We start from the raw sequence: 144,179 nt of genomic DNA, 5'->3' as shown, positions 1-144,179 counted from the left end.
TCTTCTGGTACAACAGCAATTTCACATTTAAAGGGGTCTACAATCCAACTGACAGCATGTGAATCGGCAGCATTACCCCCAGGAATTTCATTTTTACCCCATTTGGGGTAATTTACCCCTGTTCCCTGACCACTGTTGTAACATATCGATGGCAATGTATTGTATATCCCACTGAGATACAGAATGGAGCCGACCAAGATTTCTCCAGATAAATATTGCTCATATCTCATTTAGATCATTTCCACACAAAACATGTCCCACGTTGTTAGAGAATCATATGCTCACACGCCGGCGCTGTACATCATCACTAAGACTGACGCTGGATGGTTTTAATTGGCTCCCAGAAGTAATGAAAGAGAGAGTGTAAAATATGCAATAAATACCTGGTTACCTCTCATGACAGGGAAATAGTGTCATCCTGCAGAACCTTTTACCTACATGTTTAATTGCCATTAGCCGGGCTCTTGTGCGGTCAAAGATCATCGCTGTATTTAATTCTTCATCTGCACAGAAAGAGCTTTTATGGCTCATAGCAGTCCTGTGTAGCAGAAAGCGTTATTTATGGTGTCACAGACAATTAATTGAGGTCTATTACATGGAATGAAGGTCACACGTGGGACACAACAGACACATCATAACCTGATGACTTATAGCAGAAATACAAAGGACTAATTTCTAACGTGTTCTTGGAACCATCCTGTAACCCTCATGGACGAGTGTTTGCCAGAGTTCTTGTGACTTTTTTCTGTCATTAATATGAACTGTCTGCGCAAGTGACCTGTTATGTGGGACTTTAAATGAATGTTTAGAAATTATGAGATTTTTACTATGTGTATATATACGGTATATGTAAAGGGTGTTGTACCTTCATGTGAAGTAGGGTTTCCGTGTTTTTAAAATAAAACCTCTTTCACATAAGTTTAATATGTAATTAGGTCATAATGCAACAATTACAGGCCCCCAATGGGCAAACTGTTTCCTATTGATTTCTATGACACCAGTCAGAGGGGGTGGGAGTGGTATCTGCCCCCCGGGACCGGTCCCACAGTGGGCTACCTTGGGCAAATGTACCTAATAGACTGCTGAGCCGAATCTCACCACCCCCCAGGGCCATCTTAACAACACTATTGGCCCCCGGGCAAAGCAGTGTATATATATAAATATATGTAAAAAAGTGATTTTATATATATAGGATTTTTTCATTTAATTGAGAGTCGTGCCTTGGGCCCCCTTGCCCGCTGGGCCCCTGGGCACCTGCTCATCATGCCCAGTTGGAAAGTTCTATGTTGCTGACTTCAAACCATCGGACACAAACTACAATACAATGTGTCGTTACTGTACGAAATAGCAACTTTGTTATTTTCTTTTTTTGATCCACAAGTTACCATGTGACGTGATAGGACAATTAAATGGATTCTACACAACCCTACTCAACATTTTGTTTGACTCTGATAATTCAGAGGTTGGCACCGTCCATCAGCTCTGCCAAATTCTAGGTTTTGTTTTATGTGTTTGGACAGGACTCGGAGGGAAGCCGACCACGGTACATACAAAACTTTTATTTGAAGAAGGTGCATTTATCAGAATCCAAAATTGTTGGGGTTTTTTCTTGCAATTCGATGAGTGTGTTCCCTATCACTACCTCGTGTCCTAACCTCTGTACTCTTTCCCTCCACCTTTATTGGCTGCCATATATACCATCATTATCTTATAGTTTGCAATCAGTGTCTGTACCCAAAATAAAGCCCAATAAGAGAGGGGTAAATACAGCTGCCTCTTTGGTTGTATAGATGCTGATTCGGAAAGATTGTCAAAACGAAATTCGACCTTTTCTCCCCAGGTTATACATAGATTTCTCGTCTAACCTGTATTTTAACACAAGTATTTTTTAATTTTATTTTCTATTGCATTATTTGCTGTTATTGAAAGCTGTGAAATTATTTAGGAAGGGTGAAAATGAAAAATATTTCAAATTTGCAACACTAATATTGAGCATCTTTCATTAGGCGAGAGCATTGGTGTGACAAACACATCAGCCAGACTCTCGGGATGTGTTATCGTCATCTTCTCTGAAGTATAATTTACTAATAACTCTCCCCCCCACCATTTTTATGCTCATTTACATGCAGTTCTTGACCTTGTGCCGGAGGCTACAAACTGCTAATTAAGTAAAGTAGTCATAATTAATGTTAATATTGGAATTCACACTTCACGTTGAGACTTCATTAAAACCGGTATATTGAATAATTCCATAACGAGTTTGTGATAAATTGATGAAATTAGTTTTTATCATTACATTTTCTACCAGCAATTCCCTTCAACTTAATGGGTATGAACATGGTTCACTGTTTGCCAATCAATAAAATGTTTTGTAAATTTAGAGTTTTTAGTTATAAAATATCAAGAGTTGGGTGGAATAGTGAGATTGTTTTATACACCATTCACTCTTAAAAGAATTATTTTTACATACATCACAGTGAGGATAGAAGCACACTAGACATAGGAGACTGGGATGTTAGAGGTGGTTACATTTTTGAGCAGATGATCCAAAGAGGAAGTCCATGTTCCAACTCCTTTGTGGTTATGAATCCCAATGTGCTTCCTCAAATGTCATCCTTTATGATCTAGTCTTTCCATAGCTACAGCCAGACCACCTAGAGAGGATCCAGCTACGGGGGCAGAGAATTTTGGCCACAAGATCACCTGGTTCGACTGGCTGTCTGATTTTGCAGTTTGCTTAACCCAAGATGTTCATTTTTCCACACCCAACCTGTACACCAAGCTATGGCGATGTGATGTCCTATCACATTAAATGACTGTAGAGCAACTACCAACCAACGATGGGGAGGCTATGGACAACCTGCATATGGATAGCCACCAATGTGTGGCCAACATTCACCAGTGACTCCCAACTTACAACCCTTGAATTTTGGTTGTGCCGAGAAGCCTTTGACAGCACAGATGATAAATTAGTGGGGGGAGGGTACGAAATAATGATGCTGATTATTCCGACAAGACTTACCCCGACATCTTCACACCGAAGGGCTCCTTCCCAACGAGGCTCCAGGATGTGGCAACCGACTGGAAGCAATCGCGATGAATGAAGAAGACCGTGAGACTTGATGGCGACGCTTCACTGGCAACCGCGATGCTGTTCTCAGTGCTGTTAAGGGGGTAATGTAAGTATGCGGGCATGGACAATGTACTTTACAAAGCGTTGTACAGGAAGGAGCCCTTCGGTGTGCAGACGTTGAGGTAAGTCTTATCGGGGTAGTCAGCATCGATATGCTGACTACCACCGAAATTAGTCAGTAGTAGTCAGGCTGTAGAATTCTGTAACAAGGTGGACAGGGATTTAAAAATATATTGAATGCCTTCCCGACAAGAAATGGTGTCAGTGGGGTGATTGATCCAGGGACTGAATCTGTTGCCGTGTACAGTGTCAGGAAGTCATTTTCCCTACTATGAGGTTAAATGTATCAATACTCAAACAAGCTATGAAAATCTGAAGTGGACAGGCTTGTCTTTTTTTCATACTGATAGAATTATAATACACTGTATATGTGTCTTGAAATACAGAATACAACCCTTAGGGGCAGATTCAATTGACTCTCGAGAGTAACGTGGCCTGCACACTATGGCAGTGAATACGGCAATTTTAACCTGGGCTTTTACTAGGGAAAAAATAAATTAGCGTTGAAATTACCGTACTAACGGTAATAATGTGCATTATTACTTTAGTAATGGTAATAGTGCGCGGCCACATTACTCAGTCAATGAATCTGCTCCTTAGAGTAACATCTTCATCATCATCATTTATTTATATAGCGCCACTGATTCCGCAGCGCTGTACAGAGAACTCATTCACATCAGTCCCTGCCCCATTGGAGCTTACAGTCTAAAATCCCCTAACACACACACACACACACACACACACAGACATACAAAGTTAATCATTTTGCTTGAAATATGTACAGTATATAGTATAGACAACAAGATATGGGTTCTCTTACATTCTAGGCTTTTACATTTTAGTCTAGTGTAATGTGTGTGTATGTGTGTGTGTTTGTGTCTGTGTTTGTGTGTGTGTGTATGTGTGTGTATGTGTGTGTATGTGTGTGTGTTTGTTCATATTGACTGTCCATAATTGAAAATTGTATTTCTTAACATAATTCAGTCAAACTTATAAAGCATGAAATTAGCCCTGTGTTCCAGGGAAGTTTGCTCTAAAATACAATTAATTTTGCAAACCTTTTTTATTTTGCTTCATTAGAGGCATCATCACCACTCCCCATAATCTCTGTGAAAAGTGAGTAGGAGGATCGCCCATGATAAATGTACAGCGTTATATAAAATAACAGCTTAATCTCTCCGCTGCTCACTCCACGCTGTGGCCGCTGTCAGATATTAGTGCGGTTTGATGCAATTAATGTCTGTAATTCAGTATACAGTGGAATATGGCCCCCGATTAACCACCTGACATTTAAAGGTACTTTGCAAATTAAGTTTTGCTTTGGTCTACCTAAATGAATGTTATATTGGTTATTTGGAGCCATTGGAATTACTTTAAATATCATATAATAATACTTTGCTTTATTTTGTCAACAATATGTAGTCAGAAACAGAAAAGTTAAATGTTTTATACTATTTAATTGGTTTTTACATGAATCTTCCCATTGCTCAGGTAGTGCAACATCAGACATATACCACACAATGTAACTGTATAATCTTCACAGGATCTAAGGGGATGATGGAGACATCTGATTGGACGCTGCCAAGTGTGTTGAATGAATAGTGTAGTGTCAGCAAAATAAAGGATCGGTCAGGAATAGTGATGTATAATCATGTCTATTTATACCAGATAATTGGCAAAACTGCCACCATTGCCAGAAGTGCAGTGATCTAGGCTTGAAGGTGACTGATGATGATGAGTGAGGCTCGTAGCACTACTATAATTTTGACATTGAAACAGGGTGTGACTGCCCATGGTCAGAACATGAGGCCACGTCAGGATGGACAGCATCAACGGCCCGCCCCGTACCCCTCTGGTCCTGGTGATGTAATGTTCCACCCCAGTACCAGATGCAGCTCTTCATCAGATTCGGTGCCAGAGCTACAAAGGAGATTAAATTGCAGGAAGCTAGATATTTGATTGACCAATCCATTCATGGGATATTAATTGTAGTTTGCGTCATTCCCACCATGCAACTCGCACCACTCAAACAAAATATTATCCAACCAGCAGCTGAACTATTCACAGCATTACCTGGACAGGTCCTTAAATTGTTTCCCATTAAATATTCACAAATGGGAGGCTGAAATGTCAGCTTTTCCTCCAGACATGACATACACACTATAATCTGCCCCTTGTCTAACCAACTGCCGTCATTGTCAAAAAATCTATATGTAGAAGTAAATAATAGCAGTGATTTTATTACAATTAAATGCCTAAAATGTAAACTTAATTGGAGCTTCCATTATTCTGAAATTGAAAATAGGGGATGACCCGTGCACAGAAGCTTAAAGCTTCTAAGATCTGTGTGACTGGCTTGCAGTCCCTTGACTAACCGGTAAAATCTGTAGAATGACCTCAAGCACAAGGCTATACCTGAGCGTGTTTCATGCTTCACTGAATTTAACGTTACATTTAAAGAGCCACAGTGGGTATAAAGGTAAGTATAACAAAAGCCACAAACTTCTCCAGGAACAGATGTGGAAAGAAGTTCAGTTAAGATAAATGGTGAAGGACAGTCAAGGTTGCCACCAGCTGACTCTCATGCGAGTTCTACAGTGAGCGGTTCACCTTTCACATCTCCATCTTCCACTGTGTCTCCTCGTTCCAGCCGTACCACACCATCGGTGAAACGCCAATCGCCAATGGCGGCTTTATTATTGGCGGCTGATAATGCTGCTGCGTTACAATCACCACACACACACACACACTCTCGCCATCAGCAACTACAATTGTTATTCTGCTACCTTATATATATCAAGTGTTCCCTAACCCTAGACTGTAAGCTCATTGGACAAGGTGATTTTTATCTTCTGTTGTATGTTATTTATTTAAATCATGATCCCCTCAAAGTGCAGCGCTGTGTGATATGTTGTCACTTTCTAAATAATAATAATAATATAACCAGGTGCAGAGGGTGACAGAATGCCCCGTTAAGCCATATTTACATATATGTTGTTCCTCTCCGTAGGTCAATCTCATCCACCCTCCCTAGAGCACAGACGGTAGTCCAAGGTAAGGTACAACACTAAGCAAGGAGGGGGTGCTGGGGTTTCAGTTCTTAAACTTGTAGTCAAAATTTACTTTCCTGCTTGAGGCATCCCTTAGCCAAATACGATATTAAATATACAGTTACTAATATCTAATCTGGCAGTGTACACAGTAACTTTTCTTGTAATTCAAGGGAACACAAGGGCCCATGAGCCATGTACTGATAAGATTGGCTAATAACCTTGCCACTCGATCCAACTGCTAAAAGGGATATGTACTTAAAATCCTATATATAGGGAAAACTAGTTTATAAAACTGTTTCCTGCTGCTGTATGTGAAACAAATTAGCTATAATTTCTCCCCGGGGTATTTTTGCAACATATGTATTTTTACAATTAATGTTTCCTCTCATTGGATCCTTTGTTTATATTACATTTTTTACTTTTATTTTGAATACAATTGTTCATATCATAATATACATTAAGTACTATTTTTTTTAATAGTCTCCCGCAGTTACAGTAATTGAGAAGTTATTATTATTTACATTACTGTATTATTTTGTGCATTTACAGTATATTGAGTTTACTTTTTAATTTCCATTTAATTTAAATAAAGTTGTAAGCAAAGTTAGTTTATAAATTAAGAGACATTATGTAGAGAATGTTGTGTTTTATATTTTTAATATAATAACACAGAACAATTCATATATTTTTTTAAACGAGAGACAATGTAAACGCACACGTTACAATAATTTTGGGAATTGCAATAAATCCATATTGACAGATGCATTGAGAATTGTATATAAATACCCATATACAGTGCATTCATATTATCGGCAGGCGTTCTAAAAGCACAATATTATTTATTAATTTAGCTCAAATGTGTATAATCCTATAGTTACAAATTTACCATTTGCTGTGATTGATATAGTACATGTTACACATTAATACAGTACAGTATATACACTGAGCAGCCTCAACATTATAACCACTGAGCAGTGAAGTGAATAACATTGATTATCTGGTTACAATGGCACCTGACAAGAGGTGGGATATATTAGGCAGCAAATAAACAGTCAGTTATTGAAGTTAATGTGTTGGAAGCAGGAAAAATGGGCAGGTGTAAGAATCTTTGAAACTTTGACAAGGGCCAAATTGTGATGTTTAGACGACTGGGTCAGAGCATGTCCAAAACGGCCGGTCTTGTGCAGTGTTCCCTTTATTCAGTGGTTAGTACCTACCAAGAGTGGTCCAAGGAAGGACAACCGGTGAACTGACAACAGGGTCATGGGCGCCCAAGGCTCATTGATGTGCATGGGGAGTGAAGGCGCCTGGCTGGGCCAATCCCACAGAAGAGCTACTGTAGCACAAATTTCTGAAAAAGTTAATGCTGGTTATGATAGAAAGATGTAAGAACACACAGAGCATCGCAGATTGCTGTGTATGATGCTGCGTAACCGCAGACCGGTCAGAGTGTCCATGCTGGTCACTGCCGAAAGCACCTACAATGGGCACGTCAACACCAGGAGCAAAGGAAGAAGGTGGCCTGGTCTGATGAATCACGTTTTCTTTTACATCTTATGGACGACCGGGTGTATGTGCGTCATTTACCTGGGGAAGAGATGGCACCAGCATGCACTATGGGAAGAAGGCAGCCGGCGGAGGCAGTGTGATGCTCTGGGCAATGTTCTGCTGGGAAACCTGGGGTCCTGGCATTCTTGTTGATGTATTTTGACATTTTTACAGACCAGGTACACCCCTTCATGGCAGCGGTATTCTCTGATGGCAGAGGCCTCTTTCAGCAGGATAATGCTCCCTGTCACACTGCAGGAATTGTTCAGGAATGGTTTGAGGAATATGACAAAGAGTTCAGGGTGTTGACTTGGCCTCCAAATTCCCCAGATCTCAATCTGACCAAACTCCCCCCTCCCCTCACCTCCACCTTTCACCACTATGTGCTGATCTGATATACCATGTGCTGTGCCATAACGTTCTGTATATTGATGTTATTATATACTGCTCCGTGGGACAGATGACATTTGCCTAGCCCTGCTGTTGCATCTCCCCCCCATAGCTGAGTGCAATGGGCTGTTCCAGTGAACTTTGACATCTCACTGATAACCTCCGGTTACCCATTCACTGCTGGCATAAGAGTTACCTTAGTGCAGTGATGATCTTCCACCAGGCGAGTGGTTCAGCTGGGGAGGGGTTAACCCGTGCATCACAGCTCAGGTATGTCCCAGCAGCCAATCAGAGATGCATTGCAGACAGGACACAGAGCAGTATGTGATGGGCACATTAGGAAGCAGCGATCGTGCAGCATGCCAGTGAAAGCATTACATTCCTGGGTCACAGAACTGTCCAGGAACAATATCTGCCGAGAGCGCGTTAAGGATAAATATTTTTCTCAGTTCAAGGCAGTAGGTCTTCCAGCGCTGCTGATGTGAATAGTAAATAAGTAAGGTAGCTCAGACACAGTGACAGGCTGCGCAGACAGTCATCGGTACATACACACTGCAGGATCGGAAGGTGATTGGAACGAGATTATTAAACAGAACAAGCAACCTAATGAAATGATCATCGATACTTTGGAAAGACTGTCGTTCATCGTGTAAGTATACACACTAACGCGATATCCTGCCGAACAGTCATTTATCGACTGATTGGCCCGATAATTGGCTGATAATCCTCCAGTGTGTATCCAGCCTAAGGGACAAACAATAGAATATGTTAAAATCAATACAAGAGACTGTACAGGAAACAACTGCAGAAGAATCACAAGTAGAACAAAGGAAACATTACAAGATGAGGAGATAGGAGATTATGAGGATTAGGGTAGTAAACGGAGATGATCGAGGTGATATGAAAGGGGCAGGTGGAGTGTGAGGAGGGAATTGTCTTAGGATGGGGCAGGGAAGGCAAGTGTGGAAAGGTGAGTCTTGAGGTAGAGTTTGAACGATTCGAGGTTGGGGACGAGTCTGGTTGGCCGGGGCAGAGAGCCCAAATAAGTGGAGCAGCGCAGGCCAAGCTCTGCAGGCGGTAGGGTGTGAGGTGTTCAACAGAACTCTGTGGGGGAGATTGAAAACGAGAAAGAAAATCCACATGAGGTGTCTCCGGAAAGGGCGCAGGACACTTTGGGGGGTATTCATTTGTCAGCAAGATTGTTTTGACCCTGCAACGTTAAAAAAAAAAGTCCCTGTGCGGGTTTTTACCTGGTAGCGTGACCGTTAGTACTTAACACAGCGTTAAAACTCATGCAATTCAATTCAAAATCTTTCAACCACGCCCTCGCGCGCTAACGATTGGTCTCAGCGAGTTTTTGTCATGGGAGCGGAGGAGGGTTTAACGCGGCCATCTTGAATATATAAAAATTAATGCAGCCATCAGCAAACTGTCATTTGATTATAGCTATTGGCTGGTTTGGTGACTGTTGTGGCTTTTGACTCTCTTCTGCATTGCTGCATTTGGCTTGTGAGTTTTTCTGAGAATTTGCATACAACTACACTACACTATACTATTTTAAAATCCCATTTTATTTTTTATTTTTCAATTTTTATTAATATAAAACACAAGACAACTATACATTATTATACATACAGAAATATACCACAGACATACCACACTACCACTTACATACCGACTGTCACCTGTTCAAGGAGAATGGCAGGCAGCTGACAGCAAATGTTATGCTGTTAGCTGCCTGCTGTCACTGTAGTACTTACGCGGTGCGCAGTAATCTCCTTACTGAGGAGATCTCGTTAGAGTGAGACTATGAGTCATAGTCTCACTCTCACGAGATCTACTCAGTAAGGAGATTACAGAACGCTGCGGAAGCACTACAGGGAGTGGAACAACGGTAGGAGGTAAACTCACGGGGGGGCCTCATGGGGGGAGGGCCCTCACAGTACCCTTAGCCCGGGGGCCTCCCTTCCCTTAATCCGGCCCTGCTTACACCACACACATATATACATACATCCATACACAGCACTGGTGTCATGGGTTTGATTCCAGACCATGGTCTTATCTGTGTGGAGTTTGTATGTTCTCCCTGTGTTTGCGTGTGTTTCCTCCGGGTGCTCTGGTTTCCTCCCACACTCCAAAAACATACTCATTGGTGAATTGGCTGTTATTAAATTGACCCTAGTCTGTGTGTGTGTGTGTGTGTGTGTGTGTGTGTGTGTGTGCGTGTGTCTGTCTGTGTGTGTGTGTGTGTGTGTGTGTCTGTCTGTCTGTGTGTGTGTGTGTGTGTGTGTGTGTGTGTGTGTGTGTGTCTGTGTGTGTGTGTGTGTTAGGGAATTTAGACTGTAAGCTCCTATGAGGCAGGGACTGATGTGAGTGAGTTCTCTGTACAGCGCTGCGGAATTAGTTGCACTATATAAATAAATAATGATGATGATAACTTGTCCTCTCAATCAGGAGTCAGAATTATGGGAAAGCAAGTTAAACATTTCGAGTGACATTCATGCCTATGGTTTACATGCTGATAAAATGGGCATGCAAAACTACCCAAAACGTGTATTAAATATGAAAATGTACTGTATGTGCTCTCATAATGTGAAGTAAAGTTATTATGCTGCCTTGAAATTAATTATGGCTTAAAACCAGAACTCAATCATTGAAAACACTTAGAGCCTGATTCATCGAGGAGCGTATCTTTCAATTTTGTGCATATCTTCTGCAAAATCTCTCTGCGCTTGCTCAGAACTGGCTCATATGCCACAGAAAGCAGCTACGTTCAAATCATCTTCGAGTGTAATGTACAGTAAGGGCGCACCAATAGTGGATGCACGCTGTAGCGTTGGGTCCAAGTTCTGGGCATCTCCAACGTACTTGTTTTTCAGCCGTATGTCTTCCGGTTATAGGGGTACTCTAAGTGCTGATTACTAGTGATGACGGCGGTGTATACAGCTATAACATGTGTTTGTAATCAGGAGCAACTGAAAAAATGCATTTTATGTACAGTAGATATTAATAATATCCTAATAAATGTATTTCATGGTAGAGATGTTCGCTGAACCCCGTGTTTTGGTTTTGGTTTTGGATCTGGATTAACTTCGTGTTTTGGTTTTTATTTTGTCAAAACCGCCCTCCAGTGTTTTGGTTTTAGATCCCTTTTTTTTCTAAAATTCCTATTTATTTTCTAAAACCACATAATTTGGCTCTTGTTTTGTTCCTACATTATTATTAACCACAATAACATTAATTTTCAGTCATTTCCAGTCAATTTTTGCCAAGTGACAGGAACACTGCTACCCCTCCTGTTTCTGTGTGAGCAATGGCACTGAGCAATGTCACTGGAGACTGGAGAGTGACAAGAACACTGCTACCCCTGTTTCTGTCTGAGCAATGGCACTGAGCAATGTCACTGGAGACTGGAGAGTGACAAGAACACCGCTACCCCTGTTTCTGTCTGAGCAATGGCACTGAGCAATGTCACTGGAGACTGGAGAGTGACAAGAACACCGCTACCCCTGTTTCTGTCGGAGCAATGGCACTGAGCAATGTCACTGGAGACAAGAACACTGCTACCCATTTCTGTCTGAGCAATGGCGCTGGTTCTACTGGGGAGGGAGGTTCTTATGGAATCCAAAACCTGTGAGATCCGACAACACAAGGAAGACGCTTTGCCTCAATTCAGATCCGAGGATGCGCAAAAGTACCGAGCCAGCTTGCAAGCCCACTTGGATCCCCTAAGTTCGGGTGGGCTCGGTTTTTAGAAAATTGAGCCCAAGCATCTCTATTTCATGGTGGAGGGGGAATGGGGGGGAGTTAAAAAGATGTATTTAAATTTGTTTATGTTTTCTCATTAATGCCTATATTATTGCCAGGTGATATTAATTCAATATTTATTTTTTCTTTTTAGCGTTTTTTGTGTGATTGTATAATCCACATAGTTATTGGACGTACCCTGCAGTGTCCTGTGTGGTAGAGCAGACCTACATCCATATTCATCAGCGCACGTATATTCACATCCAATCCATGTTGAATTTGGGCGCACGCAAACCGGAATTACATGCGTTCTGAAGCAAACGCACATTGCGCTCAGTATACCTTGATGAATGAGTCCCTTATAGTGGTTTAAAATGAATTAAAAGCTCCTGTTATACTCCTCTCATTACTCCTGGAACATCTCCTCTTTATCTTACAGCACTTTTAATGATACGCATTAAAGTTATCTAGGTGAAAAGAAAGCGCCACTCATATCTGCAGCCTTCTCCGCTATCCGCTTCGTCTTCCGTGGCGCAGTCGAGATTTTATCTTTTTTGTTTGTGAAACATTAAATGTAAACAACATGAGGGGGGTCTGATCATGTTCTTGCTCTTGCCTAAGGCACCTCTTTTTGGCTTTTACAATGATAATCAGCGCTGCCGTTGCCCAGCAACAAGATAAAAGCATTTTTCACAGCGTGACAAAACAATTTCTGTATTTTATTTCACGCCACTTGTGTCTCCCCGTGTTTCGCCTCCTTCCCGTAGACATGCGAGCGAGGGTTCAGCCATTTATCCGAGACATATTTCTTAGGCAGCGAAAGGCTAAAAGAAATAAAAGCATTCTCTACCCAACATATGACCTGCACTAAATGGAAACTTTTCAGCGGATTTACAATAGAACAACTTAAACGTCTCAATGGGAGTGGGAGAGACTCGCAGCGTCTTAAGTGTAAATCAATAAGAAAAACAAGGAAAATGAATAATTCAATGGCAAACGTTAAGTAAGGTCAGGAGTTAAATGCTTAAGAATATGAATAAATGATAGTTCTGAAAAATGCCGGAAAATAAGGCTCATGTTGTTTTAAATGAAAAACAGAGACAGTGAAATTTGCTGAGGTCATAAATCCACCCAAAACGTCCTTGTAGGTCTCAAGTAAAGAGAAAAAGTTATAGGAGCCTATTCTAACTTATCCTTCTAATTTTGGATCATCAAAAGTTTAAATTATGGGATTTAATCCTTGTAAATTAGATTATAGATGGAAAAAATGGACTATCATAGAAAAACTGGGACACAAAGGAGGACTATATAAATAAATGGTGATGATGATGACTACCCAAAATGTTTTATTTGTACTGTTCTGTAACAATTTAGCTTGATAACTTTCATTTCAGATATTCATCTCTCACTATAGTTCAATGGGCACCAACCCATTCTTATGGGATCTCATAACAAAAACATGACAATCATAACAAAAACAGAAATTTCAACATAAAAATAACAAAAAACATTGGACTATTTAGTCAATATTATTATATAAAGTGTCAATATATCCTGCAGAGGTTTTCACACTAAGCCATACATACTGGGCGTTATAACAATTACATAATTGCAACATTTACACAAACACGGAAACACAAGGATGGAGAACCCTTTTCAGACTAGAATATAAAGGAAAAGGAATTGTGAAATAAGTTTTTTTGAAGGTCATCATTTAGAAAATATTGTATTGTATATTAAAGTAACAGCAGAACTTTGAATGCAGCTGAACAAACCTTTCCTACTGTTTTCCTTAAATCAACTGGAGACGTTGAGGTATTCTCAGTAAATTAATAGCTCATATTTTTACAAAACAAATTCCATTTTTTTTACATCACTTCCATTTTCACACCAGTGACCAGGCCTTAAAAATAAAATTATCCCTATGTAAATTAAACAAAACACCTATGTACAGTACTATGAAAACATGTATAGAAATAAATTAGCAGTGCATCTTAATTATAATATAGCCACAGGTGTAGCACTATGATCCACATTGGAGAAGTTTCATGGACTCCCCAAATGCAAATTTACTGCAGAAACAGAGGGTGGAATTGTGCTATGTTTTAAGGCACTGTGTATGGTAAATGATTACTTACTCTACATGCAAAGTCGGGTGCAAGGCTCTATTTGGTATCCGACATGTCTAGTAAAAACTCTTCTTCTAACATCTAATCGCAGACTTTCTCCATAGTAATATATTTCTAGCTTTATAATCTGTCTCATTACTAAAAGCAGAATTCACTTTGTACTATAGATTTTAGTATAAGATTATTGAAGCCATTGTACAGTATACCAAGAGCAAATATATATTTGAGAAAATCCTGTGTAATTGTGGTATTGTGGAGGATTAGGCAACTGACTTTATATTATGTTCACTCCACCACATCACTTCCTGAGGTTTTGTATACATTTTTCCCCTTGACCTGTACAATCCTCAATTTACATGGACAGAGAATTCCCATGGACATAATTGTAATAAAAATTCCCCTTTTGAAATAAATCTGGATGTTGTCCCCACGTTCAGTCTGCACCTTATCATTATGAGTTTAGAAGAAATATAAGCAGTAAATGTTGGATGGATTATGTAATTAAACACAGTATATGCCAGAAAACTGTATTTTCTCTCAGCAGGTTGTTTTTGAAATGTTCTAGCACAACATATAAACCAATGTCACTGCTCTGACCTCAGTATATCCCTTGTATCTAGCTGTGCCGCGTTAAGATGCAGTTTTAAGAATCCATGCAGCGAGATGCTTCATTAGCTGATAAGCCCATATACAAAACAGGCACATGGAGAACGGTGCCCTCTAGTGGCTGATGACCTGTCACTGCAGTGTTGGTGTTGGTACCAACAGCCCGAGTCCTGGGATACTGGCAGCTGTTTGTGTTTTTACAATCGCACAACACACATGGAACGCTCAGGGACTTGTGAAATGTGGTGATGTTGGTTTGCTTTGCCATTATATCCCAGAATATTATGGAACTGCATGATAACATCAGCTCAGGGAAAAATAAACACACTTAATGAGTGACAGTATTTTAACTGCCCCCAAATGTTGGTGCTCCAGGGCACTGTATTAGGTCACCTGATGGTAGCGCCAGCCTTACAGAATAGCAATACCAGGACACAAATAAATATTGGGGTAATGTTATCTATATATATATGTGTGGTCCTTGGCTAACGTGGTCTGATTAAGAGCCACGTGATCAAGAAATTGTCCCAATTACTAACCAACCAGATTTGTTTCATCTGGCCATCAACATGTGTCGAAAAAATTGGAAACAAGTTGGGTTGTTCAATTATTAAAGTAATTCTATCGTTTTCAATGAAGCATTGCATAAACCATCGTATTGTGTTTCCAAAGCACAAAGTAATTTATTTTAGCAGATGCAATAATTTAACAATTCAATACATGGTTATAATACAGTACAACCAATACCAAAAGGTAAATACATACCGTGCTCACTGCGCTCCCACTGGCACCAGCGGACAGTATTTCATTCCAGAATACTGTGGTCAGAGTAGACTGAGGCCAGAGCCAGTGAGAGCTGCTATTATATACACTCAGTGTTACAGTGAGAACAATGCAGATGATCTGGCTTGCTTCTATTGGTCCAGGTATCAGGAAGGTCCAGAGTGCTGCAAGTCATAGGCCAGTTCAAACCAAAATATCCAAAGGTGGGGGTCATCTCTCCAGGGGTTGTGCTCTGACTTATCCCACCAAGTCTCCAGTTTCAACTAGTCTATTAGCATTTTAATGTTAGTATCACTTTAAGTATTTATTCCCTAACATCACTATCTAGAGTATGCAATGTGCGATCTTTTCGGCGAATGAACTGGGCGACTGCTGATGAACAGGGGATTAAAATGACACCAGGCATGACATATTTCCTATAATCTGAACCTTAAATAACACTAAAGTGTACATATAATCATAATATATAAACTAATAATAAACTAAATACTATCTGCTCATAAATCACTCTATAACGGAACCAATATGAATATGAAGTATATAAATAACTAAATGTTGTAGTGCGAGTGTGTGCGTGCGTATTTTACCGTGTGATCGCAGTATGCCACGTGTAGCGTGGCATACTGAGTGCAATCGCACGATAAAACAATATTAACCAATATACTTTTGTTCATCCAATTATACGACTTCGACACATTGGTCAGGCGAAAAGTCAGAGACCCTAATATGTTGGCAAATACTTGTTCCACGTTGAAAGCTAATTATATAGGGGAAAGAGGTTGGAAATAGCAGGTGGGGAAATTCCATACGTAATTCCTGAATCGCAGCTAAATCTCTGTTTTTATAATTCTACCAGCGGATCAGTGATTCGTGACTTGCAGTAATTTTCATTTCAGGACTTTCCTATCAGATATTGTGAGTAGTATCAGACAGGCACTTTACACATTTGCACTACTCAACTTTTTCTTTGCTTCCAGGAGGATGCAGCATTTTAAGAGCTTAATCCCACCCTTGTATGATGATGGCTTCCTCTTCACTTCAGTGTGTTAGTAATTGAGCGCTATTAGAGCTCTGTTACAAGTTCCTGTCTGACACTACTGTAACAGACAGTTGACACAAATAAACTGGATATTCTAAGAGAGAATGGAAACACCAACTAGTGATTAGTGCAGCAAATGTAGTGTTTTGTGGTTGATATCACAATCGGTTGTCGGTGTACAACTATATAGTTAATAGCAGATACAATACACAAAAATACACCTGTTGAGATTGCAAAATTTAACAATGTTTTGCCCGGGGTATTGATAAGAATGAGCAGGAACAATGGGAATAGCATTTATTACAGGGTAAGGGTGAGTGTACTGCTTCACAAGCGTTAAACATTCCCCCATTGTGACGTAGTAATGCCTCCTGTCCCGATTCAAGCTGTTCCGAGGTCAGGAGGTATGACATTGTGGGCTAGATTTACTAAGGGGCGGTTTGCTCAAACCACCGCTTTTCGGCTATTTTTCCAGCGGTTTTGAAACCGCCGCATTTACTAAAGCTCAAACCAACGTTAAAACAGCCAGAAATGTCATTTTTCAAAACCAACATCTTACAAACCACATCCCGATTTTAACAATGATGAACATACAAACAGCCGCAGTTACTAAGTTGGGGTTTGCAAAAGCGCCGCAAAACAGCCATCCAAATGACCAAAATAAAAGAGGTGGTTGTGAGTGGGGAGGCTGCTCAAACTGCTGCTGTTTGATCTATTTTGCAATTCAGAACATAAGATAAAGCACCATTGACATTTAAATTATTTGGGAAATCATTATTTTTTGATTAAGGGCCAAAATTAATTTAATATTAACTTATGGGGGATTTTTTATATATATATATAGATTTTTTTTAAGGGGACACTATTATAGCATTATATTATGGAGAAATGTGAATATATAAAACTATTAACTGATTATTAATGGTGGATATAATTATTTATGTTGCACAGTTTGGCATTACATAGTGACCGAATAATATGATAATGAAATAATTTTGTCTCTTAATATAATGAAACATTTCATTCCCCTCATAAGTTAATATTAAATTCATTTTGCCACTTAATCAATAAATAATGATTGCCAAAATAATTTAAATGTCAATGGTGCTTCCTCTTATGTTCTGAATGGCAAAATAGTTCAAAGAGCCTGTGTCAAGTCATTCAGAAGCAGGTATTAAACCTGTCCTGTCCTGTCTTTTGGATGGCGGTTTTGATGGCGGTTTCATCCAAACCGCTGGCGGTTTAGCTTTTTCAATCCGCCATACATCACCATTAATTTTAAATTGAAGCCTCAATCCGCCCTATAGTAAATGTGTCAGTTTGATGATGGGTGTCGGTTTCAAACCGCCACCAAACTCGATTCTTAGTAAATCTAGCCCTGTGTCTTTGATGCATTTTGATGTATGTGCAGCTTTTAGCTGCGTTGCTCAACATTCATCTAGGAATGCCCCTAAAATTATAGTACACAACCAAACTAGTGCAATATATAAGTCTTCAGTAAAAGGAAGAAATGCCACTGAAAGTGTCCCCCCCTCCCCCCCCCATCCACCCTTTTATCTCATTTCAAAAATCTCTAGAAATTGAAATGTGTTTTTGGCAACGCCCTAAAAAAAGTCTCATTAGTAGACCGCACTTTCTAAGAAACAACCTTACCCTGCCCAACTCCATCCCTTGTCCTATCCAAACTACTGTTCCTCCACAAGCTGCAATGTTCCGTTTCACAGGAAGTTACGGTGATGAGACCTTCGAGTTTCACCTCGACTTCGCCATTCCGCACTGTATTTGTAAATTCGCATTTTGTTGGATTTACAGTCAATATAAAGAGCTGAGACGACAACAGACAATTTATTCTGCTCCGAGGTGCTAGGGTAGGATTGGATGTAGGGATAGTAGTGGATTGTCACAAGAAAACATCATAATACATCTACAAGTGTCAGAATTTATATCACCCCTACTACTGGCTCTTAATTTGTTGTGCCCTGTGGCTATTTGTGGCTAACACACTATAGATCACTGTGAGAACTGCTCTGTCCTGTTGTGTTTATTAATTGTCTTTCACAAACTTATAAATTCAGTCCAGGGTCTGTGGCACTTGTAATTTGCTTGTGGTCAGACTCCTCATTCATCACCGTCTTATTCTCAGACTGTGGGTAGTGTGCAGAGGGTACTGCAGTACAATTCCAGGTCAGCACAGCATGCTAGACACAGCTGCCAATCATAGACTATACCTGGTATCGGTGTATGTACCACACTTAATATTACTACAACTGGTAATTAGTTATGTCAACCATTTGGCTAGTATTATTGCTAATAACACTTCTATTAGGATCTATGTGTGAGAATTCCTCTGTTCTGTTGTGTTTGTTAATTATCTTTCAGGAACTTATAAAGGGGGGTCTGAGGTACTCGCTCGTTGCTGGTGGTCCGGTTCATCATTCATCGCATCTGTGCAGAGCGCTCAGCGTACTGTAATTTAGTACTGCGCCAGTTCAGGACATCGTATTAGATACACCTGCACCAGCACTAAAGCAAATGAAGTTTTGTGAATTTATTATTAGGTCAATTGTGAACATGAAATACCTATTTATATAAGGGAATATATAAGTTTTACTCTGTTTTTTACTTAAAGTGAAGTAGATATAAAAAGTATTCACTGATTTGAATTTTCTTTTGTCCAGAAACACAGGTATCATCAACACCATTTATTTATATAGCGCCACTAATTCCGCAGCGCTGTAAAGAGAAGTCACTCATATCAGTCCCTGCCCCATTAGGGCTTACAGTCTAAATTTCCTAACGAAGACACACAGACTAGGGTCAATTTGTTAGTAGCCAATTAAGCTACCAGTATGTTTTTGGAGTGTGGGGAGGAAACCGGAGCACCCGGAGGAAACCCACGCAAACACGGGGAGAACATACAAAATCCACATATATATTTATATATTTAGGAAAAAGAGTGAAAAAACTGATAAGATACTAAAGTATATTAATCTATGAATTGAAACTTTACTTTACATACGTAAATTATTACATAACGCCACCTACAGAACAATGTAAGTTTTTCCTTATGGAAAAGACAACAGATCCAATATTGATTTTGTAATTGATGGCCATTACCCAATTAATGCACCACTTAACTTCCAGTTAACAGGTTTACTATGGTTCAACCCCACTTGTGGGTTGAACCCACAACTGTGGGTTTGAAAAAGTGGAGATGTTGCCTATAGCAACCAATCATATTCTAGCTGTCATTTATTTAGTACATTCTACAAAATGACAGCTAGAATCTGATTGGTTGCTATAGGCAACATCTCCACATTTTCAAACTCGCAGTTTAGTAAATATATCCCTTAGTCTTCACTTCAAATCCATTCCCCCATTACTTCTAAAGCAGCTGATCCCTTATTCTCCTTCAAGGTGGGCAGTGCCATATCCACGTATGTGTGTCCCACTGACATGTGTGTCGCACTAGTATAGCACAATGCACAATTTTTTCATATTACCAAGTGGTAAATGTGGATTTTGGCAAATCGTCATTTTTTTTGCAATATTGTTGGACAGATTTAAAATGGTCATTTAATGAAATTGCTGTTTTAAATCTGTCGGGCAATATAGCAAAATATCGTCAATTTGCCAGAATCGCACATTGACACATTTACCCCCAGAACTCGGCTTGTGATGAACTTGTGTGAGTAGACATAAGTCTAAGTCACAGAGGCACAAAGTTCCAGAGATACAATCTTTGAGTTCTGCTTTTGTTTCTGATTACTGATTTTTCTGTGGTGTATTTGTACATTTGCTTTCTGCGGAATTAATAGTCAATTATTGGGCTGAGATGACAACAGTCAATTTCTTCTGCTTTCAGTGCAGTTTGGGCAGAAGTGGAAACAGTTAAAGACAAATTCTTATGACAAATGTTGTTCAAAATTTGGCTCCTCACTAACAGTGGTACTGTCGGTTGTGTTGTGTGTCTGTGTGTTCAGGAGGTAGGTATTCACTGCACCATGTCATAATAATAAACTACTGTACACCCGTGATGGTAAAACACACCCAGGTAGGAAGCAGCATTGGTTTAGAAGAAAATGTAATTTGCTGGAAAGTACTCTACAATTCCTGACTTTCATCCATTAAGAGACTGCAAGAACAAAGTTCTGTTCCTCGCTGCTTTCCGGAAGAATATGTCCCACTTTCAGAGTTTATGTTTTAATGGATTCTGAAGCGAAAAAGTCAAACAGTGTCAAACACGATAATGGCGTTTTATTGCGCGTAAATGGCACAAAGAAAGCCAAACCTCAGGAAATAATTCTGTTCTTTCGTAGCCGATTCTCATCTACTTTCCTGGGAGATTTAATATATGTGATTGCTTAGGAAATGAATCCCCATTGTGTCCTTTTGTATGCTAATGCATTTCATATTTCATAACAAATGGCACTTTCACGTGGCTTGTGTTCTAATTTGCTTTAACCCTTCCCGGAAACAATGAGCAAACTGTTACCAGCGGGAAGGAAATTGCCAGAGTCCCCGGTAAAAGGGACTTGTTCTCCCCTTATGCAGCTCAACAAATAAAATGCTAATTATCAGGGCACTGAAATCGCCGCCGTCCTTGACACCAGCTACGGCCTGAGAGTGACGGATAACGTCTTGTGGTCCGGTACCTGGGGGATGATTGCTATTTTCAGACATGTAGTTATTTCTTTTAAAGTTCCTCTCTTTAAAATGCAGCGACATCTGGCCGCTTGGCAGGAATTCTGCGGACAGCTGTGAGTTGAGAACCGCAAAGGCTTAAAGGAAACACAGAATCTGACGGCAGAAAACAAATGAAAGGCTCATTGAGTCTGCGCTTTTCTGTGTTTTATTCTTACTTTGGGGGTGAGAGGGAGTGTTTTTTTAGGGGAGGACTAAAATGTTGCTGTTTGTTTTATTTTTTTTAGTTAACATTTTAAGCATTAATAATTGCAATATGTTAGTCCCATACATTCTTGTATTCTGCTACAGTATGATTCCCGAACACAACTGCTGGGCGACAATTCCACCGATGTATCTCTCTTTCTGTATAAAGGTTTTTCTTTACGTCACATTTCTCACTCTGCGTACTCAGCCGCGTCCGAACCCAGCTCTGGTCAGCTCAGTTACTTGTTGTTCTGCCGTATCTCTTGCACCAGCTACAGGTCTAGTCTAAGTTCTGATTACTAGTGATGTCTGCCTTGTATGCACGCTATAACATGTGTTTGCAATCAGGAATAACTGTAAAAATTTATTTTATTCTCTGTAGATATTTACAACATCCTAATAAATGTATTTCATGGAGGGGGGGGGGGGATAAAAAAATACTTTTTTTTTTAAACTGTTTTAACATAAATGTCTTTTTTTATTATCAGGTAACAATAATGCAAGATTTTCTTTTATTTTCCTGAGGGTTCTTTTTGCAAGTTTATAATCCACATATGTGTTGGATGCATCCTGCAATGTCCTGTGTAGTCTATAGAGCACAACAAACCTGCTCCCCGATTTCAAAAGCACACGTATGTTGAGCTCCGCGCCTTAGTGAAATTAGGCGGACAAAAAGCCTAAACATGTGCATATAATACTGAACACGGGGTGCGCTCAGAATACGCGCCTTGTTGAATAAGGCCTAAAGGGTTTATATTGTTCGAGTCACGTCTGAGGTCGGTTCACTGTCTGTATGAATCCTCTTAGTAAAATCATGAAGTACAAATGATAAAATTGACATTTTGCTATTATAACAGTTATCAACAAGCAGATAGCACCATCTGCTGACCAGAGACGGTACTACAGTTTGCTTTAAAATCTTGAAAGATTTTTTAAAAAAGGTATTTTCAACTGCAAATAAATATTACTTATTGTGGATCATATACAGAATGGAAAAAATTGGGAAGGCTCAGCGAATTTTCTTTTTGCGATTTATCTGCTATAGAAATGCACAGACGCACACTACCGTTATTTGAAGTGCTTCCGTGCAGGTGTTTTGCATTGAAGGATTACGGCGAATACACATGTCAGCAATCAGTTTAACATCACTCTTACACTATCCCCTTTACTTAATGACAGCTTTCCTTTTTCTCATAAAATCTGCTAGCTGAATCCTCAGTTATGTCCTAACATATAATATCATAGGATCTATGGGGCCTATGGAGGTGTCTTTATTTAATGTCTAACATTTGTAAAAAAAAATTGTAAATGTTTATTATTAATAACATCTTATATTGGAAAGGATTACAAAAATTCTTGAAAGGTACATCAGTTACATAGTATACATATATAAAGATACAGGATATGCAACACTCTCTCGCGGTGCTTTTACAATAGGACGTTACCTGTGCATCAATCTTGTACCATAAATGTTGTTTTTTTTTAAACATTTTCAAACAGTAGGGGAGGGGGGTATAGGACAGCGGAGAAGAAGAAAGGTTGTAATATAGGATTATAGGAGGGTGAAGAAGGCTGTAGGGGGATATGGAGAAGAGAGGGCAATTCACGCATTGATTAGGAAGGAATAATGATGATCCAATTCCAGGCCCGGTTCCTGTTAGAATTGGAGCAGAGGTTGGTTGTGGTGAGAAGCCCATGGGCACCAGACTTTATAGAAGGACACGGAGGAGCCCCTCAGGATGCTGGTGAGGTATGCCAAACCTGACCACAGATCATTGGGAGTGTTGGTGGTGAGGGATACTTTCAGGAGGCAGCTATTTGACAAGCGGCCGCGCTAATGATATTTCGGAGGAGTTTATGGGCACGAGTGGGGAGGTCTGCGAGAGGTAGGGGCAGTACTACATGCTTAGGATCGGAGAGCATAGGGGTATCAAGAATTCCTGAAACTAGCGGCAAGAATCTAAAAGAGAGTGTTCTTTGAGTAATAAAGTGAAACGTTTGGCCAGTCCGGTAGAATGTGTTTGAGGTTGTAGTCGTTGGAGATTTATCTAAGATGGGATCTTTAATCACATTAAAGTCGCCTCCCATCAGCAAGTGGCCTTCGGCATGTTTATTTACAAAATTAAATAGCCTCTGGAAAAGGGGAATCTGCTCATTGTTGGGAGAGTAGCAACAAACTAGAGTGACCAGGAGATGGCCCAGCATGCCTACCACATACTTGCCAACTCTCCCGGAATGTCCGGGAGACTCCTGAAATTCGGGTAGGTCTCCTGGACTCCCGAGAGTGAAGGCAAGTATCACGCATACTGGAACTTACTCCCAAAAATGACGCGATGCGTGGGGAATGACCTCATTATGGCGCCGCCCACCACGACAAAACCGCCATTTTGTCGCAGGGACGGGGCCAAAATGCCGCGATTCACAGCGCGCCGCCCCCTCCCGCCCTCAGCCACGCCCCCTGCCTGGCATATCCCGGAATTCACTTTTAAAGTTTGGCAGGTATGGCCTACCAAGATGAGAAATCGGATATCTGGGTCTGCAGTTGAGTGGCGCACTACCAGTTCTATAGATGGTCGTACAACAATAGCCACTCCCCAATGTTTAGATGCAGCTGAAGTATAAATTGTCTGAGAGAAAAGTTTTATTTGTAATTTCACATGCGGTTGGGTGAAGTAGGTTTCTTGTACATTTTAACGCTTTTGTAACACCTGCGACACTGGATGGTAAGATCGAGTGACATTAAAGCCAATTCTCTAAGTGAACTAAAAGACACTACATCTGGGTACACACCTCTGCAATCTTACTGCAGATGCGATTCCTGTAGCAATTTCACCAACAACTGAAAGTCCCAATGAGCAGCCGAGTCCTGTGTACACACCTACACAACTTACCTTCAGATCTGTGATCTCCATCTCTCATAACCAACTGCTGAAAAGATCTTAGACTAGATTTACTAAAGGGCAATTTGGTGAAACCGCTAGTTTTCTGTGATTTCCGCCGGATTTATTAAAGCCCAAACCGCCGTTAAAACAGCCAGAATTGACATATTACAAAACCACCACTTTGCAAACCCCCTTCCCGATTTTAACAATGATGAACATACAAATCGCTGGATTTACTAAACCGGTGTTTGCCAAACCGCCATCCAAACGGCCAGAATAAAAAAGGTGGTTGTGAGGGGCGAGATTGCTCCCACTGCTGCCATTCAGAATATAAGAGGAAGCACAATTGATATTAAATATTATTATTATTATTATTATTATTATTATTATTATTATTATTATGTGGACAATCACTATTTACTGATTACTGGGCAAAATTAATTTATAATTATCTTATAGGGCAATTTTTTTTTCTTTATTTTAAGAGGACACTATTATTGCATTGTATTATGGGAGAAATGTAAATCTAGAATAAGGTTAACTGATTGTTAATGGTGGATACAATTTTTTATGTTGCACAATTTGCATTACATAGTGCCCAAATAATATAATAATTCAATAATTTTGCCCTTAATATTATGAAAATTAAAATTCACCCCCATAAGTTAATTTTAAAATAGTTTTGCCCCTTAATCAATAAATATTGATTGCCCCAAAAAATTAAATGTCAATGGTGCTTCCTCTTATGTTCTGAATGGCAAAATAGCTCAAACAGCATGTATCACGCCATTCAGAATCAGGTATTAATACTGTCCAGTCCAGTCTTTTGGATGGCGGTTTTGAAGGTGGTTTTAACCAAACCAGCGGCGGTTTAGCTGTTTTCAATCCGCCATACATCACTATCCATTTAAAATCACAGCCTCAAACCGCCCTATATTAAACGTGCTGGTTTGGACCACTAAACCGCTAGCGATGTGTGTGCCACCAAACTCGAATCTTAGTAAATCTATCCGCTTGACTCTACAGATATCTTCTACGTTGGTACGTACACACTTCCATATGTGCCCAACATCGTTCCATCTTTGAACATGAATTTTAGGAAGTTTAGAAAACCAAATCAAGAGACGCGATGTGCTTTGGTACGATAAAACATGATTGTGGGGACCGTACACACTCTTGCAATATCTGACCACACGGTTGTGAATTGTGTGATCTGCACGATAATTGTATCAGTTTGGACCCAGCTTTAAAGTATACATATAGCAACAAGAATCTATTATTAGAAGCAGCAGGTACAATGTTAAAGATATACAAAAACTACATGACACTGTATGGAAATTAACTGATCAGACCAGGAAACAGATTTTCCATGCAAATAATAGAAATACAAGAATACCTGAAATCAGCAGCTAAAACTGCTGCAATAAACACAGTGCGCACGGTTCACAGACAAACCGTCAAAGTGATGTCACGAGCTGCAGCGGTACGCCACATCCTGGCCGGGCGTGTGCTTTAGTGTCTGTGCTCTGTTATTATCCTTGTGGCATAGATGTAGGAGGGTGTAGGGACATCCTCTAACACCAGGGGGAGCTCTCATATGATTTAAACTGGTTCACTTATATATTTATACATGCTTCCTGGTTATGTTATCACCTATGCTAGTTCTAGCTAGTAATTAATTAGCTGCCTCCTGAGGCTGATTGTCAGCCCTGTCCTCCTCTGTCCTGATTGGCTCTCAGTACTATTTAAGGCAGTGAGACCTGAGCCTCACTGCTGGTTATAGTGTCCTGTCTCAAGTACTGCTGCCTGCTATTTGTTCCTGTGTTTGGTGTTTAACCTGAGATTGATTACCCGTGTATGACCTTTGCCTGTTCCTGGACTCTGAACCTGTGCTTCTGACCCTGATCTATTGCCTGAACCCAGATTCTGAACCTCTGCTAGTGACCCTGATCTTACGCCTGTCCCTGGATCCTGTACCTGTGCCTGTGACCTTGACCTTTCTGCCTGTACCCAGGGCTATCTTAACAACATTATGGGCCCCCAGGCAAAGCAGTGCACTGGGGCCCCTGCAAAATATATATATATATATATATATATATATATATATATATATATATATATATATATATGTATAGACAAGAAAACAGGGATACTCTGCACTCTCCAAACACATAATTAATGCTATATCAAGTACTGTTCTACATTAAAAACAGGGAATGTTAGTTCCACATATTGCAATATATGTTAAGCTGACCAACTGACGCCAAAGTCTTCCCATTCTGGTCAGTCCTAACATGATCAAATGCTATGCTATTTTATCTGGTCTTAAGGCTTACCTGCACACAGCTTTTAAAGGCAAGTCTTTCCCAAGCACTAGCAGCCATGGGAGCCATCTTAACAACATTATGGGCCCCCGGGCAAAGCAGTGCACCGGGGCCCCTGCAATATATATATATATATATATATATATATATATATATATATATATATATATATGTATAGAGATATAGATGTATAGAGATACAGATACAGATATAGATATATTTTTTCTGGATTATTTATTCTAATTACGAGCCCTGCCTATGGGGCCCCCTTGTCCGTGGGGCCCCCGGGCACCTGCCCATCGTGCCCAATGGAAAAGATGGCCCTGCCTGTACCTGACATATCCTCTGGTGCCCTGCCCAGTCCGCTGACATCTGGCCTGTCGCTACTCCGTGTGCAACCTCCTATACCTGTGCGCTACCGTGTAAGCATAAACTCATACTACTCTGAGCATAAGACCTGGGGGCATCTGAGTACCTGTGAGCATAACCAGTCTCTATGGGAAAGGCGGCTGCTAAAGGTGAAGACCTCGTCTACCTGTTCTATGTGTTTATGCCGCACTGGTAGCAATAACAAGTGACAAGTAAATATACTAGAAAAACAGCGCTCATTTCAGAGAGTTCTTGTCCCTTTAAATCAACATAATCTATATATGTACAAATCAGAGAGCATTAAACTCTGTGTGTAAATAATAGTTTGGAATATATTAATATCTTTATTGCATAAAACTCACTTTGTTTGAATGCAAAAAGGATGTTTATTAACAGTGTGATATAGTGAGAGGTGGGTGTAGACCAATCTGGGTATATGTAACCCCATGTCACTGTGTAAAGGTTCTTGGGTTAGGTAGCCCTGGCTGGCTCGTGGGCATGGGTGTAACTGGCCACAGGGTCCCTGCACATGCAGGTTCTTTAGCAATATCTCTTTGGTGTTTGGACACAAGTGATGTAATTCGGTGGTGCACGGCAATAAAAGTCACCATAAGTTGGGCATCAGACCATCTCTATAAAAATAAACTCTTTTATTTACACAACTTCTTCACTCCAGCGCGTTATTAGGTTTTAAAACAATAAAGAAAATATGTGCAACTCTTTTGTCACTCCAGCACAGTTCTTAATCCATTAACAATATGATTGTGTTCCATATATCTCTCCATTATCTCCTCTTGCACAAACTCTGTCCCCAGGTGTTAGTAAGATTTGCTCTGCTAATTTACACACACATTAAGCAGATATCTAATCGGATAATATGTAACTACAGTTCCATTAGCGTCAAATTGTTTCTTTTATAATTGCCTTTTGCATGTCTGCATTTACTTTGCTATTTTATGGATAGATAAGAATATTATTATTATTATTTATTTATATATACAATGTCAATTACATTACACAACGCTGTACAGATAATATGGAATCCTTCACATCAGTCTTGTACTCTAGAACTGTTAAACTGTAAGTTGTCTGATAGCTTCGAGAACATCGGTTCTTAATGATTATGTGGTTAGTGTGACACGATCTCCCGCTCACAGAGCAGCTCCCATCAGGGCTGTCAAGAGGAATTTGGGGCCAGTACAGCAAATTTCTGGGCCCCTCCACACATAGCAGGAGAAGGCCTGTGTGCCGCCGTGCAGGGGCGGAGCTGTCAAAGGGGCGTGGCCACATAGTAATGGGTGGTGGCAGACATGGGCTGTGACTGCGCCTCTTTACACATGACCTTATGGGGGGAATTCAATTAGCAGCAAATTGTCTACAAAACGTCCGTGAAACACTTTGCAGCGAAGATTTTGTCCGAAATTTCTATTGAAATCACCAGCAATGTGTGCGGCACGATGTCCACTCGTCACATCGCCGACAATTGAATTCCCCCCATTATGTATTAAAATGGTGCTGCCCTCACCTACCTGTTATTGCAGCTTTCACATCCTGGTGCTGGATTCTTGTCTGGATCCTGGAATGTTGGGACCTTTTTAGAAAATGTATAGGTACAGGAAATATGGAAAATCATTCCATAAGTGAGCACAGATCACACAGTATATAATACATACAACCAACCTTCTAAAGGGTTAGCACATTACACTTAATGAAAACATCCCAAAAATGACCTAAGTACACCCACATCATTCATTCCAAATTACCCCAACATGCCCCTTATTTGCTCAAACATTAACCACATGCCACTCAGGCCCCTAAATGGTCCAAAATAGCCACTCATGACCTCAGGCCCACACTTGCCACAAAATGCACCCACATGTGCCCGGACTCCCACAAGCTCTCAGATCCCTTATGTACTCCAAAACACTCCCACATGCCACTCAGAACCCCTAACAAGCCTGTCGTGCCACTCAGACCTCTACATGCTCCCTAGACCTCCCCACATGCCCAGCAGATCTCCCCACATAACTCCTATCTGTTTCTAAGGCCTCTACATATGCCCTTTACATGCCCATTAGACCTACTCGCATGCCCCTTAGATCTTCCCATATACCCTTACAAGCCCATCAGACTTCCACCTATACCATCATGTCCCTTACATGCCAACAGATCACCCCGCATGCCCCACAGATCTATCCACATGACCCTTATATGCCCATCAGACGTCACATATCAGCCCATCAAACTTCTCCACGTGCTCCATTAATTATTTTTTCATCAAATATTATTCACACTATTGCAGACCTGCATAATTGTATTCTAGCAAATGCACATGGTACATAGAGAGATGGGAGAGATTGAGGTAGATTACCCATGATAACAACTCACATAACAGGACAGAACACTGGATAGAATGTGGGCTTGTTTATACTTTATGTTAAGAGAAGAGATTATTGGTAACTGCAATGCATCAATCAGCTGGCCGGACGAATTGGAAGTAGAGAATAGGAATAGCTGATTGGTGGAAAAAGATAGGAGATCCAATTGGCTTGTAGGTTTGGTGAGGTAACAGCGTTTTGATTGGATGAAGCTCAATCTGTGGGCGGAGTGACTTTCCCCAACTGGGTTTCCCATTCAGACTGAGTAGTTTTGTGTTGTCAGCACAGGCGTCGGTGGGCCCCTTACAGTAGTACCCACCTGATGGCAGAACTGCTGGGAGATGCTGACAGCTCTCAGCTTTCTCCCTCCCTCCCCTTTAACACCCCACCTCTAAATTGCAGGTGTGTGCGATGGTAACAAATATGAAAAAAAATAAAAAAGTTACCAGAAGGCGGGGCCCAGGCCCCCCAGCCAGACGAGGCCCCGATAATTTGCACCCCCCCTGCTTAGACCTGAGAGGACTGGTAGTGAGATAGAAGCTGAATCTGAAGGATTGTATAAGGCAGAATTCTGATGGACAAACCAAAAAGTCAAGAGATTGGAGGAGGCAGAATAGTGACGGATGAAGCCAAAGTCAATGTTTTGGAAAAGGATTAATAGTGGTGGGCAAAGCTGATGTTGAAGGTTTGGAGAAGGTAAAATTGATAGATGAAGCCAAAGTCAAGAGATTGGAGAAGGTAGAATAGTGGGAAAAGAGAGGAGAAGAGAATGTGTTTAAACGGGGCACTCCAGGGTGGTCATATGCTAAAATTTACATTTTATTGGATATGCTTTAAAAATATAGTAAAATTGGTTGGGTAAAGAGCGAAATATCTAAAATGACAAAAAAGGGAAAAGAGTTGAAGTGAATTAAAAAACACAAAATATAGTAAGAAACAATAACCAAACCCCAAGAAGCCTATTATTACAGATAGGCAACACATTCACTCGATTCAAAGAATGATCATGTCATTGTGTCATCATGTCATCATGTCATTGTGTCATCATGTCATTGTGTCATCATGTCATCATGTCATTGTGTCATTGTGTCATCATGTCTCTGTGTCATCATGTCATCATGTCATTGTGTCATCATGTCATCATGTCATTGTGTCATCGTGTCATCATGTCATTGTGTCATCATGTCATCATGTCATTGTGTCATCATGTCATTGTGTCATCATGTCATCATGTCATTGTGTCCGTGACAACACATTAGGAGTCGTTGTATAACAATGTTGTCAACCCTGACAATACGAAAATAGTGACTTTTATAACAGTCATTTTCTGCTCCATCATGACAGCAATCCGAAATTTATTAAAGCATTTGCTATGGAAAAAATCAGCATGGGGATCCGAGGAGCTGACATAGAAAAATAACTATTTTGTGTTTTTTATAGTCAGTAATCAGCTGACAAAGCTGAATCCATCACTGGACAGACTTATAACTGACCGCCATAAATAGCAACTCTTGGATTCCATTGATGGACTAATTTATAATTGGCCGCCTTAAACATCAATCACTGGAACATAATCAATCTACCAATGGCACTATGAATGCGATTATTATTGATCATGTTATATGAAAGGCATCCATATGAGATCTAATGCTGCCACAAAGTGCCTTTATAATGTTGAGGATTATGACATGATTCATAATATTTTGCTATAAATATAACAACCGAAATGTAATATCTTATATATTAACAACATACACGTAAAATAGCAATTTTAGATTAGTTTTGTCTCTTCTTGTCAGGGTTCCTTTTGACTGTTATGGCCAATGAGGGATAGGTCGGGCGTTCTTTATGAATGATATATGTAGCGACTGTAATAAATATCGGTCTATAAGATCCAAAAGATTCCTATTAATGCAACAATTACACATTATAGATATGTTTATCACTCTTATACTACTATGATGAATAAATATACAACGAAGCAAAGGTCCCTGCTCCAAGGTCCGCTATCCTTAGGAGTTAAAGGAAACGGATCTCATGGATTAATGTGATTGGGTGATATGTATGTCAATTAATGTAACACACAGACTCGTACGTGATTGGTCTGTTGATGTAAAATCACTAACGAACACGCCCACTTTCCCCACTATATAAGAGCTGTCAATTTATTCCCCAATTTTGCCTTGAAAAAGCTACAGAGCGAAACGCGTGTTGATGTTTTGCCTCACTACACCACCAAGCTATCAGATACTATCCTTCGCCTGATCGCCTCCCAGTTTACTATTGGGTAGGGATATTCACATAATCCCGCGATCTTAGGGAATAGGACTTCTGACTACCTTTTAGGCAGCATTATCTGCTTACACCTAAGTTACATTTCTCTTATCCTTATTGTCAGTCTCCTTGGTTAGTATTCTAATTGGGGTTTATCTATAGATATTTAGAAATTTGGATCAGCATTGAGACTGAGACAATAGGAAATCTCTTTTCCCTTAATATGTCAATTGGAGCCTCCTTTATGGTTGATACAGTTACATTTATTAATAGTCATTGTTACAATTCTTTCCAACTGAACTGAATCAGGATTTATAATTGGTATAGTCATTCAAAACTAATCGCACTTTATCTATGTGCATTATGTTATAATGGTAGTAGCTGAGGTTATGCAATTAATTTTGCATTTTTTTAATTCACTTCAACACTTTTCCCTTTTTTGTCATTTTAGATATTTCACTCTTTCCCCAACCTATTTTACTTTATTTTTAATGCATATCCAATAAAATGTAAATTTTAACATATGACCACCCTGGAGTGCCTTGTTTAAAAACATTCTCTTCTCCTCTCTTTTCCTAATGTCCTGATGCCATGTGTTCTTAGCAGAATGCTGATTGCAGGAATTTAGAGGAGGAGTTTGTAGCTGTCATTGTGTACTGTTTTCCAAGACTTCTCCCGTGCTGCCCCCTTCACTGGAATGACCTCCCTCGCTCCATCCGTCTCTCTCCCACTCTTAGCTTCTTCAAACGGGCAATAAAAACCCACCTGTTCCTCAAAGCCTACCCACCTTCCACCTAACCCCTCCTCCCCTCCATTATACGTCAACTCACTCCCTTTGTACCTGAGTCTTGTTCACCCTCCCTTAGGATGTAAGCTCAATGAGCAGGGCCCTCTTCCCTCTTGTGTCCTTACCAGCTCTTCTGCTCCATCTTTACTGCATTAGCCGCTTGGAGCTCCTGAAGTGTCAGTATTTTTTGTTTACTGTTCAGCAATGTTTTACCCTGTACTGTCTACTGTTTGTGCATTGTACAGCGCTGCGGAACTCTTGTGGCACCTAACAAATAAAGGATAATAATAATAATACTGTTTTCTGATAGCTGTCATCTGGAGCTAGCATTGTGAATCCTCACAGACAGAGATGAGCTTGGAGACTGTCCCTGGGCTACGATGTCAGTCCCCAGCACCATGTTCCCGAACTAAAAGGCCCCCCACTCCTTCCCGTCTGCTATGGCAAAAAGCAGTGGGGGATCTCTGTCTCCGAGGGGGAAGGTGCCACATTGTGGAGTGAGGGGTGCCACCTATGATGCCCACAGTGCTTCTGCCCGCCCTGACTATACATATTGGAAAAAAACAACTGCTTTCATGATGCAAACTGTACATTTGTTGGCACTGATCTTTCCGTTTTACCCCTCAGCGTTTTTTAGAGCTAATGCAGTATGTTTGGATGAAACTGTTAGGAAATTATATTAACTATTACAAATGTGATTTTTATTCTTTGTCTTTGCAGATTTATTGTCTATTAATGAAAACAAGGTATTGGAAATAAATGCTGTAGAACCAGAATTGTATATGATGATTGATGGGATTCTGTAGCCTGTAGATATTCCTTGTAAAAGTAATTTTACCTTCCGACAGTAAAGAAATAAATACATTGGATCTCCCCTATAAAAGAACATTACAACGAGTAGATTGCTGCCCTGGTTAATGTCCAAGATAAAACATAGTATCAATAAATTACAAAGAGAAGGGCCAATTATTGTATTGTTTGATCTCTCAGGATAGCGGCTCATAAATAAATAATTCTGCCCTGGGTCTTTCTTAAGCAGCTGGATGCTGCTATGCAGATACAGCGCTGTATAAACAACATTAATACGGCATGCTTAACACATAAATTATTTAGAAAATAAATTTTAGAAAATTCTAATTCTAGACATAAAGTAGCTGGTTAGAGCAAGACTTGCTAAAAAAAAGCCAGTTTGTGGTTTTGATTTTCAGGCACTGCTCCTATGGTAGGGCAGCTATTGTATTTGTTTATTAGTCTGTCTGCCCATAGGTGCTCAATAAACCGGTCAATGTGCAAGATGCCAACACTTATCTTGGAAGTATTCCATAAAAAAACTTATCAAGAAACAGTCACAGCCAAACACATAGCAATTGTAAGGACAATTATTATTATTTGTTAACATTTATTTATATAACATGAACTTATTCCACAGCACTTTACAGGTAATAAAATAATACTGCAAGTTTACAGTCTATAGGAAAACAGGCATTTAATGCATGAGGGTGAGGGTCATATAATGCATATTGGTGCTGCCAGAATGCAATGGGTAAAGCTTCGTTGGGTTGTAAGATCCAGCCGCACTGCACTTTTGGGTTTAGAGGCAATAGTTTAGGATTGAAAGGAGAATAAATGGAAGGAGAGTGTGTGCATCCCGAAAAAAGTCCTGTAACTGGGAATTGGAGCAAGTAATGAATGTGAATGAGAGACACTGTAAGACAGAAGTGCTAACTACTGAGCCACTGTGTTGCCCAATAGGATCAGAAAATTTCACCTCCAGCCACCAGGTCACTTTTGTACCTAACCTTGTTATGGACCTTGCCCTTTAACTTGTTTGGACGTTTAAATATATACTCCCTGAGTGAAGCCTTTGCTTGAGTACTTTGTTTGCTCAGCTCCTGTTACCCGAAACGAGTCCTGTTGGACTACTGAATACTTGCTTGTGTATGGACCCATCTAACTATTGATTACCCACTTGTAGACAGACCCGTTTACGTTTGACTACCTGCTTGCTATAAAACGGAGTAAGAAGTGAGGGGGATCAGGGACAGCAGCCAAAATTGGTTACTATGTTATGAATTTCCATGAAAGCATCTAATTACAGGGTGAAGATGAAAAGATAATGTCTATGTAAGCCCAGATCCTTCATTGTCCCACTCTACAGGATACTTCTTTGTCTTACTTTACTAGATCCTTCTTTGTCTCACTTTATGAGATCCGACTTTCTCTCGCTCTACCAGACCCTTCTTTGTCCCACTCTACCAGATTCTTCTTTGTCCCACTCTACCAGATGCTTCTTTGTCCCACTCTACTAGATCCTTCTTTGTCCCAATCTACCAGATGCTTCTTTGTCCCAATCTACCGAATCCTTCTTTGTCCCAATCTACCGGATGCTTCTTTGTCCCACTCTACCAGATCCTTCTTTGTCCCAATCTACCAGATCCTTCTTTGTCCCAATCTACCAGATCCTTCTTTGTCCTAATCTACCAGATGCTTCTTTGTCCCAATCTACGAGATCCTTCTTTGTCCCAATCTACCAGATCCTTCTTTGTCCCAATCTACCAGATGCTTCTTTGTCCCACTCTACCAGATCCTTCTTTATCCCACTCTACCAGATCCTTTGTTCTCCCACTCTACCAGATCCTTCTTTGTCCCACTCTACCAGATCCTTATTAAGGCCCTTAACAATGTATGGCTAATATGATGTATGGAGCTTCATGCAAGGGCAAAGTGGCAATTTAGTAGCTCAACTAAGTGCAGGGGTAGGTTAATTTTAATGGCTTCAGATTTAGATATATGTATCTTGAAGCCAGAACAAAATAAATGAATACACAGGTGTAAATGTATCCAGTATATGGTGAAAAATTGTAACAGGAAAATTGTTGACTGGACATCCTTTTTACTTACAAGTGAGTAAACAGATTGTTACATAATGTACAAGATAGATAGTTAAATATTAACATTAAATAAAATTTATGTATTAATATAGATAAAAAATGTTGTATATTTTTTTTGAAAACATAAAAAAAATATATAATTGGATAAAGATAGGAGTAGAAATACAAGTCAAAAATCAGAATACCATAAGTTGCTGTACTGAGGCCGAAAATCCTCTTGGTGACCCTATGTACAACTGCAAGAGCCCACTTTTTGCCCACCATGATTTCACGCAAGTAGTGGTATGCAGCTGGCATAGCCCGCACTTTGCATCAGCCCCGAAATATGTAAAATATTTGTGCCATGAGTATGTTTGCAAAGAAGGTGAATTAGTATTATGTGAATAGTTGTAGGTCAAGCTGAAGAGAAAATGGCCCAGTTAGTAGGTAATGGAGGAAAAACTTTTCTTAGGTACATAAGTGAAAGAAGAAAAACAAAAGGAGGAATAATAAGACTAAAGACAGAGAGGGAGGGACTTGTTGAGGGAGACAAGATAATAGCAGATCATGTTAATAATTATTTTTGCTCAGTGTTTACTACAGAAAGAACGGGGAAGGGGCCACAGTTAAATTGCAAGTATACTCATAAAAATGCGGTACATAAAAGTACATTTACAGAGGAGTAGGTCTTAACAGAGCTCTCAAAACTGAAAGTGGGTAAATCAATGGGACCAGATGGGATACATCCAAGGATACTAAAGGAGCTTAAAGGGGTGTTGGTAACACCATAATAGAATTATTCAATCAGTCACTAGATACAGGAGTAATTTCAGAGGACTGGAAAAGAGCAAATGTAGTCCCTCTGCACGAAAGTGTAAGCAAGGAAGAGGTAACTACAGACCAGTGAGTCTTACTTCAGTAGTAGGGAAACTGATGGAAACACTCTTAAAAGAAAGAGTTGTAGAATATCTCAAATCCAGTAACGTACAGGATCCCAAACAGAATGGATTTACTGGGGGGAGATCATGTCAATTAAATTTTATTGACTTTTTTGACTGGGTGACTAAAGTAATAGATCAAGGGCAACATAGATGTAGCTTATCTAGATTTTAGTATTTTAGTAAAGCTTTCTCAAAAACCTAAAAGCTAAATATAGACTTAATGACACTATAATGGAAACTACTGAGGAGGAAAGGGATCTAGGAGTCACTATTTCAGGTGACATAAAGGCAGGTAAGCAATGTAACACAGCAATGAGGAAGGTAAGTCAGATGTTTGGTTGTATAGGGAGAGGAATCAGTAGCAGAAAGAAAGAAGTAATAATACCACTGTAAAGGTCATTGGTACGGCCTCACCTAGATACTGTGTTCAGTTCTGGAGGCCGTATCTCCAGAAGGATTTAAATACATTACAGACTGTACAAAGAAGGGCAACTAACATGGTGCATGGCCTACAGCACAAAACTTATCTGAAAAGACTAAAAGATCTTAATATGTATAATTTGTAGCAGAGAAGGGAACAGGGGGACATGATAGAAACTATCATATATATCAAGGGTTATAACAAGGTGCAGATGGGAAACATTCTACAAAGGAAGAGAAGTATTAGAACACGAGGACATGTACTGACACTGGGGGGAAGAGAAGTATTAGAACACGAGGACATGCACTGACACTGGGGGAAGAGAAGTATTAGAACACGAGGACATGTACTGACACTGGGGGGAAGGAGGTTCAGAGGAAATGGGAGATAAAACTACTTCACAGAGAGGGTAGTGGATAAGTGGAATAGCCTCCATCAGAGGTGGTAGAGGGTAATACAGTACAGCAATTTAAACATGCTTGGGATAGACGTAAGAATATCCTTATAAAGAATAAAAGATAAAATAGGGTTTGAGGTCACAATAGGTTAATTAAACAATGTGCAGACTAGATGGGCCAAGTGATTCTTATCTGCCGTCAATTTTTTTGTTTCAATGTTTATTTAATGTTAATGACAATAAAATAGAAGATTTAACAAGGTGTGTAGATGTGTAGTGGTGTAAATTGGGTGACTAATGCATTTCACCATCGTTAGTGGCTTCCTCAGTAGGTTCAGTAACAAAGAGTGATTATTAAAAAAAAGTAATGTGTTCATCTTTAAATTAATTAACCATGTGTTAATTATCTCAATAAAATTATTTGTAACATTGTCAGTCTTCACCATCCTGTTCCTGTTTTCGCCAACCACCGTGGAACCCTGAAGTCTTATACCATACCACTCTGGACATCCAGGTCTAGGACACCCAGAGATTTCTCCATTGATATTCCACAAATCAAATAACTTCAGCTTTTTAAACTGTATTAAACTCCATTGGGACATGGTCCTAAAGATGTGGTAGAAGCTTCATATTTCGTGCTAAGGTGGGGGGGGGGGGCAATCCTTTACTTTATAACAGATCTGCAAAGACATGTCAAGATAACGCTGAACAATGTTTTTACCTCCATGGCTCAAATCTGAAATCTTCAGTTTTAGGGTTTAATGGTCTTTAATTAAAGTGAATATTGCAATCATCAGTTATTCTCCTATAAATTGTTACATTGCCTTATTTTCCCCCGCAAACTCCTTCGATGAAGCCACGGAGCTGTGAGCAGTGGGGTAATTTGGCAATAGTTAGCCCTGGTGCCTCTTTTGACTGCAGTCAATCAGCCATCTTTGGCTTACAACTCATTTCCTCCTCTTCCAGTTATTGTTGTGATGTCGGCAACATTCATTAGACTTATGTGGTGAACAACACAAAGTCTGGTCTTCCTGAACCTGCAGCAGGTGTAAAGTATCTATCCCACATGCACCCCTCATATGTTGTTTCCCGCAGGTCCCTCACACCCCTCTACAACCATTGGCGGTGCAGCTACAAAAAAGACCAGAGGCTTGGCAATGGTGAGTCACCCACCCTACACGGCCTCCGCTTCCACCAAAGACCTCTGTCCTACTTTCAAAAGAGCAAAGTGGGAGTATCTTCTGAGCATACAGGAGTCTGGCACATGCACAGTGAAGCCAAAGTTGGACCCATTTCAAAAGAGACCCAAGTTCTACATTCAAACAGCTCCAAAGGCAAGAGTGGCATTGCCCAGCCCTTACCCAAACTTTGTTATGTCATACAATTTTTCGCCCTTGCTATGACCCTCATACTTGCTTGACTATTTTTCACCATACATTGACTCACTCTGAATTAAATTACTATTTCTGAGATTGGGCAGGGCCAGTCCTTCTGAATTTTTGATTCTACATAATGTGTTAAAGCACACCCTGGCTCTATTACCATTCCAGATCAGGGAAATGAGATGTTTATTAATGTTTTGGGAAACCTTCAATGGTAGATACACCAGGGAGTGCTGGATGTGGTATAAGTACTTTGGTTGGTTCACCATTTTTATTAGGTTGATCCTACCATTGACCGTGATAGGCAGCTTACGCCATGTATGACTTTTGGGGGTATATTTACTAAACTGCGGGTTTGAAAAAGTGGAGATGTTGCCTTTAGCAACCAATCAGATTCTATCTCTAATTTTACAGAATGTACTAAATAAATGAAAGCTAGAATCTGATTGGTTGCTATAGGCAACATCTCCACTTTTTCAAACCCACAGTTTAGTAAATCTAGCCCTTGGTCTTTAAATATTCTGCTATTGGGTCAATATTAAAAGCAACATATTCTGATTCATGGGCTTTAATCCAGATACCTAAATATATAAACTTGTTGGTCACAAAAGTGACTGACAGTACACAGAACCGGGCGGAGGTTGCCATCAAATCGGAAAAACAACAGATTTGTCCCAGTTGATTTTGAGTCCTGAATATAAACCAAAGTTCTCAACCACCTCTAAAAGGTGAGATAAAGTCCTATCAGGTTCCTCATGTCATCCGCGTAAAGTGCTGTGCTGTTATTGAATCCTCCCATCTTTATGCCTCTAATGTGCTCATGGGAGCGGATTAAACAGGCCAGGGGCTCAATTGCAAAAGCAAACAGAGCAGTGGATAGAGGGCAGCCCTATCAAGTTCCCCGATCCAGAATGAACGGGACTGTCGTGAATCCATAAACACTCATTCTTGCTGCTGGCGCCGAATATAGTAGCCTAATAAGACTAATAAACCTGGGTCCTAAGCTCAAGCACATGCCAGAGATAGTCACTCAATTGAGTCAATGACCTGCCCAATCTCAGCTTACACATTTGGTCTCCTGGTACAAGGAACACCACTCTCTGACACTTCTTGGATGAGCAGATGGACTCCTCCCTTGGAGCTTTGCAGGTTTTGTTATCTAATCACAGACCTAGCAAGGTGGCCCCTATAATATGACAGGCATCAATTATCTGAGTAATATCACATGTTCTTATGGGAAGTGAAGGGTTAGACCCGGACACTCCCTTATAGTTCAATACTGGTTTCAGGAAATTGGTTGGGTTGGAGGGTTCAGTGCCGTGGAAGGATACGTGAATTCACACCATTGGTCAAATATATATATATATAGATAATCAATTAACTACATATGAACAATTGAGAGCGACCATCTCATTACTCAACAATCAGTTCTTCCGGTATCTGCAGCTGAGACATACACTGAGTTTCCTTCATATGTCAGATTCTCTGATTAAAGATATATTACAATTTGTTGGGTCATATAAGATTATTTCTGTGCTCTGTGCTCAGGTGTCCCCGAGAGGATTGGATCTGCTCAGAATAAAATGGGTAACTGATTTAGGGGTTCTTTCTGGGTGGAATATGGTGGTGGGAAGCACTAGACATGCCACATCTTGTCTTAGATTTCAGCAGATCCATATTTACATTGTACACAGAGTATACTTAACACCAGCCAAGATGCCCGTGATGGGACTGCAAACCTCTTTGGAGTGCCCCATGTGCGGTATCACTGAGGGAACTTTTTGGCATCTTTTATGGTCATGTCCCGTCCTTCTGGAGCCAAATATGGGACTGCATCTCCTCCACACTACCTATGACCTCTTTGTTATGCCCTAAGATCTGTCTGCTTGGCACTACACTAAAAGAAAAATTAAGTAACCCATTCTTATATATATATATATATTTACCTTAACCTCTCTAGCTAAGGTTATTATAGCTAGGGGATGGATGGAGACTGAACCACCTAGTGTACCTCACTGGATCAATCTAGTTACTGTACTGTATGTAGGCATGACCGGTTCATGTATGACAGTAGAAACGCCATACATAAGATATGGCACTACTGGTATAAATCAGCCATCATCAGGATGATATGATGGATTTGGGGAATCACCAGGTGGATGGATAGCCCTCAGCCCTATGCAGGTTCAATACATTTTGCCTGGAGTGCAATAAAAATACTAGGATGGTATCATTGGCCTATAAGTTCACAAGATATCACTGTATAATGTTTAAAGCGACATAGGTAGGGATAGATGTGTATTTAAATTGGATGTTAGATATGTTATTTGTATGTTATAACTAAACAAATCTCAGTAAAAAATACTTTATTTTTTTTAAAAAAATAATATTACCATTTCTGCATAGCCACTGCGGATTCCATGCCATACTAGTCACTTTCATCACCATTATATTAGCCCCGACACATTTTGGCTTAAAATAACACCACTGGTCGCGAGGATTGTTGGTCTTATACTTACATTCAACAAAGATCAAGGGTCCAATCAATGGGAAAATTAGCAGAGGATTGGTATTTAACCAGGTACATCCCCACGAAAGGAGGATTTTCCAAAAGTATGGATCCACCATTATTATTGTCTCTCAGTTTGTACTGAATAGACATACCCTGCCCACTTACACATTATGTAAAAATATGTTTAATGTGTAAAAAATTAGTGTACATCAAGTTATCAAGTATATTTTGTTTTGGGAGTTTTTGTTCAAAAATCCAAGATACAATAATATACCTTTTTTTATCCAATGACTCAAAACATTAAATCCAACAGTTTTATTTTATTTTTTCATTTTTTTTCCTAAAATGTATTTATTTCTTAAAACCATGCCCAAATGACATTGACATGTTGAGGAATGCAAACATGAGTGAGCTTCGTTGACATAAACAGTGCCATAATTATTGATAAAATGTCTGGTCAGTTGCTCAGAACAGCTCAAAAGACAATGAAAAATAACAGACATTATTTTATAAAATACAGGAAGGACAGTTTTAAACAGGTTTGTATAATAAGCCATTCTAATGTAAACTTTCATGCAAGTACAAGTGGAATTTAATTTTTATTGACTGTAAATGATTTTTTTTTATTTTTTTCATATGTTCAAGTTGCTGGTAGAATGTAAACATGCATCGGTAATATTGTTGGATGGTTCACAGTACACAAGTTTAATCGCAGTGAGAGTATGTACACCATCATGACGTGGTCAGACTTAAGTCATAAATTATCACATATCAACATATACTGTACATATTGGTAACACAAAAGACAAGCTTGGTCTGATGTACTGAAATCATACAAATCACAGAAATCATAAACAATGTGTATTAAATGGAATATTACACTATAAAATACTAGCTGCCTATATTTAAAATTTAAGTGTGAGTGTTTTTTTAAGAAGGGGGACTTGTGTTTTTCTATGTTCATCATCATCATCATCATCATCAGCAGCTATTTTGAAATTGTATTTGTTTTGTCTGTTTGAGAATCACTAACAAAACTAACAAAAGGGAATGATTCGGCGTGTGGAATTGCTAAAATTGTAGACGGATATTTTACATTACACTTTTTGCCTCCAAGTTGTGACTTTTTCTTTTTTAAACAATTTACTAGAAATTTAACTTTTGTCCTGTGATATCGACTTGTGGGAGGCTGATTTATAAATCTGTGATCAGGCTAGAGAAGAAGACGCAATAGAAGAAAACACTAATAATTTATCAAATACGGGCAAATGTTTTACAATGTTATTGTATATTTAAATTCACACATTTTTTTTAAAATCTTGTGGATATTTTTTAAATGATTTTACGTTTAACTGGTTATTTTTTGAAAATCCTATTTTGAATGGATATTTCATCTATTGCTCGAAAATTATTGTTTAAAAAAAGGAAAAAAAAAGGTAAAAATGTTTTATTGGTTAATATTTTTTTCTCATAAGAGATAATATATTTGGCAATTATTTGCCTAATTTTTAGGCCCAAGCACATAGGTAATGCATACACCAAGGTGGAGGGGACTCTTAATGCAATAATAAATATAATTAAAATTGGCATTTGATTTCAACAAAACAAGTAGAAAAGCTCAATTTATTTTTCTACAAAATATTTAAACCCAAACGTATTATTCCATTTTTCGCAGTAGGAAGCAGGATTTATAAATATTTTTTATTTGGCATTACTACCAACGATAAGTGGTTATTTTTGACCACCATAAATTCATATTGCTAACGTAAACCTGAAAATTGCCCATTGTTTTATAAAGGTGGGTCACAAAACAATGTTTCAATACTAATAAAAATGTTTTTTTCACATTAGCTGGTTGGAAAGCGTACATTCACTAGTTGTGCTGACTAGGCAAAATACTAATTTTTTAATGCAAACCTTTAATTCGATAAAATTTTGATTAAACTGGAACTTCCAAATAACTAGTAACGTTGAATTCTAAAATCCTTGACTAAAAAAGTAATTAATATGTCCCTTTTATAGTTAATATTACATGTCAAGGGCTTTGTAATGAGGTGTGATTTTGTGTTTATCTTGTTAATTTTTTTGTATGTTTTATTTTATGTCAATTGTGAAACGACAACTGATCCAAGTGCTGGAACATTACCTTGTGTTCTTTTAACAATACCAATTCTATCAGACATTTATCTTTGCACAAGTCCCATAATATTTATTTAATTGGACTTTAGCATCATTAAAACAGACCAGTTTTGGAAGCACAAATATAAAGAATATGTTTTCTTTTAAACTCAGCTGAATTAATTAAAAGTTTTCCGACTATTGAAATATTCCTTTTTTTTTCTTTGCATTTTTTTCTGTTTTTTAATAATATGATACATTTTCTGTAGCATAATTAAAAACCAATTTATAAAAAAAAAATGTACATTATTAATCCCCCCTTCAGAAAAAAAACATTTCTGCTTTGTGCTAAAAGTCAGCAGTGCTCACACAGAGAATGAAGAATATCAACATTCAGATCCTATTGCTGCTTTATTTTGATATAGTTTATGTTCTTAATAAAAAATACCCCCCTTTTAGTTAGCACTTTACATAATGAGATATATTAAAATATAAGGTGCCTTTAATCATAGGCATATCTCTTATGATGGTACATAAAATATATTTTAAAGACAAACTTTTGGTATTCCGTAAATGTGAAATGTAGCGATATCTGCGATCACTCGTCTTCTTAGTGTTTTTTATACATTTGTTCAGTGTATCTCAGAGGTTACCCCATATAAAATGGCAGTTTCAGTAATTCACACATTTCCAGAAAAATTTCTAGACGTCTTTAGGGTTACACCACGCGGTGGTGATGGAACTGAAGTTCGTGAAGACAAGCAGGAGACATCCTGCTAATACTGTCAATAATGTGGGTTGAGTCCCACAAATGGTCTCTCTCCTTTTTGTGCTGTTTTATCCAGGTACGTAACAAAGATCTCTTATGGCAACTTTATTACAACGATACATGCTCCCGCTCGTCCGATATTTAGTGATACATCCTGTAAAAAGATTACAGCTATCAGAAACATATATTATAGAAAAACTGTCAAATCTAAAATAATATTTTAGCTATTTTAGCCTTAATTTGAACATTCTCTTTGTTGACAGAACTCATTTTACGTTGTTGGTCGAAACAATCCCTTACTTAGCCATTAGAGGGAACTAGAGGCAAACTTTTGAAACTGCGAGACACAGTCAAGTGACTTTAAAAGTTCAATAATGACATGCAACATAAAATATGAGATTCACAAGGCAAGCAAATAAAATTATAACCAACAAATGTCCTGATTAATTTGGACCGCACATTTATAACTTTGCTTAATTTACTGTGCAGAACTTAATAATTATGGTGTTGACTATTATTAATAATAATTGTCTGGGGATTTAAGCTGGCAGCCTGAATTAGACTGAGACCCCTCTCCCCCCCTCCCAGCGATGCGTAATTCATTTGACGGGGAATTCAAACTGTCAGCATAAATAGAGTCACACTGGGGAGATGATGCGATGGTGGAAAGAGGTGATCTAATTGTGGCCATGACTGCAAGAGTAATTGTGAGAGACAGGTATCAGTTCCTAAAAAGTACAGATGAGCAAAGCTGCGTTAAACTGGCACATAAATCATTTCAGGGCTATTGTTCCGGCTCTATAATCTTTGCGTTCCACAATTGCATCACCGTATTGCAGAATAACATTTTGCATAGTTTAGGAATAGAGAAGGAACTGTGTGAGTGTGTGTCTATAATAGGGAATTTAGACTGTAAGCTCCAATGGGGGCAGGGATTGATGTGAATGAGTTCTCTGAACAGCGCTGCGGAATTAGTGGCGCTATATAAATAAATGATGATGATGATGATGATGATGAACATAAGTTATGTGTTTCTACGCTTGAGCGTGATTGGGATATGACCAGAAAACTTTTGAGGCCAAATTCTGCTGATGAAACGCGGGAAATTTCACTTACAAATTCTGAATGCGGAACAATATTCACTGAATAGTTTAGAGAATTTCGCTCATCTATACTACCAAAAACCATAAAAGCTAGGTGGGGAATTAATCTGTAAAAAAAAAATGTTAGTTGGATAAGCTGGAGTATTAATTAAAAATGAATGAAATTTAAGTAACTGAAATTAATGCAAAATGTAATTTGTGTACTTTTGCAAACAAGTAATTACGTTCTGGAAAATACTTTGCATTTCTTGTAGTGTTCAAAGTCGTTGATCATAAAGAGTCATTTTAGCAAAGTAGACCAGCATCTATAAGGGCTTGCAATTTGACATTAGAAACATTTTAAGGAAACAGAACGAGATAAGTAATTGTGTCAAACATACCTGTGTCCACTCATTGGTTTGTGTGTCATAAGACTCAACGGTGTTGAGATAGGATTGTCCATCGTATCCGCCCACAGCGTACAATCTGTCGCCGAGCGCACAAATGCCAACTGCATCCCGAGGGACACTCAGAGGGGCTACGGTCGTCCAATTATCCGTTTTAGGATCATACCTTCAATTTAAATAACGTTCTTTGTTAGCAGAATTTCTGAGAAAAAGTTATGTTTAAGCTAATAATATTACTTTGAGCAACTTCACCCACAATTCCTTTTTTTTTATCAAACAGCTCAAATCTTTTCCTAATGTGCTTGCATTTCTTCTTTGTAGAACTCTGCAGCTTTTATAGCACAGAAACAAGAGTATAATCTCCTGTAATCCCAGCTCAGTTTAAACCGATCCTTATTACATTATGTATAGTGAAGGGCTTTTAGACACCTTTAGTCCTGCATGCTCAATGTTTCTTAAGAATTATATTTGTATCAAAGAGTGGGTTATTACGTGATTTTAAAACCGCCATCAATCGGATGCGGTTTTCAAACTCAAACTTCATTACTTAGTAATCTGAGACTTGTGTGAAATCCCATCCGATGTCTGGTGGTTTTAAAAGACAGAAACCATCTGCTGTTTACCGCAAACCACGTACCTGGTGCTAGATTACTTGATGATGATAACTGTCACATCTGTGCTCTGTATATTGTGCATGTCTTACTATTTGTGTCTAAGCGCATGTTAACGATCAAATGTAAATCAGGCACTTTGTTTAGGCGTGATCCCTGAAACGCAGCATCTTGCCTCGCCAATCAGAAGCACATTTAAAAACTAGCTTCTTTGTGTGCGGTTTTCTTTGTTATTTTGCAAACTTCTGCTTTCTAAGGACCCCAGTTCACACAACTGGAATTGTGATCAGCAATCTACCTGTTTGAAAAAATACATCTGAATGTGTTTGACAAATTGCATGGCTTGAAAACCACACAAAGAGATGGATTTTACCTTTAGGATTGAAAGAAATCACACTTTGATACACCCCCACCCCAAGCCTTTAAAGTTTATACTGAAAGGTAACTTACAAGTACCTGCCTAAGAAGTTTTAGATGTCTATCATAGACTCAAACTGCTTAACTTGCATCTCTCAGGTCTGATTCATTAAGGAAAGTAAAGCAGAAACCATGCTGCGTTGGAGGGGGAGGTAAATTTAAAATATGGGTACAGATTTATAGTTGGAGTAGGGTATGTTCTAGATCAATAGTGCAGAAGTGGAAGTTGCTCAATCAATTTATAGGTTCATAGCAGGTGCTTGAAAGGGTTTGTTTGAGAGGCATGTTGGTGTCAGTAGCTGATGGGGATGTATTGTCATTTGGAGGCTTCGTGGGTATCTCTTAGCAAGTTAGCTCTCAATTTAAAAACACATATATGTATAACACAATATAGGGACTCTCACTGTTTAGAGTTAGGACCACCCTATTAACAGAAGCCACGTGGAGTGACGGGTGGCTTTCCATACATTTGCAAATGTGTATAACTGAGACTTCTGCATTTTTATGTACAAGTAGAAACGACAGCTCCATTGTATGTCCTAGATCAACTTTAAATTTCATTGTAAATATAAAGCTATCAAGTATTTGTGCTACATGAAAAAACAGCTAGTATTTTCATTGCATGCAAAATAATAAACTAATTTGCACTCAGTTAACACTCAGATGACACATTCATCAATCAGCAGTCTGCTACTTTTCAAATACAAGGTTACCAACATTTGGATACAGTGTCTGAGGACATGTTGCTATCTGCAAATTAATTTACGCATCTCTTTCTCTGTTCTATGGTTTCTGTGTGGATTTTCCAGGAAATCCCCAAATGCACTTCCCTAAAAACTACAAACATCCCACGTCTCTGCAAATATCTAATATCCAGTGAGTGGATTGGAAAGTTGTTTGTTTTGAAGGTAAATTATTTATTATTATTACATTTTAGCCTTCAGGACCAGCCGCACAGAATACAATTATACCGAATTTAACAATACTTTGTGATATGACATATTCCATGATTCTCATTCATTCTTCCCAGCAGGAAGTAAATGTCTGTTCATCTCTCCTGCAGCAATAAAGCGTCAGCTCACCTCTCCACGCAGTCCGACAGCCTAGAACAATGGTTTGATGCTGGCGCGTCGTGTCCCCCAACTGCGTACAGAAATCCATTGTACGTCGCAACTCCAACGCCTCCTCTTCTTTTAGACATGGGGGCACAAATGCTCCATTTGTTCGTGTGGGGATCAAAACATTCTATGGATTTTAAACAAGAGCTGCCGTCTCTCCCCCCTACTGCGTACAATCTGGGGGAAAAAAACACATTTACATGACATCAAACAATGTATCAGAGACTAGTAAAACATTCCGCTGTTTCAGTAATGCTCGGTCACTTTATTCACAAAACGGAAAACTCCGACAGCTACAGAAAATCTGTTTTATTTCCTTTTTACTATTATAGAAACTTATTATTTAAAGACAACAAATAAAGTCTAATCTCAGATAACCGTTAATGTGAACAATGGGGCTGATGCAAAGTTTGACGCAAAATGGGAGTAAGTCACTTTAAAAAAAATATGGAAAACAAGCGTATTTCCACCCCAAATGCAGAGCCGTCTGCATCTCAGAATGCGTCCGCGTCATGCGCCTGGCTTACAATAAGTCAGTCCCCACCTAGTTCTTCCACCATTATTTAATATTAAATGTTATTATTAGCATTTATTTATATAGTGCCAACAGAGTCTGTAGCAATTTACAACTGTGAACATACACTGTAGCAAACAAAGACTGAGGGGTAAATTTCTCAAGCCGTGGGTTTGAAGAAGTGGAGATGTTGCCTATATCGACCAATCAGATTCTAGTTATCATTTATTTAGTACATTCTACAAAATGACAGCTAGAATCTGATTGGTCTATATAGACAACATCTCTATATAGACCACAGCTTGATAAATTTACCCCTAAGTGTTAACAAAAGCAATCAGAGGGCACTACTCACAAGCTTATAATCTGCAAAACTATAGAAGTTTGATACGAGGTTAAATCCCACATATTGCATATTGGTCGAGTCAGGGGAACCTTGACCTGGAGTTGTCAAGTGATATCAAAGTCATAAAAGGTCCAAAGATTGTTATCTAGATGTAACCCATCCCCTGTACCATGTGGCAGGAGATAGCAGAACTTCCTGATGCTTCAACCCAATTACATAACAGACAACGTGATTTCTCAGACCAAATTACTGACCACCTTTCCCAAACTTTCCCACAGCCGACTGTAACTGAAAGGATCATTGGAAGTTCCCAAGAAAGTGATTGTGCGAGAGAGCAAATATTAGGACATTAAATAAACTGGTGACCACGAAAACATGCCACGGGGAAACCAATCAGAAATCAATTTGCTTAAACTAAAGCAAAGGTCTAATTGGTTTCCCGTGGTGTACTTCATTAGTTTTTATAAACGCCCTAAAAGTAACTTTAGGCAGCTTACCCGCTAGTGTTAGGAAAATGCCAGTGACGCCTCAATCGCGTTTGACATGCGGTGGTGACCGAAATGGGGGGAGAGGACTATGGAGGACAATGAACCTGAGACACTGGACATGAGTAAATAGAACCGGCAGCGATCAAAGATTCTGCCGTCACTTCTGACCACAAGCACAAAAATGGCTATTCGTTCGTTCATTGGAGAAAATAGGTCTTATGCCCAGACATGTTTATATCCTATACTAGAAATAAAAAATCCTAATAAATGCATAAAGTAAGAAATCTGGAGAGTAGCCGGATGAACAGCCCTGCTGTGTATTCACAAATATTAAATATAGCTTGAATCTAAGAACATTGATGGGATTTGCTGACTCTCCAACTCCTGAACACAAATCCCTCAGGGTGAACATTCCCTAAATGTCCCGGTGTCTTTAATATCGAGTGGTGAAATGATTCTGATGACCTTTCAGAGGGTAGATTGTGTCCCTGGGATAAGTGACATACGTCTGTGATACAGACACGGTGAAGGCGAAGGGCTCAGATTTGGGGATATTATAAGTGTACACAAAGGACACATGAAAGACTTTTTAGCTGCGGCTCTGAAATAAAAAAACAAGGTAAAAAAAAAAGTGCTGTAATTGCATATTTGGAAAACTGCTTAGTGCTGAAACTCTTCACGGATTATTAAATAACCTCAAACACTGACACATATTTAACCTGCTTTTTTCAGGTCGGAAAATCTCCTATGTGGATGGCTGTATATTCAGTTACCTACTAGGTAATGTGCATCAGGCTCCGGTCATTCCTGAATAACCAGGTCTGTCCAATCTGGTCAATCACATGTGTGGTCAAACTGGGCCAAATCCAAAGGTTAAGTGATTGGGCACCGTGATAAGTACATTATATATATATATAAATACACACACACACACAGGTATGTATATATTGTAATATAGGTTAGGGAGGGATAGTGTATAAGCCAAGACAGAGATAATTTGTGCATATTTACATAATACAGATGACAATTGCTGTAGATGTTGTGGGATATTATATATATGGAGGAACACACCGGAAGATGTATGGATGCGATACAAAGAGATGTTGTCTCACTGGAACACGTTGAGGTGTTTGGTACTGAGTACAGCTGAGTACACGGAGGTGGGGGTTTGGTAATGTGCAACAGAGTACACAGAGTTTGTAGGCACTGCCCGGGCACCGAGCAGCGTGTACTGGAGTACATGGATGTGATGGCACTGGTTGGACAGTGCGTAGTGTGTACTGGGGTACATGGATGTATTGGCATTGGTTTAATAGTGGGAACTGTGTAAGGAGGTATATGGATGTGTTTGAACAGTTTGAAGCATGCAATAAGTTACACGGAGGAGTTGGCACTGGTAAGGCAGTAAACAAATGGATACAACAGAGTATATGGCAGTGACCCTGTAGAGCAGAGATGTGTAGTGGAGTACACACACACACACACACACAAACACACACACACACACACAGATGACAATAGCAGGTGGGATTAGCACATTCAAATGCACTGGCACGGAGTCTAAGACCCCGCCGGACTTCACCAGGGATCCCCGCAAGAGGATATGGACTTTGCTCAGTGAGCACCCAGTGTAGTCGGTTCCCTCCGCGAAAGCATCAGATTACTTAGCTTGAATGAGGACGCTTCAAAAACACGAATAGCTGCTATAATTCCTAGAACAGTACTGGAGCGGGAGTATGGCTGTTGGGTACAATTGATACTCAGGCACTGAGGAGAGCTTGGAGCTGGTTCTTATAGTGGCTGTTTGATCTGTGATTCCCCACATGTGTCATCAGTACTGGAGGTTAGTGGTGAGAGGGATGTTATGTCCTCTCTAGTCTGAGGCTGGGTTCTGTTAAGGATTCTAATTGTGATCTGTGGCTGCTGAGTGGTGGAGGCCGGCCAGTGAAGACTGTTGGTACTGCCAGATGAGCTCTGATGTACTTTTGATTTCCCACCTTTGTCTCCTCGTCATGAGAAGTTGCTTGTATTGGATCACAGTAGGGATCCAATGCTCCCTGCTCTTCCTGCTCTCAATCTTTCATAATAAATCCCTAGTCCTCTTCAATCACATTGTAAGATGCAGTGGAGAAAAATTACCTTAGCATATTCACACCAATCACAGTGTAACACACTTAGACCCTTCCTTGACTGAAATCATCTAATCACATGTCAGCCACCATTTTCTACAGATCACATGACCATTACAGTGGGACAAAAACTGATCCTAGCCCTGTCAGTGATGGCTGCGGTCTGGAGATGGAGGGGGGGGGGGGGTCACACAGGGGCATAGTCTCCCCGTCTCTGTGATCACAGAACAACAAAAATACACAGCTCTGCATGTTGCTAGAAATACGTGACTGAAGAACATAGAATGACATCAGCAAAGTAGATCAGTGGGTTTAGTTAAAGCTGCAAGATGAAGGCAAGCACTGGGAAACTGATGAAAGACATCTACACACGACCCAGGTTTCTGTAAAAAGTGTTTTAAAACTCCAGAGAAATTTAGTACAATGTCGGAAGGATGTCTTGCCTCTTTATTCAGCTCCAGTAAGAACTGGTCTGCAGAGCCACTGACGTGAGTGGAGGAGAGCGGACGGGCCTCCATTCCGTTACACCACTTCTAGTTCTCTGGCTACCTGGTCTAGTAACAGTAATATTAGTGTGGTGCAGATAAAAAATAGTGGGGCCAGTTGGGGATAATCAGGGAAGGTAAACCTGAGTTAGTCATCTCTGATCTGTAAGTTGGGAAAACTTTCTTCTTGTAATGGTTATGTTATGGGTGCCAAACATTAGGTCCCCCCAAAAAATATAGAGGGAAAGTCAGAATGTCTTCTTACAGCCAGACAGGCCTAGGACTTACATTTGTTGTAGTTTAATTTGCTTATTTGCAATAAAACTAGCTGCAGAGTCTCAATTAGTGCTTGTAACTGTTATCTAAAGAAACCTGAAATAGAGATCTAATGCTACATATAATAGTGATCTAATGCTACATATAATAGTGATCATCATCATCATCATTTATTTATATAGCGCCACTAATTCCGCAGCGCTGTACAGAGAACTCACTCACATCAGTCTCTGCCCCATTGGAGCTTACAGTCTAAATTCTCTAATATAGACACACACACACACACACAAACAGAGAGGGAGACAGACAGATTAGGGTCAATTTTGATAGCAGCCAATTAACCTACTAGTATGTTTTTGGAGTGTGGAAGGAAACCGGAGCACCCGGAGGAAACCCACGCAAACACGGGGAGAACATACAAACTCCTCACAGATAAGGCCATGGTCGGGAATCGAACTCATGACCCCAGTGCTGTGAGGCAGAAGTGCTAACCACTAGGCCACTGTGCTGCCCATGTGATTGAATGCTACTTAAAATAGTGATCTAATGCTACCTGTAACAGTGATCTAACACTACCTGTATAAGTGATATAATGCTACCAATAATAGTGATCTAATACTACATGTAATAGTGATCTAAGGCTACCTATCATGTGATCTGCCAGTAGATCACTATGACAAGTTATAAGTGATTTATTGCTTCAGAGGAGAACCAGTACTGTATTCAATGGATTTATCCCAGCTTGCCTGGACGCGGTTCCCAGTGGCGTCGCCTGGTTAGTCCGGCAACCCCAATACAGAAGTGTGGCAAGTTTGGGTTGGTACAGTGGGTGGGGCATTGTTGGGACCTGAGAATATTACCAGTGCCAGTTTGGTTTGTTTCACATAGAGAAAGATGAACATTTGAGTAAGGTTTAATAATCTGGCTAGAAAGCATAAAGGATTACTGAAGTGTAACATCCTCCGTCCACCTCTAGGTGGCTCCGTAACAGGGGTAATCCTGAGCCAGAGGGATTTCCATTATCTCTGTAGTTCTGTGGTTCCTGGGTCACATGACTCATTGTTCCAGACTCTTCATCCCTGGCTACTGACTGATTCCTGGCCGCCTGCCCTCATCTCATTCCTGCACCTTCCCTCTCTGTATACATCATGTGGCTTCATTGCGATAATGCCAGATCTGCTCTCTGATCACCTGACTGCTCTTTGCACCCTTGCTTGCAGGATTACTCTGTCAGCCCTAAAGGGAACTGGTCACTCCCACAGAAAACAATACATAGTGTGTGTACAACATATAACAATGTGTCTACACGACTTTGTTACAAACAGTAACTAATTGTTGCAATGATTTTTCCTCTCCTCTCTCCAAATTACGGCTGCCCCTAGTTGAATTCTAGATCTGTGTGATTGTTCACTGGCTGGAACTAGCATGTGGCAAACCAAGGGCACACAGTTTTAGGGGGCGCCTAATGCTCTGATTGAGTGTATTAATGGGCAACAAAGTGGCTCAGTCGTTAGCACTTCTGCCTGACAGCGATGGGACCATGAGTTTGATTCCTGACCAGGGCACTATCTGTGTGGAGTTTGTATGTTCTCCCCGTGTTCTCCAGGTGCTCCAACACTCCAAAAACAAACCGGTAGGTTAATTGGCTGCTGACAAATTTAGTCCTAGTGTGTGTGAGTGTGTGGTAGGGAATTTAGACTGTAAGCTCCAATGGAGCAGGGACTGATGTGAATGACAACTATTCTCTGTACAGCGCTACTGAATAGGTGACGCTATTGGTGGTGAATGTCTACAGTATCTTAATTTTCACTGGGGTGTCCTTTCCTTATGAATATTTTGTATATTTTTGAATCGGGGAACATCTATTTTTTTTCCTTTTATCACCTATAGTTAATATATTCTGTCTGTTTTCTTTTGAAACATTGAAACAAACATACAGAACCCTCTATATAAAGTACACACTCACTTGTTATTCAGAGCTGCAACTCCAACTGTGCTTCTGGGAGTCGACATACTGGCTACATAATTCCATTGTCGGGCTTGGGGGTCCCATCGCTCCACCGTGTCCAGATAGCTCCATCCGTCATGGCCTCCGACGGCATACATCGGACCCTCTAGGACAGCCACTCCTTCAAACACATTGACAAACAAATTTAATTTACTCATTATGGAAAACCGAGTGTTCAGACATTTGTTCTATATCCATAAATCAAAGCTAGAGCTGATCTAATCAAGACTAATTAAAGAACAGTAAATTAAAGCTATTTCTTCTCTGTAGACTTACAGAACAATGCATATTTAATCATCTTCCTTTGGAACCAGCATTATTAATTTAAGAGTTGAGCGTTTTGCGCGTGCCCTGATTCCTGTATCACAATGAAATGTATTTAGGTTCTCTGAAGATCTTCAGTTTATGTATTATTTATATACTTTCCTAATTAGTCACTGGCAGAGGAAGCCGGTGCTACGGTGTTGACAGATAAGGTTTGTGCCCTGAATGCGAGAGGTTGGATGAACTTCAGATTTCCTGTAGCAGTAAATTGGCCCTTAAGCAAAATAGTTTAAAATCCGCTGACTTGGTATTTTTATATCCAATGTGAATGACAAATGGATACAAACTGCTAAGTTTCTTTCCAATTCTCTTTTTAAATGCAAAATTGCTGAAAGCGGTAACAAGCCCCAAATGAATGACGTACAACTAAAATTTATATATAGAGGATGGTGAAAGGCGCTGTGTATTCAGAGGAGCTCTTTTTAAACTGCTAGTATATTTTAGTTGCACTCCTACGTCACCCCCACATCCAGTCCCTCACCCAATCCTGTCACTTCCACCTTTGTAATATTCCTCATCCTGGATACAACCAAAACCCTAATCTAGTCTCATTATCTATCCGACTACTACTGCCGTCTTCTTCTCTCTGGTGCTCCTCTTACCCAACTCTCCCCTCTCCACAACATGACTCCTCTCTTGTTGGTCTGGTTCTGCCTCACCTCGTCCAAACCCTACACTGACAATTTAAACTCCGCACCCTCACCTACAAATCCATCAGCCTCTCTGCCCCCCCCTCTACAGTTCTAACCCCATCTCACTCCACACTCTGCCAACCAATGCCAGCTCAACTCCACACTGATTACCACGTCCTACTTCCACCTTCCGTGCTACTCCACACCGTTGAAACTCGCTCCATCCCCAATCCGACCCTACCCAATCTACACTGCTGTTCTCTCAAAATTCACCTGTTCCTCAGAGTTTACCAGCCCTCCTCCTATCTCCCCCCCCCCCAAATACACTGGCTCACCCTCCTTCCTCCCAGTTTCTCCCCCTGTATCATCCTTACCCTCTCTTCTATATTTTAAGCTCTAGCGAGCAGTTCCATCCTCCCTCATCTTTTCGTCTGCTGCCACTTTGACCAACCCTGTCCCCTTGCCCCCAATTCCTACGTCACATTTTACACACACACACACACACACACACACACACACACACACACACAATCTCTGTACAAGGTGTACACACACACACACACACAAAATATCTGTACATCCTGTACACACACACACACACACATACATGCAAGTACACAAACACAATCTCTCTACACATACACATCCTGTTACAGACATTTGTCGCTTTGTGCTTCTCTAAAGCAAACAGACTTTTGTGCGTTTGGGATAACAGAAAAAGAGGTGGTGTAATAAATATTTTATACAATCATTTTGCAGTGAATATAAACATTTTTGCTTCCACACCCCCACGTCCCAGTAATTAAAATATTCATTACAACTGAACTACACAACAATGCTTCTGTTTTTCAATGATAAAATCCCATTGAGCAGTGACCAGATCACTACTGATAGAATAGTATATTGTGTACAATGAAATAGTTACATTTGATGGAAATAATTTTCAGTACCAAAATATATTATTTTATCTATTACTTTGACGTGTTCTTTAGTAATTGTTTATCAATGAGTGAAAAGTCCTAAATTACGCTTGTTATTGCATCACCCTATCCATCAAAGCGGATTCCGCTGACAATAACCAAGCCAGAATTAATTATCGCTAATTATCGCTAAGTTAAGTATGGACGTCATTAGTAGATCTGGGGATGGGATTATTTAGTCCCTATTTTGCATTTTTAATGGTGGGAGAAATGGATAGGTGCAGCACGGTGGCTCAGTGGTTAGCACTTCTGCCTCACAGCGCTGGGGTCATGAGTTCAATTTCCGTCCTTGACCTCATCTGTGTGGACTTTGTATGTTCTCCCCGTGTTTGCGTGGGTTTCCTCCGGGTGCTCCAGTTTCCTCCCACACTCCAAAAACATACTGGTAAGTTAATTGGCTGCTATCAAAAATTGACCCTAGTGTGTGTGTCTATATTAGGGAATTTAGACTGTAAGCTCCAATGGGGCAGGGACTGATGTGAGTGAGTTCTCTGTACAGCGCTGCGGAATTATTGGCGCTATATATATATAAACGGTGATGATGATGATGATAGATGGTGTTTGTGTATTAGACATCTCATTACTACAGTACAGAAGTATCAGAGCAAAATGATACAATGCAAATATTGTATCATTCTAATGTTCCATTACATTCACACTTGCAACATTTTAAAAATGTCATTTTTTACGATGGTTTATCTGATTATTAGTTGGAGAGGACACATTCCCAAATGCCTTATTCTATATTTCTACACAATATATTACTCAGACACATTATTTCCTACGGGACTTATGGAAAGTGTAACATTCTTACCCAATCCATGCCTGTGAGTGGACATCGGAGGCATTATAGACCACACTTTAGTGACTGGGTTGAAACACTCCACAGTATTTGATGTTTTCAGCCCATCTCGTCCTCCAACCACATACAGCTTATTGTCAATGACTGCGACTCCGAACTGCAGCCGTCTGCTGTTCATGGTGCTGATCTGGATCCAGCTGTTCGTCCTCAAGTCGTACTTCTCAATAGTTGTGGCACCTACAACGCATGAACGATCACATCAAAGCCCCGTTTTAATTAGCCGCACTTGATGTTTTATGCGAACAAAATAAATGTTATAAAAGAAGCCACTTCAGCAGCGGGGGAAGGCGTGTTTGGCCAGTCAGTCATGGCAGCAGGAGTCTAATTATCCGCGTTCCAGATCTCCTTGTTAGTAACATAGTTGCAGTTACTGTGGTTGTGAGTTCTTAATTGTTTTGAGTGTTTTCTACTTTCTTCTAGCTCGTTAGAATAACCAATGTCACCTCTAGTAATAAGTTGTTCACATGATTTAGTTGGAAAGATATTGATACAGATTTTTGTAATGTAACATTAGAGTACAACCAGGTGATGTGATCGTATCTGCTCTGTTCGTAGGCTGTAAATTGCTCATGATTGTGAATCTATGAATAGAGTGTGGAGTGGAGAACGTGAAACAATGATTGTGTGGCTGGAACTTTGAACCCATAGGAAATATCCTGTTCTGCCACAAAACTCAATTTGCGTGGAATCGCACTCATCTCTACGCAAAAGCTGCATCAAAACTTTGTGTATCTATTTACTTATCTTTTCCTGTGTGTATGTATGTGTGTCTGCTTGTCCCCTTGTGTATGTGTGTCTGCTGGTCCTCTTATGTATGTGTGTCTGCTGGTCCTCTTATGTATGTGTGTCTGCTTGTCCCCTTGTGTATGTGTGTCTGCTGGTCCTCTTATGTATGTGTGTCTGCTTGTCCCCTTGTGTATGTGTGTCTGCTGGTCCTCTTATGTATGTGTGTCTGCTGGTCCTCTTATGTATGTGTGTCTGCTTGTCCCCTTGTGTATGTGTGTCTGCTGGTCCTCTTATGTATGTGTGTCTGCTTGTCTCGTTGTGTATGTGTGTCTGCTGGTCCTCTTATGTATGTGTGTCTGCTTGTCTCGTTGTGTATGTGTGTCTGCTGGTCCTCTTATGTATGTGTGTCCGCTTGTCCCATTGTGTATATGTGTCTGCTTGTTTCGTTGTGTATGTGTGTCTGCTTGTCTCGTTGTGTATGTGTGTCTGCTGGTCCTCTTATGTATGTGTGTCTGCTGGTCCTCTTATGTATGTGTGTCTGCTTGTCTGCTTGTGTATGTGTGTCTGCTGGTCCTCTTATGTATGTGTGTCTGCTGGTCCTCTTATGTATGTGTGTCTGCTTGTCTGCTTGTGTATGTGTGTCTGCTGGTCCTCTTATGTATGTGTGTCTGCTTGTCTGCTTGTGTATGTGTGTCTGCTGGTCCTCTTATGTATGTGTGTCTGCTGGTCCTCTTATGTATGTGTGTCTGCTGGTCCTCTTATGTATGTGTGTCTGCTTGTCTCGTTGTGTATGTGTGTCTGCTGGTCAGGGCCGGTGCTAGGGTCCATGGCGCCCTAGGCACATTTACAAAATCGGCGCCCCCAGCCACCGGCACATTTTCAAAATCGGCGCCCCCACCCTGCACACTTACAAAATAGTGTGTACGTGTGCAGGGTGGGGGCGCCGATTTTGAAAATGTGCGTCTTTTCTTACCTGCTTCTAACTTGCCTCCTCTCTGCTCCGTCTGCTCCTCTCCACTCACTGACACTGTCGGGCCGTGGTGATGATGTCACGCCCGACAGTCAGTCAGTGAGTGGAGGGGAGGAGTCAGAGCAGAGAGGCGGCGGTGGTGGTGAGCAATAGTCCCTCCCCCCCTCCCTGTGGATGTATGTGAAGCTGTACGGCGGCCGTGAAAGGTATGGTCAGCAGTTGCCGCACAGTTTTAAAGAAATTTTTAATCTGTGGCGCCCTCCAGAGCCCGTCGCCCTAGGCAAGTGCCTAACCTTGCCTAATGGGAGCGCCGGGCCTGCTGCTGGTCCTCTTATGTATGTGTGTCTGCTTGTCTCGTTGTGTATGTGTGTCTGCTCGTACCTTTGTGTATGTGTGTCCGCTTGTCCCATTGTGTATGTGGATTTGGTTGCACTCGTGTCTCTTCATGAACACCGCTCTATTTGTAGCTGCTGCACCACTATATAACTGCATAAATCATAGATTGTAAGCTTGCGAGCAGGGCCTTCTCACCTCTTTGTCTGTTTTACCCAGTTTGTTTATTAGTTTATTACGTTTGTCCCCAATTGTAAAGCGCTACGGAATATGTTGGCGCTATATAAATAAATGATGATGATGATGATGATAAATCTGTTGTGTACCTCCATATGATCTCTGCATATGCATGTCCCCTTTAACTCTGTATATGTGCTGGTATCTCTGCTTACTCCATACGCCTCTGAATACCAGCTAGTTTCTTTGTGACCCTGAATAAACGCTGTTTTCTCTGTATCCCCCTGTGTCTCTGAATACCTGCTGCTTTCTCTGTATCCCCCTGTGTCTCTGAATACCAACTGTTTTCTCTGTATCCCCCTGTGTCTCTGAATACCTGCTGCTTTCTCTGTATCCCCCTGTGTCTCTGAATACCTGCTGCTTTCTCTATGTCTCCTCTGTGCCTCTGAATACCCACTGTTTCCTCTGTATCCGCTGTGCCTTGGAATATCTACTGTTTTCTCTGCATCTCCTCTTTGCCGCTAAATGGTTTCTTAAAAATATAGCAGCACATTTAAAATATATGTTATAGATCTACCTTTTTTATTACCAGAATATTTTTTTTTATTTTCTGGGGTACGGGGGAAAATCCCTATTCATTTATTCTGCACTGAAAAATAAAATAATGTTTTTTTGTGGTGGTCACTTTGGTTAATTCCATTCTGTGATGATGTTAAAAGAACAGGTCTCACAATGTTACATGGTGAATGGGCTGCTCACACAGAGGCCTGGGTGCGCCTCCGCTGGTGAGGAACGGCCTGTCGGTCTTTGATAAATTGGCTCTAAGAGAGCTACAATACTAATATTAATCTCCTTTATAACTAAACAATGTAAAAATACAATAAACGGGAACTGAGATTTATTCTTTTTGTATTAAGTTTGTCTTTAGATGAAAATCCTTCTTTAAGGAGGATCACACTATTAATATTCATCGTGTTCAATATGCGCGGCGAGAGCTCCTGCCATGAGATCTGAGGCTAATTATAATCGCCCCTCACACTTGTTATTCTCTGGGAGAACAGGAGCTTTGAAAGTTTAACCTAAAAGGGCCATTAACATTTATATTTTCTGGATTTTGCGTCTACTTCTGAAATACAAATTGACGTACCTTTTAATGCTTCATCTCCTACTTATATTTGGGAAGTGCAAATTGTTTTTGTTAACATCAAAGAGCTCGTTTGAAGACCACGGTGCAGTGCCATGAAAGGATTCTATTTTCGGCTGACTGAGGTGGTATTTATATATATATAATTCATTGTAACTTGTAAAGGGCAAGGTGCCGGCTGCGGCAGAAAACTCCTAAGTGACATTTTATTGATTGTTTTTGTCTGTCTGTCACTTTGAATGAAGGTGACACCGGTGGGAGAGATGAATCAATGTGAGGAGCTCAGTAAGCACATTTACTGATTGGATGAGATGTTCTCTTGTGCTTTGTGGGCAGTTATAGACCTTGTCCTTAAAGATACGAAAAGCCTAAATGGCTCTTTACTGCCTCTATATCACAAAGAGGTAAAAAATTTCAGTAAAAAAAAACATTATAGAGAAACTCTGGTCCTGATTCATCTAGAGACGTATCTGCCAATTGTAAATGTATTGTACGCAAAATCACTCTGCGCAGCCCAGAACCGGGAGATACAGCAGTAAACGCAGCCATGTCTGCTCTGTCTTCAAACTCAAAGGACACTTACTACAGCAGAGTGAACGGGACGGGCACTGGGCGTTTTGCCGTAGTCAATGTACAGTAGGAGTGTAACAAACTCAAGCGCACGCAGTCACGTCTGAATCAAGCTCTATCCATTTCAAAGCTACTTGTTTTTCTGCCATATCTCTTGCTCCAGCTACAGGGCTAGTCTAAGTCCTGATCACTAGTCGTGACAGTCTTGTATACAATGGTATGCATGCTATAACATGTGTTTGTAATCACAAGTAATTGTAAAAATGTATTTTATGCTCAATAAACATTAACAGCATCCTAATAAATGTATTTCATGGGAAGGGGGAATTAAAAAAAAAACTCTTGCTTGTTGCTTTTTTGTTTTATCATTATTGCCTTCATTATTTACTGGTGGCTACTCGATTACAAGCGGATGACGGTCAGCCTAAACTGCGTCAAGCTCTTTATACTCGTGTAAGATGTGTCTTTCTTTAAGATGCAATTTCCATCTGCGTTTTAGACGGAAATTGTGTCCATCATGAGCCCCCAAATGTCTATAATACACAATGGTTGTCTAGGCCTTACAAAGTACCTTTTGTAGAGTCCATTCCTCCCACAGCATAAAGAGCTCCGACGGTGGACTTTCTGGGTTTGGTCCGTGGACTCTGCATCATCGACCGCCTCTCGGGTAACAGGTGATATTTCATGGCTTCCATTAGGAATTTCTGACATTCTAAGTCATTGGCGAACAGCGAACTGTTTTCCAGATCTGCAAGTAACTGAACCCCATCATTAGTCAGATAAACAACGCAACATTTCCGGGACGCTGGACGAAACAACTGTCTGATTTCCAGAGCTGCATTTCTGTAGAAGTATTTTAAATATGTAAAACAAATAAATATTGAACAAGTGTGTGTTTGTGCATGACGTGCGTGAGTACTCCAAACTCTACAGAGGATTTCCATTCTCTGACTGCAAGCCCTGCACAGAAGCTTTCGGAGTGCTAGAAGATAGAGGAGATCCACCACATCCACTGCCAACAGCAAGGGAATGGGACATATTTAGCAACCACAGTAAAGCCTTAGACTAGCAGATGTAAACCTTGTTTTGGAAATCAATTTACTTATGTTACAATTATGATGAGAGCAATAAGTGAAAAAAATGCCAATTACTTTTTCATTTATGCTGTGCAAATATTTTTTCATTGTAGAATTTGATTGTTTGAATGCTATACTTTGGTAGTGTATTTTTGTACTAACAGTAGATTTGAACACAACTATTGTTTTTCAGTGCGACTGATTCCTGATCTTCTATCAGGATAACATTCCCCATCCTGAGAGAATCCGGAAGGAAGACAGACACAGAGACGCCAATCATGTTAGAAATAGATCAGCGGGTGAGTGCGTGTGATCAGTGCTTCCTGCTTGTGGAGCTATTTTCTGCCACTATTAAATATTTGTTGCTTTTAATGGCAAAATGAAATCTCTGAAAAACAGAAAGTCGGCTGATTACTGACTCAGATGTCTACAAAGTAGTAGATGAAAGTTTGAAGACTAACTCCACTTTTTCTAACATTTATTCTACAATTCCTTATAATATAACATTAATTCCTCTACCTACTTAGCCTCTCCAGTTACAAATAGTAGCAAGTACCTAAGATTAAATAATGGTCTGCGACAAAATATTACTTAACAATCATTTCAAATAACTCTACTGTAACTTGCAATAATTCACTTCACATATCTGATTTTGTATTAATAACACATTCTTAAAGAAAATAAAGTTTGTAACAAATGGGAGAGGGGACTCTCCCTTACTCCAACAGGGGCAACTGAATGTACCCTCCGCTGTAAGTTACTGCGTCAGGAGCCAAATAAAGTTAATAGTTTGAGATCTATGACATGATCCTACTGCAGGACTACACGCAAGGATGTAGGACCAAGGGGGGCAGAGGGGACAGCAGCCTCCCATGATTTCTGTTTGGTGGGGAAAGACTGTGTTTTGACCCTTCCCCCATGAACTTCTACATAAAAGCCTTCATGCTACTTTCTGAAGTCACGGTGTCTGATCTAAACTTGTGAAAGTTTTTTAAATGATAGATTGTCTTAGTATAACTACCAAATGTTCTGTAATATTGATTTCCTTAGTATAGATATAATACAGATTTATTGATTTGTATATTTAAAACTCTCTAAGTGTTGCGTTCGTAAACATTTAATAAATAACCTGTATGGATGATGATCAACTATTCACTTTACTTTTACCCTGAATTTTGTGCAGTGCGTCCAGTAACAAACATGAGATATAGCACAGACCATAACCAGTGAGGCAGTGACTATAGATTTACAAATACTCCCAATCAAATGAGATTAGGCCGTCAACGAAATTTGAATAAAAACCAGGTTATTGACTATGAAAAATGACAATTTTTAAGACAAACAATTTAATTTATCTAAAACAGCTATTGTACAAATTGCTAATTAATATTAATAATAAAATTAAATAATGTATGAATACATTTTTGGCCAACCCCTGAAACACTGGCAAAAATCAACATAGGATTTCGGAGTCTTTGTATATCTACAGTCACTGTTATAACTGTCGTAAAACGAGATACCAAACGCAAGACAAATGGACTCCAAGCCCTATAGTAGTCCTTGCACTTTTTCCCCACCATAAAAAATTAGTTCCTGTGCCCCTGACTACATGCTTCGTCTACCCATTCTTGCCTACTCTCCGGGAATGTCTGGGAGACTCCCAAATTTCAGGGAGTCCCCCCAGACTCCCGAATCCCCCTTCACTTTCTATTAAAGTGGGCGAGGCCTTGATGTTGCGATTCCGTGTTACGGTTCGTCATCACCGTCTCACCCTCTGCGCAATGACTTAAAAAGCGTTGTTGCACAATTGGGCAGGAGACGTGATGGTGCAGATCACTTGTCACCCTCCCCCTATATTTCTCCCTTGGTACCTCCTCTCTGGGATCTCTTGGTGGCAGGTCCAAAAATTATGGAAGTATTGGTCTAGCAGGATAACAAGACACCCGTTCTTAAACCCATTGTCCCTGGTTTTATTTTTATACTGTAGTTTGTGTGTTTGTGTCTTGTTTATAGGTTATACACCAGCGTATGAGATAATCGGTAGAAAAGCAGCAGTAAAAAATTACAAAATTGTTGGTTCTGGTTTCTAAAAACTACACAGATAAAAACGTCAACTTTACAATTTAAGGACATTTGCTTAAAATAACACAGCAATAGTGATCACCTTTGTGTGAAAGTCTTTATATACAAAGCAGATAACAATGTGTTTTTTTTTCCTTTTTTTAAAGGTGTGGTTAAAATTAAATTTAAATTCACAACTCCATAAGATCCCTTCAAATTTTGAAAACTATCATAGCAACACCGGTAAAACTTGGCTTCCTATTGGTTGATTTGAGTTTATTTACAGCTCTATAGTAGCTGTAACTGAGTGATCTACTTCATTGTTCTGTCTAGTTAAAAACGCCGCCTGTTAAAATTTCAACTTTTAGTATCACTTGGAAGCTTAAAATCCCAGATAATATCGATTTGAACTGAGATAACAAGTCTAAAAGCCTGCAATCATCTTTGAACGGCTCCACTCTCCGTCCCTATTCCACAGAATGATTTCTTCCTATGCTATCGTGCTTCATGACCCCGAAATTTACTTGTTGCAAAGTGAATAAAAATGTACTTTACACAAAAAAAATAGTTTTCTTTGACAGCTTACCTGTGGCGGAAGCAGCGGTAACCTTATATAAGACAGAAGCATGCCCAGATCTCGCTGCCGCGATTGTACGTCGTGTTTCACCCACTGCATTAAGGCTTGGAAGATGGTCTCTTCGTCCGGGACGTTAATGTCATCACTCGACAGCAGCTTTGCGATTTCATTCGCAGGCAGGAGAAGGAATTCCTGATTGCGGATAACTTCGATAAAATGTTCCTGAAATGAAAGAGAACTTGTCTGACAATGTTCCGGTATTCTGCATTTGCGGCGTCTTAGTGTCGCTTTGCTAACAATAAGAAGCATAAAATAAAGTAAAATTACTTTAAATGGGGAATATGAAATGAATAATTATTTTAAATTATTTTGGTAAATAAATGCTACAAAAAAATCAAACAATATTTTAAAAATCATGGATTCCTGTTAATTGTGTTTTCAAGTTCTGGGGCCTGATTCATTAAGGATCTTAAATTAAGAAGTTTCTTATTTCAGTCTCCTGGACAAAACCATGTTACAATGCAAGGGATGCTAATGAGTTTTCTGTTTTGCACATAAGTTAACTCCTGGATGTTTTTTCATGTAGCACACAAATATCAACGTTAAAGTTCAGTGTACAAATAAGCTATCAAGTATTTGTGTGATACATGAAAAAACAGTCAGTATTTAACTTATGTGCAAAACAGTAAACTAATTTGCACCTCTTGCATTGTACCATGGTTTTGTCCAGGAGACTGAAATAAGAAACTTCTTAATTTAAGATCCTTAATGAATCAGGCCCCTAGTTTCTTTCTGCTAAAATCTCATCTTTCATAATTTAATATTGATCTTTAACCCATTATATTTCTTATCCATTATATCACTCCTTCCACAACTCTCCTTAATATCTCTTGCACCACCTAGAAGAGTATACATAGAAATGCCTACGTCTGTCCCTATTCCAAAACCCACAGACCCCAGTTATATCCCCCCTATCCACTATCACAATCTACATGCAGTGCTCCACGGCTGCAAACAGATAAGTACAAAGAAAGATGCATTGGTCACAAAATGTAATTTATGAATAACTAAGTTCCACAGATGATCAATGCGAAATCTATTCTGGCTACAGAATGTAACAAAACATTTTGCAGTCTAAAGATACTTTCATCACAAAACAAAAAGCTTTGAGCGTGTAAAAAACAAAACAAAGGGATTTAAATAACGTCAGCCTAGGCCTATTATTATGAACATTGCTGAGTAATTTCGTTGTCACTTTCTTCCCTTTGCCGTGATATCCATCCGAGGCAGTCAGTTCATTTGTAACATGACAGATGCCTAATGTCATGCAATATAGATGACACGTACGTACGAGCCGAGAGCCCCCACGCGCCGCCACAACAACGCGATTTATCACAGTCATTTGCAATTGTCGTATAAATGTCTTGTTTAAGAACTGCAGCTTTTACATTCATCTTCCTGTAGCATCGAGCTTGTTGGTTTAGGCTTTCTGTCTGCTGCTTTTATATGTAGCATTTTAAATAAACAGAGCAGTAATTACACCATGTTTAATAAATAGTTTTTCTGAAGGTAAAATGTAAATATTATCTCATTACTATCACACTGACATGAAGAGCGCTACATAATGTAATCCTATGTCCACTGATTGGGGTTTGGTCTGAAAATGTCAATGTGACTGAATTAGATTCATTAAGGATCTTAACTTAAGAAACTTCTTATTTCAGTCTCCTGGACAAAACCATGTTACAATACAAGGGGTGCAAATTAGTTTTCTGTTTTGCACATAAGTTAAATACTGACTGTTTTTTCATGTAGCACATAAATACTTGATAGCTTATTTGTACACTGAAATTTAAAGTTGATATATGTGTGCTACATGGAAAAACAGTCAGTATTTAACTTATGTGCAAAACAGAAAACTAATTTGCACCCCTTGCATTGTAACATGGTTTTGTCCAGGAGACTGAAATAAGACGTTTCTTAAGTTAAGATTCTTAATGAATCAGGCCCAGTCTCTATTTTAAGTGAGAGATGAGACTTTTCTCAATGTCATCAACTACCCTGGTGCAACATCCAAGATACTATCAGGAGGCCTGTCCGGGATTTACAAAGCTGTGGCTCCACCATCACTACCAGTCTAGCGTCTGACTACTTACCCACTGAGCCAGCTGATACTTTAAGCAAGTAGTGAGACTCTTCTCAATGTCATCATCAGGCCTGGTACAAGTCCAATGACTAAACGGTTCACTGAGAATTCAAACCAGTGTCTCCACCATCTCTGACAGTAGAGTACATGTCAACGTAACCAGCTCACACTTTATGTAAGGGACGATACGTTTCTCAAATGTCTTCAACAGACTTGGTGCAACTAAAACGGAAGTTTGACTGGGGATTTAAACCAAGGCCTCCACCATCATTGTCGTTAGAGGACCTTGGAACCAGTGCACTGAGCCAGATCTTGCTTTAGCTTTCCCACATCATGTAAAACATATGTCTCAGTAGCTGGGTGCTTTACTGGCAACACGGTGGCTCAGTGGTTAGCACTTCTGTCTCACAGCACTGGGGTCATGAGTTTGATTCTCGATCATGGCATTATCTGTGTGGAGTTTGTATGTTCTCCCCGTGTTTGCGTGTGTTTCCTCCGGGTGCTCAGGTTTTCTCCCACACTCCAAAAACATACTAGTAGGTTAATTGGCTTGTGAAATAAAAATGAACCCTTGTCTGTGTGTCTGTGTATATTAGGGAATTTAGACTGTAAGCTCCAATGGGGCAGGGACTGATGTGAGTGAGGTCTCTGTACAGCGCTGCAGAATTGGTGGCGATATAAAAGTAATAGATGATGATGATATTCCAAAGCCGGCTTCCTTTTACTGCCTTGGATGTGGTACCAGGCTGGTAGATGACAATGACAAAAGTCTCACCTAAAGCCGTGGTAGAGAGTCAGGCTATGCTGACCTTGCACAGCATGTGGAACGTTTAAATGCAAATTAGTTTATTGTTGATGAATACTGAGAGCCGGATCGGCAATGGCCTGTTTTATTGTTTATAAGTTTCATAACTTATTTTGTGCACAATGCCTCTAGCTATTTCTGAAATGCCCTAATATTTAACAACTGACTAGGTCGTCTCTATGACAATTTAAGAAGCAGAAACATTGAGCTCATTGTAGTAATGTATTTATACCTCCATAATGCTCAGTTTTCGGTGCAGAGCATCATATGTTACTTATAACACACTATTGTTCCAAAACGGAGCAGAACTGTCTGCTCCGAGGTGACATAGGGTTTCAGCAAAGGATGGCAGTGCTCCTCCCCTGGCTAATAACATCATTACTATGCGTGTGAGCCTCCTAGTCATTCCACCAGACGGACCGCCACACAAAGCAGTCGAGGTCCTCAGAAACAAGAGTTTGTGGCTCTTTAGACAGACGTAATGAGGATGATTCTCATAAACTGCTCAGAGTACAAAGCTCGAACTTTCTGCAACAGGTTCATGACCAGAAAGTTTCTTTAGTGTCTTCTGGCCGCAATGGGTGTAACTAGTGAGTACGGTTGTTCTGACTTTCTCAGAGAGCGAAGATGTTCTGACAGCCAAGGAAAACACAATCATCATCATCACCATTTATTTACATAGCGCCACTAATTCCGCAGCGCTGTACAGAGAACTCACTCACATCAGTTCCTGCCCCATTGGGGCTTACAGTCTAAATTCCCTAACACACAGACACACACACACACACACAGACAGACAGACAGACTAGGGTCAATTTGATTGCAGCCAATTAACCTACCACTATGTTTTTTGGAGTGTGGGAGGAAACCGGAGCACCCGGACGAAACCCACGCAAACACAGGGAGAACATACAAACTCCTCATAGGAATTGAACTCATGACCCCAGTGCTGTAAGGCAGAAGTGCTAACCACTTAGCCACCGTGCTGCCCAATCCAAACAGAACTAGAACATAGCATTATTTTTTTTTACTTAGTGAGTTTTAATATCCACAGGACCCTTTGTCCAAGGGTTTACAATCTATATCGAATACAATGTCGAATTTTCATGTTTATTTTTAAGGGAAAAAATTAGTCACCTTTCAATATAACATTCAGAAAAAAATATTATATTAATTTATTCACAGTAATCTTTTTCATTCCGATTTGTCAGCAATCTGACGTTGGCAAAAATAACATTCCCAGTTAGGTTTGCGGATCTATCCAGGAATAACTTGTATAAGCTGTGAAATTCAATAACTATACATTTACTAGGCAAATAAGCTTGTTACAGTTTGAATGTATAATTTTCAGCTTCCATTTCTATTTATGACAGAAATACTGTGCACATTCCCGGTAGATAAAGTGTCTTATTTTGCCTGTTTAGCAATATACAGCCAAGTGCAGTGATAAACAAATATCCCAGTCTCTCTTGAAAGATGCGACGCAGCTTCCTGTCCGCTATCTCTCTCGGGCAGACACGGGCGTCTGAGAACAAACAACTATTTTCATCCCTCTAAAAGGATTTAACATCCTGTCTCTATACAAAGAGATTAGGAGGCTCCTTCTAAGACCATCACTATTTATATGCCGGATGAGTGAATAAAACCAGTATTTATTCTGAATCTGTAGCAGGAACAGACAACATGTCAATGCTCATTTGTCATTAAGACTCCAAGTCCCAGAATGCATTGCTGCCACGGGATGCCAACCCTAGTCTAGAGGGGCAGGGCAATGGGACTGGAGGGGCATATTTGGCCTTTCAGCTTCCACTAATAACAACAAAATGCAAAAAAAGAGATTGAAATATTTAACAAAATATAAATATTTAATAAATATTGTCCCTTGCAAAAAATGTGGTATTAAAATAATAATGCATATTTTCATTCTTTTTCTTCTGTTATTGTCTTCCCCGTGCATTGTCAGCAAATCTTGCCGCTGTCGGCTGCCCCTTGATGTATAGGAAGACTTCAAATTGCCAGAAAACACCCATTTTTGCCATTCGTTGGGCTTCCCGCCCTTTGATAGAGAAGCGTTGGGAGCAATGCTTATTATTGTATAATTTTTCATGATGAAGGCACCATTTATACACTTATGGCACTACAAGTGCCAGCATGCAATTGCGGTAATCTGCATGCTTACACTTGTAGTGCATACCTCCCAATCATCCCCATTTCAGCGGGACAGTCCATATTTTAGGGCTCTGTGCCGTTGTCCCGCTAGAAAACATGTTTGTCCAGCAGGTGGAAATGTTTGGCAAAAGGAGGTCTGTAATGGGCAACGCAGGCCACACCCCCATTTTGCTGTGACCACGCCCCCTGTGTCACAAGTGGGCAGTATAGTGATCCCATCATAAATAATTATTTCACCCATTAGCAATCACATATTAGTGCTCCCTTAAAATAGTAGTATATTCATATTGACCTATAATATAATAATACAATAATATTGCCCCTTAATATACTAAAAAATAATTTTTGCCCCCATAATCAATAAATAATCATTGTCAGAAATCAATGCGCCTCTCACAACCACCTCTTGTTTTAGCTGTTTTTCCGACGGTTTTTCCAGCTATTTGCCAAAACAGAAGCTTAGTAAATCAGAGGTTTGTATTTTTATCATGTTCAAAATCGGGATGGTGATTTCTTATACTGTAGTTTTACTGCTGTTTTACCTTCAGTAAGTCTATAAAAGCTGCCGAAAATCAGAGGGTTAAGTAAACCGCTCTTTAATAAATCTGCCCCTAGAGTAATGTAAATGATTAAAAAAAACATAATATTATTTGCATCTATAAACTTAAACAGTCTCCACTAAACAATATTCACATAAAAGTCCCCTGTACTCTTTCTTGCTGAAGTGCATTTGTCTAGCAGTCAGGAAATACATATCTTATGTTCTATTTCCTAAGCTGTAGCTACAATTCTATCCAGTGTTGAGTCATCGATAAATAATAAATATATGTATGAAATCTGCAACATGCTAACCCCAGATATAAATAAACAGTAATTATAATAAGCTCCTCATTGTTCTGCTTAAGCTGCTTTCATTGAATTCCCTCTATGGATAATGACTGCCTATAAAAGCAGCAGGAATCACATCTCTGTTAATGTACCCAGACAAATGCAGAACATCTTACCATTGTGTAACTATGAGCCACCCGCAGAAGATCCAGGCAGCCCTGGGCGTCGCCAAATGACCGGATCCCTAAGCAGTTGGACGGATGAAGCTGCTTCATGAGAAAAGTGCAGCAAACTTCTATTACCTGCGAGAGCTGGAGAAGACAGGCGGCAGCCAGCAAACTCTCTATGGTGTCCTCCTTGAGTTCTAAAATACCTGGAAAAGTCAGTTAAAAATTAGAAAATAATTCTAGTAAATAGCAGGAATTCTTGATTGACTCTTACTGTGTAAGGAAACTACACTCAAAATATGTTTGACTAAGTTAGAATGATTATTCTGGGTACAACTGCTAGAATAACTCCTGATTATTGAAACTGGAATTCTGCCTGAAATCAGCTCTTGAAATACACTGACAGATTTGCTTTTCACAGATTGCAACTGGCCGTTTCTACCAACAGTAACCAGGGAAATAATCTATGCAGTTCATAGTTTGTTTTTCACTGTTGTGTATGTTGCAAAGGAAGATCAGTTATTGAAGAGCAATCTACCAAATGGCAGCAACAGTGTGTTTCTGAAGTTTAAACAAGCAATTTCAGGCAGTAGTCACATAATGATTTATTATTATTATTATTATTATTATTACGTTAATCATATGTTCGGTTCCTATGATAACTGACTTCCACCCATGTGTTTACATTTTATATATTAAGAGTTTTGTTTTTTCTCTCCCTTTGAATTCATTTAGTCTGTATTTCTGGTCCAGGAGACCTCAGGGTGTCACAGGACGGCTCACAGAGATGGAGATGAGGATGAGTGAAGAGTTGTGTAGTCCTCTTTAGCTTTGTGTGGTTTAAGCAACACAGTGCAGTGCACCAGTTATTCTAGAAGCTTTTTAATACTTAAACGTTGTAAAGTAATGTGTGTGGGTAAATAGCTACATGTTACTATTATTATCCGTTATCATTTATATAGCACCTACATATACCGTAACATTTTACAGAGAACGTTCAAGCATTCACATCAGTCACCTTCCCAGTGGAGCTTACACTCCAAATTCTCTACCCCACAGACACAGTAGGGTCAGTTTTGTCAGAACCCAATTAACCTAGCAGTATATTTTTGGACTTTGGGAGGAATCGTGAGGAAAGCCTACGAAGACTGAGGAAAACATATAAACACCACACGGATAGTGTCTTGGTTGGAAGGTGGGAAATTCACAAATCTCCAGGATCTTGCCTTGCATTCTTCATTTTGGGAATAGACGCAGGGTTTCCTGGCTTCGGACGGGGGTACCCCACACTTTTTTATTTGAACATTTATCCATTTTTGGACATTTCATGGAGGGACATTTGGAATTCCAAATTTGTTTTGGGACATGGTTTACAGGTATTTTTGGATTAAAAGCTGCCAACAAAAGAAGAAGATATCTGATTGGTAAGTATATTGTTTTTTTTGTTTTTTTTAAATAAATGTATGTTGTACGAATGAGGGTGTTTGGTGTATTTGTTGGGGTTTCATTATTTTTATTAAAATGTTGTGGTTTTAAATAGGGATTTGTGGTTTATTTAACATTTTGTTTTGTGGTACTACAGGTCTCAGCCAGCCATGGGTGTCAGGGCATGTTGGCACTTGTGGTTCTCCAACTGTCAGCATGCCCTGGCTGCCGTGGGTATGCTGGTGCTTGTAGCTATACAAGTATCAGCATGCCCAGACTGTTTCGGGCACCCTGGCATGGTTGGGACTTGTAGTTCCCCAAAACAAAATGGCATCTGTTTGGGGTTTTTTTACATTAATTTTGCCGCTATTGCCCTTCTACCCACAGCCCATGGGGGTAGAAAGAGCCCTAGTGCTTTCGACCCAGCGCTCAACAGCCTGGGATTGATTGTCATTATAGTAGGGGGACCCCTGCTATAGTGCCACCCACCCCAGGCTGGTTTGACTAGTGCTGGTTGCATGAAAATCGGGGGGACACCAAGCAAATTTTTCCCCGATTTTCAGGCAACCAGCAGTAGACTGGCAGCACTAGGATTAACAGTGCTCAGACGGGAACGGACCCCACACTTTTTTTTTTAACTTTTACCTATTTTTAAACATTTGATAGCAACCGGGACCTCCAGCTCTATAGACATAACAGTGTAACAGTGATGTGTTTACTAATCATGCAGTTAGCTGAACACAGGAGAGTTAGCTAAATATGAGAATCGCAGCAACTCGCCAGAGATGATCAGCGGTTTTTAAGATCAGAGTAAAAATCGCAGCTTAATACATCCTTGATACATTTACCCCCAAGTGTCAGAAATTAGTCTGCTGGGATTCCTCCTCACCTTACTGGGTACTCTCCTAATTAATAGGGGCAGGTTTCAGAGATTTGTCCATTGGAGTATATATTATAACTGACAATGAACCTATAGACAACTCTTACTGTTCGTTCTTACTCAGCGTGTTGTGTAAATTCATGTTTATTTATTGATAATACGCAATTCAATTAAAAAACAAAATTGTGACAATACCTATTAGTTATATCATATGGGAGGCCTACTATATTATTATTATTATTATTATTATTATCATCATTTATTTATATAGCACCAGCAGACTCCGCAGTGTTATAGAATTCGGATTGTTACCAATGAAGGTTTGTGTGTTAAGTTCTCCAACCAACGTGAGGTTATCACAGCCTAAAGAAACACTAAAAGTATAGAAAAATAACACAAGAATAATACAAGACACACAAGTGGCTAATCTGAATTACTCCTTTACATCCAATGCGTCAAGATCTGTTCTCCGAGTCCGGGAAATTCCATACAGACAGTTTCCTACACTCGTGAATAGGTTTTATCACTTGTATACATTGTAATTCACTGCTGTACGTTCAATGAAAGGACTATAAAAGCCTTTATATTGTACCGCACATTACCCACATAGACCAGTGAGAGGAAGCGATGAATGAATGGAAGAAAAATTAGCTCTCAGCTCTCACATCTGGATGTACTGAGCCCTGTGCCATGAGAATTATTTCTGCTGTATATAATGTTCAGGACTATATTATCCCCACAAAGTGAATAATTTCTCATAATACCTTCAATTTACTTCCTCGTTTTACAGACTTTTCTTCAAAGAGAGAGAGTAGAGATATTGATTCTAATAAATACACAAAAAATCAATCAATGCAAATGTGTTTCTCTAAAACACACAGAGCCCCAGAGGGCGATGCATTGCTGGAACACCTTAACCTGAAAGCCCATAACTTGGAAACACATCACATCAGGTGTAATATCTACCTGACTGGGGGCGGCCATGTCTCCTCTCTACTGTAGACCTACGGGACACAGAAACTTTCTGCTCTAATTGTGTGTTATGTAGCGGAGGTAGAAATCTGCTGCTAGCAGGACAGGTTGTAAATCTTCATGTTATCGATCTAAGTTCATGACTAAGATTGTGGGCTGGATTTCAATAAAGAGTTGGCAATTAAAGAATGAATTTTGTGTAAACAGCTGTTCAGAGTAAGACAGAATAATGAACCCACTAATATGAAAAGAAAAACAAAATAGTTCATAAATCACTTTTGTATTTGGTATTTTTTCAACTCCTGTGTGCGCCATTCATAATTTTTTATATAAAGGCCACATGTACTAATAATGGTCCTGCTTCCTGCTGCTGCTTGCTCTGAATGGTGCACACAGGAGAGTAGCGCAATGTGCGTCCAACACTGCAAGGCGTTTGAAGCCCACAGAACAGTAGCAAAACTTCGCCTGGCGATGAAGGTGGGCCGCAACTGGACCTGGAGGTGAGGTAGGCCCACTAGTGACAGGTCACCTTCTCAATGCCACTCCTTGGAGCGTGTGTGGGTCCAGATCCTTGTAAAAAGAGCAGAATGGGGGCCCAGGAGGCAGAAACAGCATTGAAGTCCAGCAATGTTCTGCCCTTGAACCAGAGTTCCTTGTGCAAGAAGAGTAGAGTGGCGGAGTGACAGACAACAGGAGGAAGTGGGCATCCTGCTTGGTAAGATAAGTAAGTGGAAGGTATCCCTCCCATAGGGAAATTGTACAGAAATGTTACTTACTTACAAAGATAAACATGATTTATAGAGATATTCAATTAATACCTGGATTTTTGCATACCCTGTAGATGATGTGTTTAAAGATACCTTTTTTTAAATTTAGATAAGTTTTCCATTTTCTATTATAGTATAAAATCATTTTGTCATTTGTAACTATAAGCAACTCTTACCCATAAATACTACAATTTAATGAGGGCTCTTCATTGATTTCATCATGCCTCTTCCTCCAAATATCTGACTATCTGTTAAGATCATATACAACCATCATCATCATGTTACCTCCTACAGGTGTATATCTGCTAAGATATTATATACCAGACATAATCATGTCTTCCTCCATGTACCTGTCTATCTGCTAAGATGATATATACCAGACATCATCATGTCTTCCTCCATGTACCTGTCTATCTGCTAAGATGATATATACCAGACATCATCATGTCTTCCTCCCCATGTCTATCTGTTAAGATGATGTATATCTGTCATCATCATGTTTGCTCCTACACATGTCGGTCTGCTAAGATGTTATATAGCAGACATCTAAAGAAACGGAAGTTGTTTTATCAATCTATAGGCTATAGCAGGTGCTTGAAAGGGTGGGGTTATCCTAAAAGGAACAAACACACAGAGAGATCCCCCAGCACACTGCTATAGCCAGCAACAGATCTGCTATTTCTACTGTAGATAAAAATGCAAAAGTCTTAGTTGCACACATTTGCAAATGTATGTTAAAGCCACCCGCCACACCAAGGCGCTTTTGCTAATAGGGTGGTCCTAACTCTAAACAATGAGAGTCCTATATATTTGGGCCATACATACGTGGAGAGGCGGGTGGCTTTAACATATATTTGCAAGCGTGCCCAACCCTTCTCCGGGTGCTCCGGTTTCCAAAAACATACTGGTATGTGGTCGTTGTCCTAAATATGTACGCAGTAGGGAATTTAGATTGTAAGCTCTAATGGGGCAGGGCCTGATATGAATGATTACATATTCTGCGCTGTGTAATATGAGTTTCGATTTATATAAATAAACAACAACAATAATAATAATAATAATTATAATGATGATAATAATAGCAAAACAAAAGTAGAACAAGTAAACAAGTTTTAGCATCTAAAAGCAGAATGGCCACACTTAAACAGAATACATAGTATATATAATATTGCAGAAGAAGACAATACACAAATATATATTTGCAGGTAGGCAGCGTGTGATATAGTTATCGAGTGAACAAGGAAAAAACATGAAGTGAATGAATAGTATTGTTTATATGGCCAAGGTTTAAATACAAGTGGTAAAATTTAAAAAACAACAGATTTACAAACAAATGACCAGCAGCCTCTCTGTTCTGGGAATAACATATCCGGAATCCTGACTGTCTTAAGTCTAGGGGGTAAATGTATCACGCTGAGAGTTTTCCGGCGGGTTTGAAAAGTGAAGATGTTGCCTATAGCAACCAATCAGATTCTAGCTGTCATTTTGTAGAATGTACTAAATAAATGATAACTAGAATCTGATTGGTTTATCAAACCCACCAGAAATCTCTCAGCTTGATACATTTACCCCTAGAAATGGCTTTTGCATTATACTTATTTTTTTCTCAGTACTGTGAATTATTGATATTATTTATGATTATATAATTATATATTTTGACTTTTTTTGACATTTTATTCAATATGAAAGTTTGCATCGTTTCTCGTACTGATCACACAGAACCAGCAGTTTATAGGTGTAAGAAAAGTACTTTGTCACATAAGAGGGTATGTGTGAATCTCCGCAGAATGTGTTGATCGTCTCTGTAGGGGATCGGCTGAGCAGGGAGCCGCTATATATTATTTGCAGGTAGAAGGAAGAAAATCTTTCTAAACCCACCAGGGAAAACGAAACACTTATTGTAAATATATATATGATATGTTGGTGAGGGATTATTGGTTTTACGTCTTTGATTTTCGATCCTGGCAGCATGTTTTGTGAAGTAAGCAGAGAGAGGAGCAGTTCATTATTGCAAGGTTGAAAGGTGATGCGATTAAAAGCCATATACCAGCACGGTATCTTATTAACGTCTTGAAGGATTGCTCCATAGTAGTCTTATAAATTCTGTTAATCGCCTTCTTCATGACGTTTAAGAAACATTAGACTACGGTAGCGACCGATTTATAATTGTTCAAATGACTTAGCTGACTACGAGAAGAATTTGTATTCTTCCATTCCACTAATATGTAACGAGTGTTGAAATGTATCGGCAGTGTGACTAGTAGACATTTGAATATCCCTTCTTCTATTGCATTTGTTTTTTTAGTAAAGAGGTATAAGCTGGACAGGAGAGGGTCTTCTAAATTGAAATAAACAACAGTAAAGTCCCTGGCTTTAGTTATCATCTCACAATCAAAGACGTTCAAGTTTGCAGGAAGAAGAAAAAAAATCTTTATAGACCACGAAACTGGTTCGAGTTACAACAAGCTACAGGCACCCTCCCGGTAAAATCCATTTCATTTCCAACCAATTTACCATGAACAAGTCCCACCGCTGTCCTTCTATCGCAGTCGCCGTCTCTGGATGGCGATATTAGAGGCTCCCCCCAGGAAAAAATACTTTATTATTTAAATAAAGCTTTTTTTTTTTTTTTTTTAGTATAAATAATTATGCAGAATTTTTCTTTATTTTTTTTATTGTTTTTTAAACTTTAGTATTTTAATTGTGGCGACAGTGGATGTGGCGGCCCTTCTAGGCCTCCGGATCCTCTGCGCAGGTGGGAACGCGCATGCACCACGAAACCTTGCACTGGCTCCTCTTAGCGCTGCCAGCCAGAATCGCTGCGGAGCTGGGCATTGCTAAGGGTAAATAGGAATACTGGATGAGTGACATTACGTCATTAGGGGATTATTATTGAAACCAGCGTGACATTGTAATGTACAATACGTCAGCACCAAGCTTTATAGCGATGGAAGCAAGAAGTACTAACTTATAACTATTGATCGAGCAGGAAGGAAAGATCTCCTTCTAGACATCAATGGGTTTAAGATTTATTGATTTTGCTAATCTGTCGGTAATAATTTATGCTGAACCAGCAATTACTGCAAAACAATCAGCACGATTCATTTTTGTAGGTTTCGTTAGCATAAATTCAAGCGTTTTATATATATATTTATTTATATCTTTTTTTTTAAACACTAATCCTCTTGCTCTCTGTTTGAGAATCAGCTTGTTTTCCTAAGGGCATTCGTTTAATCTCTGTGTGAAGATGAATGGGAGGGTGTTTTTCTTTATACAACTGATAGAACTCCTCAAAGGTTCTGTTCCACAGAGAGTTGTACTAAACTCTGACTCCAATCTTTGATGCCGACAATGGGATAAGTTATTTTTGATTCAATAACAGTAGCTAAAGCACTGCGTAATCCTGCTAGACTGCCAGTATTACAAAGGAGGAAGGGTTGAATCGGGTTACCTTTCATTTATGATTTTAGATTAAAACTTTTTTAAGTCTAAGAAAACTTTCTCTAAAAAAGAGGAATTGCTAGACATACTGATGTATTATGTATTATGTGAAGAAATCACATAAGAATGACAACAGTTATAGAGGAGAAGATTAGTTCCTTTACCCGTCAAACCCAAAAGAAATTGGATAATTTTCTTTAAGAGCGATGGTCATTAGGGGAGTAAGACGTTTCTTTTTAATTAGTTACTTAATTACAAAAAGTGTTTGGTAAGCCCAGGAGAGGGTCTGGGAAATAGCAGGTCCAGTATGCTAATCGCTCAGTAGGCAGTGCCTCCCCTCCCCTCAAAATTTTGCTATGAAGCCCGACAATGAATCCACTCCTCCTGGTCTACAGATTTTGAAATTTGTTTCAAAGTGGTTTTGAAATCGGTTCATCAAACCGTTTTCAAAATTTAAATGCGATACATTTTTAAACTAGAGGTAGACAAAAATAAATTGAGATAAATTCAAGCAAGTCAAACAGGTTTCACCACGATGGACTCGATTTAAACATGTTTCAGATGAAATGCCCACATTGTTTAGACTTTTTAACACTTTTCCAAATGAACGGCAAATTCGAACTTCAAAATCAAACACATCGAACAAAGCGAAAGCTCAATGTTTTAAAGAAAAATAAATAAATTAAGAATACTATAATATGTAGCCGTAATAGCTTAAACATGGTCGAACCCATACATTTTATAGTTTATTTTTATGTCTTTTAACTGTAAGTTGCGAACTTCTAACTCAAACCTAGTATTTATAAAACACACAATGGCGGTTGATCCGAGAATTAATTTCAATGTTTTTGGCTTCGGTTCAGCTAAAAGTTGGAGTTTGACCAATTGAGCTGGTTTAAGCTGATTTTGAATTGGATTGAACAGTTCGAGAATCTCTAATCTAGATTACTGAGACGTCAACATTCCACAACTTTAGGAGGACCTGAGCCCCCCCCCCTTCACCCTAGATCCATCGCCGTAAGTCTAATTATAGCAGCTAACATGATTCCTCTAAAGTTGACACATGTAATATAGCATAGGAAAAAACAGCAAACCTAACAATGACTTATGTGCATATATTGATGTGTATGTCTGAGGTTTCACTTTTTATCCGAATAAAATAATAATAATAATAATAATAATATTATAAATAATAATAATAAACAATGGTTTTCTCATTTGATTGCCTGTTTTTTTGCTAATAAAAAAGGAAGGATATTTATTTTGCTACTAACCCACAAAATACATTGTGGGCAGCGCAGTGGCACAGTGGTTAGCTTTGCTTTCTCACAGCGCTGGGGTCATGGGTTCGATTCCTACCAGGGTCCTATTTGTGTGGTGTTTGTATGTTCTCCCCGTGTTTGTGTGGATTTCCTCCCACAGGCCAGAAACATCCTGGTAGATTTGTTTTAATTCAAACAAAAAATGAACCCTTATATGTCTGTGTACAAATATTGTAAATATATTCAAGATTAAATGTACAGTATAGAAAGACAGATATCACTAACACATATGGCAGAATTCAAATTTGGATTTTGTTTGTTAGTAATACCTACATGTTGCATGAGACATGATCAGCACCTGGAGAGTTTGAAGATTGTGTCATGTGAAGCGGCTGGTCCATCCTGCCCCTTCCCCATGCACACAGTGACATTATATTTTATTGGGGGATAAAGGTACATAGCTTGCTCTCCTTCCCTCGCTCAGTACTGCATGCAAGAGGAAGAGCAGTGTGCTCACACAGTGCAATCACTGGGCGCTTCCTCCTGCAGACTTTGCAGAGCAGGTCCGGTGGCTGGGACAGGGACAAGAAGTATGTTGATTCGAATAGAAGTGAGGCTACAGGGTAATATTTTTTAAGTTATTTCGCCACCCCTTAATTGTCCTTATTATGACTCTCCTCATAGTGGGAAATGTTCCAGCCAGTCAAAAAAAAGAACTAGGAAGATATAAACAGTTGGAGCCAAATTATTATAATGTGCAGGGGGAAATTATTGGGATACATTCCAAAGTCATAATTCTGAGATTTTATTATAAATGACATATAAACCTTCCATACGTTGTATGGCTCATTACCTGTATAAGCGTAATGTACAAGGGCTTTAAGAGCATCGGGATCCACTCCTTCCATCTTTATCTCCTCTTCTTTCGCTTCACGTACGTCGTTGGTAAACATGGCGGCAAAGTAGTCGGAAACGGCGCTGAGAACCAACCTAGAAATGGAAATGGAGCAGAGTTTGAAATCTCCAGGGTAATAAATAATGGTTTATTCATTTACAAAACCTTTAGCTTCTCGAAACTGAAAGAGAATAAGTGATTAACCGTATGCTATTTTAGGCAAGACATTCACATGAACCCCATAATGTTCATTGCCCGCCATCTACAATATAAAATGCTGTCGGATATGCATGTTCATCGCCTTCAGAAACCTGCCACGCCCCCCCCCCCCCCCATTTGAGTTTCCGAAAACCAGGTTACATGTGTTGCCAGAATTTAGGGGTGAAGGAAGAAACCTTTTAAAAGGTGTGTAAGATATATCATTAGGGAATTATATGGGAAGAGCAAAATATTTAATAAATATTTGTCTTTGCATTTAAATGCACTCAAGATTTTCTCACAATGGTTTAATTCGTTGACACGTTTTAACATTTGTGTGTCGTGAAATACAACGCTCCTGTTTAAGCTCTGCCCTCTTCCACTTAGATTGTAAGCTTTTTAACGACCAGGGGCCTCCATAGCCTTTGCATTAATTTGTTGCATTTATTTTGTCTGCCTTGTATGTCCTTGTTTTATGTATGTCTTGTTTTCCTTACTGTACTGAGCTGCGGAGTGGTGCTTACAAATCAAAAATAGTAATAATAATCATCAATGACCGGAAAAGGTTTTGTATCGAGGATCGACAGGGCACAGCCCCACCTGTACAGTTTTTGGGACATTAGAAGCAGGGCCGGATTAAGGGAATGGAGGCCCCTGGGCTAAGGGGGCATCCATTCCCCCGTGATCCGAGCTGCCCGCCCCCCCCCCCCCCCACTTACCTCCTTCTCCGGCGCACTGTACGTTCTTTGCTTAGGAGATCTCGTGAGAGTGAGACTCACGAAATCTCCTCAGTAAGAAGACTACAGCGCGCCGGAGAAGGACTGCAGTGAAAGTGCTCAGCAGCACTGATCGCGCCGGGGGCGCCCCCGACCGATCAATGCAGCTGCTGAGCACTTTCAAGGGCCCCCTGGATGCCATAGGCCCCTGGGCTGTAGCCCAGTTAGCCCTATGGTTAATCCGGCCCTGATTAGAAGTCACGACGACATGATAGCTATGGAATGTCTCAGCTTGTGTCCTCATGTCTTGTAGTGGTCATGGAACAGCTTTCTGACTTCTAATATTCTAAAAATTTAGAACAGAATGTACATTATCTTGTGAATCACGCTCCAATTATGTGACTATTCATACAAAGACCGTACAGAAACTATAATGTACCCTGGGCTGACCTGTGTGCCGGTATCTTGTAGTTCCCAGCGATTAGCAGAACGTCACACAGCTGCTTCTGCTGCAGGTAGTTTTCCATCTTGCGGAAGGTCTGTTCCGCATGGTTCATACTTTGGAAGTACTCATCCGAACCACCGGAGTTCATTCTACAAGGAGAACCACTTTCTGGAAGTCTGGAAAGAAAACAAGATCACAATACAATGAGAGATCCTGAGACGGACAGTCTACAGGAACGTACTGTAGCAGATTTATCTATCAGAGTATTTCCAGATTTACCATCTTCACATATTACAGTATAATCAGAGCATGGATGAGAGTCAAATCAATGTCGCTGGAAGGTAGCTTATAACTGAGAAATCCAGACAAGATTTCAGGTTGAAATTGACACAAATTGCCTTTCTTTCTTACGTTCAGTGTTGTATGCTGATGGTGATGATGACGACTTTAGTGCATATGTGACTTTATTCTAAACATGTGCTTAAGTTGTATCTTCATGTTCTGAGAATCTGCACTACAAACAAGTGCATTAAAAAGAGTGTTGAACAAAGGGCTGAATTCTGATTGTTGACCCGAAAGTGTTCATGACAAATAAGATTCTTTTCCCCCAAAAAAATTTAAGTTAATTTTGCTTCATCTTCATACTATTAAGGTCATCAAACTCTTTTCATTATTGTATTGGTTTAATAAGGTTTACGCAATACATGAATGTATCACAATCACATGACAGGACAGGTTAGAGTAACAATTTCTTTATAGGGTTCCAGACAGAACAATTACTTAAACACGTTGGGTATATGTTTTGTCACAGAGGTGCATATGACACCACAATATCCCCACATCAGTTTGACAAGAGATTCACATCATGTCACTGCCCCTGTCACATGCAGCCCTGTCCTCACTAATACATCACTAATCTCCTGATATACTCTGTGCTGCTGGGGGACTCTGCTCCTTCCACTATATAACTCTCAGTCTGTGGCTTCCTGCTGCCTCCATTCCTCTCCTCACATCATGTCACTGCCCCTGTCACAGCACTATGCTTTCTAACAAAATCACACTAGAGGACAGGTTACTGCCTCCCACAATAGCAGCACACGGATCTCCTTAAATATCATGTGCTGCTGTGAACAACTCAATAATTTGTTTGGCTACATGTTGTTCTGTCCCTGCCCACCTATTTACTAAGGACACACAGATAAGCAGGAGATGAAGGTTGACAACAAAATGATGCAATGATCCCTAGCCAAAATTATGTTATATATGCAATAATCGAGCTACTTCTGAAAATAATAAGGATATTATATGAAGTCACAAGTAGTTCCGTGACCATATTTTATACAGATCACAAATCTGATTAATATAATATCTATAATAATTGACAGTACAGGCTGCTTACTCCTTATAATTCACAGATTTTTCTAGTGAACACTGAAATGATCAATAATGAATGATTATAAGTGATTACATCAGAATTCACCGATATTATTTCCAAGACTTTATACATATATTAGTAGCACCTGTGTATTATACACTTCTCTATTTTGTTGACTTTTCTGTTTGCATGAAAAAAATGACACTGTTTTTCATGATTTGGCCACTGCGGGGCGCTGTTCCATTTGTGTGTGGCTGGTACTTCATTTCGTTTGATTTAGAGAAATGATGGTCAATCTTTGTTCTCCATCTGTTGTGGAACTACAAGTCCCAGCATGCTCTGCCAGATAAAGTCATACAATAGTTCCTAATAAATGTGTAGGCTGCATTCTCACAAGTATTATGTTGGCACACAAAATAGCTGTCTGCATACCGGTGAACAGTGTCTCTGAGTATAAGTGAATGACCTCCACATAAGGTCATAGAGACATTTGTCAGATAAGTTTTTCCTTCTGTCATAAATATACATAAGTAAGTTATTCACCCAAACTCTGAGGTTTCCAAATGCTCCAATTAGGCACATTATTGGCAGATGTTCCATGTCTGAAACATAAGCATCAAAACGCAGGATCTCTGCACAATGTCACGTTTGGAGCCCATTATAATAAAGGGTTATTCTGAATGTCAATGAGTCTACTCTTTGTCATAATTCAGTTGATGCATGAAAGCACACTGCGTTATTTTACATCATTAACCTCCCCTAATAAAATAAACAGTCGCTGGCTGGTATAATTCTGCAATACAGACTGTTTATTTTTCATAATGTCAGGATATGTTTTCTCCATAATTGTTACACTCCATCTAATTCTACCTTTCTTTCTTCTGCAAAATATAAATTAGACACAGTGTAGCAGAATTCACTGAACTTAACTTATATTACAAGGTTTCAGGAAAGATGACTAAAACGGATATAAAATGTACCTGATATGTCGCTAATGGACGAGCTGATCCCTGTCTTATAGAACCTTATACTCCTCACGGATGGCCAAGGGGCGCACATTACCCTAAATCTCAGTAACAGGTCAAAGCTACAGTTAATGTAAGAAAGAGACATGATTTTGTCATAACACATGCGGAGGAATCTAAGTTTAGAACAAAGAAATCTGAACATTCTATGGAACGTCCTAGTGATCAGATCTCCCACCAGGGTGCAGAAGTTGTGTGGATGGAGACTGGGGCCGCAGAGAAAGGCAGGCTGAGGAGTCTGTTGCTCATCACTGTGTTATGTAATTAAATATATCCTCTATTATTAATATAGTCTGAGTGGATTCTAATTATAATATACAGTTACACACGGTATACACATATCATTCTGGAGAAAATCTGTTACAAATTGATGCCCCTCCCTCTGTGCCTTGTACTTCCTGCTATAAATCCATAGACATTTTTTAAAGTAGCTTATGATGTGGGCTGTCCCATGGGTTGAACATACTGCAACACTGAAACTCATGTAGTGACTGAGAGCCAATCAGAAGCCATCTGATGTGACACAAAGTGTCTCTGGAGCACAGTGAGCACTCTACAGCCAGCACATTGGTCTGATCTTACTCCCTAATGAATATTAATATCTGCATGAAAGATTACTTACTTCTCGGAGACGTGAAAAATGGAAACTAACATATATCTGTAATGCACAACATATGAAACACGTTTATTGATATCTGTCTGTTCAGATATCTGTTTACTGTGTAGGTTTGTCTGCTGTAACATAGTTGGATCAAAAATAATAAGATATATTTTACAAAAAATCCCTTCATATAAAACAACATTCTTCTGCAGGATAAAACTTTAATCTGAAAATTTAGAATGAAGAAGTCGTATGAAGAGTATGATTGTCAGTAAGTTACAAACCAAAGTTTATGAATAAAAATTATCAGCATAAAATTAGGCAAATCTCCAAATCACACAGCTATCGCCCTGATTTACTGCGATCATTCCCCTGTTCTATGGGTCACACAGATCTGGAATAGAGGTAGGAAACTTAAATCATGATATTTCCTCCTTTGAATAAAAAATTAAGTTGCATTTAATGTTATTTTCATTATTATGTCATATTTCAAAATAATAAATGATGCATTATGCGAGGGAAGAATATGGAGCATGAGGAAAATTGTACCATTTTCTTGGGGGGTAGATTTACTAAAGTTACTAAAAAGGGAAAGTGGAGGTGTTGCCCATAGCAACCAATCAGATTCTAGCTATCACTTATCTAGTAAATTCTAGAAAATGGTAGCTTGAATCTGATTGGTTGCTATAGGCAATATCTCCACTTTTTCTTTTTAGAAGTTTTAGTAAATCTAACCCATTGGTCTTGATTTGCATATAATTGTCCTGCCTTTCCTTGGAAATGTGACCTGTATGGTTTTAACTGCTGTACGGAGATGAGCGAAATGTTAAAAACTGTTCCACAGAATGTTTTGCTTTGCTACGCATTTCGCCACAATTTTTCACACAATTAGCTGGCGGAATTTGGCCTAAAGGTCCGCATGGATTTCCCATTATCCTTAGTGTTCTGCTCAGAATGCCCAGTCCTTCAGTATCAAAGTCGGGATTCCCCACCGACAGCCAATCAGAAGTGTTTTTTCACACCTGTAATTTGACGGAGGTGAAGCGGAGTCCTCCTAACTTTCACATATTTGTTTTCGTCATTTGTTGCCAGTGATCTTAATCTTGTTAATTACCCCAGAGTTAAGAAGAGCCCCAGCACTTTTCAGTGTGACCCTGGTAGCCTCTGAAAGGGGGGGTAACACGGGCAAACGCAGGATTTGTAGTGGGGGGTTTCCAGCATGCATGGGGGCGTGGCTATAAATTTAAACAGTGCTTGGCTGCTCTCCAACTCTTCCTATCCCCATAATATACATGGGCAATGCTGCGTGCACTACTGTTAGGTGTACGCAGTTCTCCCTTTTCAAGCAGAGCCGTGTGAAGCGGGGGCAGGGTGCAGCCACCTCAATTATACAGTTCCCTAGGCTTGGAGGGGGGTTTCCAGGCACTAGGACCCCCCCCCCCGGGTTTGCCTATGGGTAAAATCACACTGTATTTTCATGCTAATCCCTCTACAGAAACCAGCCCTGCCCTGACCAGTTTTTTCTCTAAAGCAGGTTGTCTAGCGTGAATGGTGAAAGTATAATTCAAATATTTAATCAACAGAACTTTGCACCTCAAACTCGATCCACGCAACATTTTGTGTTGATTTTACTTATCTCTAATCTACCAGCGATGAACATTAGCTAAACGCGATTCACATTGTACATTCAGCCTACGCCTTTCATGCAGCTGTAGAACAACGAGTCCTGCCAGCACAGGCGTGCTGGGAGCAGTAGTTCCACATTTACCAAATAGCCTCAGGTTGTTTAATTCGACCCTAGAGAGTAAAATCCAATGTCTGCACGTTATAAGACACATTAAAGCTGAAGTGATCTTTCCTATTCTGCTTATCATTATGTACCAGCTAGCAGACATAGGTTATATTTAGTTTTCAGTGATAACTCAGCACAATGTGTGTTTTCAACTTTAACCTGTAAGTTCTTCATGAAATAGAGAAAAGTTATTAGTGGCTAGAGGCGAAGACATAATTATATTTCAAATTAAAATTCGGCTTTGGGAATCGGGAGCCTGAAATCAATTGACCCGATCAATTCACTTTTTAGTGGACTTGAAAGTTAGGCTTGGGGGGAGTGCAGATCATATTGTTAAATAAGCCACGCCGTGTCTACTGCGCCTGCGTCACTTTGCAATTTCCTACAATCCCTGAGGTCACTGCATGAAGCGCTGATTGCTGAGTCTTCTTTTGAAAGCAATAATCCATATTGAAGGATAAATCATTAGGTAGGTTATTAAAGTGGGAGCACTTGTTACTCTTAATGGTTTTCCTAAAGGCGATCTCATTTCAAATGAGAAGCAATAAGCATATCGCACAGTACACTAATTATTTCTCCACCGTGGCTGCAAGCGGCCTGCGTTCCTCTGCGCTGCAACATTATTCTTTCAAAAGGGATCACAGAACAAACATCAATACTTATTTATCTGGCTTAACGTGGATTTATTTATTGATATATTAAAGTATTTATATTACTTCACAGCTTGTGGCATGGTAGAAACTATTACACAAATGTACAGGTTATATTTTAGCTAGTTCAGTTAAAGGAGTGGTACAGCTTAATCAGGGTTTAATGTTTTGGCTTGTATGTGCCCTCCTGCAGCCTTTACAAAATACAGTGATTTTCCTTGTTGCTTCCTTCTGTGTTTCTGAGCAATGTCTTTATATCACCAGGCACAGTCTATTTCCCACATCCACGATATGACACACTCTGTTCCGCTGTCCGCACTGGACACAGCTGTAAGAAGAGAGACGATCTGCATCACATCCCGAGATAATGACAATAAGCAGCTCTGCCTGATAATAGAAATGCATGGCTCAAAGGCACAGACTTTAAAGTAACGCAATATATTTGGTAAAAGTTAAGGAGGTAAGTGTACAAATTAAAGAAAAAGGTGTAAGAATTAAAATTTGGACAGAGAATATACTCACAAATTGAGGGGTCCTCGACTTCGTACCCCATTGTTCTGCCATTTCTGTGTATGGGGGTTTGTTGCTGGTGCAAGTACCAGTGACAGGTGGTCATGGCACCTTTATGGGTAGTCAACATGAACCATCCCCTGTAGGAGCTATTGCTGGTAGAGAGTAACTCCACCTGTTACTACAGTATAATGACCAGCAGGGAAACCAGACGCTCAGGGAGCAGAAGTGCTGTTTATTAACAGTGAATTTGGAGCACTCACTGCAGAAGTGCTGATTAATTACAACCAAGTCTGGAGCCTGAAGGCTGCCAGCCAGGTAATGATCCACAAACCTGGGAGGATTCCAGACCGACTTCCCAGCCTCCCACAGGGTCAGGACAAGCAGAAGCCGGACTAGAATCTCCGAACCTTTCTACACCCTGTGCAGGGGAAATAAACCTGGAAATACTTTGCTGTATATTACATATGTGGACAAACGTAGAATGAGGGTGGTTAATGGGGCGAGAGGGTGGATGTACAAGAGAAGAACAGAGAGCCTGTGAATGGCTGTGATATTATATAACTGGACCTGTGTCCTACAGACAGAGGAGCCGCCCTCTATGTGCGCTGATGATACGGCAGCCAATAGATTTATGAGGAACTGAAATTATAGGCTCAAAAATGGAACTAAATTTAGAACATTTCTCTGGTAGAATTTGGCCATAAATATTCAGCACAAAATTCCTCCATCATTTTGTTACGCCCAGAATTCCTCTATTATTTTGTTACACAAAGAATCCCTCCATCATTTTGTTACACATAGAATTCCTCTATCATTTTTTTACACCCAGAATTCCTCTATCATTTTCTTACGCCTGGAATTCCTCTATTATTTTGTTTTAAATTGAATTAAAATCCACCACAACTTGGCCGACAGGTACGGTTCATGGATAAACGCGTGGGGTAAAGCACCTCTTCTTCTCTATGATGTGATACAAATCAATAAATCAAATTTTCTTTGAAGCTCTTTTTCTTGCTTCTGTTATATATATATATATATATACACACATGTATGTTCGCTGTGCTCCACTCTATGCTTTAGATTAAATGAAATGCAATTTCTCTTCCATTTTATTTTTTGACACATACTATTAAACGTGACGATTGCAGATCCTCATATGTTGAATTTGTGTTGAGGAAATGTAAAAATAGCATCTGAATTTACATAATGTCTTATTTCCACAAGTGCCTCTTCCCCAGCGCACGGGCTGTACGGACCAAGAGATATGTGCAAGTTAACTGTAATTCATGTATGAATCCTCATCGTGCCCTGTATGCAAAGTCCATTCCCTTTAGTAGTTGGCTCCATATGTAATAAGTGTTTCAATATTTGCATATGTTGCAGAAGTACATGTGTCAGCCATGCATACTAACGACATAGAAATAGTTTAATGTCAAAAAGAAATATAACTATACCGTAAAGTTCAGCTATAATGGTATAATATAAACCGTGTTAACAAAATACTCCAGTTATAACTTTGGCCGCCCTGGACTTCCAGTTTCAGATTCTTCTAAAAAAATTAAATAAAGTTACATTTTTTTAAAAAAAGATAGAAAAAAAACAGTAAGTTTAATATTAAAAAGGGAAAAATACTTTATTTGTCTAATAAAGAATGTTTTCCTTTGCTGACCCCCGGCTGTCACCATCCTATGATGATAGGAGGACAACGAAGCTTCGAGGACTTTGATAAATAGGGAGAAGCCTGAAATCCAGAGAAAACTGCTGTTTTTCTCCCTATGACAAATAGACCCCTTAGTCTCTCTGGTGAGGCTTTGCGCACTCTTACTGGGGCTGAGGAAGGATAGTCCCAATCATCATCATCAATTATTTATATAGCGCCAACATATTCCGTAGCGCTTTACAATTGGGGACAAACACAGTAAACTAATAAACAGACTGGGTAAAACAGAAAGAGAGGTGAGAGGGCCCTGCTCGCAAGCTTACAATCTATGGGACAATGGGAGTTTGATACATGAGGTTAAGTCTACATTTTGCATTTCGGTCCAGCCAGACTGCAAAGGTAAAAGTGACTCATAAGCTAAATGATCCCGTCACACAACAATGTTGGTCAGAGGGTAGTTGTCTTGTGTGAAATTGTGTAACGGGTGGTATTAGGGTAAGGTAGTGAGGATAAGAGGGTGGTTGAGGAATATTATAAGCTTGTCTGAAGAGGTGGGTTTTAAGAGAATGCTTGAAAGTTTGTAGACCAGAGGAGAGTCTTATTGTGTGAGGGAGAGAATTCCACAAAGTGGGAGCAGCCCGAATAAAGTTCTTTAACCGGGAATGGGAGGATGTAATGAGGGTGGATGAGAGACGTAGATCTTGTGCAGAATGGAGTTGGCGAGTTGGGAGATATTTTGAGACAAGAGAGGAGATGTATGGTGCAGCGTTATTGATGGCCTAAAACTAGCGAGTAGTGGGTCCCAGTGCAGGGAGGCGGGGAGTAGGGAACCGGGGCCCCTGACCCTCTGCATCTGCCATGCAGAGGGCCCCATTATCTCCATGGGCCTTCATTTAGATTGTCGCACCATCCTATGGATCAGTACGATTCCGGGGCAGTTGATAGGCGTCCCCTGCTGAGCGGTGTCCTACAAGAAGCAGGTGCGCATAGCATTGAAGGGTAGTTTTGGGTGAGGGGAAGGGGGCTGAGGTCTCCTCCAACATGATGTAGCCAATCCTCCCTTCCTGCCCCCCCAGATCCCTTCCACCACAAAGCTGCAGTGAGCGCACTCTGTTCTAAACACCAAGTTGTACATATTGGGAGGTTTGTCGTATAGATTTACTGACACTTCAGAATTGTTCAACTGATTCAAACTATAGATCAGACCCACAAGACACCAGTCACAAGACGCCAATGTTACAGCTTACAGTATATATTATTATACACTGTTCGCACAAAGCTTTGTGCTTGAAACAAGTAAACACTAGGAGCTCACTAACACATACACAGTTTTATAGATGAAGGAAAATACGTATGTGACAGACAGACCCAGGGTGACAAAAGAGAGAGTTATTCTTTATAATCCAGTGAGTCATAAGTCAAACGAGGTGAAGTAGCTGCAGCTCCGCTAACAACCAAAACGGGTCCTTTATAATCTGCAGAATCTGCAGCCTGGGGGGCAGATGGTAAATTGGGGATACGGCCGTCTGCGTAGTGTAAAATCTGCACATTTGTACTGCGTAGAAATAAGGGGGGGGGGGTGCTAGATTTGGGGTTTTATGCAAAATGTGTAACAGTCAAAATGTCCCATCCACCTACTATCAGTATAAGACGTCCCACATTCATTTAAACTTTATAATTTTACTCCTGAACTCAGTTCATGTCCTACATTAATCCTGAGGGCAGATCGGGAACTATTTATCACATGATGGATCCGTGTAAACGTTTGTGATGTCGCAAAAACCCATTTGCAGCGCACTTTAGGAAATGACCCTTGTTATGTATATCTATAGGTGGGTTGATTTCACAGCCCAATCTCAAGAGAGGAAATGAAACATCCGCAGAATGTCACAAAACTAATTGTGTGAATTGTAATTTTTTTGTTGAATAATCGGTACATTCAGATAAGTAGTCACATTATTTTTTCTTTTCACCAATAGTCCGACACCGTCCTATTCATATACTGTACCACCATGCTGCAAACACTTATTGTAGAAATATAAATTACTATAATCCATATGGAGCAGATAGGTTATGATTTGAGTAACAATAAACATTTATTAAAAATTAAACCAATGATAAACAATTTTTTAAAAAAATATCATCTTATAATAAAATACAGGCTAAATCCTAATGGTTTAAGAATGTTTTATCTCTGCTGTTCATATAATAAGACTGCGGAGCTCGGTCTATATGACCGATAAGCGATGCTGATGTCATGCTCTGCACTGTACATTGCTGACAGCGGAGAACGATCTCTTCTCAGGAGAGAACATGTTGTAATAATCAGATGTATTTGGGTAAAGAGTCCCTATAATTATCTCTATATTTATCAACACCTTTAAAGTATAAACACATTTTCCACTTGTCTAGTAAGAGAGAAGATAAACTGAATATTTTATCTGGGTTAAATGTGAATTACAAATTAGAAAATTATTTACTATTTATTCCCTCAGTCAGGAAGATTTATTGTCCATGAGTTTAAGATGAATTATAGAGCAGAGCTACAGAGGATGGAACCCAGGAAAATAAGACGGGGTTACCTTGTAACAGTGCGGTACAGCTCTGGGGTCTGTTACCAGGAAACCCAGAAACTTCCAAGAGAATAAATCAATTCTGCTTTTCAGTAAACTCACACAGACATATCAGTGAGCTGCTTCTGTAACTGTTACTGTGAGGAGCTCTGCTACACAAGATAATGAGGGGTGGAATGTTATACACACAGACATATCACTGAGCTCCTTCTACAATCACTGAGAGGAGCTCTGCTACACAAGATAATGAGGGGTGGAATGTCACACACACATACACATCACTGAGCTCCTTCTACAATCACTGAGAGGAGCTCTGCTACACAAGATAATTAAGGTGAAATGTCATACACACAGACATATCACTGACCCCCTTCTACAATCACTGAGAGGAGCTCTGCTACACAAGATAATGAAGGTGGAATGTCATGCACACAGACATATCACTCAGCTCCTTCTGCTTCCATCACGGTGAGGAGTTCTGCCACACATAATAATGAGGAGGGAATGCAATAAACACAGACATGATCACTGAGCTCCCCCTGCTACAGTCACTGTGCGGAGCTCTGCTACACAATGTAATGAGGGGTGGAGTCACATACACACAGACATATCACTGAGCCACTCCTCCTACAATCTTTTGGAAGAGCACTGCTACACAAGTTAATAAGGAGGGGAATGTCATACACAAAGGCATGATCACTGACTCCTCCTACAGTCACTGTGAGGAGCTCTGCTGCACAAGTTAATAATGAGGGGAATGTCATACACAAAGACGTGATCACTGACTCCTCCTATTGTCACTGTGAGGAGCTCTGCTCCACAAGGTAATGAGGAGAGGAATGTCATACACACAGACATGGTCATTGAGCACTCCCTACAGTAACTAAGAGGAGCTCTGTAATAAAAGGTAATGAGGAGAGTAATGTCTTACACATAGATCACTGAGCCCCTCCTAATGCCACTGTGAGGAGCTCTGCTACACAAGGGGATGTAGACAATTTAATCTGCAATACACAGGAGGTGGATGTGTATTTTAAAAGTGTGACTAGTGGTCAGAGAAGAACTTATGTAATTATTAAGGATACTGATTCTGGACTAAGAGCGCGTTAATTCCCAATAATGTTATTTTTACTGAGTGTAAAGATGTCAAGAATTGTATTTGACAATGTTCAAAATTGTTCCACAAAATTTTTCCTCATTCTCTTTGTGGCTTCAAAACTTTTACATGTTTCAATGGTGGAATTTGTGTTCAGTCCTCCCCCAAACCCACCACACAGCAGAATGAACTGCCCGTTGCCAAACCAGATCTATTCGTAGACCGTAATGGGCACATTTATCATTAATCGGCAAAAGTGAGAAATAGTTATCAATCCTTATCGCAAGGATAAGGATTGAACTATTTCTCACATTTATTAAAAAGGGAACACAGAAACAGCTGTTCCGAAAAACCGGCTGTTTCTGTGATAGAAAAAATCACACTTACCTCCCTCTTCGGACGCGCTGTCTCGGGATCTCCTCTTCGTTCCTCTTCTTCCTTCAATTGCGCATGTGCAGCGCACATGCGCACAAATTCCCCACTCTGTCTCTGCGCGCTGAGTGACAGGGAGGGATCATGTGATCCCTCCACACATGCGCTGTCCAGCTCTGCTCTTCGGAGCAGAGCTGACAGCAGTGGATTTCTTCAATTCGGATGATGTACGCCAGCTTCAGCTGGTACATTAACATGACAAGTTCCCGAAAAAAAAAAAATTCGGGACTTGTTAGATTGCGGCCAGAGCAGTCACCATTCTGTTGAATGGTGACTGCTCGCAAAAACGAGATCAGGAGTGCAAAGCAGCAGATATCCATATTATCTGCTGCGATGCACCTTTAATAAATTTGCGGAGGGCACATCGGGACTTTAATTCCACGGTAAGTTTCACAGAACAGTGAAATAAACGTTATCAGAAATTCACATCTCTGCGCTCAACTGCGAAACTCAATTCATGTCAACATTCACCCCAACATCGCTCATCAATATATTTTACCAGGTACAACTGCCAGGAAGTTATTATGCACTTGTCAAAACTTGTATCCAAGTTATTCTAGAATAAAATCAGGACTCAGTAGATACTCAGCACGGTTGGCTTTGCATATTTCTATTTTCAATGCAGACAATTGGAATTTAATACAAATACTTGTTCATCTCTGCCAGGAATGATCCTGTACAATGTGCTGGGACTAACAGCTTACTTATCAGCAATGTAAAACACCAGCTTTGTAACATTTACTGGGGAAGATTCTAAAAAATCCTCCCTGGCTCATTGTCTATTACAATAAGAGACGGCGATGATTTAGGTGGAGGATTATGTTAGACGGGTGACTCATTCTTCAGGCGATCAGTTGTGTCACAGACTGCGGCAATGTGCAAAGTTATACCCCCTCTCCTGGGGTTGGATGAATCCTACAGATGTGCAGGACAGAGAAGATAAACACTTGTATCGTATGTAGATAACTGCTCACAGCTAGAATTACCACAAAGCTTAATGACTGCAACAGATACATTGTCTCAATTGTCTTTTCAGTAACATTTGGCAGAGACCCTGTTGTCTAAAGAACCAAAAATAAAAGGGAAATAACAGAGGGAGAAAATGTTTTGCTTGTTCTTAAATTAAGTTTTTGTTTAAAAAACACTAAGAGAAAAGTTTTGCTACAGATAAATATCCACAGGTTTTGTTTTTTAAAACACACTCTGCATTGTTTTTTAATGTTTATAAAACACATATACACTGGTTAGATACTAGATATCAGTGCTTGTAGTGTAACTGAACCCACTGACATTACTGGAATTGCAGTTGCATTGTTCGGAAAGTTACTTGTTTAATTTATGTTCATTTCCTCATTCCAACAACCACCAGCAAAAACATATTTTAAAAAGTCAGTAGGGACGTACCCTGAGGACTTATATACAAGGGACGATAATATTACCAGGTCATCGGCCGATGCAGAGAGGGATATACGCCAATCTGTGCAGTGTATCTTGCGTGAAATCGTCCAGAAAGTAGTAACACGCTTACAATTCACACATCTGAGTTTTATATTGCGGCCTATGAATATCCAAATATTCATCTTTACTTCTGTTATTGACACATTTACATCCTACTAACCTATAAAGTGACAAAAATTAGAGATTTAGAGCTGGATTTATGGCTATTATTTAACAAAGTCCGGGGCCGACAGTAGCTACCACCATGTATTGCCAACAAAAGCTATCACCCCGGCCTCTCTGGTGAAGGTTTCCCAATTCAAACCATGGGGAAGCCAATTTAAAATGAACAGCGCACAGCACAAGCACGCCGCTCTGGTCCTGTGATCACCATTTCAGGAGGACCGTAATATCTGCAACCGAAAAAAATGCCTTATAATTAAAACAAAGCATTTTTTTCATAAATTAAAATATATTTATTAAAATATTTTTTTTAAGATGTTTTAAAATTATTTTTATGTTTTATTGAACTGGAAAGTTCTAATTCCATTGCACATGTGAAGTCCAGCGAGTGGGTTCACGCTAGAGAGGCTCAGGCTCTGTTCCTTGAGAACCGAACACACCCAAACTTAGGGGATCCGAGTCTGCTCGGTACTTTTGTGCACCCTCAGAATCGAAAACGAGGCAAAACGTCAGGATCTCGGATTTCATGATTTTTGGATTCCTTGTTAAGATCCAACATAACGGTGGGTGGGAGGACCCAAGGACAATTCCATCTTGCACCAATTTTCTTTTCTGCCACTGCTGTGTGCCAATGTGTCCTAGATGTGGTGGGAACTGCCGTGTGTTTGTGTCATTGCTCTGTCGCTTACCATCCAGCCAGGTCGCTGCAGTATTTGTCCGAAAGTGTATGAAAATAATATTGTGACCTGCGAGGTGGTCAAAATTGACTGCAAATGACTTGAAATTAGTGTCATTGAGGTTAATAATAATGTAGGAACAAAAAAAGAGCAAAAATATGTGATTTTAGCATATTATAAGTTTTTTTTAACCTAAAAAATCTAAAACCAAAACCAAAACCAAAACACATGAGAGCGGTTTTGCCAAAATCAAAACCAAAACACGAAGCTAATCCAGATCCAAAACCAAAACCAGTTCACGAGGGTCAATGAGCATCTCTAGTTCACGCATCAGCATTGGCTCCCACACTGGCCTGGTAAAGCGTTAAGATCAGTGTTACCGCTGCCAACCACTATCACCAGGGAGCTGAGTATAACCAGCGATAGAGCGTCACCCATATAACAGCACCATCACCCGCTGCCACCACCAAGCTTCTTAATCAATCTATAGCTGCTGCAGCACCTCTTTGCTGGATGCTCTTCCGGAACTCCTCCGATTGCTCATTGCGGGTCAGGACTGCTGGGCAGCGGTCAGAGCTCTGACTCAGGTCACCGGGGGATGGATTAAAGTCTGAGCTTCTATCTGTAGGTCACAGGAACACAGCGGGTGCAATAGGAATTGTGTTTTGTTCGCTCAGATAGCTCCAAGAGATGCTCAACCGCAAAGAACTAAACCACGTGACCGGAGAGTCTATACGGACCACCATGTCTCCATCCCGCTTAACCAATCCAGGCTGCCCCCTTTATCAGTCCACCCCCCATGTCCACATGCAGCCAGATGTCTGGGCTGGGAGATCTAATGGCAGCACTAACGACCCAGTCACCCAAACTCATTCATTGATCTTGTAACAGGGGTCTAACGCCACGTCTGAGCGGAATTTGGGTCCAGGGGTTTTTGAGTCAGATTCAGGGGGTGGGGGGAGGGCTAACTAAGACTCATTGGTCTCAGAATTGGAGAAGCTGCAGCCTAACACTGCCGGTTCCTCCCTGGGGGGGCTGCAGCACCCACCACTATATATACACAGACACAGAACACCGCCATTTGTCAGATACGCACCTTGCCGGATACATGATTATATGAGGTCCCATATTCCCACATTGTGTGGGTGCCGGGGAGAGAGGAGACAGTCACAACTGGGGCATAACTCCATAATTATCACAGTGGAACTAAAACCCCAAATTGAGCTCCCCTGTGCCTCGTGCCTTGTGCCTCAGCAGAATTTGGACATCCGTTGTAGTTACGCTCCAGCATTTCAAACTTGTTAAAGCTAAGCCAATTTGGGAATCGATGGCTTAGAGAACCGAGATGTCAAATACCTAGTGCCTATTTTTTTTCTTCAAACAATGCTGAATCTGCTTTATAGCAAAACAAATGCTAAAGGCCAGAATGGTAGCACAGTGATAAGCATTGTTGTCTCACAGCGCTGGAGTCATGGGTTCAATTCCAGCCTGGGACCTATCTGTGTGCAATTTGCATATTCTCCCCGTGTTTGCGTGGGTTTCCTCCGGGTGCTCCGGTTTCCTCCCACACTCCAAAATCATACTGGTAGGCTGATTATCTTCTGGCAAATTTACCCTAGTGTGCGTGAAAGGGAATTTAGATTGTAAGCTCCATTGTGGCAGAGACTCATATAAATGACTATTTGCTCACTGTCCAATACTGTGTAATATAATTGGTGCTATGTAAATAAACAAAAATAATATATTTAATAATACTCTTGCTGTCGGGAGGGGGGGGTATTCTGTTCTTTGCACGTCTCCTCTATGGAGGCACCAGACCTGCGCTGACCACCGGTCCTCCCCACATCTGGGGGTCCGTACGATGAACGACTCAGCGGCAAAGAAGAAACAAGAGGTCTCCATCACAGATCCCCGCATCGTTAAGATTACAATAAATAAGTAATTACAAGGATAAATTACAATAATGGAATATTTAATCAAATGGACATAATGAGTTTACACGCTGACACAGTTTATGTCTAACATAACGTATAGGTAATCTATTTTACTTGGGTAATAAAAAGCAGTTTTAAAGTGGAAAGGCCCATAAATTGTATCTTGCGGCTCTTTATTCTATAAAACCCAGACCGCAATACTATTAGATATCTCAGTATACTAATCTGCACTGCTAAACAACTGGGACAAACGGTTTTATCTTAGAAAACATATATTAGCTATTAAAAATCTACGTTTGGAAACACTTTAAAACGAATTTAACTTTAAATAAAAATTTAAATTAAATAATTGAATCTGCTTAATTAATATATATTTTTTTATAGAACACAGTGAAGGCTAATTTAGTGGGACAGTCCCTACTATGGGCATGTGAGTAATACATATCACAGGACACAGAGGTCTTGTGGAGTCCATGTTTCGATGGGTCAGAGCTGTTATGGCGGCACGAGGGGGACCCACACAATATTGGGTAGTTGGTTTTAATTTGGTAGCTGATAAGTGTATGTAGTGTCTCAAATTATTGCATCCAACGGCCCAACGTGTATGTGGCTTAGTGGTTAGCACTTCTGCCTCACAGCAGCACTGTGGTCGTGAGTTTGATTCCCGACCATGGCCTTATCCGTGTGGAGTTTGAATGTTCTTCCTGGGTTTGCGTGGGCTTCCTCCAGGTGCTCCGGTTTTCTCCCACACTCCAAAAACATACTGGTAGGTCAACTGGCTGCTAACAAATTGACCCTAGTCTATGTGTGTGTGTGTGTGTGTGTGTGTGTGTGTGTGTGTGTGTGTGTGTGTGTGTGTGTGTGTGTGTGTGTGTGTGTGTATGTGTATGTTGAATTTCTGAAGTCTTCCGGACTCCCATAACAACAGACACCCGCGCGGATACAGGACTTAATTACGCAATTTGCTCCTCTATTGCACGTTGATGCAAAACGCAGCCTTGTGCACAAATGGCTGTCACCACACCACCGCCTGCACTCTCCAACTGTCCCCCCTCGACATTCCACAGTGATTGGGTTGCACCTGACTTCCAGGAGCTTCCCTGCAGGATCTCTGGGGGGGGGGGGTTAGGTGTTGGGGGGGTCATAATTTTTGTTCCACAGCGAAATGCTGATCAATAAAAATGTAACAAAAAATCAATATTTAAAATTTTTCCTTTTGATTTTTTTTTATGTTTTAGCATATGGAGTTTGTATGTTCTCCCCGTGTTTGCGTGGGTTTCCTCCGGGTGCTCCGGTTTTTTCCCACACTCCAAAAACATACTGGTAGGTTAGTCAGCTTCTGAAAAAAATCACCCTGTCCATGTGTGACTTAGATTGCAAGCTCCAATCTCTGTACAGTGCTGCATCTGATTGGTGCTTTATAAATAAATAGTAATAATATACATTCAGTCTATACTGTAAGTGGAAGATGATAATCAGCAAAACCGTTCTCTCACCCGATGCCAAAACACCAGTTGGTGAAAGTCTGAATGAAATGGAAGGGGAAGGGGGGATGATGAATAGAATAGGGACTGAGTGTGAGAACAGGACAGGCAGCAGTTTTCCTAAAACAGATTATACAAATTCTAAACTAGAACTGATTTTCTCCTATCTCCCTCATAGGACAAAAAGTAATATTTTATTTTATTACTTGGAGAGGCACAGAGAATAATACTACCTACATAATTCATACATCTTATCAATTTTTCACCAGGACTTAGCCTTAAATTATTTAAAGCCAACGGCCCGCTCTACGGCGGGGTCTTGTTTTTAAACATTTATTTAACACTTTGTTACCGGAAGTAAATGACATCTAAAGTCTCCGCGGTCAGAGAGGTATTACTATTGTAAACATGTACAGGAACCTAGTAGGTCTGCGGTGCTGGTAATGTGGTTATAATCTGGAACACCCTATAAATCAAGTACACACAGCGATACGCTCTTTAATCTACAGCACATGCGCACTGCGTGGTCCCTTCGCTCACTAGTTTTCTATGTGCATTTTAAAATATTTGTATACACTACGGATAGTTGTTGTTGTTATTTTTTGCAACATACAGTGAATGATGTCACAGTATATATTAGTATTATAGTTTTATATTGTCCCAAACGTGCTGACTGGCGCTTCTGATGTCTGTGACATCACCAGAGTCAATCAGTTGTCAATCAGCTCTAAAATACTGAATTAAAACGTTTGCACTTATTCGGTACCTCTGCGGTCAGCGCTTCCTTTAAACCATTTCTCGTCAAGTTGTTTACAATGGGAAGCAGAAACATTTCCGCACAGCACTTTTTTATTTATTTCTCCGTACTGTTTATCACTCTACACGCGTTTGAATTATCGCTCTGAACATCCGCTGTGAGTGCATCCGGAATGGTCGTGAAGGTAATCCGTGGCCGTATGTCTTTGACGATTTTTCCTTGCACCTCATAGAGGTTGGTAGGAGAAATCAGCGATGTTTGTAGACTGGACTAGCCCAGCATTGCCATGATATCCAGCGGCACATTGCGGGGATTTGAATTCCCCCTTAAACAACAGTTGCCAATAAGGCAGAACTAGGGATGGTCATTTAGAAAAGTTCGGCACTAAGAAAAACCACAGGATGCCAGGCCTAGGGGCCAAGGATTTGGATGAAGACATAAACGTCCGAGTCCATCCTCAATCGGCCTGCACTGTACGCTGATTTATTCATTCAGCCGTCACTTAGGCTAAAATATAGTTAAAAATCCATATAAAATATATGCAAGTTTGTATATGTACCAATCTATGTGTTACATGGCTAAAGATTATGTCCCAGGTTCAAAAAAAAAACCCTTGTGAACTTGATATTAACACTGCAAAGTCTATCTGCTGAGCGTGCACAGACTGAAGAACGTTACTCCTGCGTATAATTGCTAACACACGCTCAGCTTTTCGTGACGAGTCCCTACTGCTAATTAGGCAATTTTTTTCATGTATTTGCATTATTCGGAAATCTAATAATATCTTTACTTACGTTTGGCGCTTGTCTTCCATTACAACATTATAGCAAATGTGTAGTCAAAACATTTTATATTTACAAACCAATTAGCTGTGTAAACTGATGAATACAGCATTGTAATTTGTCTGCGCGACTTTTATTTCTCAATATATCGGTGCTAATTGGATGTGATTGATTGTTTGGCGCAGTCAGTGTGCAGCAAGATATATCCATATGTTCAGCCTGGGACCTATAGTTCATTTTTAATTAATAATATATTTTCTTTTAATTATTCTAAATATTCTGTAAGTATGTATAATATTTTGATAAAAATTGGAAGTACTAACATAATAGTGAATTGTGCTAAATATGAAATGTTGTTAGGATGTTATTAATTTAGTAATTAGCTGTACACAATAGTTATTAAGTTACTAATTAGTTGTACACAATAGTTATTAAGTTACTAATTAGTTGTGCGTGATATTAAGTTACTAATTAGCTGTACAGAATTGTTATTAAGTTACCAATTAGTTTTGTTAAAGAAAATCACAGAAACAACTTAGGGATCCGCTGGTTATGAATTCCTGATCTGTACATAATTATAATGGTATAATTGCTGTGATGTTAAAGTTTTTCAACCTATAACATGACCTGTAATCTACAGCATTCATATATCAACTCTGGGGGGCAATTACCTTCAACTTAGATCCATGATCTTCACTTCAAAAAAACGACTAGTAGGAATATCACTTAGTGATTGTGTTACTAATGCATATTTTTCAATACCACATTAAAGCAGCAATCCCCAAACATATATTTTTTCTTTAAATAGCCAGTTAAGTCCTTTTAAGAAAGGATTTTTCTTACCTATCCTCCTACAAATCATTATTTAATTTTCAAAAGCTCTCTGGTTGACAAACAAAATTGGCTGCCAAGACAAAGACACAGTCAGTCTGCTAGACAGACACAGGCTCCCAGCTCTCAGTGTGTCATGTGATGGCAGAGGGGGGAGGAGGAGGATGTCACAGTGCAGAAAGAGCTCAGAGCGGTGTTACAAAGCCTCTCTGCTCACTACGTCATGTGCTGTATAACTGTGGTTGCCATGGCAGCCCAGAATCATAAATCATTAACAGCATTGTATAGACAATATAAATGAAATTGTAAATACCAACATTCTTCACGTAGCCTGTGATTTATGATATATACACATACTTTATTTTTTAACGGAATTGCTTATTTAATAAAAAGAGCTACACAAATCTCTTCTAGCAAACAGCAATCCAGAAATCACATCAGTTTATATTGTTAAAAAATAAAATTTCCATATGTATATTTATGACTTAAAAAGATAAGCCCATCCTAAGACCATATTCTCCCCACTAGCCCCACCTTACCCCATTAGCAGAGTCAGAAGGTACAAGCCTAAAAGAGGAGTTAATATCGTCCACTCTGGGCTCCCGCGATGTTGGCACATCAAGTTTTTAAGAGTCTTTTTATTAAAAGGAGAAAGTCCGTTTCTCTGTAGTTTCTCGGTGTCTTATGATTTTTACCTCTTACCTACCCTCAGAATGAGGGCTGAGAAACCTGCAGGGTTGTGTATCGACTCCAAAACTACTCAGCTTTTGTGCAATCACCTGATTGGTGCAGATGTTAATGGATACGTAACATCTTATTTTATTAAGATCTCCTTGGAATGAAGTTAAAGGGTGATTGTAAGAGAAGATGAGACCTGTTGTGGGAGATACATTGTTGTTGGAGGGACAAAGTGATGGAGAATTGGCAACAACGTGCGGTAGTAAGAAGAGGGGATCCTAAACATATTATGAGAGTTTGAGGAAGAGATTAGGTCTAGATAGTGGAGAACATCAGTGATGAAAACCTGCTACTTAACACGGGGTCAGACACAGGGGCACATTTAACAAATGACGGTATTGCACTATCGTGCACTTCCTGTGAAAATAGGTGAAGGAAGTCTGCAATTGATATTTATGATAGCTCCGTTCGACTGTTCAATCTTCAAAACCACTAATTTTCGCTGCAGTTCGTGTTTTCTAACAGTCACCAACAGTATGGTGACTGCTCCTGGCTGCAATCTAACAAGTCCCGGAAAAACATTTTTTTCGGGAACTTGTCATGTTAATGTACCAGCTGCAGCTGGCGTACATGAGGAAATCTAATGCTGTCAGCTCTGCTCCGGAGAGCCGAGCTGGACAGCGCATGTGTGGAGGGATCACATGATCCCTCCCTGTCACTCACAGCTCTCTCTCTGCAACTATAGTTGCAGAGACAGAGAGGGGATCTGTGTACTGGACATGCGCACTTGAAGAGTGAGGAGAAGACCCGAAGACAGCGCTTCCGAAGAGGGGGGTAAGTATGTTTTTTTTTATCACTGAAACAGCAGTTTTTCGGAACTGCTGTTTCTCTACACGGCTGTACATAAATGTGAGAAGTAGTTCAATCCTTATCATTGCGATAAGGATTGAAAACTACTTTTCACTTTATGTGAATAATGATAAATGTGCCCCACAATTTGAAAGAGAATATGGTGAGATCGGAGCTGGGAAAGACATTACAATTGTGAGAGAAATAAGTTTGTGCTCTTGGGCTAAAAACATTTATTTCAGATTGATCCTTTTTTCTATTAAGCTGTGTCCAGTCTTTTATGAGCACGGACTTGGTGTTCCATTTTATGAGAAATCAATTGTACTTGGCACTTACCCACCTCTCCAACCAAAACCACTGCAACATGTTAGCACCTCTACGGGATCTATTCTCCAGAGCACTTTACAAGTCTCGAGGTCGAGGTCACGGAACGCTCCCTTCGCAAAATAACGGACGTTAGCCTTTATGTAACAGTCATCCGACCAGTCGGGTGCACTTCATTGCAATAAATGACACAAGTGAAATTTATTGACATAAAATCCAACTTAATGTGCCTCTGACCGCCAAGGGCTCTATTTTTCAAACTCAGAAAAGCTCCATTTCTGGTGAAACTTGGTTAAAACAGTGGTTACTACAAGTTCCTGTTCCGCTGGCTTTCACCGCACCCAGAGCCATTTGGCAAAGGTTTAACTACCGAGCTAGCAAGGTTATTCTGATTGGAGAAGTATTCGCCACTGAAGCTTGACGTCATCGCGACGTCTGTCAATAGAAATTTAAAGCGGCAATGTAGGGACCCCTAAGGTTAAGTGATTAAACACGTAACCCGACATTGCCGCTTTAATTTCTATTGACAGACGTCGCAATGACATCAAGCTGCAGTGCCGAACACTTGTCCAATCGGAATAACTTGCTGTCTGCATGGTGATCCAATCGGAGATCTCCAGCATCGGCTTCAAGGAAAGTCTGTTTATTTTCCAATCGTTTTTTCAGAAATTCGGATTTTCTTTGTAGGGTTCGTCGATGTCGGATTAGTGGTAATCGTGAAATTACCTCCACCTAATAGGCTGCTGAGTCGAGTCTTGCCCCCTGGGCTAAAATTTGCAGACTCTCCCCCTGTCTGTACCAATAGAAAAGTATTATTTTACAGAGAAAAAATAATACATATATATTTGTTACCAAGATACTACAAACAGCTGTTAGTGCTTATAACCTTCTGCAATTTATAGTGTTATTTTAAATGGGCTGTTTCTTTGACAACATAATGTTGGTTCTGTTATTGCACTTTTTCCCCAGGAATACAGTAGGGAAGAACCTTCACCAATGGGACTTTTAGCAGAATTACGTTGGAAGGAATCGTATTATTATTCTCCGGCCTACTTTACAAAATATCACCGTTACACAAGTAAAAAGTAATGAACACATTGGTTCATCTTTAGGCTTTCATTTTCAAATTTTAAGTTAATATATCATAAAGCTTGTTAAATACTATCTGTTATTGTGTATTTAAAGTTCACTTCTTCCAGCACAAAATTCAGGTTTACGGACTCGATTGCTGCAGACTTTTACAGATATAGACTTGGGTGACTTGATGTTATGAGATAAATACATTTTGTTATTAAATTGCAGGATACTATGATTCATATCCACTTTTATAGTTCACATTTTTATATACATATTATTTTTTGGAACGTTTCCCTGTTATTTTACGACAGTATAGATGAATGTAAATATTTTGACTATTTAAACAGCAGATAAGGGGATATTTTTACATACACAGGTGCCTGGATACGATCCGTGTTTTGCAGCATTGGCAAACAATTCAGACTCTGCAGATGTTAATGAGTTTTTCACAATCGTACCAAATACTTTTTTTAATATCTCAAAAAGACATCTGGTTGCATTTTTAATGCATCAAAATCTATTGCACCAGTGCGGACCGACTTATGAAACGAGGGACAAATTAAGTTGGGATTGTGGATTATACTCTGTCCAGCGTTGCAGACCTCATTTGGTGCCCTATAAATAAAGATTTATAATAAAAATAATAATAATAATGATAATAATAATATGGGGTGCAGAACTGGGCATGAAATTGTGCAAAAGTAAATACCATGTGGAGTACAGGAAAATGCAGACATACCTAGTGATCCGCACACAGCACTGTGCAAGGTACAACAGAACATCGAAATACTACATAACATATACAGTACGGCAACAAAAAGAAAATTCCGCTCAAACCATACCAATGCCCACAACACACAACTGGAGTCTGAAATTCAGAATAGTTTCTCTCTCTCTCCACATTCCTTTCTCCGCTCTGTAACTAATTCATATTCTAGGTTTGTGACTCCTAAATTACCCTGAGATAATGAACTCTGTGTTTGAAGCTGACAGCTGCATTATGTAGTTACTAATTGTTTCTTAAAATTAACTGCCTGTATGTAGGGGAAGAAATGTGTTTGACGTGAGTAACTCGGTTTACACAAGGATAATGTACATGCAGGCCCGGCGCTCCCATTAGTCAACCTTATGCAGTTACCTAGGGCGCCGGGACCTGCAGGGCGCCGCTGCCGCTGACTAGATTTGAAAATCTAGTCAGCGGTGAGAAGTGAGATAAGGCTGTGATGTGAGGCAGAAGTGCTAACCACTGAGCCACTGTGCTGCCTAAATTCCTTGCTAAAGAGAAGTGATAACTTAGACAGTTTGCTGTATATTTTACACCATTGTTTCCATCACGTTCCTCTCCGAGGCCGTCTGATTCTGCATTTCTAGGGTCTGATTCTGCATTTCTAGGGATGTAAATTTTCTTATAAGTGTTTTATGGAATTACACTGAAGTAATAGTGGTTCTTTGCTGGATTGGCTTGAGATGTCTTGATGGAGATAATGTGAAAAAGGAAGGTTTTTAATGGATTGAAATTAAGTCACCATTACACGTTGTAACAGTTTTGGCTGTTCCATTGCCTGCCTTATTACAATGTGCTTGAATGAACCCATTATTCACCAAGGGACAAAGGGAGGGCAGCTAAATGGGAATATCATTTTGAAAAAAGGGGCAATAAGTAAAAATTTCATGAACCGCTTCTTCTATCTGAGATAGTTTGTACGTTCAGAGCTGCAATGAGACAAACCATCTCGGGGCAAATATTCATACAGTAGCTTGTTCTAAAATTAAGATTTCCTCACTTAGAGGCATATTTATCAAAGACATTTTTCATTAAAATCCCCCGAAATCTGCAGTTTTTGAGGATAGCCGCATATTAAAGAATCCCCTCAATTTATGACCTTTCAAAGTTATGCTTTCGTATGCAGAAGCAGTCCACATAGGAACTAGCTACTTTGCACCATTTAACACATTCTTTATTTCAAAGAAGTACCCATTAAAGCCTATGGGGAGAGCATTGCCGTAGAGGGATCTTCGGATCCTTAACCGAATCTTACTGCTCTCCCCTCCGGTCACCATCATAAAGGCGGCCACTTTGCGATAGTCACCATAGAGGATATAGGAGACAGGTCTTCGCAGGATCAGCAATTTTTTAGTGACTGTTGTTCCTAGAAAAGAACTTTAATAAATACTTGTGATATATCAATCCTTATCTTTTCAATAAGGATTGAATGGGATCGTGTTCAAAATGCATTTACTAATAAATATGCCCCTTAAGGACCTATTTAAGAAGAAACAGCAAAAACTATGATTTTGTTGTTGTCGCTTTTTGCATTGATAAAAAAATCTTTAATTTATCAGAAGAAACCTCATAGAGACACACTCAGCTGTCGGTCTCTGGGCATTTGCCAAATTGTGAACGGGGCAGCCATCTACCACATGTGAAGGTTAATTAGAAGCCCAAAACTTAGGCTTTCACATCCACTTGTCTGCACGGAGTTAATACTGATGATAGTAATATGCATTTAACCCCTTGATATGTATTAAGACATCAGTTCTCACAACCTATCAGGCTATTTCGTCCTTTGATAAATATACCTTATAGAACACTCTGCAATCTAGTTTTAGGACATGTCTCTACTTTCCTTCACTGATTTAAGCCGATGTTATAAAGAGGGAGAATCTGTAACGGACACAACTTGTGTATTACATTAACTATCTACAGTGACTTTGAAATAGAGTTTGAGAAAATTAACGTTTTTTTTTTCTAATCTCCTTCAAAGGTTTTTTTTTTCTTTCGATCTCCCATTGGGTCTGACAGCCGTTCCTATCAGTTCTACCAGTCGGGATGATTTCAATGGACACGATTAACTGAGGAAATTGAACGCTCCCTAATGAAGTTCAGAAAGCAGAGTGATGAAAGCCTGTCCTCCGTCTGTAACATAACCTTTCCCTCCTGTAGCGAAGACATAATTACCGCTACCAAGGTGAAGACTGTCATTACATAACAATCACCGACCTTTACAATGTTTACTTATTTTAGAATTGCTCAACAACAATTACCAGGGCTTCAAACATTGTGTCTTTTACAAATTTAAGAAACCGAAGCAAGAGGACAATGTAGGAGGGGTAAAAATTGATTGGGATTAAATCAGTAATTTGTCTTCCCAGGACTTTTGTATTGGGGAGACAAACTATCAGGGTCATTATCAGTAGTGACCACTGATAAAAATAATTAATTGAATAAATAAATGATTTTTTTCCAGTACTGGTTTGTTTAAAATTAAAAATGTCCCACTACCCCCCCAGAAATTTTATTATTATTCTCTCCTCTTATACATTATTGTACACCTGCCGAGGTTCACCTTAAAACCAGGTGCCTTTCTGCACACGCAGGTGTGTGACGTTTAAAAAGCAGTTTCGTAAAATGAAGCCTTGAATGTTTATGATTCCGGAGCTGTTCTTTTATTAATATCGCTGACATTTACGGATGTACTGTAGCTATTTGGAAAGAACTGTACACTTTAGCTGTAATTACCAGCTTCCGTCCCAAGTGGTAGAGCAATTTGAATACATTTATTTAGTAGAGATTTGACTAATTTCTCTGCGGATAGAACTTATTAACACTTCAAAAGCTAATGAAAGGTCACAAAATGATGGTCGGCTCTCTGGTGTACTTATACATGTCAGCGGCGCTAGAAGACTTATATCCATGAAATGTTAAGTAATGGACGGTGATAAACAGCAGCTTGTAATAATATTGTAACAAGGCAAAATGGTAATTATATATCCCTATTATTTTTTTTTTAGATTAATAAAAAATACTGTCTGTTAAAATTTAATGTTATCCAAAAAGGAAATTAGTATTTACCAATTTCTGGGGTGATCATGCCGATATGCATCAGGCATCATTGGGGTACCCGCTGGGACTTCAATTTATGTGACTTTTATATGTGACTTCTATACGCTGCCAGTCTTCTGTCTCTTAATGCTTTTCATTTGCTTGTAACCCTGGAAGCCCCATCATGGCCCTATAAGTTAGGTTATTAATAACAAGTATGTCCCAGAAAGGCAGGCAGTAAAATGTCTATTTGGGGCGTTATATGGGGTAATGGAATATAAGGGGTTCATCTGACAGGGCCCAAGGACCGTTGGCTAGGACGCTGAGCACCAATTATCCTCTTTTGGGCTAAACCTGTTTAAGAGGTTTTATCATGGTCACAAGTCAGTATGTATCATAGGCAAACCGAGGGGGGTTTCCTAATGCCTGGAAACCCTCCTGCAAGCCTGGGGCACTGTATAATTGAGGTGGCTGGACCCTGTCCCCGCGTCACACGGCTCTGCTTGAAAAGGGAGAGCTGTATGAACCTAACAGTAGTGCACGCAGCATTGCCCATGTATATTATGGGGATAGGAAGAGTTGGAGAGCAGCCAAGCACTGTCTAATATTATAGCCACGCCCAAATGCATGCTGGTCACGCCCACTGGCGGCGTGGTCTGGAAACCCCCCTCTATAAATCCTGCGTTTGCCCCTGTGTATCATGCTTGCCTACTCTCCCGAAATATCTGGGAGACTCCCAAATTCAGTCGGAACCCCCGGGAAAGAAGGACACCCCTCCGCATCCTGACCAATTCCTGGCACAGTGGGCGGGGACCCAATGGCTCTATTCGCTGTCCCCTCTCCCCCACACACACTTGCCACGTGACCTCCACCCCGGAGAGTCAGATGGATGGCACGTATGCAGCAGAGAGTCGCCTTTTATTAATTTTCTTTATTTCTCATCTCCCACCACCACACAGTATTTCATTGAGAAGCCCTGCTGCAGAAACTGCACGGAATGATTGCATAGAAGCAGCGATTCCTCAGCAAGGCTTACCAGTCACACCAGAGACAGGGACAAAATATTAATAAAAGTTTTACTAATTTGCAATTACTGGCCCTAAAATTTACACATATCTTACAAATATCCACCTGATTTATGCTTGTATCTTACGGCACCTGTATAACAGTGTAGAGAAAACTGTATGTTAATTTTTTTTGCATCTGAAAGCCTTGTATTGTATATTTGTGCCTGTGTCTGTGCTGTATGTAGTTGGCATGTAAGCAAGAAATCATCTTGTTGTTTGACATGATTGGAAAAATTATATTAAAAAATATTTACCTAAAACCAATCAGGATGCAAAGTTAAAGGACAACACCACCTGCAAAATCATATCTCCCCCACTTCTCCATTTCTAATTATTGTTTGTATTCCTGTTAATATTTGTGCATTTGTAGCAGGATCCAGCTAGTGTTTTATTACGTGAATTTACAAAGAAACTAGTTGGAAAAACTAGTCAATGTTCCATTTCAAAATATACTTGTACAAAATAAAGAACTAAGATTTACTAGTTTAATCAAACAAATTCCCCAAATATTATCGATTAATTTTGTCTTTTAAACTTTATAAACCGTAAACAAACATCTCCCGTCAGGACAGGTTGATAATTTTTACATTTTAGACAGGAAATCCAGAAATAGTTACAGAAAAAGGGGCATTGAATTCTATGGAGCTGTAAACACTCCTGGGCTGAGACGTAAACTTTTTATTTAGCGTTTCATCAGCGCACGTGTAAATGTTTACGAGATAAATTCCTATCTCCAGATGGGATCTCACAGAAAATATATAAAGCAGCCTCCGTCCACACAACACACAAAATAGGGCAGAACAAAACAACTGTTTATTGTAAAAGTGAAATTTTCATAAATGAACCGCAAAGGTAAAATTGCGGCTGACGCTACCACTAGGTCAACCCAAGGCAGTTGCCAAGAACGTCCAGGTTTAGGGGAAACCTAAACCACTGAGTAAGGGACACAATGTTACTAATTCGGAACCAGATTCCTTAAAGCATGTAAATGCCGATATGTGCCGGATTTTGCGTAAAATCGCATTGCGCATGTCCAATGAAACGGGGAAAAGTCCCTGCTCCATTGAAAATGTGTGTTTTTGCTGGAGTTATGGCGTCTCCTTAGCTATCAAAGGCGATAGCTTCCCTATGCAAAGTATGGTGAAGCCAAAGACTAGAGATCTATTACTGCAACCAATCAGTATCGCTGGGCAGCTGCTCTGGCGAAAATTTTAATGGTAAATTAGGGCGATACAAAATTTTCTATCGGTGTGATGAGCGGCGATAAAACATCTATGTTAGCGGCGCAAAATGATAAATGCGGCTGATGTTTGGTATCCTGTAAAACTAGAGATACTTTATAGAACAACTATACAATTTTACAGATAATCCCATTATAAAGTCTTTATTTGGGAAATATATGTATCTGTGCTTTGCCTATGAAAATAAAGACATATTTATAGTCATACTCTATTCTCTTCAAGCAGGTTTTCGTTCTACGTTTATTATTAAGGAACGCTGATCCAGTCAGAAAAAAAAGGTAATAATTAGTAAACATGTATATAAATATAAAAATGATGTCTTATTGCAGTTCAAACGTAGTCACGCAAATGATTTGCTCATTTGGAGCAAATAATGTAAATGTAACGTTATAGAATAGGAGATACAACTGACAATCCCCCCTTTTTATAGAATATTTCCCAATATTGTTGTTATGATATCAAAGACTTTAAAAACCATCATAAATAACCAGACAGGCTGTGAAATGAATCAATAAGTGATACTGAAAGTTTTGCAAAATGAACCACCCCATTGTGTATAGCTTATATAACCAGCACACTTTCATCTTGACATCCATATCTTATATTTTCATGTTATCTCTCCTATATCGACCTAAACTGGCCAGATTTAGGTTTGGAGCAGAGATTTTGTAATAGGATCAGGACAATATTTTTTTTATATTTTGTTTAGCATATTTGAAATGTATCTTTTTGGTTTCCTAGATGACACCACCCAATTCCTTAATAGTTTTGAATCAGATAAGGAAAGTATTTTGTTTGAAGAAGTTAAACCTATGTGATTTACGGATTTTCCACAAACAAGGTCTAAGCCAGGTCTGGGCAGCTCGTTTTAAACAGCGACTGGGCTATAAAATTAATGGCCTGGATTACCAATTTACGCATCTCTTGGGGCAGATTAAATCGGTGTTAAGGTGATTCAATGAGGTTTTATTGACTTAAAACACTGACAGAGCCAAGATCTCAATGAGGACGGTTGTTATCTATTTTATAACAGTCCTTTCAGTCAGCGCTGGTTTATAACATAGAGGCTTCTGGTCCTTTAATGCACACGGTATGCTACCCCCTTAAGGGGTATTGGGCTAAAAAAATATATTCTTGCCCTTCTCTAAATTTATGATCACATAAGTAGCACCAATCACAGCAAATAGACCGAATGAAAAGGGGGCGAGATATATTCTGGAGGCGAACAGAAGAATATTTCTTATCATGTAGGGCAGCACGGTGGCGTAGTGGTTAGCACTTCTGCCTTACAGCACTGGGGTCATGAGTTCAATTTCCGACCCTGGCCTTATCTGTGAGGAGTTTGTATGTTCTCCCCGTGTTTGTGTGGGTTTCCTCCGGGTGCTCTGGTTTCCACCCACACTCCAAAAACATATTGGTGGGTTAATTGGCTGCTATCAAATTGACTCTAGTCTGTGTGTGTATGTTAGGGAATTTAGACTGTAAGCCCCAATGGGGCAGGGACTGAGTTCTCTATACAGCGCTGCGGATATAGCGGCGCTATATAAATAAATGGTGATGATGATGATGAAATAGCTATGTAGCATCGCAGCAGATATATCAGAAAAATGCTGCTTTGCATCTCTTATAGTTTTTCAGAGCACTCCCCATAATAGTGTATGGGGAGTGGTAGGTTAGATGGCTGCTAACAAATTGACCCTAGTCTGTGTCTATGTGTCTGTCTGGGAAGCTGAAGAGTGTCCCCCAGTGAAGTCCCAGTGAATTCCAGGGAAAAGGGATCCCCTCCAGCTTTGAGATGAAGGGAGTCAGGTTAAAGGGACCCTTTCTTTTTTGACGAGGTTATGAATCCAGAACCATAGTGATTTTTTTCTAGATTTGCAGGGTTATTTTTACAAAATGGGTAAAAGAGATCATGTACCCCAGTCTTTCTAAAATTAAAATAAACTCTAATTGCAATTTTTTGCTGTTAAGCTATTTTATATACAAGTCCCCCATCTGATAGACATTGATGTTTACGGTGTACAGAAGATTTTCATTTCATTTTGCCAACTCTTAATTAGTTGTGTCTTCGTATAAAATCCAGTATATATTAGTAAAGCGTATAAGCCAAACCTTCCTCCCCAGAATATGTTTTCCTGATTTAATGTAACGCTATTTTTTTTAGACAATTCCCCCAGGTCTTATTTTCACTGACATGAGGCACCGGTCACATAGCTGCACTCTGATCAACAGAGCGCCCTCATCATTCTGTTCACTTACAGATTTGAAACAGTTAAACCTTTTACCTTTATCGCTTAGTTTTTGTTAATGTGATGAAATACAAAATTATCAGCAAAAGGTTCCAAATGAGCAGCTGTTCTGTGAAAAATGTGGTTTCCCTGGTAACAGGAATCCTCCGAAACATCTCAAAATAGACACTCAACCACTCCTGAAACTTTCTGTACTTCAATAATTCACACATGAATTTACAGGGATCGGCGGGTGCCAGAGATTTAGTCTTACAAGGTGGGGTTGGCAAACTCCCAGCCTGAAAAATCTGCTTTTATACCAGGTACACGGCGTGCAGGCTCCAGCTCCATAATGCCGGATTGATGAACTGCTTAATGTTAGATGATAGAGATTTATTCTACACCGTACCTTGCTTCAAAGGAAAGGGGGTATTAAAGGTTGTAGGTCGAACTGTAAGAGTAAGTTCTTGCTCAATTAGTGCTGCACAAGTCTCTTCAAACCCCGGACTTCTAAATCCCCAGAGATCCCTCGTTCACAGTCCATTACTATATCTCTTTGTCAGCTAGTCCAAGCCACTATATAAGGGACTAATAATTGTATTTTACGTGTCATTAAAGTGTTATACAGTGAGATGCCTCTAATAATGATTTCCTTCAAGGTTTTTGTGGTTAACTCCTGTGTTTGGTTTTTACTATTTGTATTCTACTTATTTCTATCCCCATCCATAGAGATCTAATGACAAATAATTCTGAATAAAATAATCAGGGCTGCAAAATCTGTACACATTACGTATCTCCTGATATTATCTGTGCTCACATAATGTCACTGCCCCTGTCACATGCAGCCTTGTCCTCACTAACACATCCCTCATCTACTGATATACTCTGTGCTGCTGGGGACCCTGCTCCTTCCACTATATAACTCTCAGTCTGTGGCTTCCTGCTGCCTCCATTGCCCTCCTCACATCATGTCACTGCCCCTGTCACATGCCGCCCTGTCCTCACTAACACATCACTCATCTGCTGATATACTCTGTGCTGCTGGGGACCCTGTTCCTTCCACTATATAACTCTCAGTCTGTGGCTTCCTGCTGCCTCCATTCCCCTCCTCACATCATGTCACTGCCCCTGTCACATGCCGCCCTGTCCTCACTAACACATCACTCATCTGCTGATATACTCTGTGCTGCTGGGGGACCCTGCTCCTTCCACTATATAACTCTCAGTCAGTGACCTCCTGCTGCCTCCATTCCCCTCCTCACATAATGTCACTGCCCCTGTCACATGCAGCCCTGTCCTCACTAACACATCACTCATCTCCTGATATACTCTGTGCTGCTGGGGACCCTGCTCCTTCCACTATATAACTCTCAGTCTGTGGCTTCCTGCTGCCTCCATTCCCCTCCACACATCATGTCACTGCCCCTGTCACATGCAGCCCTGTCCTCACTAACAATCTCTCATCTCCTGATATACTCTGTGCTGCTGGGGACCCTGCTCCTTCCACTATATAACTCTCAGTCTGTGGCCTACTGCCTGCTCCATTACCATCCTCACACAGGGCAGTTGCTCAGCGGCCCCATGATATTTATTCAGAAGCATCAAACCCTCTTTATTAAATTGTTTAGGTGGTCTGATCACCCCAGTATCAGCCATTATCTGTTCATGTGATCTTGCTGTTGCGAATACATATCTTGACCCTGATGAAAACAACGTACACGTACTAGTTGTACATAAATGGATGGGTTGTATAGGTTGGGCCCTGTGCACTGCTTTGCCTAGAGGCCTATAATGCTGTTAAGATGTTCTTGTCCTCACATCAATGTCTCATGTAGCCCCCTCCCCATTAACACACAAGATATGAAAGTGCTTAAATAGTCTGTGCTGCCATGCACATTAAGGTGATGTGACTGATACAAGTTGTTCTCTCTCTTCCTACTTCAAAACTGGGATATATGGACATATAGTATATGAATATCTATTGCAAAAAGAGAAATCTCAATCAGCATTAAAAGCCCCGGGTATCTCTGAAGTATACAGAATCAGAGAAGAGGTAACTGTTTATATTGCTCTAGAATACAGGTTCAGTCAAATTATTTAGATCAAGCGATATTTAAGTACTAGGGACATTTCCAGTCCTATATGCTACCTGGGTTAACCTTGATTTAAGTGAGCCTCTCTGTGCTGATGTCATTCTCCCTTATTTTATATTGTAACATCCCCAGCAGCTCCTGGCGTTCCATTGTTCTCCATCCCTCTAGATGTCCCCAGTCTGCACCTATCACTCGGCATGCAAGAGGAAGCTCACTGTGATTGCCTCAGACATTGGCCAGTTTTTGTTGCTTCCTCCAGTATCCCTCCAGTGTACAAGGAGTGCTCTGATGACAGCTGTATGTACAATGGTACTGGTCTGTCAACCTTTCTCAAATTCTAATTGATTTGATCCAAAGGAAGGGAAAACGAAGCCTTTTAGTGTGATTGTTACCAATTTAACCTGAAAGGGGGTTGTGGTTTAATTCCTTACCCCCAAAATGTATCAGTCACCCCCATTGCCCTCTACTAATTAAAACTACATATATTTCTTGTAAGACAGACATCTGATTTATTTTCACATTATGCTAGTGAATTTGCCATTACCGCCCTTACAGTAAAGAACCCTTCCTATGCTGATGATGAAACCTTCTTTCTTCCATTCACAATTGATGACCCATTATTCTCTAAATGGTCCTTGGTACGAAAAGCTTGATAGACGAATATTTATATAGTACTGGAAATGTTGGGCGCAGTGAGGTAAGTATGAATTACCTAACTATAAATCAGCTAATAATATAGAGCCCAGGCTTCCAGCTTTCTCTCACCTCTAGATCGCTGTCACTTTAGGGAGAAACAGGACTTTTTCTAACAGTAAACAACTGCAACTGAAAAGGGACAAATATATTCATAGAATCTGTCAGAAGAAGCGGAATAAATATTCTGACCTCCGCGTTCCCATCACAGCGACAGTCCTCAGAATGTAGCACAGAATCCCTTAACTAACTAAAAAGAGTGAAATAATAAACAGTTACCAGAAAACTCTGGAGTCGTTCTCAAGGTCTGAGCTGCAGTGACTGCAGCGCAGGTCACTTAATAATAAATAAACAAGGATGCATAGAGAGCACAATGCTTAGCAAACAATTATTGAATTAATGTATACAGGTGACTGGAAATGAAGATTTGAATGATGCAATTCCGCTGGCAGAGCACAGACATGTGTCAGGGGTGTAAACAAAATGCAAGATTGCACAAATGAGGATGGAGAACTACTCTGCAAAATGCACAAACCGCCAGAGTAGGTTGCAAAAACAGCTCCAGCGTTCCGACCCTGGGGAGAGGAGACAATTTATACCTATAAATTGAGTGATTTTGGCACCTTTGATGCAGAGGCTCTCAGCAGATTCTAACACCTCATGATGCACTATGTCAAGTACCCCATTTCTCCTTTCTCTCTGCATGTCATTTCCTCCGCCTTTATCTGTGCACAAGTTACCGTTCAGCACCGTCTTGTAGATTGAGGTCAGACCCCTGTTTCAGGCTCCTAAGCGCCTGAACGGATGTATCTGAGAATAAACATAATTGACAAGTGCTGTTTTAAGACTGTGACTGACACAAAAAATGAGTGGGGTAAATGGAACATTTGCAGTTTTTTAGTTATTTATTTATTTTTCTGGGCCGGGAGCTGTCATGTAGGTGTTAATGGCGAATAGAGGAAATTTGCAGGAATAACTCCTACAATGCTATTCTATAGAGATCATCCAGGGTAAGATCCAGTCTCTGGAGAAACCATTTTCCTGGCTTCCTCTCATTCAATATGACATAAGAGTGAATCTTTTAACCTAAAAGCTTTGTGCCAATTCCGTATATACCCAGGCAATATTTTAAGACAAATCTTAGAGCCGTGTTGTGCTCCCTGAACTGAACTATTGAACGGACATAAATGGAATAAGAAGTATACTGGAAAATTTATAGCTCAATAGACGATATAAAGCTTCAGAAAACAAAAAAACACAGTATTGGAACCAACTATTTATTCACGAGCAAATAGGACATTCACTAATTCAATACATAGCTTCACTGTCCCTCAACTCAGTCCGAAAATTCTTGGGGGTCTATTTGTGCTTCTCATATATGGTCAGAGACGAAAGCAATTTTTGTTAAGCTTATCATGTCCCTGCTTATTGGTAGCTGCATCTAGTTGCCTCACTGTTTCCTCATCTTCATCATCACTTGATATGATGTCACAAGAAGTGTCTGGAAATAAGTTGTCTATTGACATTTAATATTGCAACGCTATATCACTAAACACAGATTTCTTTGTTTACTACCAATTAATTGTTTTAAAATTCTTAATAAGTTGAATGAGGATACCACTTTTCTTTGCTTCATTACCACTGACACAGGCATTGCTTCTTTTCTTCTATTTAGAGACGTGAGCTTGCCCCCCCTCCCAGCCATTGTTTTGGGACCCACTGTATATGTATAAAATGGATACATGGTAATAATACAGACCTGAGTAAGTCTATGGCTAGAGCTTTGTACTATATTAATAAAAAATACATTATATATAAATGAAAATGTATAAACAATAATGGTTTCATTGAGGAGAGCGCTGACCTGTCTTCCATGCCCCTGAGGTTTGGGCCTGTTTGGCTTTCAAGCAATCCAGCCTGTATATCATGAACTGTCATTTATAGAATACTGTGTAGCAGAAAAACATTCTCCAAGTATATTCTGTCATTTAGTTTATCATTCCCAACAGGCGATGCCATCTACTGAAGGAAGAAGAAAACGCTAAGGGTGTCAGATAGACTTGAGAGAGCCAAAACAATTGGTAATTAAATGCAGACAACTGTTTAGCATGAAGTATCAGAGAGAAATATGTTCCCTTTGTCAGGAATAATGGAACACAACTTTCCATTTGTCTTGTCGTGTATGACAGCCGAGCTTTATGATAAAGAGAATTTCACATTTCTCTGGAGGAAGCTGGGTGTTAATATGTGTGAGGAGAGCGATATAGAAGAAAAACACGTTTCAGTGTTATTCATTTCACAGGCAAACCTGGCCATCTAGACTGAACATTAGCCTAACACCTCGGTACTGCAGATGCAGAGCGGGCGGCGGGCTTCCTGACAACCGCCATGTGCAATAGGTACTACAGCAGCTTATTACAAGAGGACAAAAACTGGTAAACAAAGACACATTTATACCTGGTCTACCTTTATTTATGTCTGTTCTCAAGCACGACACAATAACTCAACCATTGAAATGCATAATGTCAGGTGCAAAAGTGGAAGAGGGAGGGAAACAAGAGTGACAGAATGACAAGCCTTCTGTCATTGCAGTAATGATACCTATTAAAAAAGTCTCTGACAAATAAAAACTTAACTTTGGCTCCAACGCGCATGCTTTTGTATAAAATGAATTGTTAGAGAAGGCACCCATCTGAATGAGGTCATCTTGTCGTAGATGGGAATTCACAATGTCATCAAAATGCGCACTACGAAATGCATGTTTATTTTCATGTATTAAATATAAAAGCAATATGATACACAAATATATTTAGTGTCTGAAGTGTCCTCCTTATATCTTGAGAAGAATTTGCAGAATTGTTTGCCTACCACATCTATGGCACAATGTGGAGAAGAAGAAGAAGCAGGCACTGTGTGGTGAAGAAGAAATTTGCTCAGTGTGGTGTAGAAAAAGGGGCACAGTGTGGTGATGAAGAAGGGGGCACAGTGTGGTGATGAAGAAGAAGAGGGCACAGTGTGGTGATGAAGAAGGGGGCACAGTGTGGTAAATAAGAAGGAGGGTAGTGTGGTAAAGAAGAAGAAGGGGGCACAGCGTGGTGAAGAAGAATAAGGGGGCACAGTATGGTAAATAAGAAGAATTAGGCACAGTGTGGTAAATAAGAAGAAGAAGGAGGCACAGTGTGGTAAATAAGAAGAAGGCAGCACAGTGTGGTAAATAAGAAGAAGGAGGAGTGTAGTGTGGTAAAGAAGAAGAAGGGGGCACAGTGTGGTGAAGAAGAAGGGGCACAGTGTGGTGAAAATTTTGAAGAGGGCACAGTGTGGTGAAAAAGAAGAAGAGGGCACAGTGTGGTAAAGAAGAAAGGGGCACAGTGTGGTAAAGAAGGGGGCACAGTGTGGTAAAGAAGAAGGGGGCACAGTGTGGTAAAGAAGAAGGGGGCACAGTGTGGTAAAGAAGAAGGGGGCACAATGTGGTGAATCAGAAGATGGGGGCACAGTGTGATGATGAAAAAGGGGGCACAATGTGGTGAAAAAGAAGAAGTGGGCACAGTGTGGTGATGACAAAGCGGGCACAGTGTGGTGTAGAAGAAGTGAGCAATATGTGGTAAACATGAAGGGGGCATAGTCTGGTGATAAAGAAGAGGGTACAGTGTGGTGATGAAGAAAGGTGTAAAGTGTGGTGAATAAGAAGAAGGGGCCCAGTGTGGTGAATAAGAAGGGGGCACACTGTGGTGACGAAGAAGGGGGCACACTGTGGTGACGAAGAAGGGGGCACACTGTGGTGACGAAGAAGGGGGCACACTGTGGTGACGAAGAAGGGGGCACACTGTGGTGACGAAGAAGGGGGCACACTGTGCTGAATAGAAAGAAGAGGGCACAGCATGGTGATGAAGAAGGGGGCATAGTGTGGTGAATAGGAAGAAGGGGCACAGTGTGGTGAATAAGAAGTAGGCACACTGTAGTGATAAAGAAAGGTGTAAATTGTGGTGATGAAGAAGGGGGCACACTGTGGTGATGAAGAAGGGGGCACACTGTGGTGAATAGGAAGAAGAGGGCACAGCATGGTGATAAAGAAGGGGGCACAGTGTGGTGAATAGGAAGAAGGGGGCACACTGTGGTGAATAGGAAGAAGGGGGCATAATGTGGTGATGAAGAAGAGGGCATAGTGTGGTGATGAAAAAGAAGGGGGCATAGTGTGGTGGTGATGAAGAAGAGGGCATAGTGTGGTGATGAAGAAGAAGGGGGCATAGTGTGGTGGTGATGAAGAAGGGGGCACACTGTGCTGAATAGGAAGAAGGGGGCATAATGTGGTGATGAAGAAGAGGGCATAGTGTGGTGGTGATGAAGAAGGGGGCATAGTGTGGTGGTGATGAAGAAGGGGGCATAGTGTGGTGGTGATGAAGAAGGGGGCATAGTGTGGTGGTGATGAAGAAGGGGGCACAGTGTGGTGATGAATAAGGGGGCACAGTGCGGTGATGAAGAAGAGGGCACAGTGTGGTGATGAATAAGGGGTCACAGTGTGGTAAATTAAAAGAAGAGGGCACAGTGTGGTGAATAGGAAGAAGGGGGCATAGTGTGGTGATGAAGAAGGGGGCATAGTGCGTTGAATAAGAAGAAGGGGCACAGTGTGGTGAATAGGAAGAAGGGGGCATAATGTGGTGAAGAAGAAGAAGGAGCACACTGTGGTGAAGAAGAATAAATATAATAAGAAGACAACGGCCCTGATTTAGCAAGGTTATGGGAATGCCAGTTCTGGTAATCCTGCTGCTAACAACACAGAAAACCTGCAATAGTATCTTTATTATGGTATTTGAGCTCAGTGTTTTCAGCGAGAGCTCGCTGATTCTACCCTGCCCGCCTATGAGCAGGGAGGTAGACTCTCCGTAGTGGGCTCGCTACGAGGGGCTGATGGACACATATAGCGTACCATGTTCACCTGGCAAAGAGATTGAGTTGGCCTAATCACCATTTATAAGCTGTGGTGCAAAATGTCAGGCACACAGGTGGAGAGTGGAGATTGTTAGGTACAGGACCACTGAGCATTTAAATCTACTTATACCATTGCTGACCACACTGACCTACCAGTCAGTAGTTTATTTGTATATTCAATCGCATCCACAGCATTTCTGTATCCAAGGGTAAGACATAGAAACTACTCTGGTTAGATAAGTGTGGTGAAAGCAGAGCTCTGCCCTGTTACCCCACTGGACACCCTCTCCACTACACTAGTCTTGTAGGGGGGAATGGGATATCATTGTTTGCATCATTTTGTTCAAAGTTCCCCAACTCTTGCCCTTTATATTTGATTGCATCATATAAAGTTTATTCTTAGATGTGGCCAGGTTTGTTCTGGGTTGTTATCAATGTCCCTAAGAGCTGCTACATTATTCTGTCCCACCGGGAGACAGGAAGTCCTGATCAGCTGGTAGCCAGGTTCTGAGGAAAAGACATGAAAGGATTTATACTTGGATTTGACTCCTACCACATTGGTAGAGGGAGAATATCGGGCCAAGTGACTGGGACCAAGGGACAAGATAAATTAGGTGACTGCAGTCCTTGGGATAGTGGGGTAAGGTACAGTGAGTCTGGTAAACTTGGCTGACATTTGTGGAATACTGTAATTTCTAGCTCATGTGGTTTTACACCTTACTGTGGTACTGTCACATCTGAGGATCTATCTGTACCCAGACTGGGTTGTGTCTCTGGAGCTGGACTGGTAACTACGTGGCCAAAGCTGGGGGGTCCGATTATATTCCTCTGCATGTAGTGAAAGGACTGGTGCCGATGGTGATTCACTAGCAGAGGAGAGCAAACAGGAACTGGAGTGCTGGATCGGACTGTAAGCAGAATGCTGGAAGAGGATTGCTGTAGTCAGACTGGAAGCAGAATACAGACTGCACTGTCTGACCTGGAATAATAGCAAGACTCCTGGGAACCAGATTGGCTTCTGAAATACAACATTGCACTGGCTACTGGAAAGAGCTCCAGGAAGTCCTTTTATAGTGATAGTTGTTTCCTGATTGGAGATTGCGGTCAGCTGGGCTAAAGCAGCACTCTGAGTTGCTGGGATGGATCAGGTGACTAAGTCCAAGATGGCAGCTCCCATGAACTGGTATTGGAGGGAAACCTGGAGTGGAGGCTGTTATCACCTGATTGGCGAAGAGGAATCATGTGACCGAATCCAAGATGGCCACACTCATACTCTGATTCTGGAGTAGAGACAGACTGGACAGCATCTTACAGAGAGGTCTAAAACCAGCAGCGCCTGAGTACTATAGGGGCAACTTGGAAAGGCAACAAAGAGGTAAGTGACAGGACCTGAGAGCCTGGTGTGTGACATGTACTTTCTAACTGATGTTGTCCTAGTGCCTTAGAATCCCTAAAGGTATCGGGCGCCATGAATTGGCACATAAGAAACCTCTAGATGGCAGGCCAGCATTATGTGGGCCAAAACAATGTCTGTTTATTTGGGGAAGAATAACAAATTAATTAAGATAAAGTTTAACTGTAGGATGATATGTAGAAGTCAGTAAATCAAATATAATTATCATCCCAAGCTTCCGACAGAGCTCAGTGTCCAGGCCCTTCTTCCAAATAGGCCTGACAGCTTTAATTATATTCTGTATGTTTCTGCATATTTCAAAATCAAAATGGTTTGTTACCAAAATGCAGCAAGCCCTTCATTTTCCACGGACGTGTCACGTTGAACCTTGTCATAGTTCTTGGTGGTGCAGTTTTAGTTTTCATAGACAGATGCAGCAGGGCTCGCTGCCCCTCTTGTATAAACGTCTCTGACACACAAGGTCGCTCTGACTCTGCCAAGAAACAATCTGGTTTTCCAGAAGAAAAGATGCAAAGGATAATCGTGTGGATGAACTAAGCAGCAGCACAAAATTGTAGAGAAATCTGATCTCCAATAATTGCCAGGGATACGCTAAATCTAATATTTTAGATTCAAGGGACTAATATAGTTTGTAAAGGGCTGAACAAAATGAGTAGTAGTTGAACCTAGTGCAATGTAAATCGCTAATAAAATAATGCAACTTAATTATTTTGATATATTTCCCTATATGTTTCCTACACTGTGAGGAGAGCTGCTATTCACAAGTTAACCTTTTCATTATTATCAGTATGGCAGCGCGTACAACTCACAACACATATGAAAGCTGATTTGCAAACATTTTTTTTTATAGTATAGAATTATCCGGTGAATGCAGATTTGTTTTTTCCATCACTATTCAGAAACTGAAAATACAACCAAACATGATCTGTTGAATTTGCTGAGAAACTAGTCAGGACCAAACTGCACAGATTTTTAAGATGTATTTCACTAGGGTCAAAACACCTTGTTTAAAATCTTCAGTGTCTGCTCTTCTGAAAGGCCCCCAGCTTATTAGCAAATCAGATCATCGGAATGTTCACGGCAGCCAGGACCGGATTAAGGGAATGGAGGCCCCTGGGCTAAGGGGGCCTCCATTCCCCCGTGAGGCCCCCAAATTGAGCCGCCCGTCCCCCGTGAGGCATCCCCCCCCCCACCCGAATCGCTTACCTGTCACTGCAGCCCTCCTTCCGTGGTGCGCTGTAAACTCCTTACTGAGGAGATCTCGCGAGATCTCCTCAGTAAGGAGTTTACAGCGCCGCGGAAGGAGGGCTGCAGTGTCAGTGCTCAGCAGCATTGATCGGGCTGGGGGTGACCCCGCCCCGGACCGATCAATAATGCTGCTGAGGACTTTGAAGGGCCCCCTGGATGCCCGAGGCCCCTGGGCTATAGCCCAGTTAGACCTCTGGTTAATCCGGCCCTGACTGCAGCACAGAATGAGTCAGGAGATTAGTGTGCTGATACTGTGTGGGGCAGTGTCTAATCCTGTGTCTATGTTAGTGAGGAGAGGGCTGCATGTGACAGGGGCAGTGACATGATGTGAGGAGGGGAATGGAGGCAGCAGGAAGCCACAGACTAAGAGTTATATAGTGGAAGGAGCAGGGTCCCCTAGCAGCACAGATTATATCAGAAGATGGGTGATGTGTTAGTGAGGACAGGGCTGCATGTGACAGGGGCAGTGACATGATGTGAGGAGGGGAATGGAGGCAGCAGGAAGCCACAGACTGAGAGTTATATAGTGGAAGGAGCAGGGTCCTCAGCAGCACAGAGTATATCAGGAGATGAGTGATGTGTTAGTGAGGACAGGGCTGCATGTGACAGGGGCAGTGACATGATGTGAGGAGGGGAATGGAGGCAGCAGGAAGCCACAGACTGAGAGCTATATAGTGTAAGGTGCATGGTCCTCCAGCTGCACAGAGTATTTCAGGTTATGTGTTTCATACTTCCAGTTAGTTTGTATCAGACATCTGCAAGCATCACACACTTATTACCCTTCTAAACCTTGTAACTAATACTCAAGCTAACACACAGTATATCCTTCATACTGCTGAGAACTAGGAGCACCGTAAGATAAGAGCTGTATTTCATCCATAATTCAGAAACATTATTAACAGTTCATAGCACATAATCTTTGTCAAAATATGGAACACAAATGTAACTCTTTTGTGTCCAGCTGTGCTTCATTCCTTCAGGAACAAAACAACTTTCACACTCATGAGTTGTGTCATTTGCATGTGGGTAGTTTTATATTTATTTATTTTTCCAGGAAATATATAAGATAAGACCACTGAAATTTTTTTGCAACAAAAATTCAGTGGTCTTATCTTTTGTTATTTTAACATATTAATGCCACGTCAAAAATATACCCCTACATTACAGTTCTTATTTTAATGGGACAGCACAGTTGCTTTAATAGAGGTTCTTTATGGCTATCCGTTCCATAATAAAGGGTCTTATGCAGATGTGCACTAATATATCTAATTTGTGCATAATTTGCACTATATATGAGCCTATATGCTGGATGGATCCTCGAGATCCATATAAATTTGCATATAGGAATAAACGTGTATGTATGAATAAAGCATGATGATCATTTTCATGTTTAAATGACGATGTTCAAATAAAGTGTGACCAGTTCATAGGCTGACAGCGAAAAAATGAGGCGGAAAAAACAGGTTCCCCTCAAGAAAGCCGCTCCCAGCTCTAGGCTACGACAGGGTGGGCTGGAGACCAGAGCCGTAACTTAGAATTCTAGTGCCCTGGGCGAGAAAGACAAATGCCGCCCCCCTACCCCTCAATTTAACCAAATTAACCTAAAATATTGCTAAATTGCGCCCCCCTTCAGTGTTGCGCCCTGGGCGGTCGCCCCTGTCACACAGCCCTATTTACGGCCCTGCTGGAGACAGTACTGCAAGGAAAGCTGCAGAGTTGGGTCCCCCTTCCACCATGTCCACCAGTCTTAACCTGTTCAGTATAGGGCTGTTGGAGGAGGGGGGGGGGGGGGGCACATGTATCAATTAACTCCATTGATACATTGTATTACTTTGCAGTTAGTGGTAAGGTTCCACATCAGGTCTCACCACTAATATAGAGCATCTTTACCACACTCTGGTCAATCCACTCGGTATTGTTCCGCTATGTGCTAGAAGTCTTTTATTTGCGGTACAGAGCAGTACTTTCATCATCCATATTGATTGGGTTTTTTTTTATCCCTTTGGATTGAAAATATGTACCACAAAATGCTACTCCATCTGTACATATTGTGAATCCCACAATCAGTATAGTAATGTCAGTACTGTTACACATTGTTTCAATAAAAAAGCATTTTGTATAACTCGTACAAACAGCCTCTGGGAGGTGGACACGTTACTGTGTTTCCACGTTTGTTGTTAATCCCAGGAAGACATTGTAACTTGGTAGATAGAACTGTCATTAAGGGTTTCGATCTTTTTCTACTTAGCACATTCTAAGGTAATGCAGCTTCTTATACACAGCAAATGTCTGTTTCATTATACAAAATCAAAGATCTATGATATGATAAAAGTACATGACAGAAATATTACAGTTGATCATAAAAGTGTTATATTATGAACATAAATGTGTCTGAATAATTAAACTATCAGCAATGAAATATTTGATCTCTCTCTCGCTCTTAGAAACCCCACCCACCATAATAAGACAGGACCTGATTCATTAATTAAGTCCCGCTGTGGGCCGTAGTTTGTGGAATATACGCCAGAGAACGCAAGTGCATGCAATTCATCTTTGAATGCAAAGGACACCTACGATAGGAAAGATAGAACGGGGTGGGAAGGGAGCATGAACGTAGTCGGTGTACAGTAAGGGAGTGTCTAACTGGAGCGCACGCAGTAGCGTCCGATTCAACCTTTGGGCATCTCTAAGGTACGTGATTTCCAGCCGCATCACTTGCACCAGCTACAGGTCAGGTGTAAGTGCTGAGTACTAGTGATGAGGGCTGTGTATACAGCTAGAACATGTGTTTGCAATTAAGAGAACCTGGAAAAAGACATATTGGGCCTCATTTACAGTCGGACGCAAAGTCCGTTTTAGGCGCATCGACCACAAAACCTCTATCACACATGTGCAGCAAGCACCATATCCACCTGCATCTTGGACACAATTTACACTTGCAACGGCTTGCAGCTTACACGAGGGAAAGAGCGGGACGCGGAATTGTGAAGGCGTGAACTTGTATAATATAGACACAGGGGGTGTGACCCCGTAAGTAAATCCTGGATACAGTGAGGCACAGACACAACACACATCAAAAAAGGGCTAAAAATGTGCGTCAGGAATTAGGTGGCGCAAGTAGTTAGCTAGCTGCAGTAACTGCTCGCAGCTCGGTAGGGTATTACAAGTGGGACGCAACTGGGATTGCATGCCACTCGTAATACCCTACCAAGCTGCGCACACTCCCACTCCTCCACGTCTTAGAATCTAAATGAGGCCCCTTATGTCCAGTAGACATTAATAACATCCTAATAAATTTATTCCGTGTTAAAAGAAAAATTAAAGACAAAACAACCAGGTTTTTTTAAAAATGTATCTTCATTAATGATTATGTTATTAACAAGTGTTAAGTTATTTATTTATTTTGATGGGACTTTATATTGCCCATATGCATTGTATGTGTCCTGCAGTGTGTATGGCCATCTGCATACGGCAAGTGCCGTACAGCCAGAGCGTACTTATAACCGTATTCAAACAGAAACATTTCTTCAGATCTTCTTGTACTGGAATACAGGAGCACGTGCATGCAATTTCCATCCATTTTTAAAGAATGCAAACAGCGTTCACGTTGCGTTCCTTGATGAGTCAGGCCCACAATGCCTCAGACTAAAAGTTACCTGAAAACTAACATTCCAGTAAGGGATACAGTTGGTTCTCAGAACATCTACTGCAGCAATACACAGGTGCATGCTGGGAGCTGCCACCAGATCCTGCTGTAATATTCTGCTTGTTGTGGACCAGGCGGGCGATTCACCATGTTCTAAAAATGAAAATGTGTCTGCATTTCGTCAGAGCAACTTTAATGTTATTTCCGCATAATAGCAGATAGCCGGAGTTTCGTCTGAATTAAATTTAAACCAACACGATCCATACGTACTGTTCTCTCTCCTGCAGCGACGGCCTCTGTATCATTTTCTTTCCACGGACTGACTGATGCTCTAGGTAGAAACTTGTCAGGCGAAAAAATGTCGATTGTACGTTTTCATTACAATAGTGAAGAACTCTTGTGTAATGTGGGAAACCTCAGGGTGTGTATACAGCTAATCCTGAGCTGCAGTATTACAAAGCTCTGTGGCAATGTGTGAAGAACAGTCTGCCTTCAAGAAGACTAATATATGTTTTAGATTATTTTATTCTTTAATATAATACAGAGGATATAAGCTGGAGAGATGTGCTCTCCGTCCGTGTGGCTACAGATTTTGCAACAAATTAGGCCGCAGCACGGAGGTGCAAATTTCTGGCCATATAACCTTTTGAGTTCCTCTTGAGTTCCGCTCCTGACATTTCTCACTGTATTTGTAAATTCCACATTTTTGTCTATAAATAAACTGAGTGACGACTGTGGCAATTCGTTGTGGGGTGTGAATTCTGAGCAGAATAAAAATGACAGTGTGAATTCCACTTAGGGCCTAACGTGAAATTCCACCGAACAAAGGTTCTGCAGGAAGAGTTGTGAAACTTTCTACATGTGACCTCTACCCCCCTCTTTACAAAGATATAAATCCAGTTTAAAGGGAGAATTAATAGGTGACTTGTAATTTACACCTGGTAAAGAAACACAGCACAGTGGCTGCAGTACCACATGTGACCAGTAGTTGAAGATAGAGAACGAAAGAATCATCTATTTCCTGGGGCAATATATTGTGTCTTAGAGACTTGCATTATGTCATGTTACTATATACATATAACCTATCCTGGGGCAGAATTTATACCTGTGCCATATATTTATCCCTTCCCTACTCCCAATTTCCTTTACTTTATTTGCCCTCTTGTCCATTGAACAATGCAATCTTGTCTCTATATATATATAACATTTAATCATCGGCTTTGCATTAGAGATGCTAAGGCTCTGTTCCTCGGGAACCAAACACACCCGAAATTAGGGGATCCGAGTACCGAGCCGAGCGACTTTTCGGATTTGAAAACGAGGCAAAACATCATTGTGACGTTGTCAGATCTCGCAAGTTTTTAATTCCTTTTTAAGATCCAGCATAGGGGGGGTGGGAGGGAGGGCGGACCCCAATTGTTCTTTTCTGCCACTGCAGTGTGCCAATGTATCCTAGATGTGCTAGGAACTGCAGTGTGTTTGTGTCATTGCTCTGTCGCTTACCATCCAGCCAGGTGCTGCAGTATTTGTCCGAAAGTGTATGAAAATAATATTGTGATCTGTGAGGTGGTCAAAATTGACTGCAAATGACTTGAAATTAGTGTTATTGAGGTTAATAATAATGTAGGAACAAAAAAAGAGCAAATTTATGTGATTTTTAGCATATTTAGTTTTTTTTCTAAAAAATCCAAAACCAAAACACACGAGGGCGGTTTTGCCAAAACCAAAACACGAAGCTAATCCAGATCTAAAATCAAAACCAGTTCAGTGGGATCAGTGAGCATCTGTACTTTGCATTGGACAAGGCTGCATACACACTACAGAATTGGACCGACATTGTTCCGTAGCTGAACGACATTTTTATACAGTGACACCAATCAGCTAAAACGATGATCTGTGCTTCGGAACGATAATCGATCATCGTTCCAGGGTACACACTACTGTGATATCGCGCCAATCGGTCGTTTATCATCTGATTGGCTTGATAGTCGGCTGAAAACACAGTAGTGTGTACATTGTACGTAGCAGACTTCATATTTAAACACAAGAAGGATCGTCTCAACAATGGAAGACATTTAAAATAAAACGGATTTTAGCTGGAAAAAGTAAAAAAAACAAGTTTATCCTTGTTTTACAAGTTAAATCTGAGTTACTATAATGTGCAGACTTATCATATTTGATCAATGAAAAGTGAATTATAGATTGAAAGTTAGTTTGAGATTTTTCATGGTTAAGGGTACGGTCACTGCGGCACATATGGTGTCTGTGGATAGGTTGGGAACTGATCTGACCGTGTACATTGCCAAAGTAATTATGGAGAAATTAGTCACCCCAGGCTCTCCAGCACATTGACACTGCGCGGTGATGGGTGACCTGATTGTACATTACCAGCTGGAGCCGTGTATAATGAGAGGAGTTATGTGTCCTGGCACAGATGTGAGATCTGAATTTAAACTCATGTCCGTATGTTTGTACCAGAGGATGGATACAGAGGATCATTGCACGTTAAAATTCCATATATTCATATCCCCAATTAATAACAGGATGATTTGCAATTCCTTCTTGTTGACTTCTGGTGAAAAAATAAGCATATATAAGAACTTTTCTAACCTATCTACTGGTGAACTGGAGATTTAGACCAACGTGTATGAAAAGATATAATAGTAATATCCCCCACTGCCCTCCCTTTTTGTTTTGGTTGGCAGACAACCATAGCTACTCTTCTTAATAAAGATATTCAGGTTCTGGTTGGATTTCTTACTTCCTGGCAGTTTGGAGGAGACAGTAGTGAAGGTCACCTGCTGGTGACAACGCTTCTGGACGTGGTCCTTGTTCCAAAAACAGATCAATGTTTCATGAACCTTTGATCACTATTATTTCTGTTTGTTGTGTTTCTCCACTTCCACCATGCTCCATTCAAACCTCCAACTGTTACAATATAAACACTAACTGAACGATACGTTCTCCTGCTCGCAGCGCCACATTAGGATATGGAATACGTTACTGTACCAGCGCTAGTCAAATATTTAATCTAATGTTGTCCACAAATTCTGTGATAGTACAGGTTATATCAGGCAATGGGCCCAAAATGACCATGATGACCGATAATGATCTGATTGAAGTTGATAGGATAATTATTGGGCGTGTCCACAAATCCGATTAGCTGATGATCCCTGCGTGTGCGCAGTCATCTCCTAACTAAGCCACCATGCATCATGATATTGGAAGCGATCCAGCCATATTGTCCACCACCCATGTGTGATCCTGACACTCGGCTTTCGGACCGAGTCGCATGAACGCAACATTATTGCAGATACTTTAGGAGAAAACAAAGAAACATAGTGGAATATTGACAACAAATTTCCACTAACATGAAGCTGAATTATTCCTTATTAATACACAACAGAAAATTCACTTCGTTTTCAGTGAGAATCAATTTCAGTGAGAGCCAGTACCTCGTTAACACAACCAGTACCTCATGAATATATGGTGCCTCGTGGCTCATGTCACTAGTCCCCAGCTGCATTCTCATTATTAATGGATCAGCCCACAAAATGGCGGCCTCCATACTGCATTAGAGGCATGTGAGACTTAAAGAGGAGCACGCCAACCCCCTCCAAATATCACAACGTTTACTAATCCATGTAGCACTCACTAATCCTTTCTAATGCACTCTCAGCGATTGAATTCTACCCGTGAAACACCACCAGCAAATATAAAGGCTTATGCAATATCACACTCGTGGGAAGAAACCTGTAGGAACCAATCAGATATTAACTTTTATCAGCCTAGAGCAAGTTATAATATAAAGACAGCCCTCATCAGTTGCTACAGGATACATGTCATTTATACTACATGTGTCTGCTAAAATAACCGCCGTGGTGTTCCCTCCCATTTACCCCTTATATACATTAAGGGCAGCATGGTGGCTCAGTGGTTAGCACTTCTGCATTACAGCACTGGAGTCGTGAGTTCAATTCCCAACCATGGCCTTATCTGTGTGTGTTTTGTATGTTCTTCCCGTGTTTGTGTGTGTTTCCTCTGGGTGCTCCGGTTTCCTCCCACACTCCAAAAACATACTGGTAGGTTAATTGGCTGATATAAAAATTGACCCTAGTCTCTCTCTCTCTCTGTGTCTGTGTGTATGTTGGGGAATTTAGACTGTAAACTCCAATGGGGCAGGGACTGATGTGAGTGAGTTCCCTATACAGCGCTGCAAAATTAGTTGCGCTATATAAATGATGATGATTCAATTCGGCACAAGGTGTCTCCAGAATGTCCATAAAGACAAATCGCATCAGAGATTTTACAGGAATCTTCGCTCAATTTTTTCTCACACCCCATAGAGGTGAAGAGGCAGAAAAGTGAGTGGAAATTACCACCATAATGGCTGACAATATGCGCAGCTGAATATCGAAGGCGTTGTTCAGCGACACCTCGCGCCGAATTGAATATCCCTTAAAGTGTCGGTTCCTCAGCTCCCCTGACCTTAATACCCAATTACTTTATTTCCATTCTGTACTCAATCCCAGGGCACCTAGACTGCACCAATTGTATAGGAACATTCAGGGTTTTATTTTCCAATATTTGGGAACATTTATAAAAACTAGCAATGAATGGTGTAAATGTAACAGAAATGTCACAAAATAAGTCTTAAAACGATGACATTGTGTACACTGAACAAATATGTCACAAGGGGAGAAAATGTCTCAAGTTACATCATGTACATCTTTTCCATCGACTTTTCCTACTGATACAATGTATTTATTTTCCAAAGAATATATTTCTAACCAGATGTTTTTTCCAGATAAGTTTGCTGTATTTCCCCAGCTAGACTTTATAGCTGTCCTTTGTTATCGTACCTCTAGCATTGCAGTACTGTGTGCTGCAAACATGCGGGTCTTATCACCAATCCCTGCTCTATTACCTGTTACTACTGAATATCATGTATAGATCGCAGCAAATGTAAAGTCATTGCTTTGTAATGTTCCACATCCTTATCAACAAAAGCCAGACAGTTCTATCACACTGTAACATAACAATGCCCAAACTATCCCCATCCTCCTTGACAAAATCAACAGAGCACTAACTTTTATTACTAAGTACAATCACTCTTTAATCTCAGTGTCACAAGCCTCTTCCTGTTTTCACTTTCCTGTGTACAAGACAAATATGCAGCTTTAGTGCAATCATTAATTCTCCACGCGTGTGTCACAGCCTGGCTGAGCCCCAGGGGTGATGGGTGAAAGTGTCTTTAGGAGGAAGATCATGATCATATTAATAGCTAAAGTGAAAATCTCAGAGCGGTTATTTAAGATCCCCCCCCCCAAAAAAAATTAGGATGCACTTTTGAAGAAAGACCTGGATGCATGGGGGATTCAAAGTTTTATTTTCTAGAGCTGTTATCGAACTACAAGTCTCAGCAAGCTACTGGTTGCCTACCAATGGCTTAAAGGACCCTGTTCAAATTCTATGGAACCCAAAGCTGTTTTACTATCATCATCCATTTATATATATAGCACCAATAATTCCGCAGCGCTGTACAGAGAACTCGCTCACATCAGTCCCTGCTGCATTGGAGCTTACAGTCTACTTAACAGCAGCCAATTAACCTACCAGTATGTTTTTGGAGTGTGGGAGGAAACCGGAGCACCCGGAGGAAACCCCCGCAAACACGGGGTGAACATACAAACTGCACACAGATAAGGCCATGGTAGAAGTCTTCTGATATTTATAATTGGCTGTCACTGAAACAAGATTTAAAGAGGCGGCCATTTTCCCCGACCTCTAATAACCTCAATCCTGTAACTCTACTTGTGCAATTATGTTTCAGTGTTGAACAACATCCCACCTGAGGGTAAACATTCAGTAAATCATTTTTATAACAACTTGCCAACAATTAATAAGCAATGTAGATTGTAATCTGCAGTTAATAAAAATGGTCATTGATAGTGCCAAAGATATTAAATTGTGAAGGAGAAAACAATTATTTAAATATATGTACTAAACATAAAATACAATTATCCCAGTGCAATGGGCATGCCACAAACCACTAGTTTACATGAACTAAAAAATTATGTTAATCGCCAAAAACAAAATTTGCATCCAACTCAACATGACCCCCTGATTAAGTACTCACTGTTGTACTTTACTAAATTTACAAATAAGTCTGCTAAGTATGCTTCCCCACACAATTTGTACTATATTAAGTAACCAGCTTTAAACCTTATCAATAACGGTTAGTCCGATTAATCAATAATGGTATCTAGCCCTGTTTATTCATTAAAAAGATGATCATTAGTTGTGCTAAAATAACATGTAATATTCAATCCTGTCTTAATACTCACAGTTCAGTTATCTGAGTGCCATAAAGCAAAACTGCTGAGAACTTTGTTTGAAATACAAATGTCTGAGTCTGTAAGTGTATATAACATTTGTCCAAAATTATGTAGCCATTGTTCTTGTAACAAGCATACACCACCACATCTGATTGGTTGGTTTTGACTTATATTACTTGGGAAGAAAAGTAATTTCCACAGAAAAAAATAAATAAAACTTTTTCTTAACTATAATATTCTGATTGTAGAAATAAGATTCCTGCCCACTCTGATAAATCAATATAAACTGCACAGGTATTTTCATGGATGGAATATATTGCTTATTTATTAATATGTTGGTCAATGCATTAAATGGATAATTTATATTCTGCATTGGTCAAAATTGGCAGAATAACAAAGATGAGGTTTAGTTAAAGAAGTAAAATTATGACAGTGAAATTATTAAGTTTAATGAAGTCAGAGAGGAATGGTTCAGCACCAGACTATTTTTAGCACCAATCCTGTTTATTTCACATGACTTACTGTTGCAGTGTTATCTGGTGTTTGGAATCTTGTAACACATTACCCCAGGAAGAAATTCAGGGAGGGGAGCTGGCTGGAATGAAGAACTGATAACTTTAAGGCATTGTTTTGATCTCTTCCTGGCTAACACTGTATCCTGTACACACTTTAACATTACACAAACATCAGCATTGTGTCTCAGCCAGACATTTGGTATATGTAAGTGTACATCTCCCTGCTGAGTCTAATGACCCATAATGTACATATCCCTGCATCTTGGCACACTAGAGGTAGACAATAATCCATCTCTAACAGTCCATGAATCAGAATACACTGGTACAGTTTATGAATCACTTGGCTATCTGCATCAAGACAGCTGAACAGTTGCACTGTATAAGTAGAATTTTAATAGCCCTGTAGCTCAGAGCTGGTGTTCTGTCCCCCACTAATAAATCAGAGCTTCAGGCAGCACAATGGGAAGAGTGAAGTTATTTCATTTCTCACATCGCTCAACGCTAATTGCGCCTATAAACAAAGTAATAGTTAAATCAAGACGAGATGCCAGATCACACAATCTGCTCGTCCTCCATCTTATCCCTTTGTGTTGGTAGATCCAGTCTTGGATTCCTTTTGTGCAATGGGGCTGTATCCATCCCCTTTCAACGAAATGGGAAAGGAGCTATATTAGTCTGTGTTAAGCTAAATGCGCCAAGTTCATGTTGTTACATTGTAGCAATAAATAGAACGTTGCAGTCAGCAATGGATACAATGTATCAGTGGTAGGTAATATAAACTGCGCGCCCTGGATTAAAGCATCAGAAACCAAACTCTTACCTGTCAGTAGCTGCCTCCGGGTGGTCTTGGGGGACTATCTGCACCTCCTGTGCGCTGCTGTCCTCTACTCTCCCCAGCTTCTCCTCGGTGCTGGCTTTGGGGATCTCCTCGCTCGCCTGTAAGTGCTGTATGAGGTTTTGCTGGTGCCAGGACGGGATGGATCGCTGGTGTGCTGGAGTTGGACCGGGTACTGGTGCCAATATGTTATGGACAGGGCTGCTGTTTTTCTTCAGTCCGTTCCTGTCCCGCGAATGGCTTTTCAGCCTATTGTGAACCGGTGTCCCCCTGTGCTCATATCCTTCCTGTATGTACCCCCCAGATCCTGGAGATCCTTGAGAGGGGTGGCTGAACCACCTCCAGCGCAGCCTGAGAATCTGCTTCACATCAAACTCTTTCTTCCCAGACACTGACATTTTTTTTGCAGAAAATAGCCAATTGCAACCCGGTAGTTTGCAGCAATTCTGGGATTCCACTGTTAATTCAATGCTCGGTTTCCTCTTGCATCAAGGCATCAGCATCCAATACTTCAGCTGTGTCTGTAGCATGCTGCAAACACCTCCAGCCCATGCTAAGCTCCTGCTAACTGTGTAGGTGGGATCCCGCACTGACAGGATGATGAGGTCAGACCTTAAACAAGTAAATCAGCTTAGTACAGGAAAGTAGCTACTTTAACACCAGCCAGCTGCTCGCTCACTCCGGCAGCTCTATTACACAGGCATTTAAATACAGAGCCCGGCTCACATGATCTCCTGAGAGTCCAGACTGCAATTTAAAATGCAAGGAAGCACGTCAAAATATAGTAGCACTGGCTGGTTAGAAATGCCTGGATTGATGGGAGAAAATGCTGCATGCCTGCAAGCCACGATTCACACCGGGGGGAAGCTGTCATCTCCTTGTGTGCTGCTTGTTATGATGATTCAGGAGAAAATTATTCATTTATTCCCCAGATTTGCGTAAAGTTTGAGCAGAAATTTTACACGTTGGAAAAAGGCAAATGAGTTTGATGGAAATGAAAATGCAAATAAACATAAGTAACATTCCTAAAAGCTGCGCAGGAGAGATGAGCAAGATTGTGGCAACATTTTGCAGAAGTGGAATCGCACAGTGCAGCAGGACATTCCGCACAGGCGCAAGTTATGCTTTTTTTTCTCCTTTATTGAATGGAATTTATTGTCTGTGGTTCTGGTTCGGATAATTACAGAGGCAATTCATTCTTCTCTGTGGTGCGATTCCAATGCCAGACTAAGTAAAGGATGGTAGCAAGAATTAAGGAAAACACCTAACACACAGGGACCTATTACCAAGCCCTAACTCCTTCAAATGCTCAACTTTTCACAGGCTATAAAAGCTAATTTAGTGATAGGACAATTTATCAAAGCCATAACGCTGGAGGCATGATAGATTTATTCAACATTCACTAACTTAACGCTTAGTACCGCATCCCCCCATAGATCTCTATGGGTACAGCAAAATACGAAATTCCGAATATGGCACTAAGCAGATTTAGGGGGTCTATTTATGACCCTAGCATGGTAACCCTCAATATTTATCACTGAAAATCGCTATTGGCACATAAGCACCACTGCAACATACTATGCCAATGCTGCTCTGGGAGCATTAACCTTTGATAAATAACAAAAAATGGTGATGAAGCCTTTTGCCGGTGTTTACACTGGCGTTTTGAATCTTCACCTCTTCTTAAACAGACCACATAATTTTATTTTATGGCCAAGGGGTTACAGTGGGGAGACGCAGAGCCGTAACTTAGAATTCTAGCACCTGGGGCGAGAAAGACAAATGCCGCCCCCCTAGCACTCAATTTTAACTAAATGAACCTAAAATATTCTTAAATTGCGCCCCCTTCAGCGTTACGCCCTGGGCGATCGCCCCTGTCGCACAGCCCTAGTTACGGTCCTGGGGAGACGTTACAAGCTGAGCATGGATGGACTGTCGCAATAGGTAGTGAAGACATTCACCTCTGCAATAAGCTAGCACCAAAAAATATAACCGAGGAGACAATACTTTGCTAGGACAGGCTATATTCGTAAGCACTCTCCCGGCAATCAAAGAATGGTGAATTGCTCTGAAAACTCAGAGCAAATGCGAAGAAAAATATTGTTTAATATCCGGGAAACACCTCGAAAATTGATAAATAGCCCCCTACATTTGTAAGCAGAGCCATCTTTATCTTCTGCTTCATGTCATTTTATGTAATTTGTTTATATTATGATTCCCCTCAATGCACAACATTGTAATACGTTGGTGCTTTATAGATGAAGAAATAATAAGGACAAATCCCACATAAGAAATGAGCGATGTTCCTCAGCCAAATGAAACCAAAAATTTGTGGAACAGTTTTGAAGATGTTGCTCATCTCTACAGTGCGTTCTATATCCTGGATTATCTGAGATTGTTCACAGGAAATACTGTATATAGATTAAGGTTCTAGCAGGAAGAGAACATGTTATCTCAGCTGAGAACGCTGCATTATTGCAGATATCATTGTAATATTTCAGTGGCTTCTGTATAATGAAACGCTAAGTACTATGTTACCCAAGAAATTGTGGAATTCAGATTCAGAAACTGCAGGATGTCATTGATGAAGTGTAGTAGATGTGCTTAACAAACCACCTTTCCTTTGTGTCGGTGCTCCAGAAAGGCCTTTATCGTTCTCAAAGGGTATCTTAGAAGAGCTCTTGGGTGCTTGGAGAGGCACAGTGTACACAAGTGGAAACAGCACATCCAACATCCTTCCACTTAGACTATTCTTTAACAAAATAACCTTTTTTTTTTTTTGTTTTGTTGCCTAAATATTGCTTCCATTAATCACCAGAGTGTAGGGATATGAGTGTATTACATGTGGCAGTGTTGTGCTTTGAACCTTTTATATTACATTGCTTAGTACAAAACCGGTCTCATAAAAGGGATTTGTGGGCCACATGGCAACATTTACCCATATGTACATGAAGCAGACTATTTCTCATCCTCTCCAGCTTACTGAAGCTCCCACTACTGTTCAGTCAGTGGCTGATGTTAAAGTGACCAAAAGGAAGCAGCCTACAGTGTGAAACTATCAGGCTATTTTTTGGTTACTAAGACAGCAGCCAAACACTGATCACTAGAGGGAGCTTCAGTAAGCCAGAGGTGAGAAATTGTCTGCTTCCCCAAATACATAGAATTTTGGGCTGTTTTCAGATGTGTCACATTAAAAGTATAGACTGTCAGCTCTGAGCTGGAGCAAAAATGTACAAGCAATTGTAGAAGGGCGCACCAGTGCGACTCCTTTATATTTTCATAGGAAAACCCTAACTTGTTCAACTCTTCCTCATGGTCCGTTCAACCTGCTGCTCCCATGTCCTACAGACTCATTCACTTTGGTGGATAACGTGTGCAAATCAGGGAGCATGAGCGCTCCAAAGCTTTTTTACACCTTTACCTCCCGCCAGAATAATTACAGGAACATTTTCCTCCTCTTGCGTCAGCTCTACTCCAAAAAGAACATTATGGTGACAATTTTAAGATTCAGAGGTTTATGTTGGATGTACATTTTAGTTCAAAGTGACTTCTCTGTTAAAGAACAGTCAAAAACATAGAACATACTAAAACTCCAAGTAAAACGCTCTTTACTCCACCTGTAAAGGACCAGCTACAGACATCGGATAGGACTACACCATCAAGACTGACAATTGCACATTCTTTTTCACTTACTTCAACCAGCTTTTTGCTAAAGGTCAAATCAATTAGGACTAAGAGACCTCCTCTGTATGCAGCCTTTATAAGGACCTAACTCCTCCCAATCTTTGCACGAGCCAAGGTGGAATTTCATTTCTCAGCTGTTGGTTCAAGAGTCTGGTTTTCTTTGCCTGTTCATAGACTTTGGCTTCATTACTCACGATTCCACCTTCTCCAACCCATCAAATTCAGCTTTGTCCCTCACTATTGGACCTTCTCCAACTCATCAATCTCTGCTTTGTTCCTCACAATTCTACTTTCTCTAACCCATCAACTTCAGCTTTGCCCCTCATAATTCTACATTTTCCAACACATCAACCATAGCTTTGTTCCTCACGATTCTACTTTCTCTAACCGATCAACTCCAGCTTTGTCTATAGATTGTAAGCTTGCGAGTGGGGTTCTCTTACCTCTCTGTCTGTATGTATTACCCAGTATTGTTTTATTAATGTTTGTTCCCAATTGTACAGTGCTACGGAATTTGCTGGCGCTATATAAATAAATGTTGATGATGTTGTTTCTCACGATTCTACTTTCTCCAAACCATTGAGTTTGGCTTCATCCCTCGGATTTCACCTTTCGCCAAATCATGGACTTCAGCTTTTTCTCTCACAATCTGTCCTCTCAGAACGAAGTGGCTTGGCCGGTCCTGGTGTTTCTCTGATAGCTGCCTCAAACAAATGGTTCTCTCCTGGCAGTAACCATCATCAGCGACCCGCTGAATGAATTAAGGGAATGTCCTACTAATGTCCCTTTTTCTTGAAATTTTGGGATGTCTGTAACTTAGAGGTGCAGGAAATAAACAGGGAGGGGGGATTTACTAAAGGTTGATTTCACATCTTTTTTTTTTTAAATCAGACAAATTTGCTCTTAATTATTAGAAAAAAGGCAGTTCTTTAGAGTGGGCATTCATAGGAATTTTGCAGCTGCCATTTGGTGTTGTCCTAGTGCCTGCTGGGAGTTTTTTTTTCTCAATTTAAAAGCACAATAATATATGCAACACCCAATGTTATTATTCTCACTATTACAATTTAGGACCATCCAGAAGTACCTTATATGTGATGGATGGCATACTATACAATTGCAAACGTATGCAAGAAAGGTTTTTGCATCTAAATGATTATTTTATAAGCAGGTGTGTTGTGTCTTTTTGTGAGTAGAAGTTAATGTTTTCTGTTTCTCAGTTAGCTCCTCTCCTTCAAGTGCATTTTGCTACTTAGAACGTGAATGAACAACTTGTTTTGTATTTTTATATTTTTCCTTTATCTCAGAATTTTATGTTCACTCTCAACAACAATGGCTTCCTCTGAGCAACGGACCGAGGATTAGAAAATAAAGAAACTAAAGATAAATTACTGTAGGAGAGCAAGGGAAGGATTTAAAGATATTTCATCTAATGCTTGAAGCTCATATCTCCTGTTTCAAAAACATTGTTAAGACATAAAAGCTGAAGGGAACTGTTGACGTCAAGACAAGATCATGAAGACTCAGAACAATCTTTCTTGTAAACTGGTCATATATCCAAATAAGAACTCACATAAACTGCAGAAGGGTTTAGATAACACTATAGCAAAGGTCCTCAAGTCCACAGTACAGTGCGGCTTCTACAATAATGATCTATGTTGAAGAGTTGTCAAAAGAAAACCTTCCTACGACCTTATCACAAAAGTCAACTTCTGATGTATACTAAATATAATCTTTAGATTAGACAGAAACGTTTTGGATCAGAGTGCTGTGGACCGATGACACAAAGATTCACAACCCTTACCCTAATATGTCTTGATGGAATGAAGAATAGATTGAACTGGGCAGCATGATGGTGGCTCAGTGGTTAGCACTTCTGCCTCACAGTGCTGGGGTCATGAGTTCAATTCCCAACCATGGCCTTATCTGTGTGGAGTTTGTATGTTCTCCCCGTGTTTGCGTGGGTTTCCTCCGGGTGCTCCGGTTTCCTCCCACACTCCAAAAACATACTGCTAGGTTAATTGGCTGCTAACAAATTGACCCTAGTCTGTGTGTGTGTGTATGTTAGGGAATTTAGACTGTAAACTACAATGGGGCAGGGACTGATGTGAGTGAGTTCTCTGTACAGCGCTGCGGAATTAGTGGCGCTATATAAATAAATGGTAATAATAATAATAATAATAACTACATATGAATAAACATTAAGGTCAAACTTCTTCTCACTGGCCTTCCCCTCTCCCACCTCAGGTCTATACTCAACGCGGCTGTGAGACTCATCTTCCTCTCCCGCCGCTCCTCTTCTACCTCCACTCTCTGTCTTGCCTTACACTGGCTCCCCTTTCCCTACAGAGTCTCTTCACACTCACCTACAAGGCCCTCTCCCACTCCACTGCCTCTTACATCTCCAACCTCCTCTCCATTCACACTCCATCCCGTTCCCTGCAGTCGGCCAATGACCGTCGCCTCTTCTCTGCCCTGATCACCTCACCCCACTCCAGAATCCAAGACTTCTCCTGGGCTGCCCCTCTTCATTGGAACGACCTCCCTCGCTCTATCCAGCTGTCCCCTAATTTGGGCTGCTTCAAATGGGCTCTCAAAACTCCTCTTTTCCTCAAAGCCTACAGCCATCCACCTAATCTTCTAACCATACTTGAATATCTTACCCTCTCTCTCCCCCCTCTCTTTATCTAGATCCCCTCCTCTAACTCCCTCTGTGCCTCCTGTCTGTTTACCCTCCCTCTAGGATGTAAGCTCTTATGAGCAGGTCCCTCTTCCCTCTTGTTTCTCTACCTCTTCTTCCGATTCTACGTCACTATGCAAGCTAAGTTTGAAGTGTTTGAAGTCCTGGTATTTGTTTAATGTCTGGTATTGTTTCTACCCTTAATGGTCTTATGTCTGTCTCTGCACGGCGCTGCGGAAATGTTGTGGCGCCCTATAACTAAAGGCGAATAATAATATAATAACCATAGGAGCTAATGTCCGGCTGTCAGTGAACAAATCAAAGCTGGAAAGTGGTTGGATAATTAAACGACACAATGATCCAAAGCCTCATTCAAATTCAGCCATGAAGTTCGCACAGGAACGTAAGATTAAGGGTTCGCAGTGACCTCTATAGTCCCTGGACTTATATATTATTGAAAATCTGTAGGGAGCTCTCAAATATGCAGTGAATGTAAGAAGATCTAAGAATATTTCTGAGCTAGAAGAGTTCTGCAAGGAGGAGTGGGAAGAGTTTGAGTAGTAGAAACTGACACAGAGGCCAACACAAAAGAAACAAGGACATATCTCCTGTCCCATGGTAGATAACTGTTGTTAAATGTAATATTTGTGGATATTATAGATATCATCTTAATTAACCACCAGCTCATCATTTTCTGGCTCATTTGTCCTTGTTCTAATATATTTTCCCCATCACGTTTAAAGAAGAGCACAAATGAAGGCATTTACTTTAAAGAACATTAAACTTGCAATGTAAAAGTACATTAAGGGAGTTGGTGTAGTTGGAATATTACCTATCAGTTCAGAGAGAGGACACTCTTTATCACACACTTTATAAATGTAAAGAAATTAAACTCATCTTCCGTAATATTTAGTTGTTTCCAGTTGGACGTCGTAACCTGATTATATGTTGGCTGCCAGGATCAGGATTGATCAGATACTTTGTCTAAATTCCATGTGATGGATTATGCTCTGTTTTGTATTTACATATGGGAACATTGTAGTGGAGTTTCGCTGCTTACAGAGACCAGTGTTACCTTCCTGAGACCGCCACATTTTTCTAAAGACGGGAACAGTATCCACCGCAGTTACAATTCAGTAAATAAAAATTATAAGTGTTCGGGAAAGATTGTGTTCCTCCAGGTTATATGGTGGTGGCTACCTACTGTTTGAGGATATGACCATTAAAAGGAAATACAAATTTTTGGACATGTCCTGTCTAACTACCACTCACATGTAGCAATTACTGATAGAGATAGACTGGGAGTGCTTGAGTCATTAAAGAGAGCAAGCCATAAAAAAGGAGTAACTTTGCATCTGGACAAAACCATGTTGCATTGGAGGAGGGAGGTAAAATTAAAATGTGGGGACAGATTTATAGTTTGGGTAGGGCATGTCCTAGATTAAATTAAAATTTCAGTGTAAAAATAAAGCCATCAAGTATCTGTGTGCTACATGAAAAATCAGCCAGCATTTAACTTATGTGCAAAATTATAAACTAATTTGTACCCCTTGCATTGTAACATTGTTTGTCCCGAAGAACATTTACTCCTTTATTTGCCTTACATTCCTTAATGACTCAGGCCCGGAGTGCGCAGCGTGGTGATATCATTACTGCGCAGAGTGCTGAGAATCCGTGTCCGGGAGCCGCTGCATCACGTCAAGAACAAGGTTGGGGGAAAGTATTGTGAAGAGGGAGGGGGGCATTGTGCAAGAAGGGGAGGGGGGCATGTATTGTGCAGGGGGCATATATTGTGCAGGGAAGAGGGGGGCATGTATTGTGCAAGGGGGCATTGTATTGTGCGGGAGGGACATGTATTGTGCAGGGGGGAGTGGGGGCATGTTTTGTGCAGGGGGGAGTGGGGGCATGTATTGTGCACAGGGGGAGGGGGGCATGTATTGTGCATGGGGGGGCATGTATTGTGCATGGGGGGGCATTGTATTGTGCAAGGGGGAGGGGGGCATGTTTTGTGCAGGGGGGAGTGGGGGCATGTATTTTGCAGGGGGGAGTGGGGGCATGTATTGTGCACAGGGGGAGGGGGGCATGTATTGTGCAGGGAGGGAGGGGGGCATGTATTGTGCAGGGAGGGAGGGGGGCATGTATTGTGCAGGGAGGGAGGGGGGCATGTAATGTGCAGGGAGGGAGGGGGGCATGTATTGTGCAGGGAGGGAGGGGGGCATGTATTGTGCACAGGGGGAGGGGGGCATGTATTGTGCAGGGAGGAGGGGGACATGTATTGTGCAGGCAGGGAAGAGGGGGACATGTATTGTGCAGGCAGGGAAGAGGGGGACATGTATTGTGCAGGGAAGAGGGGGACATGTATTGTGCAGGCAGGGAGGGGGGCATGTATTGTGCAGGCAGGGAGGGGGGCATGTATTGTGCAGGCAGGGAGGGGGGCATGTATTGTGCAGGGAGGGAGGGGGGCATGTATTGTGCAGGGAGGAGGGGGGCATGTATTGTGCAGGGAAGAGGGGGGCATCTATTGTGCAGGGAAGAGGGGGGCATCTATTGTGCAGGGGGCATGTATTGTGCAGGGAAGAGGGGGGCATGTATTGTGCAGTGGGGAGGGGGGCATATATTGTGCAAGCGGGAGGGGGGGGGAAGATTAATTGTGCTGGGCTCCACAGTTTCTGATGACGGCAATATTTTCTCCTTGTTTATGTTTAGACTGTATTTTTATATATTAATGGAGAGGAATTATACTGTCTTGGTTCTTGGATGCTAGAAAATTATTTCACAAAAATAATTTTGCCTTATTAAAATCATTGTGCAGTTTATAACTTCTGTTACCTTTTAGAAACATTGCTGCTGCTACCTGAGGAGCGTCGTCTGTCACCTGCCTGCGCTTTTAATCATATTTAAGGACCGATTTAGCTGAGGAAGTTTTCAGACTAAAAGAAGCATTAACCTATTTGGATGTGTGCGCTGTATTAAGCACAAGGCATTTCTCTTTATTCCTGTACAATTAACAGAGATAAAATTCTGACTTTAGGCTGCTGTTGTGTCTGCTGCTTGCGGTGTTTCTGGATACAGGAACATTCTGAACATTATTTATTTTTCTCTATCCAGATAATTTTCTCCTCAATTAAACAGCGAAAGTTACACACTGACTCCGGTGGGGATTGAGCATCCTAATAAGTGACTTTTCGTTAATAAAAGTGACAGCCTGAAGGGACAAGAATCATTGCAAGCAAGAAAACTAATAAAACTGTACTGAAAACTTAGTGGAAAGTGTAAGAACAACCGAAGAGTCTAAGTACAGCGGTGACAATATCTGTGCGCTGGACCACAATGTGACTTCATGTTACTTGATTGAAGGACTATTAACACCCACCGGACTGTGAAAGAAATGTGATCAATTTATACACTTAGCATTATGAAGGCTTGTATGAGAAGATTAATAAGAAGCAAAGAGATACAGCAAACGGTACAGTGCATTCTGACACCCTGTACTACAACGTAATACACAGAGCATCCTCACACCCTGTACTACAATGTAATACACAGAGCTCCCTCACACCCTGTACTACAACATAATACACAGAGCTCCCTCACACCCTGTACTACAACGTAATACACAGAGCTCCCCCACACCCTGTACTACAACGTAATACACAGAGCGTCCTCACACCCTGTACTACAACATAATACACAGAGCGTCCTCACACCCTGTACTACAACGTAATACACAGAGCTTCCTCACACCCTGTACTACAACGTAATACACAGAGCGTCCTCACACCCTGTACTA

General features: G+C 40.4%; 1 protein-coding gene across 1 annotated transcript; it reads right to left on the bottom strand.

Annotated features, from left to right (window-relative positions):
• Positions 1-41,215: 41,215 nt before the first annotated feature.
• On the bottom strand, positions 41,216-135,096 carry KLHL4 (kelch like family member 4). Its single transcript, XM_075186233.1, has 11 exons — positions 134,014-135,096; positions 81,237-81,407; positions 79,831-79,967; positions 70,240-70,436; positions 64,125-64,337; positions 60,973-61,159; positions 56,434-56,658; positions 53,642-53,804; positions 47,402-47,614; positions 45,286-45,457; positions 41,216-43,956 (listed from the first exon to the last, which is right to left on the bottom strand). Exons 1-11 carry the CDS (start codon positions 134,424-134,426, stop codon positions 43,897-43,899), a joined length of 2,151 nt encoding a protein of 716 aa, XP_075042334.1. The 5' UTR covers positions 134,427-135,096; the 3' UTR covers positions 41,216-43,896.
• Between the last annotated feature and the right edge of the window lie 9,083 nt (positions 135,097-144,179).

Source organism: Mixophyes fleayi, chromosome 9, assembly GCF_038048845.1.
Source record: "Mixophyes fleayi isolate aMixFle1 chromosome 9, aMixFle1.hap1, whole genome shotgun sequence".
NCBI classification, from domain to species: domain Eukaryota; kingdom Metazoa; phylum Chordata; class Amphibia; order Anura; family Limnodynastidae; genus Mixophyes; species Mixophyes fleayi.
Note: the sequence above shows the minus strand (reverse complement) of the source record. Positions and strands in the feature narration are given on the sequence as shown.

What these genes read in the sequence shown, in the direction of transcription:
- KLHL4 (XM_075186233.1), bottom strand. Translation starts at nt 134,426, where the DNA reads ATGTCAGTGTCTGGGAAGAAAGAGTTTGATGTGAAGCAGATTCTCAGG. An exon ending in TGTACATTACGCTTATACAG is followed by an intron (nt 70,437 to 79,830) that starts GTAATGAGCCAT and finishes TGACTTTTCCAG; the next exon opens with GTATTTTAGAACTCAAGGAG. An exon ending in CTGTCGGACTGCGTGGAGAG is followed by an intron (nt 45,458 to 47,401) that starts GTGAGCTGACGC and finishes TTTAAATTGAAG; the next exon opens with GTATGATCCTAAAACGGATA.